The sequence below is a fragment of the Suncus etruscus genome, chromosome 13, assembly GCF_024139225.1.
Source record: "Suncus etruscus isolate mSunEtr1 chromosome 13, mSunEtr1.pri.cur, whole genome shotgun sequence".
Lineage (NCBI taxonomy): Eukaryota > Metazoa > Chordata > Mammalia > Eulipotyphla > Soricidae > Suncus > Suncus etruscus.
In genome coordinates, this window is record NC_064860.1 from 39718089 (window position 1) to 39862267 (window position 144179).

General features: G+C 36.7%; 3 protein-coding genes and 1 non-coding gene across 4 annotated transcripts; 3 read left to right on the plus strand and 1 right to left on the minus strand.

Annotated features, from left to right (window-relative positions):
- The first annotated feature begins 23379 nt into the window (after positions 1-23379).
- CCDC80 (coiled-coil domain containing 80) lies at positions 23380-54320 on the plus strand. The gene is made up of 8 exons (XM_049785847.1): positions 23380-23459; positions 23871-25753; positions 32755-32911; positions 35752-35888; positions 38837-38985; positions 50195-50298; positions 52651-52731; positions 53870-54320. Exons 2-8 carry the CDS (start codon positions 23882-23884, stop codon positions 54214-54216), a joined length of 2847 nt encoding a protein of 948 aa, XP_049641804.1. The 5' UTR covers positions 23380-23459; positions 23871-23881; the 3' UTR covers positions 54217-54320.
- A 5712-nt stretch (positions 54321-60032) lies between these two features.
- Positions 60033-88074, minus strand: SLC35A5 (solute carrier family 35 member A5). The gene is made up of 8 exons (XM_049785783.1): positions 87860-88074; positions 86781-86929; positions 81528-81626; positions 79423-79556; positions 72336-72403; positions 66268-67048; positions 64986-65057; positions 60033-60070 (listed from the first exon to the last, which is right to left on the minus strand). The coding sequence occupies exons 2-7, from the start codon at positions 86908-86910 to the stop codon at positions 64989-64991; spliced, it is 1281 nt and encodes a 426-aa protein (XP_049641740.1). The 5' UTR covers positions 86911-86929; positions 87860-88074; the 3' UTR covers positions 60033-60070; positions 64986-64988.
- Positions 88075-88268: 194 nt separating this feature from the next.
- On the plus strand, positions 88269-117330 carry ATG3 (autophagy related 3). The gene is made up of 12 exons (XM_049785799.1): positions 88269-88647; positions 91168-91209; positions 95931-95980; positions 99109-99179; positions 100536-100643; positions 103873-103922; positions 107973-108048; positions 111031-111065; positions 111567-111722; positions 112600-112727; positions 115851-115919; positions 117065-117330. The coding sequence occupies exons 1-12, from the start codon at positions 88576-88578 to the stop codon at positions 117144-117146; spliced, it is 939 nt and encodes a 312-aa protein (XP_049641756.1). The 5' UTR covers positions 88269-88575; the 3' UTR covers positions 117147-117330.
- A 24373-nt stretch (positions 117331-141703) lies between these two features.
- Positions 141704-141867, plus strand: LOC126026847 (U1 spliceosomal RNA). The gene has a single exon (XR_007502057.1). It is a non-coding gene; the product is annotated as a U1 spliceosomal RNA (small nuclear RNA).
- The last annotated feature ends 2312 nt before the right edge of the window (positions 141868-144179 follow it).

The window sequence follows — 144179 nt, forward strand, 5'->3', positions numbered from 1 at the left end:
ATAACAGATGTTATTTAAAAAAAAAATCCAAAACTTAATTTTACTAGACAAATGCATGCCAGTGCATATTTGGAAAAAAAGAACATTTCTTTTTGCCAGTGTTCATAATGTGTCTGGAAGACAGTCACAGATAAAAACTCTCCCTATTTTCAATCTGTTACAATTCCATGATGAACTCCAGAGAGTATGAGGCACTGTCTTGGTATGTTCCACAGAAAATCTCTCAGGGTTAGTAATAGGTTTAATTAGAGCCAGAGGCAAATATGGGACTGTGGTTCCTATTGCCAAGACAAGGATAAAGAATTAAATAGGCATAGATAGGAGCTGAAAACTTTGTCTTATTACTTCATATAAAGGTATCATGTTAAATACACTCATTTGAAGGTCAGAGTGATAGTACAGTGAGTACATCACTTGATTTGAATGCAGCTGGCTTGTGTTTGATCCGCAACATATGGTTCTCTGAGCCCCACCAGAAGTGATCCATGTGCCAGGCATAAACCCAGGGCACTACTAGATGTAGACCAAAAATCAAAGTAAAAATATTATGATAAAATAAACTCATTTTAATTGATCAAGGAAGCCATCCTGATAAACTTTAAAAGAATTCTAAGTTCAAATTTTAAATTCTCTTGAAGGAAACAAGAAACCAGAAAAGCTAGTGTTAGGTTCTTTGCAATGAAGATGATGCAATAAAGGGATGCAACCAGAGGTTATGTCCTTTCTCACAGTGATAAACAAAGAAATTCCCACAGAGAAGAATGCTACCTCAGGGCCTATTTTAAACCTTCACTTCACTGCCATGGCCCAAAGGCAAAGTATTTATGTCTAAGATGTGAGGTCATAAATTCTTTAAAGGACAAATAAAGGATTTGGAAGGGGATGAAAGACTGGCTTATCTTTGCTCTAGTCTACACCTATAATTTTGTCATATAGCCTCTGGAAATCACTTATGAGTAGATCTTGTAAAATAATCCACCTCAGTGCCAGGATTGCCAAACCTCTCAACTTTCTTTCCTGGTAGAGCCAACAAATGGAGTTCCTTTTCTTTATTTTTTTTAAATCATTATTTAAGCACCATTATTACAAACATGCTGTAGTTGGGTTTCAGTCATAAAAAGAACTGTACTTTAAAAACATTTGGTGAGGGTCTGGATTGATAGTACAAAGGGTAGGGTACCAAGCTGCACACAGCCAGTCACCCCAGGGTTTGATCCCCAGCACCATATTCGGGGTCCCTTCCCCCTACCCAGCCTCACCAGAAATGCCCCAGCAGAAAATAACAGGAGTTGTCCCAAACACTACTGGTGTGTGGCCCAAAAACAACACAAAAGAATATTAGGTGAGCTGTTGGATGACTGCCGATAAAAACTGACTCCAGGAGTCACTTGGACTGATATGCTGTACCCTGAAACAACAGCAGGAGGTCAAAGGTCAAGACAGAATTTACAGAACAGAGAACAGTCAGATATAGTTCATAGTAAAAACCTGAGTCTATGTATGTCAAATCACCTGAAATATGACTCATAGTCACCCATAATTACATTTAATGACTGACATCCTGGGAAATACTTCCCAATTTGCACATACTAACCTAGGTATAATTAATCAATCTTATATTATTTTTTAAAAGCTTCTAATTCCGCATACTATATTTTTCCTTTCTAGATTGACATCCATCTGTATTTCTGCTGTGCTGTGCATTTGTGTGGGATATAAAATAATAGGGATTTCTATTAGAGTTTTGAAACAAGGCATGTCATTTTAGACATTTATTTTTAGATTGTTATAAGGAATTCTCTTTGAAAGTTTCTAGTAGTCTTTTTTTTCTCAGCAAAAATTAATCATGAGGGGCTGGAACAATAGCACAGTGGGTAGCCTTGCACGTGACTGCAGGTTCGATTCTCAGCATCCCTTCTGGTTCCCTGTGCCTGCTAGAAGTGATTTCTGAGCACAAAGCCAAGAGTAGCCTCTGAACACCTCCAAAAAAGTAATCGTGAAAAAAGCTTACCCAAAATTAATGCATCTCAACATGTACTCAGTGTTGAGTTTAAAATTTAAGTACGTTGATCTATAGTGATAGTAGAATTAGTAGAATGGGTAGGGCTTTTGCCTTGCTTGTGGCAGACCCAGGTTCAGTCCCTGGCATCTCATATGGTCCCCCAAGCCTGGCAGGAGCGATTTCTGAGTGCAGAGCCAGAAGTAACGCATGAACATTGCTAGGTGTGGTCCAAACATATAAATAAACAAAATAAAGTTTAAATGAGTTTCAGAAGTTCAAAGAATAAATAGCTTAAGAATTTTTGCAGCTCTGTCCTAACCATCTGAAAGAATGAAGTTTATTTTAGAGTGAACAAAGGGAGTTGTAATTGCAAACCTGCTCTAAATTCTTAGAATGATGAAAGAGTGACTCACCTGTTGATTTGGAGAAGAGTAAAATTCTCCCAGCAGACTTGCATAATGGGCTGAACACATAGCTCAGGAGGAAACATGCTTCACATGTATGAACATTAGAGTTTTTATACCTGCCCAAACTGCTGATATTGGACGAGTACCCCTTACTTCAGAGTTTTTCTATTCTGACTTAGCCCCAGTGAGGATCATAGTTTTAAAAGCTTATTTGATGGCTTTTTAATGGTTTTATTTTCTGAAAGGCATATTTTAACTTGTTGATGCCCAAACAATTTTCATTTGAAGTTCTAATCATTTTCTCATTTTAATTGATAGTCTTTCCTGCCACTCCGTATGTTAATTCCTTTTCATGTGATTTCAGCAGTTCTTCACGGTTTTTAGTTAGATGAAGCAATGAATTAGCAAATTGTCACATGGAAAAGAATGCTTGGTAACTAACTTTACAGTACACCAGCAAATTATTTCTGTATTATCACACTTCTCTTGTACCTATCGATACCAATTCTGATAAGTCTTTGTTGTTGTTGTTGTTTGTTTTGGGGCCACAGCTGGTGATGCTCAGGGGTTACTCCTGGCTATGCTCTCAGAAATCACTCCTGGCTTGGGAGATGATATGGGACACTGGGGGATTGAACCGCGGTCTATCCTTGGCTAGCACTTGTAAGGCAGATGCCTTACCTCTCTCTAGCGCCACTGCTCCAGCCCCTCTGATAAGACTTTTATGTAACTTTCCTCAAAAGAAAACCAAGACAATTATTTTGATTCATATGTTACATTGCATTAAACACAGACATCTTCAATCTTTTGGGGGGGTTGTTTTTTTTTTGTTTTTTTTTTCTTTTTATGGTTTTTGGGCCACACCTGGTTTTGCTTCACGGGTTACTACTGGCTATGCACTCAGAAATGGCTTCTTACTTGGGGGACCATATGGGACGACGGACAAATAGCCTCTTGCAAGGCAAAAGTCTTACCGCTATGCTATTGCTCTGGCCCCAGACATCTTACAATCTTTTATGAGCAAAACATTTTCCCACACTGTCTACTGCCTAAATTCTCTTTTAGGGAGCTTTTATTGCTACACTTTATTGAAAAAAAAAAGAGCTTACTCCCTCTCAGTCAACTTTCTCCATCTTTGAACAGCTCTAATATTAATAATATTTTCCAAGAGAGCTTAAGTATTCTCTATTATTAGAGCATAAGAAAATGCAACTTTCAGGATGCTGGAAAAATAAACACAAGGAAAGAGAAGAAAAATCAATTGAGTTATTCTTTCCGTTGAGATAAAATTGAGTTCAAATATCTGTGTGAACATTAACTAACCTTACTGTAATTAAAAACATATTGAAGAAATTAATTTACCAAATTGGCATGCTCTGAATATGTATGGAACAAATAGTTTCAAATTTGTCTCAAATTACTTGTGTCATTTAAACAGAATGAGTTAATATATTCTTTTACATATAATCACATATTTTAAACCTCTAAGAATAACCTCAGACTTAAGACCTAGTTTTATATTATAATTATGCTTTTATTGAAATGCATAGTAGTAAATTATTACATAGTAACTAATCTTAAATAGGTGAACAGGTGTCACATTATAATGGCCATTCATTTTGAGTAAAATTTCAGCCAAAAATAGGAGTCAAGACTGGCAACTATAATTCTGGCACTCCAGAACTCAATCCCCACTCCAGTTCCATTATATGTGGTCCTCATAGCAACAACACAATTGTAATGAATTAAAAATTTTAAAAGCTGTAGTATAAAAAATTTAAATCACAATCTTCCTATTTTGGGAACATGACACAAACAGCAGTACTCAGAGAATACTCCTAGAACTGTGCTCAGGGATCACTCCTGGTCATGCTCGAGGGGCCATATGAAGTGTTGGGCCTCAAATCAGGATCAATTACATGTAAAACAAAACTAAAAGGCCCATACTATCTCTTTAAACCCTGACTTTTTAAAAGTACTTCCAGGTAAATTTAAGTGCAATATAATAAAATAATTCCTGCCATATTCCAAGTTTACAGTAAAGCAAACTGTCTTCTAACAGAGTTATTAAAGTCTTTACTTAGTGTGCCTTCCTCCTTGTCTGAAAGCTACATTGCTCTATTTTTTTCATGTGGAAGCAAAGGTTCTGGAAGTCCACTTTACCTTCATCATAAAGTTGTCCCCTATTTCATTTACCCTGTGAGATGTGTATATGCGTATTGTGCATTGCTCCAACCCACTTTGAGCAGCTCACCATCATACAATCCATTGCTTTTCCACTGAAGATCTAGATCCTGGATCCATGAATTTTCCTTACTCCTCTAAGACATACTCTATCACATGTCTTTGTAGTTTTAGAGTTCAAAACTTTCTCTGTAGGACAATCTCTCAGGATACCAAGCTCCACTCATATTTTATGTCCAGCTGACAGTTTCTACACATTTCAAGATGGTTTGACTTTACACAATTGTCAGCTTTTCATAGTTACTGCTAGCCTCAGTGTTTATTTCCAGCACTTTCAGAACTGATGAGACTTGAGTTTTCACTGCAAACTTCTCTGTTCCCTCTTGAGATATTTACAAAAATAAAACATTGGTATTTGGAGAAGATTATAATGATGGTCATTTAGAGAATAAGCCAGAAAGGGTGAATGTGTTGGCCTAAAGATCATCTGAGAGAAAATATGGGACATTGAAATGACAGTCAATAGGGAACAGAAAGTATATACACTTGTCCAACATCTGCTTTCATGATAGAGGATTGACACTTCTGTCTCACCCTTTAATTTCTTTGGGTCATTTTGTATAAGAAGGTATTTACTGTTATTTACAAAAGTTGCACATTTTAAATTATTTGAACCATAAAACATCAATGAAATCGTCTTTTAAGAAAAATCAACTTTATTATATATAAATAATCATTCACATTTTTGTAGATGAAGGAAAAGTTCAAGGATTGCTGTGTCCTTCAGCTAGTAATCTGAGGTCTCAAATTCCAATTGAAAGTTTGTTTGGCTGCAAAAGTATAGTCTTGTCCTCTTATAAGCAAAGTAAATATTTTCTGAGTGACTGAATTTCTAAACATGAAAAGTGTTCTTTAACCAGGATTTTTCACTTATGTTGCTTCTCTGATTTTTGATGCTGTTACTTACTAACATTTATTTTTACTCACTTTAAATTTTCTCAGTAGATAATGCCAAAGCTTCTGCCAAAATCCATCATCATAAATTATTTATAAAGGGATAACATGCTTTTATTTTCCACACTTAGTTTTTAAATAAAACACTATTAAAATTTGAAAATTTACCTGTTAACCTATTCAGAATAAATTTTATTTTTTATGTCTGAAATCTCTTTGAAGATCCATTATATTTGATCTTTATTCTAGAATATTTTGCAACAAATTTTGGTTAAAACATTAAAGTAATATTATAACTTTTGGCAGCACTTTTTGAGATGTGATTTAAAAACTATTGCTAATGTTTTTAAACAACAGCAGAGTTCAAATTAATGACACTGACTTCAAAGCAGTCTTCTTGAGGGACTATTAATTACAATGATGTTCTGATTATTAATTTAAATATGTAATGCATACTCTAAGCCATACTCAAACATTTTTTAAATTGTTTCCATGTTTCCTCCAAAGTCAGTTAATGAAACATGCAAGAAACTCATTATTTTGACCCCAGCAGATTATACAATATAATATCTATGTTATTTAATATACTTGACTCCAGAGATTTCAGACAATGACTAAAACACAATTCAAACTTTGAAAGATGAAGAAATTAAAGTTAGCCCAAAAATTACTTTACATACAGCATTTAACTACTTTTATAAGGAAGATAGCCCCTTAGTAACATCTCATTGGTTCATCTTAAATATACTTATTTCTTTATTTGCTACTACTTTTCACTGTGTTATATGAGGAGGCCTCTAAAACAAGGTGCTTAGAAGGCCTGAGATCCTATCAGTGAATCTCTGCCAACTAGGCCATGGTGCAAATCACACACCCATTTATGTGCTAGGGTTTCTTCTTATGGTGTTCAGGGGAGCATACAGGGACCAAATACTGGTCAGCTGTGTGTAAGGCAAGAGCCTTACTCACTGTCCTATTGTACTATCTCTCTGCCCCTTATCTTAGTCTATTTATTTTCATTTTATTGACTATCAATAAAAAATCAATCAAAAAATAAAACAATAAATCAATAAAAAAGTATTAATGATACTTTCATACATATACTTTCTATCATTACACCTGCCCCCAGAATGCCTGTTTTCTTATACTGATGTCTCAAGGGCCCTTCCCAACACCTCTTTTTCCCAGGTAACTTCAATTTTGTAGATCAACTCCCCAGTTCTGTTTACCCCTTACTATGTTTGTTTCTATTTTTCAGTGGTATAATCATATGTTTAACTCAGAAATTCCTTATTTGTTTTTGTTTATTTATTATCTATTGTTTGTTTTATTTCCAAGTGTTCATGTTTGTCCCCCCCATTTCTGTTTGTGATTAATTTCCATTTCAAAATATTATTGTTTGAGAAATAGTTAACGTGATTTTTTAAATTTTATGAAATTAATCAGCATGACTTACAGTTTTTTGTAGTTGAATTTTAGACATAATGTTCCAGCCAATCCCACCACCAATGTCAATTTCCCTCCACTAGGTACTCCTATGTTCCCTCCCCAACCCCCAAGCCAGAATCAATTTTACAACTAGTGTCAAATTTCTTCCACCAATATTCTCAGAGTCCATCTGATAACCCCACACACATCTGCTCCAACTTGCCATCTTAGCAGGTACCTTTTAAGTTTGGTTGTTAAAGTTTGGATCTCATGATTTTAATTTGTTGACACTGTGATATGAATATTTAGTTCTGTCTTTTCTTAACACTACCGATATACCTGAATCCTCTTGACCTCTTTTCCATTATTTCACATCTGTCTTTCTCCTCCTCTACTCTATTTCTTTCCTTTTCCTCACTGTACTCTGGGGCCAAGAGTGTTCTATAAAAGGCCCATTTCTTCATGCAGTTATTCTAAATCCCACATATAGGTGATATCATCTTGTATTTTAATTTTCTTCTGGCTTACCATACTTAGCATGATATCTTCTAGTTCCACTTATGCTGCAGCAAATTTCATGATTGCATCATTCCTTACCAGCTATGTAATATTCCATTGTATATAAGTGCCACATTCTTATGATCCACTAATATGTTGTTGGACACCTAGGATGGTTCCAAATCTTAGCTATTATACTAAATGATGCAATACATAGTGGTCTCCTTTTGAATGAATGTTTATCTGTCCTGGGAATAGATACGAAAAGTGGAATTGCTGGATCATATGGCAGCTCACTTCTGAATACTGAGAACCCTCCAAACTGTTTTCCATAGGAGTTAGACAGACAATACCTGCACCAGAAGTGAATGAGAGGTTTTTTTCTCCACATCCCTGTCAAGATTATTTTCAGCAGATTTGATCTGTATCATTCTCACTGGTGTAAGATAATATATCATTGTAATCTGTAAAATAAAAATATATATAATCCCAGAGCCAGTGAGAGATGCCCCAGGCACCGTGTTTCTAACCCCTTAGACAGACGGGTCTGATGAAGCAGGGTAGCAGTGGAGAAATAATATAAAACCAGTAAGTTAAAGATTCATGGAAGTTAGTCTGATTTTTGCCTCATGCCCTCTTGCTGCCATGTGCTTTTTCTCCCGAGCCCAAACCCAGCACTCCTCTCTGTAGTCCCCAGAACCAAATCTAACAGAATGGGAGAAAGTCCTATAATCCAAGTAGGTTTTTACATCTCAAAGGAAGAGGTTAAGGAAAAAGGAAGTTGGGGGAAGGATTCACATTACAGTCATCTTGATTTGGATTTCCTTAAAGATAAGAGAAGAGGAGCATTTTGTCATATGTCTGTTGGTTATCTGTTGGTCTTCCTCAAGGAGGTATCTATTAATTTCCTTTCCCCGTTTTTGATGGGGTTTTAGATTTGGGGGGCTTAATCTTTCTGAGTACTTTGTATATCCTAGATATAAACCCTTTATCTGATGTGTTCAGCTTCAGTTTTGGCCTGTGTTCCTTTTGCTATACAGAAACTTTTTAGTTTATGTAATTCCACTAGTTCAGATTTAATTCTGTAGCCTTAATCATTAGCATCCTTTGAGGTCTAGTTATTGGAACATTCTGCCTAGGTTTTCCTTAATGTATTTTATAGATTCAGTTATGATCTCAAGGTCTTTTATCTACTTTGAGTTGACTATTGTGTAATGTGTGAGATTAAATCTAACTTTAATTACCTAGACAAGGTAATTGAATTGTACCAACACCATTTGTTGAAACGCTCTCATTATTCTATTTCATGTTCTTAGCTCCTGTGTCAAAAATCAGTTGACCAGAGCTGGTGCAACAACACAGTGGATACGGCATTTGCCTTGCATGAAACAGACCAACGTTAGATACCCAGCATCCCATATTGTCCTCTAGTATCACAAGAGATGACCTCTGAGTACAGAGCCTGGAGTAACTGCCACACTGCCAGGTGTGGCCCAAAACAAAACGAAACACAAAAATTAATTGACTGTATTCTTGAGGGTTTATTGTTGGATATTCTATTCTAAATTACTGATCCTAAAGTCGGTCTTTGTTTTAATACCATGCTGTTTTGATCACTATGGCTTTGTAGTCCAGCTTCAAATTACATAATAAAATGTCTCCTAGGTTTTTGTTTTTCAGTATTGTTCTGGCTATTCAGAATATTTTATGACTCACACAAACTTTATAATTAAGTCCTTGAATAATATTGCTGAATTTGGATAGATATTGTATTAAATCTATACAGTAGTTTAAGTAAAAGACACATTTTGGTAATATTGATACTTCCAATCATAAGCATGAAAAAAATTCCCATTTCCATAGGTCTTCTTCAATATTTTTCTTAAGTGTTTTGAAATGTTCATGATATAGATCTCTCCCCTCTTTTGTTAAATTGATTCCTAGGTACTTGATGGCTTTTTAATACTATTTTAAATGGGATAGACTCTTTTATCTCTTTCACCTCTGAGTCATTATTTGTGTAAAGGAATACAACAGATTTTTATGTATTGACTATGTAGCTAGCCACTCTTCTATATTGGTTTATTGTTTTTGTGCACTCCTTAGAATTTTTAATGTATATCATCGTGTCTCCTGCAAATAGAGACAGTTTGATTTCCTCTTTTCAAATTTGGATCCCTTTTATTTTTTTCTCTGGCCTGATTACTATTGCTAGCACTTCTAATATTGTGTTGAATTAGAGTGCAGACAATGGACATTCTTGTCTTGTGCCTGGCCTCGGTGAGAATGCTTTTAGTTTTTTACCATTAAGAATAATATTGGGAGGTGGAGCAATAACACAGTGGATAGGTTGTTGGCCTTGCATACAGCCTACCTGAATTTGATCCCCAGTGTCCCGTATGGTCCCCTAAGACTACTAGGAATAATTTCTGAGTGTAGAAGCAGGAGTGACTCCTGAGTACCATTGGGTGGAGCCCCAAAACAAACCAAAACAAATTATAAACAAGGGCTAGAGTAATAAAACAGTAGGTAGGGCATTTGTCTTGCACACAGCTGAGGTTCGATTCCCAGTATTTAATATGATCATCTGAGCCTGCCAAGAGTAATTTCTGAACACAGAATTAAGAGTAATCATTGATCACTGTTGGTGTTCTTCCCAAACCAACCAACCAACTAAACAAATACAAACAAACAAAAACACTACTGGCTGTGGGCTTTTTATAGATAACTTACTATCTTGAAGAAGTTACTATCTTCCACCCCTATCTTATTTTAATCAGGAATAGGTGTTGGATCTTGTCAAATGCTTTGTATTGATTCATATGGTCATGTGTACCCTCTCTCCTTAAAAAAACTTTCAAAGCATGTCTAGCATATATAGGCATTTGGTATATATATTTATTTATACTATAGTCTTATTGCCTATTTTCTATCACTGGACTACCCACTCCAAGCAGTTAGAGAATAGTCATTGACATATTCTAGTGACTAAATAATGCCTGACATTCGGTAAATATTTGCCTCAATAAATAAATTGTCCTTTATTCATTTAATTCTCTTTTTATATAATGTGATCAAAACATAAAGTGATAGGTCAATACAGAGAAACAGAAAATTAAATACAAGACATTTTAGTGGGAGATAGAGTCAAGATCAGGACTGAGAAAATGAGGATGCAAGTATTGCCAGACTTATATAGCACATGGTACCAGAAAGAGTTTCTTGGATATTTGTAGTGGACTAATATCTCTAGTGGACTCTACAACATACCAAGCACAGTAGTTGCTATGGACAACCTCTTTCTGAGTCAATCCTGTCTTAAGAACCACAGAGTCTCTGACTTGAACTCCATGCATATTTGCTATAAACACTATCACCAAATTATTCTTGTAATGTAAAATTCAATGTATAATTAAAAATCGTGTGTCTCAGAAGGCAGGGCATTTGCCTTGTACACAGCCAACCCAAGACCGACCCAAGTTTGATCCCCAGAATCCCATATGATCCCCCAAGCTTCCAGGAGTAATTTCTTTTTTTCCCCATTTTTTATTTAAATGATAGATATTTATTAGATTATATAATGGCAAATCTTACACAGTGATATTTAAGGTACACAGTGACAATAAATGAGGGCTTTTCCACCAGCAGAGTTGTCCTCTCTTCATCCCTATTCCCAAGCATATATCCCTTATCTCCCTCCTTTATCCCCCAGAATGCTAGTATAACGAAAAGCATATATGTTAACACTAATGTAAACCTTTTTTTTTTTTTTTTTTTTTTGCAGTTCCAGATATTTTTACTAGTGCTTTCTTAAAGATTTGGAGTCAAAGGAGTGCTGTAAAAACAATGTTAGTGTGGCAATTATAGTTTGCATGGGCCCACCAAAGTATGGGGGTCATGGAAAGAAAAAACTTTGGCCTAAGTACACGGAGACCCTACCCCTAAAGTTTCCTGACATAAGACCATTTCTAGGCTCCAGGCAAACTACTTTGTCGAATCCCGGTCATTGTCTGTTGTGCCCATACAGTTATATTTTTCACAGTCTCTGTTGCTGATTTCATGTTTCTGTATTGAAGGTCCAGGAATCTGTATATCCTACATTGAAGTCAGGATGGTGTGGAGCGGCGTCTAATTTCAACTCGCAATTAACGGGCAATGCAGAAAGCCCTGTCGAGTACGCAGGTCATTGTTGTTGTTGTTTAAGTCTTCTCAGTGTTAAGGGAAGACTATTTTGAGTAAATCGATGTCAGAGCAGCAGTAGGGTCTTCCCTAGTAAAGGATTGCTTCCAGGTGATGTCATAAACAACGTTGGATGTTTCATGGACGGCTTCCCTGGTTCAAGGGTGACTGGAAAATACCCAAACCTCTGAGGCCTGTGCCAGGTCATCATGTCAATGTTCAGGGTTTGTAAGGTTCCATTGCACCACAAGATTTGTGTGTTCCTATCTCTATTAGATAAGAACTTATTTGTATGTATAGCATTTTCCATTTTAATGTGCCTATGCAAACAAGTAATAATGCCACATGGCGTTATCAGTGCATAAGGGGGCCGCAAGAACAAGTCCAACAATCCCTGTGACCTGGTTTAAACATAAGCATTAAACTGAGGGACTCTTTCACCAAAATTCCTTATTCAACAGTTCACAGCGAGATTGGTGCCTATGGGGATGCTAGAACAAGTCTGACAATCCAATTGACTTGATTCTTATATAAACGTTAAATGGAAGAACACTTCTACAAACTTCCTTATTTAACAAATAACAAAAAACAAATAACAAAAGAAAGAGAGGGACTCTTTCACCAAAATACCTTATTGAACAGTTTACAAAGAGGAGAAAAGATAAAAAGTGGGGAAAATAAACAATCTAACTTAAGACAGTAGACTCAATTGTCACCGTTCATGGGAACTAATCAGAAACCTAGTATGGTAGCAACCACAGTTACACAAAGAATGAAGGAAGAGGTCAAGAGACCGCTGAGAGTAAATAAGTAGGAAAAGAGTACTGGCCTCTTCCCAGCCTGTGAGTACATCCTCTCATTTTTATTTTGAAAATATATGGTACCCCCACCCGAACTGGTCTCTTCCCAAACTGAGAATCAATCCTCCCATTTTTATTTTAAATATATATAGTACATGCGGGGGCGCTAGCCCCCATACGTTTTTTAAATGGAGACCAATGAGAAAAAAATATATATATACCAGTGAATGTCACGACATAATGTCCCGACATACACCAGTGCTGCATCGGCCCGCCATCCACCCCATGTGTCCCCCACTTAGTGTGGGGAGAGAAAGGGGGAAAGCCTGAGGACCACGATAGAATCCACCTGGCCGGCAACCTGGGAAGGCCTGGAGTGAGTGGGGGGTTAGGGAAACGGCTGGAGGCCTGCCAAGCCTCCCAGCACTCCCCAAGCTAGGGAGAATGCCATCCGGCATGGGGTGTCCCCTAACCCCATACTTCTCCCAGGAGTAATTTCTAAGCACATTGACAGGAGTAACTCCTGAGCCCCGCCAGTGAGACCCACCCCAACCCCCAAATAATAATGTCTTCCCATGGGCTATAAGCTTCTAAGTGAAAGACAATGCCTAGTTCTCTCCAGCCTAGTACAAAATTCACAATTTTGACAAACATTGAGCAAAGGGTGAAAGGAAAGAAAAGAAATTGTGGGCCACTCCTTTTAGCTATGGGTAAGGGACTATAAAGCAGCATAACTGAATTTTCCCCATAAAACTTGATTGATATAAAACTTTTGTGTATATTTAATTGTCAACAGTTAAGATTTTGTGCTCAAGAAACTACCACCAGCTCTGGGAGGAACTACAGAGCATGAAAACCGGCAAGACTTTGCAAAAGCCGGCTCCCTGTGTGTGACACCAGGCGGGGAAAATCCACGAAAGTACACCGGCCCAGTGGGGCCCAACTGTGAAAAACTGTGAGTGTGACCTGTATATGTCTGTCTACTGTCCTCTTGCGTGAAACTCTTGTGAGTGGGGCAAAAAGAGGCTCCAGCAGAGCACGGCAGCTCCGCTTCGCTATGCGGCTGTGCACTCTTTCTAAGGAAAGAACACCATTGCAACAAGAAGGAAAAATCACGCTAAGAACGGCGCTATATCATAGAAGCAAACATTTCTCTCCGGACTGTCTTCTCTGTTGCATACTCGGGCCTAAGATTTGACCCAGTGTGAGGCTTCATCCACGGAGGACTCCCCTCCCTTAGAGGCAAGTCAGCCCATCCAGAAAGGGAGGAGCCAGAAGAGTGTGCTGCCTGCATCATATAGACAATGAATACCACCACAACACGTAGAAAAACCCACAATACAAGTGTGACAATGGGGAAACAACGCAGGCCAGCATCAGACATAGAGAATGAAGATGACAATTCTGAGGACCAGATAATGACCAAGCAACTAATCAACCTCTCAGATAAGGACTTTAGACTAGCAATATGGAAGATGCTCAAAGAACTCCAAGAAACCATGGATCGAGTTGAACAGAACACTAATAAGAACCAAGAAAATATGAAGACAGAAATCACAAAACTCCAAACTGAAATAACATGTCAACTAACAGGCCTGAAAAAGTCAGTAAACAAAGTGAATGACAAAATGGATACGCTCTGGGACAGGGTATCAGAAGCTGAGAATAGACTTGGTGCTGTGGAAGATGAGATACATAACAATTCCATACAGCAGGAGAGATTGGACAAAAAACTTAAAGCAAATGAGCAGACAATGGAAAACTTAGTCAAAGAATGGGAACAGATGAAAATAGAAGTCTATGATAAGATCAACAGAAACAACTTAAGAATCATTGGAGTCCCAGAGACCCAGGAAGAAAATTTCCAGGAAGAATCAACGGTCAAGAACATCATTAAAGAGAAACTTCCAGAGCTAAAGAATATATGTGATCAAATCCTGCATGCCCGAAGAGTACCAACCAAAAGAGACCCCAGAAAAACCACGCCAAGACACATCCTAGTCACAATGACAAATCCCACAGATAGAGACAGAATTCTGAAAACAGCAAGATCAAAAGGGGAAATCACGTTCAAGCAAGCTTCCCTGAGATTTACAACAAACCTGTCACCAGAAATACTCAATGCCAGAAAGCAGTGGTGGGATATTGTGACAAGACTGAATGAAATGAATGCTTCACCCAGAATACTATACCCAGCAAAACTCACTTTCCGGTTTGACGGAAGAATACATGGTTTCACAGACAAAAAACAGCTCAGAAACTTCACAGACACAAAACCAGTCTTAAGAGAAAAAACTGAAAGACCTAATCTAAGACAAGACTACCCAAAAGACACACCAAATTTTGAAATAAAGATGGCGTTAAATCCCAGGACAATTCTTTCTCTCAACGTCAATGGACTAAATGCACCAGTCAAGAGACACAGAGTGGCTAAATGGATCAAAAAACTCAATCCAACCTTCTGCTGCCTACAAGAAACGCACCTGAATAGTCAGAACAAACATAGACTCAAAATAAAAGGCTGGAGAAAAATTATCCAAGCAAACAACACCCATAAAAAAGCTGGAGTGGCCATACTAATATCAGATAATGCAAACTTTATACTCAGGAAAGTTGTAAGGGACAAAGACGGACATTTTATATTAATCAAGGGGTACGTAGAGCAGGAAGAATTCACTCTCCTAAACATATATGCACCGAATGAGGGGCCAGCAAAATATTTAATACAACTTTGACAAATCTGAAAAATAATATCAACAACAACACAATAATTGTGGGGGACCTTAACACGGCTTTCTCAACACTGGATAGGTTAACCAGACTGAAAGCCAACAAGAATATACTAGACCTGAGGAGAGAAATGGAAGAAAGAGGCCGAGTGTATATATATAGGACACTCCATCCCCAGAAACCTGGATACACATTCTTCTCCAATGTACATGGGACATTCTCCAGGATAGACTACATGCTGGCACATAAAACATACCTCCATAAGATCAAGAGGATAGAAATTTTGCAGACTACCTTCGCTGACCACAAGGCTCTGAAATTATTTATGAACTCCAAAGGGACTCAGAAGAAACACTTTTTTTGTTTTTGTTTTGTTTTTGTTTTTGTTTTGGGGCCACACCCGGCGGTGCTCAGGGGTGACTCCTGGCTGTCTGCTCAGAAATAGCTCCTGGCAGGCAAGGGGGACCATATGGGACACCGGGATTCGAACCAACCATCTTTGGTCCTGGATCGGCTGCTTGCAAGGCAAACACCGCTGTGCTATCTCTCTGGGCCCAGAAGAAACACTTTAACACCTGGAAGTTAAACAGCCTCATGCTCAATAACCAGTGGGTCCGAGATGAAATCAAGGAGGAAATAAAGGGTTCCTGGAAACAAATGACAATAAAGACACAAACTATCAGAACTTATGGGACACAGCAAAAGCAGTACTGAGAGGAAAATTTATAGCTTTGCAAGCACACATCAAGAAGGAAGAAGGAGCTTACCTGAGTAGCTTAATGACACAGCAAATAGAACTAGAAAATGCTCAACAAAAAGACCCAAAAATAGGGAGACAGAAGGAAATAACAAAGCTGAGAGCAGAAATCAACGAAGTGGAAACCCAAAAAACAATCCGAAAGATCAACAAAAGCAGAAGTTGGTTCTTTGAAAAAATAAACAAGATTGATAGACCACTGGCAAACCTAACAAAGAAAGAGAGAGAGAGAGAGAAACTTGATGACTCGTATCAGGAATGAAAAAGGAGAGATCACTACTGATATGACAGAGATTCATAGGGTAATCAGAAACTACTTTGAAAAACTCTACACCACTAAAAATGAGAACCTGGAAGAAATGGATAAATTCTTGGATTCTTATAATCTTCCACGGTTGAAGGAAGAGGATGTAGCATATCTAAACACCCCCATCACCATTGATGAAGTTAAAACAGTAATCAAATGTCTGCCGAAAAACAAAAGCCCAGGTCCAGATGGATTCACTAATGAATTCTATCAAACTTTCCAAGAGGAACTACTGCCAATCTTGGCAAGACTCTTTCATGAAATTGAACAAACAGAAACACTTCCAAATAGCTTTTATGAAGCCAACATCACCTTGATACCTAAACCAGACAGAGATGCTACAAAAAAAGAAAATTACAGACCAATATCGCTGATGAATGCAGATGCAAAGATCCTCAACAAAATCCTGGCAAATAGGATTCAATGCCTTGTTAAGAAGATCATCCACTACGATCAAGTAGGATTCATCCCAGGAATGCAAGGCTGGTTTAACATCCGTAAATCTATCAACATAATACACAACATCAATAACAAGAAAAATAAAAACCACATGATCATATCAATAGATGCAGAGAAAGCATTTGATAAGGTCCAACACCCATTCTTGATCAAAACTCTCAGCAAGATGGGAATGGAGGGAACCTTTCTCAATATAGTGAAGGCCATCTACCACAAGCCAGTGGCAAATATTATTCTCAATGGAGAAAAACTAAAAGCCTTCCCTCTAAATTCTAGCACAAGACAAGGCTGTCCTCTCTCACCACTCCTATTCAACATAGCACTGGAAGTACTTGCTATAGTGATTAGGCAAGAAAAGGATATCAAGGGAATCCAGATAGGAAAGGAAGAAGTCAAGCTCTCACTGTTTGCAGATGACATGATACTCTACTTAGAAAACCCTAAAGACTCTATCAAAAAGCTTCTAGAAACAATAGACTCATATAGTAAGGTGGCAGGCTACAAAATTAACACACAAAAATCAATGGCCTTTCTATACACCAATAGTAATAAGGATGAAATGGACATTAAGAAAATAACTCCATTCACAATAGTGCCACACAAACTCAAATATCTTGGAATCAACTTGACTAAATATGTGAAGGACCTATACAAGGAAAACTATAAAACTCTGCTTCAAGAAATAAAAGAGGACACACGGAAATGGAAACGCATACCCTGCTCATGGATTGGCAGGATTAACATCATCAAAATGGCAATACTCCCCAAGGCATTATACAGATTTAATGCCATCCCTCTAAAGATACCCATGACATTCTTCAAAGAAGTGGATCAGATACTTTTGAAATTCATTTGGAACAATAAACACCCTTGAATAGCTAAAGCAATCATTGGGGAAAAGAATATGGGAGGAATTACTTTCCCCAACTTTAAACTGTACTGCAAAGCAATAGTTATCAAAACAGCATGGTACTGGGATAAGGACAGGTCCTCAGATCAGTGTAATAGGCTTGAATACTCAGAAAATGTTCCCCAGACATACAATCACCTAATTTTTGATAAAGGAGCAGAAAATCCTAAATGGAGCAGGGAAAGCCTCTTCAACAAGTGGTGTTGGCACAATTGGATAGCCACTTGCAAAAAATTGAACTTAGACCCCCAGCTAACATCATGTACGAAGGTAAAATCCAAATGGATTAAAGACCTCGATATCATCCCCCAAACCATAAGATATATAGAACACTACATAGGCAAAACACTCCAGGACATTACAGGCATCTTCAAGGAGGAAACTGCACTCTCCAAGCAAGTGAAAGCAGAGATTAACAGATGGGAATATATTAAGCTGAGAAGCTTCTGCACCTCAAAGGAAATAGTGCCCAGGATACAAGAGCCCCCCACTGAGTGGGAGAAACTATTCACCCAATACCCATCAGATAAGGGGCTAATCTCCAAAATATACAAGGCACTGACAGAACTTTACAAGAAAAAAACATCTAACCCCATCAAAAAAATGGGGAGAAGAAATGAACAGACACTTTGACAAAGAAGAAATACACATGGACAAAAGACACATGAAAAAAATGTTCCACATCACTAATCATCAGGGTGATGCAAATCAAAACAACGATGAGATACCACCTCACACCCCAGAGAATGGCACACATCACAAAGAATGAGAATAAACAGTGTTGGCGGGGATGTGGAGAGAAAGAAACTCTTATCCACTGCTGGTGGGAATGCCGTCTAGTTCAACCTTTATGGAAAGCGATATGGAGATTCCTCCAAAAAATGGAAATCGAGCTCCCATACGATCCAGCTATACCACTCCTAGGAATATACCCTAGGAACACAAAAATACAATACAAAAACCCCTTCCTTACACCTATATTCATTGCAGCACTATTTACCATAGCAAGACTCTGGAAACAACCAAGATGCCCTTCAACAGACGAATGGCTAAAGAAACTGTGGTACATATACACAATGGAATATTATGCAGCTGTCAGGAGAGATGAAGTCATGAAATTTTCCTATACATGGATGTACACGGAATCTATTATGCTGAGTGAAATAAGTCAGAGAGAGAGAGAGAAAAACGCAGAATGGTCTCACTCATCTATGGGTTTTAAGAAAAATGAAAGACACCCTTGTAATAATAATTTTCAAACACAAAAGAGAAAAGAGCTGGAAGTTCCAGCTCACCTCAGGAAGCTCACCACAAATAGTGATGAGTTTAGTTAGGGAAATAACTACATTTTGAACTGTCCTAATAACGAGAATGTATGAGGAAAATGGAGAGCCTGTCTAGAGTACAGGCGGGGGTCGGGTGGGGAGGAGGGAGACTTGGGACATTGGTGATGGGAATGTTGCACTGGTGATGGGTGGTGTTCTTTACATGACTGAAACCCAAACACAATCATGTATGTAATTAAGGTGTTTAAATAAATTAAAAAAAAAAGATTGTGTGCTCAGTATTATCCATTTCTTCCCAACCTAGAACTAACCCTTTAAGTAGCAAGTTGATATGATATTCCTATGCATTTATACCTCCTACAATGAGTGGCAACCAATTAATTGTGAACTTTAAATCATTGAGTGTGATGGCAGAGAAAAAGTGTAATGGATATCTTTCATGAATCTTGCATACAGCTGACCCAGGTGCAATCCCCAGCACCCATATAATCCCCTGAGTCCCACCAGGAGTAAGTCCTAAGCACAAAACCAGGAGTAAACCCTGAGCACCACTGGGTATACCCCCAAAACCAAACAATAGTAAATAACTAATGTTAAATATTTAAAATATATCATTAAGTCATTCATATAGTTAACATCTGCTAATACAAGATCTTTCAAAACAACCAAAACAAATTTCCACCTAGGGGAAAATGTTTTCAAGATTTTCTAAGAAACTTAAGAATAATTTTAAATAAGTAAATAAGGAAGAAGACTGATAAGTCTACTTCTTGAAAGTTTTGAGTACCATCCTATCAGTGAATTTTTATTTTAAAGTATATATGTGTATATATACATATATATTCTTAAACTTTAAATTAAGTATGCAACCTTATAGGAACAATTTTAAGGAAATTCTTTAAAAGGGTTCTCCTTACTTAGAACCAGTTTGTGCTGTGAGGGTATTCTGCAGTATTTACTTACTGACTTTCTTCTTGAACTTGCTATTATTTCTTTAGCTTGTCAAAACACTGAGACAAAATGAAAGTTCTATTTTATTCTGAAGAGCATAAAATATAATCTCTATTCTTGAATGAGGTATCTCTAATGAAATGGAAAAGCTGGAAGTAGAATCTAGGACATTACTACTAAGACACTACTATACATGTCATTAGTCTTTGTTACAAAAGTGTAAAATAAATAAATGTTGCAGAGGTGCAAAATAAATAGTTGTTTCCTCCAATCCTGGGAGAAACTAGTTATCACCCAACAAGAAATGGTTTCCTTCCAAGACTACATATGAAAAACTTGTAATTTTTTCCATCATTTTGCTCCTCTTAACAAATCCCTCTTAAACAAATTATTTTTTCAGACAATAGAACAGTGTTTTTAATCCAGTTTAGTAACATCTATCAAGTGTTACTCTGTGTAAGGAATCAACTACTTAGTTATTGATATTTTTTGTTTAATGTTATTGGTTAACCTTATTGGTTAATGTTTCTAAGGTTAAAGTAGCTAGAAAATAAAAGAAGAATAAAGAGAGGATCTTTCTCAATACAGAGCTCTTTAATCTTGGACTAGAAACTGAGAATCATTACAAACCATAGATTATTATGAGCTTCTCTAAAAAAGAGCAGAAGCTAACTTGCCTACTTACTATATTCTCTCCTGGGGTATGAATTTCCAGGGGTTGGGGTGGGGAAGGGCGGTTTCTGAGCTCCAGAAAAGTCTCTAGACACTGAGGTTAAAAAGCTTGAGTAAGCATGAGAGACCCCACATTGAGATGGTGTCTAGGGTGTTTCCACCCTTAGCAGTTTGAGGCGGAGAGAGAATGGATCCTTTCATGTGTGCGTTTAGCATGCCATCTACTGGCCAAAAGTCATAGGTTAGAAAGTCCCCCAGAAGGACTTTCCAATAAAATTTTCTACCTTTTGGAAAAAAAACAAAAGAGAGAAAGAAAGAGTGGTGGGCTGCTTTTTCCCCTGCATCAACTCCAAGTCCCCAAAGAAGCTGCATTTAAACTTTACTAGTACCACATGGTGGATACATAACTGGGAAGTTGGTAAGATACGCACAAAAAGGAATCTAAGGCTTTTAGGGTCTGTTAAGAAAGGGTAAAAAAAATGCTGCTACATTATTATTCTAGAAAGGTCTCAGGGTTTAGCGAATAAATGAAAGTCTTCCATTAATATGGAAAACAAAATATAAAGAGAAAGAGAAAAAGGTAACAAAGAAAAGTTCTGTGGGAAGAAATGTAAGAGACAGAATCCCATGTTCTACCTTTTTTCTAAACCTATGTTCAAATATCAGAAGACCAATTGCCATTGTGTGAAAATAGGGAATTTATTTAAACTCAGTGTAAATCTCCATTAAAATAGGGATTATCTTCATTATCTTCTAGGGGTGTTGTGAAGGTTCAGACAAAAAAAATACTAAAATGTCTAGCTCAGAAACTCATATAAAATGATCAATAGATGGTAGTTGTTTTTATAGGGGTGAAGACAAATCAAAAGGAAAAGAAAAAACAGATAAAGAATAGTATGAAGTGTGAAAGGACTTCAAATTATTCAGGACTGTCTAATTTAGTACAAAACATTTGATTAACTTAATAGGTGAAGCCCATGAATGAGAAAAAAAACTCTGATTCTGGTGGACAAAGAATCACTATCTGAAGCCCATCTTTATTACATCACTCAAGGTCTAGAGGGCAGGATGGCAAGGTTCTCCTTCTGGGAATCCAAGCCCTACACAGAGAGCCCTACACTCAAACCCCTACAAATCTTCAATTCAGAGTGAGGTGCTTATGTCAAAGAAAAGCAAATGACTAGTCTAAAGATGTGGTTGATCAAGGGGTAGAAACAAGGAACCAGGTTTTATCCGGTGAGGGTAACTATTAGCTCAACCTAGTTTGCAAGGAGCCTTCTGAAAGGCTCACAAGAATCACTCTTATTCTTGACAATTAATACAACTGAATACTTTTGGTAATACTGGAAAAAATATCTGTATAATCTGAGGTATCTTCCCTCCCCCAATGAAAGCTGAATTTCTGTGACATGTCCAAGAGTTAGACCATGCAGCTGTATACTTCTCTCCATTGGAACCTGCTATGGACATTTATTTCTAAGAACTACTAAAAACCCTCTAGCCACCCGAAGCCTCTGAAACACAAAACACACATACACACATGCATGCATGCACATACACACATATGTCCTGTGAGGAAAGTCATGACAACCATCTTTAGTCAGAACTAAGAACTCTAGATCAAAAATGTCATTTCTCTAATATAAAGGCAGACAACCAGACTCACAGGGGAACAGTGGCCATTGCCTGCATTTCTAACCTTTTACCAGCTTCTTTCTATGCCAAGGAGAAACTAAGAACAAGGACATGGTAATTTGATCCCTAATTAGCATAAAATAAAAACAACCCAGTCATGTTTTCCATGGACTTTTCCATCCTCAAACTGAATGCATGAAGCAAGGACAATGAGATAAAATGTATGCACTGCACAATTAAATACGCACTATTAAGAGTTATGCAGACTCAAGCATCCCGACCCCAAAAAGTATCTGTCTCTAGGAAAACAAAGATGCAGAAATCTAAATCTGAGGATTTTTTCTTTCTAAAGTGCCTTTTGGAAAATAAAGTCTCTTCATGTTTTGGTACTGAAGGGGTTAAGTCTGCAGCCATCCTATTCTAAAGTGATTTATGATGATGTGTAATGTTTCAAGACTCTCCCCACCCCAAAGAACAGCCCTCACCCTCTCTACCCTACCAGCTCTCTCCCAAAGTGCTGAAATGAGAAGGAGGCGGTCTTTTGCTGATCTGTTAAATTCTTAGTGAAGTTTCCTTGATTTCCAGTGGCTGCTGTTGTTTGAATTTGGTTTGGATCAAAACTAAAGTTGTCCTGGCATTTCTGGGACTGAATCCAGGCAAGAAGAAAAAGGAGGAAAAAGAAGGGGGAAGCAAAATAAAATAAAATAAATAGGTAGGAAGAAATAAAGGGAGAAGAGAAACCCAGGAAAAGAAAAAAAAAGTCCTTTTCAACATCACATTCCTGTGTTTTCCCTCAGCCTGGAAAACATATTAATCTCAGTGTTTTTACTCCTGAGACAAAGGGACTGAGCCAGACTGTAGGGGAAAGAGAGATAAGAAGGATCTTGGAACTCTCAAAAGAGAAAGAGCGAAATTCTGAAATAACTGGTGTTCCACTTAAGGAACATCTTGAGTTGACACAGGGATTGACACCCACAGACTTAAGAAGACCCAGCAGAGGCTCCGGACAAATGGAGATGCAAAGATTTCAAAAGACAGCTCCTTTCACCTCTTCTTACTTGTCAAGAACGTAAAAAGTCACAGCCGGGAAGAAAAGAAGAAAGCAGCTGAGAGCTAAGGTCAAGACAGGCTGTGGGTCTGGGGTGTTGCTTTGGGAACTGGAGCCGCAGTTTATCCCCCTCCCCCTTTGTATCTCTTAGCCTTAAGCAGAGAAAGAGGAAAGTGTTGAATCTAGGAAACTGTCTTGGGACACACTTCAGATTGCTTTGAAATTCTGCGTTCCATCTCCATGAGCCACCATGTAAGTGTGTAACTTTTTCTATCTTGTGTCTGTATGTGTGGTGTGTCTGTTTCTTTGTTGCTTGCTTGAAGAAATGAAAAGTGAATGCTGTCATAATTTATATGCTCCATGTACATTCTCTCTGAAGTTTCAGGGAGCTCCTTAAAATATGCCTGAAATAGGGTAAGCATATTTAATATAGCTGTCTTGGGAGAGAATTGACAAAATCCTAAACTTGCTTCAAAGCAACAGGATTTCATCCTGTTTTCCATTCAGATTGTCCCCCACCCATTTTAAAAAAAAAACACGCCCCTCCTTGTCCAAGAGAGAGAGAAAAAAAAGCCCAACTCTGTTTGCAATTAAATTATTTTCTTTCTCCCCTCCATCCCTCCCCCATTCCCTTTCTGTCTTTGGACCTGCTGTCTCCCCAAGTGGACTGCACAATGACACCGAGAATGGGACCCAGTTTGACCATGCTGTTGGCAATGTGGCTGGTATGCAGCTCAGAATCCCACTCCCAGACCACAAAGCAGGGGAGACAAGGAAGCCGCAGAGCACCTCTCCTTCCCGCAGTCAACAGTAGGCCAGTTCGGTTTCTGAGGCACACGGGGAGGTCTCGGGGAATGGGCAGAACCACTGTGGAAGAAGCAAATCTGCAACCTCTTCCCAAAAGGAGCCTGCCCGTAATGAGGCTAGGCCAGACAACAGCGATGCCAGCCACACTGGCTATCCAGGGGGCCCTGAAGAGAGCTGGGCAAAGACCCACAGCCGGCAACCCAAGGCGAGAGATGGTCCGAGATGAGGGCTCGTTAGCTAGGACCAGAACTTTGCGCTTCCCCTCGGGCTCCAGCTCGCCCAACATCCTGGCCAGCTTTGCAGGGAAGAATCGCGTATGGGTCATCTCAGCCCCACACGCCTCTGATGGCTACTACCGCCTGATGATGAGCCTCCTGAAGGACGATGTCTATTGTGAACTGGCTGAAAGGCACATCCAGCAGCTGGTGCTGTTCCACCAGGCAGGCGAGGAGGGAGGTAAGGTGCGAAGGATCACCAGCGAAGGCAGCATCCTGGAGCAACCTCTGGACCCCAGCCTTGTCCCCAAGCTCATGAGCTTCCTGAAGCTGGAGAAAGGCAAGTTCGGCATGGTGCTATTGAAGAAGACCTTGCAGGTAGAGGAACGTTACCCATATCCTGTCAGGCTGGAAGCCATATACGAGCTCATCGACCAGGGCCCCATCCGCAAGATAGAGAAGATCCGCCAGAAGGGTTTTGTGCAGAAATGCAAGGCCTCTGGGCTGGAGGGCCAGGTGGTGGCAGAGGAGGACAACAACTACAATGCAGGCGCTGGGAAGCCGGGCCAGAGCGGTGAGAAGAGGAAAGAAGATTCAAGGCGAGTACAAGTCCTCCCAACCCGGGACAATAGTAGGCCCAAGATCTGGAGAAAGCCTGTCACCACCACTGCTGGTTCTCCCCCATCACCCCCTATGCCCAGAGTCACCACGTTGCCACCTGTTCCAGTCACAACAGCCACTCGCACCACTGTAGCTGCAAGACCCACGGCTACCAGCACGGCCATTCCGACCACTCAAAGGCCCTGGACAGCCCGGGTGAACCCTTCCTTAGATAGCCACAGGGCCCCAGCCACCAATGAAGTGACCACTGTTAGAGGGTCCATGGTCTCAGAGAATCTCTACCCTCCCACCAGGAAGGAGCAACACAGGGAGAGGCCACAGACCACCCGGCGGCCAGGCAAGGCCACCAGCTTGGAGAGCTTCACGACCGCCCCTGCCACGACGACTGTCTCAGAGCAAAGCACCCAAGGTGGCACTGGCCGCTTCAAGGACAACCGCACTGACAGGCGTGACCCTACTACTCCAGGGCGTCACAAGCCAGCAAAGACGAAGCCACCCAAAAAGAAGGCCCAAGACAAAATTCTCAGTAATGAGTATGAAGATAAGTATGACCTCAGTCGGCCAACCGCCTCTCAACTGGAAGAGGTGCTGCAGGTGGGGAATGTCCCCCCTCAGAAAGCAAAGGAAACTAAAAAGCATGAAAAGCTTGAGAAACCGGAGAAGGAGAAGAAGAAAAAGGTAAAGAATGAGAAAGCAGACAAGTTGCTCAAGAGTGAGAAGCCAGTGAAGAAGGACAAGACTGAGAAAAAGAACAAGCAGGAGAAAGAAAAGAGCAAGAAGAAAAAGGCAGACAAAACAGAGCAGGATGGCTATTTAAAACCTACCACCAGACACTTCACACAGAGTCCTAGGAAGTCGGTGACTGACCTGCTGGGAGTCTTTGAAGGCAAAAGAAGACTCTTAGTAAGTAAATTTCTAAGTGTTGTTGTGGCTGGGGGCAGGAGGTAGGTAGTCGGAAGGGGTTGTTATTTTTCTATAATAGTATTATTAGCATGGCAAGCTGTACTCTATACTGTATCAAGAGCTTGAGAGAGGGGCCAGAGCGGTGGCGCAAGCAGTAGGGAGTTTGCCTTGCACCCACTAACCTAGAAGGACCCTGGTTCCATCCCCCGGAGTCCCATATAGTCCCCCAAGCCAGGAGTGATTCCTAAGCACATAGCCTGGAGTAATCCCTGAGCGTCACCGGGTGTGGCCCAAAAAGAAAAAAAAAGGAGTTTGAGAGAAAAGGGCAGTTAGACCAGCGGTCCTCTGACTGAGACACTTTATGAACACATTCCACACAAACTCATGACTCGGAGAGTTCGAGATAATAACTAAGGGTCCTTGCCAAGGAGGCACCTCTGATGTCAGAAGTCAGCTTCTTCCAGATCCATTCCTTACTCCTCTTTTCCAGGGTTTTATCTGAATTCTGGCCTTTTTTATAAAATGCAAAGAATGAAAGAGAGGTGCTGGAGAGATAACATGGGAGGTAAGGCGGTTGCCTTGCATGCAGAAGGACGGTTGTTCAAATTCCAGCATTCCTCCCCCAGCCCCCGAGCCTGCCAGAAGCCATTTCTGAGCATAGAGCCAGGAGTAACCCCTGAGCGCTGCCGGGTGTGACCCAAAGACCAATAAAAAAAAAAAATGAATGAAAGAGAATGAAGGAGTTCCTGAAATAGCATGCACCAATTCCATTTACGATTTAGAAAAAGGGTTTGTCTCTGCATGAGTATAGGAACTTGAAGTGTTATGTTTGGGCAAATAGCAAGGTACCTTTTTGCTTCTGAATTCAGTCTGTCTATGTCAATAATTGCAAGGGAGATGACCTGAGTGGTACTGTGCGTGTGTGTGTGTGTGTGTGTGTGTGTGTGTGTGTGTGTGTGAAGTGACTTTTATGTTTTTCACAAATACTTGTAAGTAAGCTGACAGAGTTTTCCCTTAAAGGCTGTCTCCACTGTCACTACCCAAATGCCAATATAAAAGCCAACTGTAGGGAGCTAGGCTAGTTGTTTTCATTTCTAATACCCTAAAGAGATCAATCTGAATTTGGAATTAAGCTGTCAGATTCTCCTGAGCCTCCTTAAAATGAGTTTATATGTGTGTTATATTGATGTATTGATATATGTGGTATTTATATGTGATGTGTATGCTATAGATGTGGTAGATATGTGAAGGTGGTAATGAGTATGAATGTGGGTGGTTGTGGTGTACTGCATGTGTAAAATATGGGTTTTAGTATGGGTGTGTAGTTTATGTGCTCTGTGTGTGGTATGGTGGGAGGTTATGGTCTGAGTTTGTGATTGGTATTTGTGGTTTATATGTAGTATGTTTGGTGTGATGTCTGAAGGATGTTGGGTACATGAACATGAGTGTGAGCATGTGTATGGAAGGAAAACAGTATCCTTACTTCTGTTTTTTGTATATTTTGTTTTTGGAGCTCACCCAGCAGTGCTCAGGGTTTACTCCTGGCTCTTTGCTCAGAAATTGCTCCTGGCAGGCTCTGGGGACCATATTGGATAGCGGGGCTCTAACCCAGGTTCGTTTCAGGTCAGCTGCATGCAAGACAAGCATGCTACTGCTGTGTTATTACTACGGCTCCATTACTTCTGTTTTATTTGTCTTTCTAATGCTATAAATCATAGATCCATAATATAGTTTTACTTTTGGGGGTCATAATTTTCATTACCCTAAGAATAATAACAGAACTATTCAAACCCAAAGAAAGCTTTTGGAAAAGACTCATAATAAATGAAGATATGTCCAACATTTTTTTTGCCTGATGGAAAACAATGGAAGTATGAGTTTGGATCACATGAAACTGCTGATACTCCCAACTCAGTGCTCAGGGGACCATGTGGTGCCAGAGATTGAATTTATATCTTCAGAATGCAAAGCATATGCTCCAGCCTGATGGAACTTTCTGGTTCTTTTTTTTTTCTTTTTTTTTTTTTTTTTTTTTTTGGTTTTTTGTTTTTTTGAGTAACACCCAGCAGCACTCAAGGGTTACTCCTGACTTCATGCTCAGAAATTGCTCCTGGGAGGCTCGGAGGACCATATGGGCTGCCGGGATTCAAACCAATGACCTCCTGCATGAAAGACAAATGCCTTAATGTCATGCTATCTCTCTGGCCCTGAAACTTTCTGGTTCTTAAATGTAGAAATAGCTTTAATTATTCCTTCTCTTCCAGTCTCTTAGCTTTCTCTCAGTGCCTTTCCAAGACTTCTCCTAGCGATTTAATACTTTCTTTTTATTGCATATAGCTAAGTAGGGTATAAAGAAAATAAAAGGGTGTATAATAAAACTTCTTCATAGAAAAAGAGCTGTAAATTAATGTTGGATAGTATGATGTAGGAATAAAACTTTCAGATCTTTTAATGAATGGAAGTGACATGCCATTGAAGATAGATTTTAATCTAGTGAGGGCAAAGAGTGACTCCACATCCTGCATTCCCTTTCCCCCCAAAACCTTTAGGCACTCTGCTCTCAAAGCATTTTTCAGAGGAAATTTTAGTTTCCTTAGATTGCTCTAGTTTTCCATAATTATCCAGGCAAGATAATGTTATGTGCAGTTATTTTTAGAGATATCAAAAAGACTGTATATTTGGGTTTGTTTGTTTGTTTGTTTGGGACTTGACCCAGCAGAGCTCAGGGGCTATTCCTAGTTCTGCAATCTGGAATCATTCCTGGGTGACCCAGGGACCATATGAGATGCTGGATTTGAATCCAGGTCTGACACATGCAAAACAAAGGCCCTGTATGCTATACTATATATCTATGGCCCCAACATTTGGGGTTTATATTTTTTTAGAGCAAAATCCCTTCTGGGGCTTATCACAGGTGGGCAGTCTCAAAATTGTCTTACTAGTTTAACCCAGTATGAATCTATGTATTAGAATAAATTTAAGTATTGTTTGATTTTATAGCTTCATGTATACATGTGTATGTGTATATTTTATGATATAAATATTTTTATGCTTCTACTTGTATTTGGTTATCAGAGAATAGAATGTTTGTTTGACTTAACAGCTGCTTATTATTCCCAAAGTAAATTAATTTAAAGAGGTAATGTCTAGTCTGAACTAAGAGAACCTCTGATTTTAGAATAGAATTCTGACTGGTACTTAATATTGATGAAAGAACATTTGCAAACTGCAAATTGCTGTCTTGGGGTTGTGGGAGGGAATGCATCAGTGGTAGGCTCTGTGACTCTCCTGAGTGCCTGGGATTTTGTCCAGGCTGCTATAACATGCCACCCAACTCTGGCCTTTCAGCCAACAGGGCAGGCAGAATGTTCCTCATAGTCAGGTTTTAGCAGGGATTGGGGGTAGGTGGAAGAGACAATCCTGATTAAAATGTCAGGATTATAATTATATACCCATTTGGCAACTCTTTTCTTGCCCCTAATTTTTGAATCAAAAGAGGTTTTCATCATGTATCAAGCATGTATTAGTCATGCCTTTCATTTTCACTCCCAACTACCTTAGTCAGGGATTTGAGAACCCAGCTGAGTCTTTTCAGCTTTTAAGAGTGTCTCTGATCATAAATTTCAAACAAATGAAACTTCAATGACAGTTTCTGCTGATGTCATGGAGTTTAAACAGAAACCAGCTGGAACTGCTCATGGCAGTGTTGTTCTTTAGCGCCAATGAGAGAAGCAGATTTGTTATTCAAAAGTACCAACAGAAAGTGTTTCAGTCTTGCAATTCTACCTGTCGTGATCATAGGAGAAATAAATGTGTTTTCTGAAGGTCTAATTATGTCTAAAATAAGAATGAAATCAAAAAGACAATGAAACCTAACCTGATACGTTATCAAAAGAAGGCAAGAAAAGAATGCTTCTCTAGTCACAGTGTAGACTAATATTATTGGGTGAAAGAACTTGTTGGTACCATTTATCTTTTTTTCCACTCACTTTTTCCTGTTCACTGTGAACTGATGTTATCCAGGAAGTCCAGTGATTCAATTAGCATTCATTAAAGCTTAGTATGCTCCACGCTGTTCAAGTTTAACTGATAACATATACCTCCAAATGGGCCTCAACCTAACCCACTATGCTCAAACTGGATGAGATTTGTTTGCAAGAATCAATGTAGATCTTTCAGCTCATCTTTCCAGTTTTCCAGTAATTTGATACCCAAGAACAATTTATCTTAAACCTCTAGTAGTTTCCATTTATTTATATTATTCTTGACATAATCACTACTTAGCTAATAACTTAGAGAAACAATGCAACAATGGTATATAACTTGTGATTGAATCAATGACATTGAAAAGACCTTCAGCAGGTCAGTAGCTGGAGATGGAACTAGGTGTTTATTCTTAAGCCAGAAGGAAACTTCCATCTTCTAATTTTCAGGCCTTCAGTGTATCAATAGAAAGGAACTCTTCCTGCAAGATCTACTCTTTTACTGAGGCTTGTATTTTAATTTTCACAGTTCCATGATTTTACAGATGAATAATCAGAAGGTTTAAGGAGCTGAGAAGTGTCTTAAGGAGTTGAGAATTGTCTTAAGATTATAGCTAACATGTAGCAAAACCATAATTATGAAACATACTTGTTTTATTCAAAAACTCATGCTCAAGTTATCCCCTTCCCCTTTCTGCTTTGCTGGGAGCAAATGCTTTCTCATGTCTTATATCAGAAATGAAGGGAAAATTAAAATTATTATAGAAATTATATTGTTACTCAATAAAAATTATTTAAAAATTTTTTAACCAACATTGATTTACCCAGCTAAATAAGTTATACCATTTATTAACATTTTGTACCAAGCACAAAATTTGAGTTTCTATATTTATTATCCAGTTAATTCTCTGCAACTTACTCTGACTTTCCTGGTAGTCAACTGAGAATAATAGATTGATTTACCACCATTAACCTAATTCCCCAGGCTAGTTGGTATTTTGTGTTGATAATGGTGAGTATATAGCTAAGAATTTTATACTGAAACATTGAATTATGTACCAAAAAAGCATACAAACTATCATTTTATGCCATAAAATATACTTACTAAATTAATAAGTGGTCTTACAATGCTAAGCTGCAGTTTAGGTATGTACATTCTCTGCAGACTAAATTGTCAATAAATCAAGTAGGTTAATCCTTTTTACCTTATCCCTGAGAGTTAGAAATAGGAAAATTAATTTCTTTATTCACTTTAATTATAGAAAAAATATAAAAATCTTGCTTTACTAACAGACACTTGCTTTACTACAAACTATAGCTTGGATGTTATTTTTCAAATTGTGCAAAAATCTAGTGTTTAAGCTTATTGAGAATTAATGTGAGACTTAAAATATCTTCTCTTCTAGTATCTTCTTGTTCAAATTTTCTCTCCTTACTAATGCAAATAAATTATTCCTTGTTCCAACAAGTTGGATCAGAAACATGGAAAAGAATCTCAGTACAATTCTAATTCATGATATAGATCTTGATTTATTGTCACCAAGCTGGAAAGAGGCCAAGTACCAAACAATGATGTTGACTGAGAAGTTCTAGAATGCACTTTTTAAATGCTTACCATTTTATACACTATTTGAAATACTGCCAAACTAGAAAACAAATGGGGCAGAGATGACAATACACAGAAAAAGAGTCCCTGAAATGTATTCATCCTCTACCTCTGCTTTGCCTGATGCAAACTCAATTAGTAGATCAAAATGGTTTGGGGCTTCATTCATGGACCACTGTGTTCCTGAATTCTCCTCTGACTGGATCTTTGTTACTTGAGCAATGCAGGCTAGCATTTGTGATCCTAACCTCTGCTTGGTAGTTGTGGAACTGGGACTTCAGTGCATTGAAAAATTACACACAGCTGGAGAGGTATGACATAAATATAAAATACAATAGCAAATCAATTTTAAGTGAATGTTAATGAGAAAAGTAAACAATTAAAACAATTAAATGATCATCATGGATTAGAAAAGACTTAAAGGGTAATATTACATCCACAAAATAACTCATATTCAGATAAGGACAAAGTTGTCTAGGTGAAGTGGTGATGGGGTGATTCTTTGCAGAGGAAGGAAACTATTCTAAGGCAACAGACATGCATGGTGCTTGGTTATACAAAGCATGTGCATACTCTCATTCACATGCATATTCATTCTATTTTTCTCTCATTTTCTTCCCTCAATAATTACTTTATGAAGTGGGCAGGGAAAATTGTTCATGATAAAGATGAAAAACAAAGATTTATGATATTAAGGAATAATAATACCGATGGTATTATTGGGTAATTGGAGTTAAACTAGGACTGAAATGCAGGCCCTCCAAATTTGGGTGCATTTTATACACTCAAAATACAGTGCACAATACAATGTTTAAAGTACTTGTCTTGCATGCAGTGACCCGAGTTCATTCCACAGAATTCCATATGGTCACTGAGCATCACAAGGAGAGATTCCTGTGTGCAGAGCCAGGAGTAACCCCTGAGTATCACTGGCTGTGACCAAAGAGGGGAAAAGTATTCTAAAGAATAGAAACATTCCAAAGTGCCCAAGACCTGGGTGTGAAATTCTTTATACTTTCTGATACATGATGCAGTCACCAAATTCAACCAGATGTCTGAGAAATTAGGCTAATAAAAATAAAATTTAGGGTGGAGGATTTATCAACCAACTAATAAATGCTAAGAAGGCATATAATGTATACAGCAATTTTGTAAATAAGACACATAAAGATAAAAAAATGAACAAACAATAGAAGTGAGTTGAAGACTCTAAGCTTTCTGGATTAATTAAAAAGAAAAATAAACCTTTCCAAATGGTCCTTTTTAATCCTATTTATATTAATTGTTCAAAGGAACAGTTTAATATAACTGGTCATTTACTAACAGACCTCTATTCCAAATGTCTTTAGATTTTGCCAAAGTGTGAAATTACCACTATCAATTAATATGTGATTGCCTTTACCTGCCTTCAGCTGATCACTGCTCCTAAGGCTGAGAACAATATGTATGTACAACAGCGAGATGAGTATCTGGAAAGTTTTTGCAAGATGGCCACGAGGAAAATCTCGGTGATCACCGTCTTTGGCCCAGTCAACAACAGCACCATGAAAATCGACCACTTCCAGCTAGGTTCTCTTTCTTGTTCTTGTTCTCAAAAGGGGAGATAAATTCTATGTGAGAGGTCAGTGTGGAATCAAAAGAAGAATTTTAGATATCCAAAAGTCTGTTTTAGTATTGTACAAAGGCCAATTTATTGAATTATTTTGCAATTTAAAATAAAAATATGCACTGTCCCTGATTTTTAAAAATCAGTGTATATAAAATTTGAATTAAAAAATGTAAAAATCAGTATATAAAAGTGCAGTGTGGAGAGAACTAGGAAGGTATTTGGCCACTTGTTTTGGATGCTGATTCTTCTTGCTGGTGGGAAGCCTTTCTGCTGCTTAGGACTCCCTCACTCATAGGGACCTGACAAACTAAAAAGCACTTGATCATACTGAGATAAGTGGGGAGGGAGTTAATTGTGGCTGAAATAACTGTTCAGCTAAACACTGAAAAGCTGCATCCAAGTTCTTTTGGAGTGCAAAGAATTTGGCTAACTGAAGAGATTTCACAACTATGTTAATGATTCATGAGACTTATAAGGCATACAGTTCAAAATTGGGCAACTGAGATTGAATTCATTATGATCCTCATGGGAACATAGCAAGACTTACTGTGAATAGTTAAGCTACATAGTCAGAAACTTCAAATCTGACCTACCTTGTTTCATTAATATTGTATCTCTGGGAATTCACAAAAAATTTTCTTACTTGCAATTTCTGTTTGTATTGTCCTTTCACAATAATTAAAACCACCCATAGTCTATTATTTATATTATATATATTTTCTATAAAATTTACTTCATCTGAAAACATGTAATATAATACAGATCCTATTTCCTCCATTAGTTAACAGTTGACTTTAGTTTTTATAACACAATATCTCAAAGATTTTTGTTAGGTGATCTTCATAAAGTTAAAATATCAGTCATAACTTTGTCTTGATAATGTGAATTTGATTGAACATGTTTGAAATTCAAAGCCTGTTTATTTCTGTGGTTAAAAACTTAGCATCATATATATATACATAAAATAAGAGAATTTAATAAGATAATATATGTAAACAAAAGCCCAATTATCATTATAGTCTTCATCACAAACAGTTTTTCGTAAAAAGCATTTAAAGAACAATAAATTGTCAAAAGTTACTAGAGTACCTATAATTAGAAAGTACTTATCACTACTTTCTGCTAATTACAGAATGCTAACAGTTGACCTCATAACCGATTCTTGAGGTCAGGTTTCATTCTACCCCAGTAATAAAACCAAAGCCCAAAAGACTAATTCTACAAAGCCACATATTTAGTGGTTAACTGGGATCCAACTATTTGCTTCCTTTATTTTCATATAACACTAGCAAGTTAGTTTAATTATAATTCAGATGTCTAGAGAGGAAGTAAGTATTAATCTAGGACATAACTGGTGCTGGCTAAAGATGAAAGGCCTCTTCCTCCAGGTGTTCTTGGTGTCAAATATGTTAACCACCAACTCTTACACAAAGAATTAGCATTCCTTATTTCAGGGGAATTTGGAAAAATCATCAAATCTTCCACCTCAACCTTTATATGATCCTAACTGCTATAAGCATCTGGTGCTGCCTTGGCTAATTTTTAGCATTAATCCTGCTGTTTTCTCAGACATCTGGATTGAATATAAACTGGAGAGGGACTGAGGTTTCTTTTCCTGCCATATTGGAAACAAGTTGTGTGATTTGGGTGTTTGCCGCTCCCCAAATGGCAGCTTGAATGTAATTTGTGGGCCTTTCATTTTGTTCCTCATCTAATTCCTGGAAGGCCTTTCTGTCCTTGTGTCATGTCCCAGGTTACCCTTATGGGAAAGACTGTAGTATTTTCAGCCAAGAGTGAGAGTCGGCTATGGGAAAATAAGAATTGGCATTCACCATGGTCTCAGTGAACCAAACTCCAGCCTTGACTAATTTTCAGCTGTAAGTCTATTGCATGGCCTTTCCTTAAAAATAAATCAAGCAATTTCTATACTTCACGATGTTTACTGAGCCTTAGAAGTGGAGATCTTATAACATCAACTAGCCTGACTAACTGCTCCACCTTGTTAAATGTATTTGAGCATTCAATGATGAACCTATAAGCACAAGGAAAATGACCTTATGGTTTCAGACATTAACTTAATTAGAAAGATATTTATAGGCTTGAGAAAACTCCCATGCAAAATAAACCATCTGGTTTAGTCAGACTGAAGTATATTTCTGTTAGAATGACTTAACACATGAAGTCATTCTTAATAATTATTAGCTTCAGTTTTGGAGAGGAATATTGTTATATATGTTGAAAGGCTACACAGTATGTCAAATAAAAAACTGTTGACTAAATGCTCTTTAATGCAGAATGAATAAAAAAAATCAAGTGAACACTCAGTAGACATATATCTTTGTTATCAAAACATAAGGAGGATACATGCATATATGTATATGTATGTACACACACATATATAGGGGCAAACACAGATGTTAGACTTCATTAAATATAAAAACAAACACTTTTTAATGAAATAAAACTTAACAAAGTAGCTGAGTCTAGTTCCCTTGTGAGTTGAAGTGATGATTCATTCTGGGGATGAGTTGGCAAGTCTTCTTCCAAAGATGATTCAAGAACCCTCTTTCTTACTGTGTGTCTTTTGATTCATTACAAAAATGGTTGGGCAGAGAGCATTTTAATATGAGTTTACTTGTTTAATAATAGTTTACTTGTTTATGTATTTCTTTATCTTGAAAACTTCTGTTCCAATTGTTAATTGAATATGTACAAATAAGCTCTTGTAAATAACTCATCTAATGTCCATCTAATCTCTGTCTTGCCATACCTAAATTATTCATGTTTCTTTTGCCTTAAGATAATGAGAAACCTATGCGAGTGGTGGATGATGCGGATTTGGTAGATCAGCATCTTATCAGTGAGCTGAGGAAAGAGTATGGAATGACCTACAATGACTTCTTCATGGTGCTCACAGACTTGGACATGAGAGTTAAGGTATGGGCACCTATTTGTGACAATGTTGAGCCATTCCTTCTGATAACAACTCTAAATATTTGTCAGGCGACTATATTACATATATGACAATACAAAGCAGTTCCTAAATAGAAAGGTTTTGAAATTGACCAAATATTCTAACTTATCCTATAAAATTGGTGACCCATAATTCTTTGAAAAAGTCTCTGAAAAAGACTGAGTTGGATGAATTTCCATATTTTAGATGCTAGGAGTAAAGTCCTCTATAATTATGTCATGGAGTAAGTGGATGATTCTTGGATATCTATAATACATTGAGTACTAAGGATAAAAAGTGAAAAACAGGGGCTGGAGCAGTGGCACAAGCAGTAGGGCGTTTCCTTTGCATGCACTAACATAGGACAGACGCTGTTGGATCCCTGGCTTCCCATATGGTCCCCCAAGCCAGGAGCGATTTCTGAGCACATAGCCAGGAGTGACCCTTGAGCGTCACCGGGTGTGGCCCAAAAAGCAAAAAATAAAATAAAAGTGAAGAACATTTATTTTACACTTAAGAAAGCCAAATTTAACATAGGTTGACATTGGAGGAAATTTGAATATTACCTCTTGATTAATCATGAACAAGAGAGCAGGGTTCACACCCATCTTATTCGTATGTTTAGAGATGAGTGTATTGTATCATAAACTGCCATACAATCAGACTCATAAAATAAAATAGCTTAGTTTACTAAGTGCTTTTCTTAGACACTTACCTCAACTCTTATCAAACCTTATTTAAAACCACCAAGACAAAAAGGAAAAGGAGTATTATCTTTGCTTCAAAGATAAAAGATCATAGACATAAGTTGGCTAAAATAACTAGCAAGAAAAGCTGGAGAGATAGTACAGGGGTTAAAATGTTTCCCTTGCATGTGGCTGACACAGATTAGTTTAAAACCATTAAAAATAGCAAGAAGAAGCTGCTTAGAAAAAACTTTGTATAGAGGCCATGTGAGAAAAAGCATATGGCAGACAGGGCCTTAGAATAAAAGCAAACTGACTCCAATGGGGGGGGGGGGGAAAAACATTAAAATCATGATCCACCAAGCACTGGCAAGGGTGATCCTTGAGCTCAGAATCAGGATCTCTGAGTACCACTGAGTGTGGCCCAAAATATAATTAAACTTGCCAGTGAATAACAACAAACTAATAAATGTGTTCACCCAATTAGAGTTGGAATTTATACCTACAAGAAGTTGGCATCAGAGCACACTGCTAGAACTATTCTAATTTATGAGAGTATATCACGTTTACATGACTATCACTACTAAAGAGGCTGCTGATTTAAAAGAACTTGCTCAATGTGTAGTTTGTGTGTGTGTGTGTGTGTGTGTGTGTGTGTGTGTGTGTGTGTGTGTGTGTTTAATTTGGATAGAGGTCCCTTCATCAATTCAATCCGCACTTGTACTTCACCATCCCTAAAGTGGGAGGTTAGACTAGATCACTCTTAAATTCTTTGCCAATTTTCACATTCTGCGATTTATTGAATTCCCATTAAGGGCTGAGCTCCAAGAGCTATCTTCAGGTTTCTCTTATTGATTGTGCTGTTAGTCCCCAAATCTATCTCAAGTTGCTGGGTTTTTTGGGGAGAGGGGGGTTTGGGTTTGTGATTTTGTTTGGGTTTTTTGTTTTGTTTTTGTTTGGGGGTCACACCTGCCAGTGCTCAGGGGATACTCCTGGCTCTATGCTCAGAAATCACTCCTGGCAGTCTTAGGGGACCATATGGGATGCCGAATTTGAACCACCGACCTTCTGCATGCAAGACAAATGCTTTGCCTTCATGCAATCTCTCTGGCTCCTCAAGTTGCTGTTTTAACTACAGATAGTTATGATCCAAAAACTTATTTTAATTATTATTAAATTAGTTCCCAACTTGTTTTTAAAGATGCAAAGCAAACTGAACTAATTTTAAGTGAACTCATTCGGGGCAAAGAGATAGGGTGTTTGCTTTGTGTGCAGACAACCTGGGAGAGACCTGGTTCGATTCCCAGCATCCCATAAGGTCCCCCAGCCTGGCAGGGGTGGTTTCTGAGTGTAAAACCAGAAGTAGCCCCTGAGCACCGCCAGGTGTGGCCCAGAAACGAATCAATAAATCAATCAATAAATAAAGTTTTAAAAAAATAAGTGAACTCACTCAATAAAGAAGTCTCTGGGATTCACAGTTTATATACATTCCTGATGATCATAAAACATCCCTTCTCATGAAAAATTTCTTTTACTGCTCAGTTCAGATATGCTAACATAAACATGTTAGATATAGTGTTTTTCACTTTTAGTGATAAAGAACCAGCTTAATTTTAGGAGTTAGGAAAGTAAACCTAGGGATATATTTTATGAGGAAAATATGGCCATTTCCAAAAACACAAGTGAATATATATATTAAGTGTAAAATAAATCCCACATTGTGAAATAACCCCACACACTATATTTCCAACCCCTGGTGGACAAGTCTGAAGCAGGAAGGGTAGTCATGAAGAATTAATAAACCAAGCCAGTCAGGATAGAGTCATGAAGTCAGCTTGCTTCTTACCTCATGGTCTCTCTGCACTCCAAGCCAAAACTGACCTTTCTTTATTAACCCAGTACAAAATTCACTGAGCTGGGGAAGGTCAAGTGAGAAACAAAATACCTATCCAAGTGGATTTTTACATATCAAAGGGTTATGTTTAAAGGAAAGAGGAAGATGGGTAAATGCCTTTGTTTTGGGTTAATAGGTGGGTGTTATCATACAATTAAAAATATATACTACTTATATACACAAAGATAATTTCAACACATATATTATTTCAGGAGTTTATAAATCAATTTAACCTAAAGTTCCTAATTTCCCTTGAGTTCTAAATTCTTCCAGATACACTGTAATTTTTTTGAATAGAGGAAAGAAATGCACTTATATTATTTCTTATATCTGTTTTATTTTTCTTAACCAGCAATACTATGAGGTGCCTATAACAATGAAGTCTGTATTTGATTTGATTGATACGTTCCAGTCCCGAATCAAAGACATGGAAAAGCAGAAGAAGGAAGGGATTGTTTGTAAAGAAGACAAGAAGCAGTCCTTGGAGAACTTTCTATCTAGGTACACCATCTGAGGAGTGCCCAAGGAGGCAGAAGGGTATATTTTGAGTGAGCTAAGGAATATTCCAAAGAAACATAACAACACCTAGCATATGTAGTGACCATATCCTGTGAATCATGGAGTTCTGTGAGTCACAGCATGCTTCACAGCACTCTCTGGCCATTGGACTTAGTACTATCATATTGGGAATATTTTTGGTTTTAAGACTGGTTTGGTTTCAAAGCTCCAAGATTAATGGTTGATTTGGTGGATTAGGTAGGCCTTTTCTATCCTTCCTACTTTTATTTTATCATTGATTATAGAATTATGACCTGTGAGGGTTAATTTACTCTGTAAGTGAATTTAGAGGTCCTGTAAACAGTATATTTATTCACTTACCTTCTACTAGTTCCAATATATGAAACATATTGTGATTGATTTTTTGCTTCCTTTTAATCTTGTAGAAAACAATAATTTCATCGCACCTCAAAGGGCACAATCCTCTTCCAACACCTTAATTCCCTAAGGAATGTGGTTCATTGAAAACCCTTGATAGAAACTCCAGTTTGCACACAAGAAGGGGCTTAAAAAACGTTCCATGTTTGCCCCTCTCCATGTCTTCTTCATTGACTCAAAATTCTAATGGGCCTTTGGAGGTCATAGGAAGTGTAAAGCTGTAGAAATTCTATCCACAATTAAATTCAGTCCTCAGTATAAAGATCATTCAAACGGTAATATGACTGAGGACATCCAGAAATGAAGCAAACATTTGCTTCGTAGTTCCATGTTAATTGAGTCTCAGTCTAAGTAAAACTTCCTTATTTGTGCTTTAGAAATCCCATTCTCTGTGTATAGAAGTCAGAATCAGAAATTCTGTGGTTAGTGGGAAATTTGAATACCTCCAGATTCAGGTGGGAGGAGTCTCATAGTATCATGAGGTTTAAAAAACACAAGGCTCACCATTTCGGAGGGGTTTTTTTGGTTGGTTGGTTGTTTTTTGTTTGTTTGTTTGTTTGTTTCTGGGTTTTTTTTTTATTTTAGCCACACCCGGTAATGCTTAGGGGTTACTCCTGGCTATGTGCTCAGAAATTGCTCCTGGCTTGGGGAACCATATGGGACGTCGGGGGATCCAACCGAAGCACGGTCTGTCCTAGGTCAGCCATGCGCAAGACAAACACCCTACCACTGTGCTCGGGCCCCTGGCTCACCATTTCTTACCATTGGTAAATTTTGGGTCTGCAAGTCTCTAGATAAATTGTCTGTCTCAATTATTCTGGCTTACTTTATTTTGGTGGGGGCATACCCGGTGACGCTCAGGGGTTTCTCCTGGCTATACGCTCAGAAATCACTCCTGGTTTGGAGACCATATGGGACTTAGGGGATTGAATCATGGTCCATCCTAGGCTAGTGCTGGCATGGCAGACGCCTTACCCCTTGAGCCACCGCTCCGGCCCCTCTGCCTTACTTTTTAAGTTTCATAACTATAAATGAATCAGGAGAACAAATAGCCTTATCTTCAACCCCAGGATTTTTGTGAGGATGTACATGCTCATCGCTGTGTCAAACACAGACTCTTCCTTCTGGTTTGTTCTTCAAAATATTCCATATCAAAATGCCACAACTATTGTTGTGTTATAAATGAGCTGATGCAAAGAGAGATTAAGTTATTTTCTCTCATCACTGAACTAGTGTGATGTAAAGTGTGATGATAAGTGTAGCATCAATAAGATATTCTAGCTTCCAATATCCACGTATTGGGCTGAAGTACAGTGGTTAGGCTATTTGCTTTTGCTCAGTCCCTAACACTCCATATGGTTCTTAGAGCCCTGTCAGGAGTGATTCTTAAGCATAAAGCCAGGAGTAAGCCTTGAGCTAGGAGGTCCAAAATGATCCCCCTCACCACACTATTTGTATATTTAATATTCATCTTGAAAGCACAGTGAGAAGTCCAGAGAGATGGCACGGTGATAAGGCATTTGCCTTGCACGTGGCCAACACAAGATGGACCCTGTTTTGAATCCAGGCATCCCATATGGTCCCTCGAGCCTGCCAGGAGCGACTTTTGAACACAGAGCCAGGAGTAATCCCTGAGTGCTGCTGGGAGTGGACCCTCTCCCTCCCCCCCCAAAAAAAGCACAGTGAGAACATTTTATAGTCCTGGATCCAGAGTTTGAAGCAAAAGATACTTCTAACTACACAGAAATGATATTTGAGGTTCTTCATCCAAAGTTTAATGCAGTAAAAGTATCTGGATTTCACTAGACAGAGCTGACTTATTGTCAGAAACTGGAGACACTGAAACACACTTACTTCTATTTCAAGATTATCTTTATATGACTGACTTAGAAGATTGATAAGAGCTTGCCTTAGCATTTGAGATGTTTTTCTTGACTTGTCTTCTCTTTGACTTTTTTTCTTCCCTACTTTCTTCCTTCTTTCCTTCCATCCTGTCAACAAAAATTCTGTAGAAGCTTACTTTACATTTTGATAATTAGCATTATATGCATTAAAGTTATCAACTCAAGATCTTGTTTTATTCTACCTCTAAAACAATAAATTCATTGCATAAATATATTTATTTACTGAACACCTAAGTATTTGTTACTTACTCTTTTATATCTCTTAAGACCTCTCTGATTCCACATAGCTGTGGCAACTGAGGTTAATTAATGACAGTTATATTTTTTCCATGGCACTGTCTGTGAAAGTTGGAAAGAAGTCAGTATTAAAACCCACAGAATTTGTTTTTGCTTGCTTTTTATAGAGGTAACCTACCTGGAATTCTCAGGTCACTGAGGGCTGCTCCTTATTAGGTTTGAATGAGTATTTTGAGACTTATAATTTGGCACTCAAGGCAAGAAGTGTTTAGGCAGCCATTACTAGGAAGGGAAAAAGAGTGCCCAAGAATGAACTCAGGCCCTTGCACATTGCTAGGCATGTGCTATCTGTTTTCCTGGCGTCTGGGACTGGACTTGCTCGTAATATTCTTTCTTTAAATAATAATACTTTCTTTCTATATTTAAACACTGTGGTTATGAAAATGTTCATAGTTAGGTTTCAGTTCATAGAACATACATTGCCCTTCACCAGTGCAACTTTCCCACCATCAATGTCCTCCATTTCCCTCCCATTCTCTATCCTCTGTCTCTGGAATAGGCATTCTGCTTCTCTCTCTCTCTCTCTTCTCTCTCTCTCTCTCTCTCTCTCTCTCTCTCTCTCTCTCTCTCTCTCTCTCTCTCTCTCCTTTCTTGCACTATTGTCAATAGAGGATGCCATGTGTATCATTTTATCCCCTTTCAACACCCCAGTTCTTGTTTAGAGTGATCAGTTCTAACTGTAGTGCCACGGTAGTTGTCAGTGCACTCACCACTTTTGTAGTAAACGTAATATCATGAATCGATCCTCCTGGTCCTCATCTGTATGGTCTCTGGATATTTTTACCATATGGTCTTTTATTTTTTTAATATCCCACAAATGAGACTATTCTATGTCTATCCCTCTCCCTCTGACTAATTTCACTCTGTATAACAATCTCTATATCCATCCATGTATAGGCAAACTTCATTTTTTTTCTAATGGCTGCATAGTATTTAGTTGTCTAGATGTACCACAATATCTTTATCGTTTATCTGTGTTGGGCACCTGAGTTGTTTTCAGATTGGCTATTACAAATAGTGCTGTGATGAATATAGGAGTGCAGAGAATATTTCTGCATTGCTTTTGTGTTCCTGGGGTATAACCCTAGTAGTGGTATTGCTGGATCATATGGGAGCTCAATTACCAGGGTTTTTTGTTGTTGTTGTTGTTGTTGTTGTTGTTGAGAAATAGCCATATTGCTTTCCAGAAAGGCTGGACTTGATGGCATTCCCACCATCAGTGAATGAGTCCCTTTCTCCCTGTATTGATGAACAGCAGTGGCTGTTCTTATTCTTTGTGATATGTGCCAGTCTCTGTGGTATGAGATGATACCTCATTGTTGTTTTGATTTGCATCTTTCTGATGATTAGTGATATGAAGGACTTTTTTATGTCCTTTCATTTCTTCTTTAAGAAAAATGTCTGTTCAATTCCCCCCCCCATTTTTATGGGGTTAGATATTTCTTTTTTCGTTGAGTTCTGTCAGTATATATATATATATATAACTATATATATATATATATATACAGTATAAATATATATATATATATATATATTTAGTTTTTGGGTCGCACCCGGCAGAGCTCAGGGGTTACTCCTAGCTCTACACTCAGAAATTGCTCCTGGCAGGCTCTGGGGACCAAATAGGATGCTGGGATTTGAACCACCATCCTTCTGCATGCAAGGCAAACACCTACCTCCATGCTATCTCTCTGGCCCCAGTAATTTGTATATCTTAGATATTAACTCCTTATCAGACAGGGGATTGATGAATAGTTTCTTCCATTTCTTGATTAGTTTTTGTATCCTACTCACTGTTTCCTTTGAAAGTCAGAAGCTTCTTGGTTTAATGATGTCCCATCTTTGCTCCCACTCGCTTGACAGTGGTGTTTCCTCCTTGAAGATGCTTTATTTTCAATCTCATGGAGTGTTTTGCCTATGTTTTGTTCTATGTACCTTATAGTTTTAGATCTGATAGTTTCAGGGTCTTTAATTTATTTTTATTTGACCTTTATGCATGGTGTTAGAGGTCTGATTATGTGTTATTGCATGTGGTTCACCAGTTATTCAAATACTTGTTGAAGAGGCTTTCCTTGCCTCACTATGGATTTCTTGCCCCTTTATCAAAGATTAATTTGTTGCATGTCTGGGGTCATTCTCTGAATACTCAAGTCTATTCCACTGATCCGAGGTTCTGTCTTTATTCCAATACCATGCTGTTTTAATGACTATTGCTTTGAAGTACAATTTAAAGTTGGGGAAAGTGATGCCTCCCATCTTCTTTTACCTTAAGGTTGCTTTATGTATTTGTGGGTATTTATTGTTCCAAATGAATTTCAGGAGTATTTGATCCACTTTCTTGAAGAATGTCATGGATATTGCATTTAGAGGGATTGCATAAAGATGTGCAATGCTTTGAGGAGTATTGCTATTTTAATTATATTAATCCTCCCAATCCATGAACAGGTATAGATCTTCATTTCCTTCTGTCCTGTTTTATTTCTTGAAGCAGTGTTTTGTAGTTTTCTTTGTATAGGTACTTGATTTTTCTGTGGCACTATTGTGAATAGGACTTTTAAAATGTCTGTTTCTTCTCTTTCACTATATATAAAAAAGCCATACATTTTTGTTTTAATTTTGTAGACTTGTGGCCCAGAGAGATAGCACAGTGGTAGGGCATTTGCCTTGCATGTGGTAGACCTAAGAGAAACCCGGTTCAATTCCCAGCATCCCATTTGGTCCCCAGAGCCTGCCAGGAATGATTTCTGAGTGCAGAGTCAAGAGTAATCCCTGAGTGCTGCTTAGAATAGCCCAAAAATCAATAAATAAATAAATAAAAATAAATAAATAAAAAATAAAGTTTAAAAAATTTTGGGGCCGGAGAGATAGCATGGAGGTAAGGTATTTGACTCGCATGCAGAAGGTTGGTGGTTCAAATCCCAGCATCCCATATGGTCCCCTGAGCCTGCCAGGAGCGATTTCTGAGCATAGAGCCAGGAGTAATTCCTGAGCACTGCCAAGTGTGACCTAAAAATCAAAAGAAAAAAATTTATAGCCTGTCACTTTACCATGTAAATCTATTCTTTCCAGAAGCTTTCTGTGAAGTTTTAGGATTTTTAAATATAGTATCCTGTCATCTTCAAACAGTGAGAGTTTGATTTCTATCTGGATGCCCTTGATATCTTTTTCTTTTCTGATTGCTATGGCAAGTACTATGTTAAATAGTACTATGTGCTATTAACATACTAGTGCTATGTTAAATAGAAATGAAGTGAAGGGGTCTCCTTGCCTTGTGTCAGATTTTTGAGGAAAAGGTTTCTGTTTCCCCCATTATTTGTCATGGTCTTATTGTAAATGTCCTTGACTATATTGAGAAAAGTTCCTTCCATTTTCATCTTGTTGAGTTTTTGTCATGAACAAGTGTTGGACCTTATCAAATGCTTTTTCTGCATCTATTGATATGATTATATGGTTTTTATTTATTCTTTTGTTGATATTATGCATTATGTTGATTTATTTGCATATGTTAAACCATCCTTGTATCTCTAGAATGAAAATGAAATACACCTTGGTCATACAATACACCTTGCTCAAGGTGTATTGTATAACCTTTTTTTCATTTTTATTTTATTGAAATCATTGTGATGTACAAAGTCCTTCATAGTTGGATTTCAGACATACAATGAATCAAGGTCATTCCCACCACCAGTGTCCAACTCCTTCCATCAATGTTCCAAGGGTGCATCCTATACCACCACCTTTTGCCCTCCTGGCCTGCCAGTATAAAAGGCCCACTTTAAGTTTAGATTGTTACAGTTTTGGTCTCTTGATTCTATTGTTGTTGACTTTGTTTGGATATTTAGTTCTGTCCTTTTTTTTAGTTAGGTCCTTTTTTATCTCCACCAATGCACCTGAGACCACTTGACCCCTGGCCCCCATCCTTTCTTTTTATTTTCCTTCTTAATTTTATAGAAAAATGCAAAAATATGAGGTAAAATAAAGTAATTCATGACCCAAGGATCTATTTATGACCTTCTTGATGAGCCTTTGGATCCTATTTGCTAGAATTTTGGGGAACTTTGCATCATAAAGGATTGGTCTGTAGTTTTTTTGTTTTGTTTTGTTTTGTTTTGTTTTAAGATCTTAGTTCTTAAGTTTTTAAGTTAAGCTTTTAAGTCTATTGTATTCTATTTATAACAAAATTTGCATAATTTCTTTTAAGGAACTTTACATAAGGCTTGGTCTGGCTTGTAAATTCAGCAGTTACACAACATTATTTCAGTCATTTTATATATTTTTCTTTCAGTTGTTAAAAAAATAAGCAAAACTTTTGAATATATATATATATATTCTCCATAAGTTCAATATTTTCTTAAATGAACCTCTAAGTTTCTTAGATTTTTTCCAATAACTGCATAAACCAGAGGTCAACTAAAACCAGGCATCTAAACCAATTACTCAACTATTCATTCTGATTTAGTTTCAAGATTTGCACTAAGCCAAATTCTCTTCTCACAAGAGTGTATTCATAAGAACAAAGAAAACCAGGATTCTTCTTTTAAATTTATCTTATTACTATGATTGTGATTCTTTGAAAAGTTTCTTCTTTTAATTGTAAATCTTCCAGGATTTAAATAGATATATCTCTGGAATTGTCCTTGTAAACTCAGGTTGCCCAGCCTTTAAAGCAGACAATTACCATCCACTTAAATTGCAACTTATGGTCAAAGATTTGACCAGGTTGAGACCTGTAGCTACAGAAAAACACCCTGAGGAAGTTTTCTCACCACACAAGGCAATGTGTATTTTATAATCATGGTCTCAAGGGCTTCAAAACTTAAAAGAAAAAACTGATTTTATTCCAATTTTGTTAACTCACAACACTTGCAATTCCCATTCAAGTCTACTACTGATTTAGATGTGGGATTTCTCAAACTCTAAAGATATGTAGTTTGTATCTAAAATCTTTTGAACTCTGTAGGGTTTATGTTACATTTTGTATTTTCTAACTTAAAAATGCATGGGATTTCGTATTTATAAATTTAGGAGCCTGCATCTCATGAGTATTCAGACTGATGTGAGGCTATAAATTGGATATTCTATAGTATGCATTCCTTTGTCATTGATTAAAAAACTAAAAAGGAATAGTATATAACTTAAAGGCATAAAAGAAACCTGAGTTTGATCTTTGGCTTTCCTACTTAGTTATGTGACTTAAAACTAGTTGACAAATTTGTCTGAACTTAAGTTTTCTCATGGTAAAATTGTGCTAAGTGTATCTAGTCTTAAGATTACTGTAAAAGAGAAATTTCTTTTTTTTTTTTTTTTTTTTTTTTGAGAAATTCCTTTTTTGTTCCTTTTGGTTTCACACCCGGTGACACTCGGGGATTATTCCTGGCTATATGCTCAGAAATCGCTCTTGGCTTGAGGGACCATATGGGACACTGGGGAATCAAACCACAGTCCATCCTAGGTCAGCCACGTGCAAGACCAACACCCTACTGCTTGAGTCACTGCTCTGACCCCAAAAGAGAAATTCTATTATAAAGATAGTGATGACTCAAAACCTAGCGTAAGTAAGTAATCAATAAAAAATGCCAGCTACTAGTAGTTATTCAGCAACTAATTAGAAACCTTTGTCATCTAGAGAAAGACAAGAAGAGACTTAATAAACATCTCAGAATTGAAACTCAGAGAAAACTAAAAACAAATAAAGACCATTAAAAAAAAAAAAACCCTATAAATAAGGCAAAAACAAAATGGAAAATTTCCTTTAAATTCCCTGAGTTGTTGCTTGGTCTGGATAGGCTTGTTTCAGCTGACCAGACTCTAAAGTCTGTCTAGTCCCTTAGTAACATTAATCTGGTTAAGGCTATAATTACCTCTCCCAGAGGCAGAAGTCCCAGAGGGTAGGCAAATGCACACTAATTTGCGAATACCAGCGAGGAGAAGCAAACACATGCATAGCTTGTGGAATTTTTTTATTTACTGTCAAACTAAAGTGACAGAAAAGGACTGTGCAAAATAAGACTTTGGCCACAGCCACATCTCTTGTTACATCCTATGAAAGGTATTTCCTTCTCTGTCTGAGCTGGGGCCTTCCTCTTGATGTCAAGGTCTGTGGGAGAGAGAATCATTAATGAGGAATAAATGACCTTCTCTTGGTTGTGTCTCTGACAGGGAGCCTCAGATCCTACTCCTCTCCTCCCACTAAGACATATTCAGTGGTGAACACAGGTAAACAAGCCAAAATACACCTCTCCCAAAATAGTGCTTGCCAGGACCCCCTACCACTCTGGTTGAGGTTAAGATGGCTGTTTAGCTTAAAACTTAGTTTAGAGAAAGTCTGAAGGGACCAGAGCTGGTTCACTGAGGTAGGCCAGTGTAGGAAACCTTGTTTGTGTTTCAAGAATGGACACCATTTGTTTTCTTTCTCAGGAAACCTCTATAGTCACAGAAGCTTCTCTCCCCAGCTCAGTGCCAAATACATTCAACTCCCTACCCACTGTAGAAATTTTAGTTTTTCTTCCCCTTGAACAAAAATAAGCAAAGGAAACAAATGTAATGTCATAGCAAGCAATTCTTGGCGTGCCTAACCATAGGCATCCATTCAGAGGTAGTATTTCATCAGACTATCACTTTTCTCTCATTCACCCAAACCACTTTGCCTCAAGAGGCCATTTTCTTTCAGGATTGAAAACTCTGATTCACCCTGGAGCTATGAGAGGTGCAGGGAGGGAAGCCAGGAATAAAATCAACTGCTTTCCAGCTCTGTCAGTGCAAGAACACCCCAACCCCACCATTGCCTGCCCTGAAGGCAGAAACCAAATACTTTCTTTCCTGAAGCTAGAATTTGAGATATCTGTGTTTCGCAGCTATTTGGATGCATATTTCCAACTTTTTCAGATTCTGAGAAAAATAGCATCCAAGTAGCTGCAGCTATAGTGGGAGACTTGAGAAACTTCTTGTTTAACAATCTAAGGAATCTGTATTTAGATCTCACCTATTTGATATTGTAGTTAGAAAATATTTAGTTAGAAAATCTCTTCACTTCTGTAAGCTTCATTTTGTTATGTGTAAATGATAAAATTCCACAGCAGAGGGGCAGTCTATGAAGCACATTTGTGTGTGTGTATGTGTGTGTGTCACGCGCGTGTGTGTGCGCATGTGTGTGTGTATGTGTGTGTGTGTGGTTTTTACTTATTTTTCCCTTCATTGTGTTGCTAGAATTATTTATAGCAAGTACACAACATTTCAGATCAGAAATATATGTTTTTTTTAAATCACTGATTTTATTACAAGTGACTAAGTTTATCAATTACAAATCAGGAACATGGTGCATGCTTTTCTTGGTGATACCTGTCATGTACAAGTGAGGCTATGACATACACACATTTTTGTTTTGTTTTGTTTTGTTTTGTTTTTGTTCTTGGGTCACACCTGGCAGCTCTCAGGGGTTACTCCTGGCTCTGCACTCAGAAATTGCTCCTGGCAGGCTCGGAGGACCATATGGGATGCTGGGATTAGAACCATCTTCCATCCTAGATCTGCTCTCTGCTACCTCTCTGGCTCTAACATACACACAATCTTGGAAAGGAAACATGTATTATTTGGGGCCGGAGAGATAGCATGGAGATAGGGCATTTGCCTTGCATGCAGAAGGATGGTGGTTCAAATCCCGGCATCCCATATGGTCCCCAGAGCCTGCCAGGAGCGACTTCTGAGCGCAGAGCCAGGAGTAACCCCTGAGCACTGCCAGGTGTAACCCGAAAACCAAAAATATATTAGGTCTTTGATATAGAGGCCACTTTCCTAACCCCATTTCAGAAGAGAACTACAGTAAAGTACATTTTGAACTTTGACTGGTCTCTAGAAGAACCATGACTTCATTTATTCAGAAAGCCTCTTCCAGAAAATTATTGAGCCTTTAATCTATTTTTCTTCTTCCTATCAGAGTCATCTACCTACAGCTAAAGATCCCATTATCCTTTCCATTTATCTTACATAATATTCATTTCTTACTCCCTCTAGATTCTAGTGTTTGAAGATTGTTCTTTTTCTCTTCTTTTTTGTATTCTTTTGATCTTCCTATTTCTGTCATTATAGTTTGGTCTTTTCATTGTTTCTAGGAGCTTTGTCTCTCTTTGTTTCCTTATGACCTTCTCAGCCAGACTGAAACTCAGATTAACCATTTTACCTCTAAAAGACTAAAGTTAAAATAGTGATAGGGGGCTGGTGCGATAGCAGTGGGTCAGGCATTTGCCTTGCATGTGGCCAACCTGGGTTCCATCCCTAGCATCCCATCTGGTCTTCTGAGGCTATCAGGAATGATTTCTGAACACAGCCAGGAGAAACACCTGAGCACTGCCAGGTATGGCCCAAAATCAAAACAAAAAACAAAAACAAACAGAAAACAGTAATGGGTCAAGCAATATGGTGATGCAGTTTAATGATGTTGAGAGCTGTGATGTATTTTGAAGGTTTAGTTTTTTTAACTTGGCATATAGGAGGATAAAAACAGCAAGTTTCCTCTCAGACACTTGTTAAACACTCTTGATTGAAATAATTAGTGCGGCCATTTGCTTCCTTTCCAGGTTTCGTTGGAGGAGGCGGTTGCTTGTGATCTCTGCTCCTAATGATGAAGACTGGGCCTATTCACAACAGCTCTCTGCCCTCAGTGGTCAGGCATGCAATTTTGGTAAGTGGAAAGCCTAATCCTTACAGTTATACCATTCCACTCTCTCATTCTGGTCAATTCTAAAATTGAACACGGGGGCTTAGATCATCCAAATATTTCCCAGTTCAGTCGACAGCACATTCCCAGACATTTACTCAACTATAAAGTAAGACTGTGATCTTAGATCCTAGCTCCTTAAACTGTGTGTGGGTGCAATGTGGTCACATACTGTTTAAAATTTTGTTTTAAAGTAGATGTTTGATTAATGATTTATACACGAAATTCCTAGGGTTGTATAAAAATTTCTTAGGCAAGGGGTAGAAATGGTGGCGCAGCAGTAGGGCATTTGCCTTGCACGCAGCTGAGCTAGGACCTAGCTAGGACAGACCTTGGTTCAATCCCCTGGTGTCCCATATGGTCCCCCAAGGCAGGAGCAATTTCTGAGCGCATAGCCAGGAGTAGCACGAGCATAACCGGGTATGGCCCAAAACAAAACAAAACAAAACAAAACGAACAAAAACTCTGGCCCAAGATTTATCTACACTTTTTATAGATACTTTTTTTAGAAGATCATTAGGAAACAGGAGTAATGTGGTTCCCCCCCCCAAGCCTGCCAGGAGTAATTTCTGAGCACAGAGCCAGGAGTAACCCCTAAGCATTGCCAGGTGTGACTCAAAAACCAAAAAAAATAAATAAATAAATAAAGTATATTTGCTTTACTATTATTATTAGAGAAGTCTGAAAGGTTTAATATCTTTAAAATAGAAATATAAAAAGGTAAAAGTTTATCACATGTAACAATACGTTCGGTGAGGAGCCAACGAAATAATAGCAGTATCAACAGTGAAAATAACAAAATGCATTTAAGCCCCACTTCAGTCTGGGGTTGTGACTTGTGCAGCACATTCCTGACAACCCTGGGAGCAATATCTGGCATTTGAAAACGGGGAGGGAAGAGATACACCTCTGCTGAAGAATAATTTTGTGAGAAATTGCAGCCAAGGTAGGGGAGCTGATTTTAAATAAGCATAGAATAAGCCTATTTGTAGAATAAGTATTATTTTATCGTTAGAATCACTTTTTAGTTATTAAACCATGCTTGAATTATTGGTGTGGCAAAGGTGGAGTTCAAATTTTATAAAGCATTAATAGGGTCTTGATCCTTACTTTGACTTAGAATCTGTATATTATAAAAGTGCAGAAGGACAGTGGTTCGAAAATTGGAATCCTATATGGTCCCGAGCCCGCCAGGATTGATTTCTGAGTGTGGAGCCAGGAGTAACCCCTGAGCGCTGCCAGGTGTGACTCAAAAACAAAAACAAACAAAAGTGTTTTAAGATGTGAAACAGTATCTAAAAAGGCTCTAAAAGTAAAAACAATTAGAAAATATGTGAATTTATGTTTTCTCTTCAAATTAATCTAAGATACTATATCATTATATACAATCTGATTGTAATAGTATTTTAAAACACCCTTTTAAGTATTTAAATCCATTAACGTTACTAATAGTTCTTGGGATAATGTTGCTTCACAAGAAGTTATGCTCTGTAAATATACTAGTCTTATCTGTATTTGCAGCTGCTTTTAGCATCTATTTCATTTTTAATCTCTTAGGAATACAAAATCTAAGTTGCTCAAGTGTGTACAAATCCTTTTGCAAATATAGAGAATGTGGACAAGCTATATTTCTTGGAAATTATTAAATGCAGGTCTCCCCTTTTGAAATATGACTCAACAACTGTTTTTTTGGGGGGAGAAGAGTAAAGTAAAGGCAAAAAAATAATGTTGGGAGTAGGTGAGGTTTTAGGAACAGAGCATCATTTCTGGAATTTTAATTCCTCTCTCAAAAAAAAAAAAAAAAAAGCCTGTTTTCTTCCCAGAAAATAAAAGCTATGCAGTCATTAATTTCCTGCTTAGGCTGGCATTTTGTCTTAAACATGAAATGATGGTATGATAAACTGACAGCCCTCAGGTCTTTTAGTGTTCTTTCTTCTGATTCATTTAATGTGTACTTCATCTTCAAAAGAATTCCAGCAAACTACCACGGCATGACCTTCTCCCCTTGTAGGAAACTTTAGCTGAGGGTGGGAAACAAACTGTGCTTAAGTGCTAACTCTTTGAATCTTCTAAAGAAATTGATAATAAGCAGTCTTTAAGTAATAAACTCTTGTGCAATGAAGCCAGAACCAATGCAATGAAGCCAGATACACAAATTGTCACAATATATGTTTTGAAGTCTTCTCTAAAATAGTTGTTATATAAGAATATAGTCCCTTCTATATTCTTTTAAACTTAAGACATTTTCATTATCATCCACCTACTTTTTATAACTGCAAAATAATGCTAATTCTGTGATTTCTTTTTTTCACTCAGGTCTGCGCCATATTACCATTTTGAAGCTTTTAGGTGTAGGAGAAGACGTTGGAGGAGTTTTAGAACTGTTTCCAATTAATGGTAAAGTTGTTATTTTAAGGAAGCACACTCTGTAGTGCTGGGGTGAGGAAGTTGATAATTGGGAGGGGGCATTCACAGCTGCTCAGCTGAGCAGGGAAGGACTAACTGGTTTGGTACTTGAGACCCAAGGTGAAATGCTGGGCTAGTGTGGGAGATAGGGCCTGGAAGGCTCTATTCAGCAGCACTGGGGTTAGAGGTTGTTATTGTTGGTGGTGGTGGGGTGTTGCAGTTCCAGGGATAAAACTCAGGACCTTGTACAAGCTCTTCAGATACTTTGCCACTTGAGCTATTTTCCTGATATTTAAAATGTGTTTTTTAGATATTTCTTAAATAAGGTAAATAGAGATTTATGGTCTACAAAATATTTTCATTTATGTTCCTTTTTTAATCTAATTCCCACAATAGTTTTAAGGCATGTATACCACATCTCACTGATTCCCTTTTAACAGGAGAACATATGCTAAATGGCTCGGAAAAGCTGAAAGGCCATAGTGGCTGAAAGTTTCAGAAAGTAAATCATTCCAATACCGACCTTGAGATATTTATATGTGTTCATGAGACAATGTTTATAAAATTCCTGACACTAAGCCTCGAGAAATAAAACAAAATTTAAGGCCTTTTAAGAAAGCAACCAACCCTGTTTTGACTCTCAGCCCACATTATTCCCCAAAACACTGCCAGGAGTAGCTCCCAAACTATACTCCACCATTTTTTCAGAAGACACCCAAAACATGCCAGTACTCTTTTATTTTTTTTTTCATTTATTTTAAGAGTTTTCATTTACTTATTCAGATCTTTTATTTGACATTTTTTATTTTCATAAGTTTTTTGATAGAAAGAAACAAATCAAAAGTAAAATTATTTCAAGGAAGCAACTAATTGGAAAGAAACTCAGAAATATATTTTATCAACAATCCATCAAGTGCTCCAACATTTGACACTAATAATGTTGCAGAATAGCAGATATTGAATTTTTAGTAGGGGAAAAAAGTACAGACTCTAACTGCAGGTTGAACTAGAGAGATTTCCTGGTCCTCTTTTTTTTTTTTTTTTTTTTTTTTTATGGTTGGTGTCTCCTCACTTTGATATTTGCCTGAACTCTGATGACTTTAACTCAGTATTTCCGCATCTATTTTAGGGAGCTCTGTTGTTGAACGAGAAGACATACCAGCTCATTTGGTGAAAGACATACGCAACTATTTTCAAGTGAGCCCAGAGTATTTCTCCATGCTTCTAGTTGGAAAAGACGGAAATGTAAAATCCTGGTATCCTTCGCCAATGTGGTCCATGGTGATTGTGTACGATTTAATTGATTCCATGCAACTCCGCAGACAAGAAATGGCCATTCAGCAGTCACTGGGGATGCGGTGTCCGGATGATGAGTATGCAGGATATGGTTACCATAGTTATCACCAAGGCTATCAGGATGGATATCAGGATGACTACCGTCATCATGAGAGCTATCATCATGGATACCCTTACTGAACAGAAATATGTGACCTTTCTCCTAGCCCATTTCCTCTGCTGCTGTTAAACCCACATGTGGCCAGCCATGTAAAGAAATTCTTCCACAATGCCTAGTCTCCTGCCTTTTTCTTTCATTGTTCTTCAAGATTAAATAAACAGTAACATTTTGCCTACTTGTGAGCTATTGAAGTCTTCAATCATGAAAACATTGAAAGGAATGGTTGTTTCTCTAACTGGAAGGCATCTAATATCAAATAAAAGCACTGACATGGTAATTTTCTTGAACATAATTTGAACATTAACATTCTACAGACTACTACTTCTGATCCAATTTCTTCCCTTCCCTCTTTTTGTTGTTGAGATTATGATAGTTGCAAGGAGTGGAGGCATCTCACCTGCCATACTCTCATACTTCACTGTGGTGTTCAATAAAAGTTACACACTTAGCTGTGGTACACACATGCAAGCTAGGGCCCCATACTTTACTGCCATGCTCACAGTGTTGCTCCAGAGATCTTTGGTACAGCACCTGAGAATCTAAATGCAATGCTTTGGTCATTGTTTGGTATGTGGGATCTTGTGATTACAAGGCACTCACGGCACTGTGCCCTGAGCTGTACAGACTCCTTTTATTTTTTAAAAAATATTAAGTCGTAAATAAAAAAATTAAGGAAAATAAAAAACAACACAGATACTTTAGGGCACATTCCAATAAACTGAATAGAAAGCTGCTTAGTCCAGACTAAAAGTTATTGTGGCTGTCCTTTATACTGCAAAATTCTTTCTTAAAGCTCAAAACACAGGTCAGTGATGTTGGCTACCACATCAAATTCAGCTATATAATCAATCACTTCCTGCTTTTTTCTAATATCTATGGACACTTTTCAGAGATAAGTCAGCATAAAAAAATTCTTAACTAATTACTAGAAACTGACATTCTAGTCAGTTAGAACCCTTCCAGGGTTTTAGGATTTGCCTAGCATTGGAAAAATATTCTGGGCATTGAAAATCTTAACTCTTCACATTTACTTTCAGATCTTACTGTGAATGGGTCTGTTATGACATCTTGTAAAAGAAAATTACAAGGAAATAGGTTATAGGCAGAGGTACTTTTTGTTTTTAAAGGGAAATGCTAACTTACAGAGTATTTCAGTGTAGCTGGAGTAAAAAACAATTCTTACAAATGAAAATGAACATTTAATTTCAGATATTGCATACCATACAGTACTCTTATCTTTCTTTATCCCTGCCTTTCTTTTCCCAAGTAGTATTACGAACATCCATGAGTATGTGCATAAAGACTGTCTAATAGAGCCACCAGGTATTTGTTATCCCATATATAGTTAGATTTTGTCAATATGGAAAAGCTCACGTTTTGCCACTCTTAATAATTTTCCATATTATCAGTAATACTGACAGGATATAAATAACACTTACATAAATTATACAGAATACTTTTATAAGTAATTGGGGTAAAATAAAATAATAGAAAAGTAAAAGTAAAAAAATCTACTCAATTAAAAAACATTTTTTAACCTACAGCTACAACAACAACAACAAAGAAAGTATGATTTTTGAGAAAGATTGTGTGGAATTTTAATATTTAGAAAAAAAGACTCCCAATAGTTTGTGATGAATCTGTGAGACAGTGACAACTCTGCAGCCTTGGCTAAGTTATTGGTTGTCACAATTATCTTCTGTAGGTTTCCAAGGATTGCTTTTCACCAATAATTCCCAAGACTCAGAGTTGACTATATATTCAGCAAAGACATAATTTTCCTGTGGAAGCAGCAGCTGGTCTGATATGAAATCAGAACTAGAAAATAGCATTGTCTGGAGTATAGTTAACAAACTCATAAATCTCTCAACTTCTATAGTTTTGAGGAGAAAAGCAATTTAAGAGCAGGGGTAACGATACTCCATAGCAGGCCATAATGAATGATTTCAGTTTTGTGTGAAGATTCCAGAGAGAATCCTCTTGGAAGAAAATAGCCATTTCACAGGTATCACTAATTTCTTTCTTCCTTCCAAATGTGTTCCTTTCCTTCTTTCTCCTTAATGGCTCTGTAATTAATAATTTGGGGTATGGTTGGCAGTCTTCTTAGTTTCAAGATGTCTTGAAGGATGGTAAAGATGCTAACTACTTTTACTGAGTTTTAACTGAGTCAAGTTCCCTTTTTCTTAGCTTCATATTAAGAACTCAAAAGTCTAGGTTAGGTGGTTCTAAGGTCTGTCTCAGTCTATCCACACTGATGCTATCAGTTAGGAATGCCTAAGGACACTCTTCTGGCTTCATACATATCCTCTGAACATTCATACTTATCCTACAGACATTTCCTCAATGACTGACTGGGTCATAGAGCCAATGACTGGACCAATCCTGTGGTTATTATCTTATACTAACCTAGATAATATGATTAATTTTACTTTTGAAACTTAGTTTCTGATCTCTAAGAGCAGGATTAGTGTTCTAAGTTTCTAAGTCTGTGACATTTATGGATATTTATTGGTCTCTAGAAAGCACTGAGTTCAAAAAATATACTTTTTCTGTTGTGGTGGAGTCACACCTTGCTGTCCTTTGGGTTTAATCCTGCCTGGCTCTACACTCAAGGATCTACACTCCTAGAAGGTTTGTGGGACCATAGAGATTAAACCTAGGCTGGTGGCATGCAAGGCAAGCATCTTACCAATTGTATTCACTCTGACTCCAACTTCAGAGATTTCTTATGATTGAATTTATGTTAAACATAAATTCATAAAACACCAAAAATTTAGGTGTTCATTATTAATTTAGTTAATTTAGTTAATTTCAGTTCTTTTGTTTGAGAGAAAGAAAAGATATAAAATAATTTTATTGTAATCTCATAGCGCACTACTGCTGCTAATGAATGATGGGAGTATCACTCCATAACACAGAGAAACCCTCTATGTCCCAGTGGTCCTCAAACTTTTTAAACAGGGGCCAGTTTACTGTCCCTCAGATCGTTGGCAGGCCAGACTATAGTAAAAACAAAAACTATGAACAAATTCCTCTGCACACTTCATCTATCTTATTTTGAAGTGAAGAAACAAAACAGGAACAGGGCCATAGTTTGAAGACCCCTGTGACAAAGACTGTAGAGTCCAAAGGCATTAAGGCCCTACCTCTATTCCTCAATAAGGTAAATGCTTATTTTAAGGCCCTACCTCTATTCCTCAATAAGGTAAATGCTTATTTTTCAACATAGTTTCCACACTAGGTAAGCACATGTATCATCTCATGGATACCTGAAGGAGATCCCAGAGATCTTAAAAGTACTTCTTCCTCTACAGGAAGCAAAACAATGGTTCTTCAACCTCCAATATATGGGTTCTTAACACAAGGACCAAGAAAACATGGGAAATTTTTTCTTTTGATATTATCCTATATTGTAAATATGTTTTTCCTTTCTCTGGATCCCTTCTTGCTTATCTCTCATGATCCATTTTGATTCACAAATGACTATGACTATAAATGTTAGTCTAAGGGGCCATTTTATACTACATTTATACCATTTATACTACAAAAGGAAATCCTTAAAAGTTGAGAGACAAAGAATAGCTTAAGAAAACATTTTTGAAAGTGGAATCAATTCAGTGTCCTAGAATAAAAGGTCATCATAATGGCAGCTGTTAAGATAAATTGTTATGAAATTTGCTTATACACAGATGGATATGGAGAGTATTGTGTTGAGCAAAATGAATCAGAGGGATAGGGACAAATTGAAGTATCAAACTCATTTGTGGGTGTTGAATTAAATAAATAAGGCCCTTTGGATGGAGCTGGATGGAGGGGGGTGGCCTTTCTCCTCCATCCCAGAACCACATGTAAGCACCTCCTGTTCAGCCGGCAGTTATGAGGTGATCTCTGCAGATAAACAACTCACTCACAGGCAGGTTCCAAGAAATATCAGCTTTATTTGCCCTGGCCAACATGTGTGGCCTATAATCTTAAACCTATTTAAGCACATGCCATCCTTAGCTTGCCCTGCGTCTTAACTTCCTTCAGCCATCAGGTCCCTGTTCGGGCACCATTTGTTGGGTCCTGTTTACTCCTTTATGGGATGTTTGTGAACCCAAAAAGAGCTCCCAGAATGAAAAATTGATTCCCATCCCCTTCCCCTTTCTTGGTAGTATTTATCCGCAGTAAATAATCCACACAGACAGGAGAGTTAAGGGGTAAAATGTTGGTCGAAGAGAGTCCTTTATCAGCCTGCTGCTAGCTCCAAAATACCTTGAGCCAGCCAGTCTGCTCTGCCAAAAGACCCTAAACGCCTGGCACCCAAGCTATTTATTCAGCTCTCAACAGCACCCCCACCTGGAAGGTCAAGGTGGGACAACAAGCAAAGGATAATCTTATGGAAATATTTTCATATACAACAGTGGGATATATTAAAAATAAAAATGTAGTATGATAATAATATATCCAAAGGCAACAGAGATGAGGGCAAGAACAGGTCCATAGTAGAAACTTTCTTCAAAGAGTGAGGAAGTGCAATTAGGGCAGATAAGAGACCACTACGACAAGGAGACTTAGAAATGATCACTCTGGATAAGAACTGGGTGCTGAAAGGAGGTAAAGTGATACACATGATATCTCTTCAGTAACAATATTGCAAATTACAATGTCTAAAAGAAAAAAAGAAAGAAAGACTAAAAGAGGTGGGCGGAATGTCTGCCAAAGAGGTAGGCAGTGGGGAGGGAGGGAAATAGAGAACATTGGTGGTGGGAAATAAGCACTTGTGTCAGACATTGTATGACTGAAACAAAAACATTACCAACTTTGTAACTATCTCACAGTGATTCAATAAAAATTTATTAAAAAAAGAAAATACAAATCAAACTATAATAAATACCACTTTATACCCACTGGATCTTATGGAAAATAATAGTCAATTACATTCATATAAATTTGCTCCCAAAATGTTAAAGAGTAAATTTTTCCCACAGACTTTACCACTATCCTGCTTCTCTGCTCTACATGTCTTTCCTTTCCTATCTCTGACTTGCATACTCTTGTTTTGTGTATTCTTAACAGAGTTAAACTAGAACAGAGTAGACCAAAGTCAGAATATGCATAAATCTGGCAGGAGTACATAAGGATTAGCTTAAAGCCTTGCTGAATGCAAGGAACCTTTTGATCATTTCAGTTCAGAATGCATGATATTAATTTAAAAAACAGACTCAAGTAATATGCCTATTAATGTATTTGTATTATTTTCCTTTGTAATCTCCTAAAGACTAGAAAGACAAAACTAAAGACTAAACAAAACAAAAAGCATCTCTTTCCTGTACAAAGGATAGGAAAGACTTTGGAAAGATATGATGGCTCACCACTTTTCCACCAACAAGGAAGGAAAGACTTGGTAAAAACAGTCATACTCAATAAATTATAAAACTGTGGGGCCGGCGAGGTGGCGCTAGAGGTAAGGTAAGGCTTGCCTTGCAAGTGCTGGCCAAGGAAGGACTGCAGTTCGATCCCCCGGCATCCCATATGGTCCCCCCAAGCCAAAGGCAATTTCTGAGTGCTTAGCCATGAATAACCTCTGAGCATCAAACAAGTGTGGCCCGAAAAAACAAACAAAAAAAAAAATTGTGTCATCAATGTGCCATATAAGGAGATGAGAAAAGAATCAGTGATAATTATTTAATTTCTTGGAGGTTAGAGTTATATTGTTTTGTTAACTTCCACCATATTTGAGCAAATATAGGAATTTCACTATACCTAGGATCATTGGCTCTTGGATACTTACATTAAAGGCATTGCTGTGCCAGGAAACTTACCTCCCCAGATTTGTTTGGACACACGTAAAGTTGATGAACTGGCTTAATTTATCCATAATCACCAGTTTCCCTGAAATAAATGAACAAAATGTAGTGAATTTACATAAGAAAATTATTAAGATTGAAACTCGGAGACAGCCTTAATTGTATAGCATGAGCTTTGGGATATGCTGTACAGATTCAAGGCTCTAATTTGCACAAACCACATAAGAAAGATAAGCAATACACTTTAAGTCTACTGTCAATCAAAGAACAGTTAAGGTGAGAAGCCAAAGAAAAGTTCTCTGTGACTTGCCTACACACCCTTGCTTCTGACCCACCTACTCTGCTAATTGGAAGGTGAAAGTTTGAAGGCCAGAATATATGGAGGACAGAGTTGATTTACACAGATAAGATTGGAAAAGCTGTATCACTGGGACATGAGAAAATGTTTTTTGTGGTTTTATTTTTTTTCACTTTTGGGCAAAATAAGGACAGTATTTGATATGTTGTTTCAAGCCTGAAGTTATCCAGGTTATTATCCAGGTTATTATGCTCAGGGTGAGTTTCTCAACTAGTCTAGTAGACTAAAAAAATCTGATGGATTACTTGTCTAGAGAGGGATCCAGTCCTGAGAAATCCTACTTTGAGTTGTCCCAAAATCAAGTTCATCACAGAGTTCTTGGTAGTTTAAGATGGAGACAATAGAAACATCATGATCTATGTGTTCAAATAAGGACACTTAATATAAAACTTGGGATGTCTCTTGGATCCCAATGTCCACACCCATATTTTCTTGCTATTCTCTGTCCTTTGCCTTTAATTAAAAATCATATGTACAGGCGGGGGTCGGGTGGGGAGGAGGGAGACTTGGGACATTCATTGATGATGGGAATGTTGCACTGGTGATGGGTGGTGTTCTTTACATGACTGAAACCCAAACACAATCATGTATGTAATCAAGGTGTTTAAATAAAATTTAAAAAAATGTATAAAAAATCATATGTGGGTATGTTCTAGGGTATAATGAGATCTTTTAAATATATGAATTCGGAGAAGCTTTGAAGTTTGAATGTGGGTTTTTTTTGTGTGTATATATATAATACTTATTATAGACATGCTCATAAACAAGGATAAAAACAAATGTATCTTAAGTAGATAAGAAAATCTAAAAAAGTAGATAAGAAACTTAGAGGTACATTTTAAATAAATTAGAAATTATAATTCGTTGGAAGTCAACAAACCATTCTGCAAAAATTAAGAATGGGAAATAAAAAAACATAGGAAATTAAAATTGAGAATTAATAATTAATATCCATGCAAATAAACTAGAACATCTGAATGAATACTTTTCAAATTAAATAAAAACATCAAGATGACCAAGAAGAGGATATGAAGAGGAAGAGAAATGTGAGGGGAATACTATGAGAGAACGTTGTGAAAGGAACAAAGTACTACTCAAAAAATGTGACAAGTTTCACTTTTTTGGTGAGTTCTTTTCAAACACCAGAAGGTACTTATAGTTTATATTTCAAAAATTTTTCCAGGCTCCCAGGCGAGTAGGAGTTGGCAGTTAGAGCCATACCACATCCGTATGAGATTACTAGGGACAAGGGTTAATAAACTGCAGCAGAGCATTACTGGTAATGTCAGCAGATTTCCTTTATCTTGGCAGAGACAGATGGTGCATAAAAAAATAGAAGTGAAAGCAGAAACTTTGCAGGCTTGTTAGAGTATTTATTGTGATACTGTTGTACAAAACACGATCTGAATTAGTATTTGAAAATGTATCGGTTGTAGTTTTATACTTTAATTTATAAACTGTTTTGTTTCTCGTATTTAAATTTAGGATAAAAGTTTTTGTTCTAGAGTATGTAGGCATTTAATTAAAAGGAAAGCAGAAAAAAAGGTCAAAACAAATTTGTGACAATATTTTTCCTTTAAAGGACTACTCTTTACTCAACTTCAACAAAATCAGAAAAACCACTTTTGCCTTTGAGTTTGACTTTCTCTGCCTTTTCTCCACATTTAAAGAGTTAACCAGAGAATTCAGGACATAAAATTTAAGAACAAATGCCAAGAAGAATCTGAGCTGTGTTTGGCCAATCCTGTTGGGTTTGTACAGAAATCTGAAAGGACTCCCTGTCAGTCCTCACGGTTAGTCTCACTCACAAACAGGGATTCCACAGGGGATACCAGAGGCAAAAAGCTTTAGTTATAAACAGTTATCTGCATTTAGGTCTTGGAAACCCATGGTAGCAGGATGCAGCTGGCCAACACTTGGGATTTTAGGCCTAAGTGATCTTTCTATAGCTAACAACCACATCCTGCTTCATCTCAGGATTAGGCACACTGTTGGGCAGAAGAGAGGTTTGGTTCTAGTACAAATAACAGAGCTGAAACCAGGTCACTTTAGGTTCTACTTGTGGTCCAACCAAAAGGCTATTCAGAAACTTTGGAAGGAACAGTGTCTGTGCATTAGTTGTGGGTTGTATCTGCTAGAAGAGAACTTTAAAATAGAAAGGGACTTAATAAATTACTTCAACTTCTACAAAACAATGATGTTCACAATATAGTTCGGTTAGTCCACATCTGAATTTCACATTCACAGCTCTCCATCTGTAACTGTTAGCATAAATAAATCTATATTGAGCAACAAATACTTTAGGAAAAGGTGAGTTAAAAAATATGTAGTAATAAGAAAAAAAGTTAGTGAAAGTTGCTATTATTTAATAAATTCTGTATGCTTAATATACTTTGCAAATAGCATTGCTATGTAATTGTATCTATTGTAAGATGTTTTGTACATTGTAATTTCTAAAAAAGAGGTCTTCCTATAATTGATTTTGCCTTACTGTTAAAATGAATTGCCATAATGATTTGATACCTTCCTGTTTCACAAAACACTGATGAAAATGACTATAAGTGTAAGAGTTTTGCTATTTTGAGAATTTAGGATCACTAAAAGAGAAAGTTTAAAAAGGTTATATTTCTGCTTCCTTTAGCGTATTTTCAAATTAAAAGTATTTGTATACCATCTCACAGGAGTGATATAGACACAAGATAAAGGTTTAATCATTACTTTATTTATAAATTTTTACCAACTCTTGCCAGTATTATTATTCCGGATATCAGAAGAGATTACATAATACTATCATTTATGTAGAAATGATGAAAAATTAAAGAAAAATGTACAGGTTGTATGAGAATGACACTGTAGAGCTCACATGTACTACCCTGTAAACACACAGGCTAAAGCCAGCTCTTTCTTTCCCTATCACCATCTAGTAACATGACTTCTAGTAAGTCATTTATTATTTTCTCATTTTTTAAAATGATCTATCATCTACTTCACTATATCATAGTCAAGTGGCTGGCTACTAGAAAAATCAGCCTAAAAAGTAAAAAGCTAAAAAGCTCTTGATATGTGATATATTACTCTAAAGTAAAGTGCTTTATCTATTACTGGCCTTTGTGTTTAGAATACTACTCATCTTTTAAAGAAAGTCATTTGTCTGCAAGGAGATCCTTTAGAAGAAATCGAGGCATTTTTCTTTTTTTTTTTTTTGGTTTTTCAGGCCACACCCGTTTGATGCTCAGGGGTTACTCCTGGCTAAGCGCTCAGAAATTGCCTCTGGCTTGGTCCTTCCTTGGCTAGCGCTTGCAAGGCAGACACCTTACCTCTAGCCCCACCTCGCTGGCCCTGAGGCATTTTTCTTGTTCAACAGTTTGATAGTCTTGAAGCCAGTTTCAGGAAAGGACAAACATATAGTAATAAAATAAAAAGGCTCATTAATTGTTCAAACATAATAATCCAAGACTAATAAGATCAAGTAGAGAAAAAAAAATCCACTATGGCTTGAGATATTTGAAAATTTAAGTGACAACCAGATAATACAGGGCAAGGCACAAGCTTTGCATGTAGCTGACCCCAGTTCAATACCTAGCACCACATATGGATCCCCAAGCACTTCAAGGAATAAGCCCTGAATATTTCTGGTTGTGGTTTAATGTACCCAAAATAAAAATAAATAAGAACTAAAACAATGTGTTAACTGGGGTGATTCCGAACCAATTTTTTACCAATAACTAAACTTTTACCAATTAACAAAAAAATAATCAAAAAGTAATTCTAAAAATCAAGTGGGGCCGGGCGGTAGCGCTAAAGGTAAGGTGCCTGCCTTGCCTGCGCTAGCCTTGGACGGACCGCAGTTCGATCCCCCGGTGTCCCATATGGTCCCCCGAGCCAGGAGCAACTTCTGAGCACATAGCCAGGAGTAACCCCTGAGTGTTACTGGGTGTGGCCCAAAAACCAAAAAAAAAAAAAAAAAGTAATTCTAAAAATCAAGTTCCCTATGAATTCCTAAATATTTTGCTTATGAAATACTACTTTTTTTGAACAAAACATTTAGCACAGACTATTTTACCCTCAAAACAATGTTGTTGTAGGAAAATTATTAATGTCTATCAACCAAATATTTGGCTTTTTTTATGTCTGAATTACACACTGAGTAATTCTAGGAGGCATCAAAATTCAAGGAGACCTCAAAATTCAAGAGGCAACCTATGTTGACATTTATAAAGATTAAAAAAAAAAAAAAAAGAACACAGCATGCAGAGCAATTATGAACAGAAAGTATAACAGTTATGAACATCTGACAAATTATTCTCTATTTACCTGTCTGTAGGACACATGACTATTTAAATTTTATGGTATTTACAAAACAAAGAAATATACAAATATATCTTACAAATATATCTTTTTCATGCATCAATTAACAATCCATTGAAGCAATCTCTATACTATCACTCCTACTGTCAGAGCCTTAAGAACTAAATAGTCTTTAGGTACTTTAAGTCATGGATGAAGCATTACGAAGTAGTTAGATATAAACAAATAATATTAGGCTTTAAAATGTTCTTGATTTATCAGAATGAAAAGTTAAACATTATACATGCTGAAAATATGAAGATAAGGTTTGTGAGAACTGCGAACTATTTGATACCAATTAGAAAGCATCTTCATCTGATTCAATATCACTCTTGGCTTTGTTAAGTCTTTCCAGTTCTTCTCCATCCTAAAAGGAAAGATTAAATGGTTAATGAAGTAAAGCAAAGCTAAATGTAATGTTTTAAATACCTAAGAAGAAACTTTAAAAATCTCAAGTTTTACCTATTAAGCTAGATTTAATCTGGTTATCTGATATTAAATACACATTTTCTTTGAGAGTTAATCTTTGACACGAGATAGTGAAAAACTGAAACCCCTCCACAATGGAAAGTCACAACGACATGAGCAAAGTAAGGAGCACCCCCTGCTGGTGATTAGGTGTAAACTAGGACTCAATATAAAAAGATTTTTTTTAAACCTACAAAGTAGGACAAGTGTTAGAAAACAACTGAAAACGAACGCATTATTACTGAATCTATACCTTAAAGTCAGGATACCTTGGACCTAAGTTTCTATTTTTTTTCTTCATAATCTGTGTTACTACCTCAGGGGCATAATACTGAAGGAATTTCTGCGAAGAAACCACCACTATGAAACCGACTAAGTAAGCAATACATTAATTGCAATAAGCAATAGGCTAATTTTCTCAGAAAAATATTCATTGATTAAAATTTGGTGTGATCAAAAAAGTGTAAATTTAAAGCTACATATGAATATTTCATCTTTTATTTAAATATATAGTTATCCTCTATTCCAAAGGATCTCTTAAAGATTTGGTCATTTGGTAATGAATAGAAGCCCTCCTAAAATGATTAGAAGAAATCACCAAAATTAACTGTGTAAGTGCTTTTCTAGAATTTTTTTTACTTGTAAAATCATTTTAGAAAATAATTTTAAACAAGGACTTCTGATTTACTGGTTTTGGACTGTCATTCTTATGTTTAACATGACATACTCATGTAGCACTGATTTTCTTATGAATATGAAGCATATTTTCCCAACTATGGTGGAACTGAAAAGATAACAGATGACAAGCCAGACCTCAAGAATTCAGAGAATGAATTTGAGCCTCTCTGAGTCTAGCTTCTGCGTATGTTTAATTCGAAAATTAAGGAGACTGGAAAGGTAAATGGGGACATCTTATAACTGATTCTGCAATATTCTCTGATAAAACACACAAAATCCTTGAGACTGCTTTTCATACAATGTCTATCCCTTTCATACACATGGACTATCTGTTGATTTTTCAAGTCACTCAAATGTCTTTTATAAATCCAGATTTATTTTTCCTTGATTTAAGAGAAAAATAGGCAAAAGTAGTGTCCTCATAAACTTACCCCACTGGAGCGTTCCCAAAGACGGCCACTTAAATCTCGGATCCTTTCTTGCCTAGGTGCATATTCCAGATCTTGAATCTTGCTGGCATTATAAATAAATATGGAGAGAAGAACTGATGGGGCTTCTAAGAAAAATTCCAGGGAGGGCCTAAAGTCAAAGACTAGGACAGACACTGTTGTGATGATGACAGTAGTAATCTGGGCCATCAAGACATGGAACATATTATCTAGAAACTTTAGAATGAAAGCCACCGAGAGGCCCTGGGATGCAGTTACAAATATAAGGGCTACAGAAAATGCATTGTGTCCATAAAAGAACCCACAGTTCTTAATTTGATCACGGTTACTGCTCTGAAGACCAAGTGTCAGTCCATTAAAAAGAACACCAAAGAAGTAAAGTTTGCTGTTCTGTATGAAGATGCTTTCAGTGAGTTGGTTCCCTTCCTTCAGTATCTTCTCACTATAGATATTGGCCATTGAAGAAATAAAACACTGAACAATTATAAGAACATGGCCCAAACCAAGACGGATGTGACTGAAAACCCTGGCTGTAGAGTTCCACTTAGCTTCAGAAAAAGTCCACTCCTTTGCTGTGCAATTGTCTTTGCTGGGACACTCACTTTGAAAAATAAGGCAGGAATTGGATGGGCTGAATAAGGCATCATGATGAAATCCATGTCCTGCCAGGTTATGCTGTGAAGTTTTAGTCCCAGTAGTGAGGGCCACAATAGATAAAAATAGGATCAGGAGGGAAGCCCACTGTATCCAGGTTAGATGCCTCCTGTTCAAGATGAAAGACAAAATTTCACTGTTGTTTCCCTCCAACCCCACCACTGCTTTATTGTTTCTACTGCTAAAGGTTCAGTTGAATATTTGTTGAATAAACTATTATATTTGCAAGCATTCAATAGTTCAAAGGCACCTGTGGTCTCTGCTTCTCAAACCTGACACTTACACTCAACTGTCCTTAAGGCCATTCACTTTTCTTCATTGTAAATTAACTTTTTAATTTTAGGTAGTGTGATTAACAATAGTGTTAATGGTAGGCCTTCATACTTAAAAAGCTCCAGCAAATATACCCTCCACCAGTGCCTGTGCTTCCCTCCATTGTCATCCCACTTCCAGCGTCTTGCCCCTTGGCCACATCTGATCCCCTCTCCCAGGTAAGCTTTGTACTAAATACAAGTTATTAGTTTCTGTTGTCATGGGACTTTATTTTTTAGCCAACAGGTTTAACTAAGGCTTCTTCCTACTACCAGAGTTGAACCTCTTTCATGAGAGCTGTTATTTTGCTCCAAAGTGAGTTAAAGCTGGGATTCTCAACCTGGTTTACAAAAACGAGAAATAATGTGGTGAGCTTCAGAAATGTATGCAGAGATACATACTTGTAGTATTCAACAACTCTTCTATATAGGTGAATTCCTGGCTTTATTCACATGCCTCTAAAACCTTAAAGTGTCCTCAAGTTTGCAAAAGTATATACAATACAAAAAAAAAAAAATTGGAGGAAGGTAACTCCAACTTCAGAGGCCTTATTACCACAAAGTGTAATACAACTAATAGTTATAAAACAAGGCAAAAATACATTGAGAGTTTCTGCTAACAAAGTTCCCCAAAAGATTTATTTAGGTACTTAATTTTAAAGAATGTGAGATATAGAGATTATGCATAATTTAATTTTTCAGATTCATTTAGTTTTACAGGCACTATTAAGTATAAAGCAACATGTGAAACACTGTGGGGAGTTAAAGTGACTAGATAGCCCTCAATGCATGTATACTTGAACAAGGAAAGAGTCATAAAACTAAAAGATAAATTGAATGACGAATGACACGAGTTTGGGTTCAATAAAAAAAAAAATCTCTAAAAAGAATCAGTATTGTTTTACTGAAGAAATTATATCTGAGCTGAAAGATGAAAACAAAACAAAACCCATGACATGAAAAAGATGATGATATATTCAGGCAATAAAAATGTAGTATGGAATGAATGAGGGAAGTAAAAAGCCAGTCTGGAGTACAGGTGGGGGTGGAGTGAGGAGGAGATAGATTTGGGACAATGATGGGGGGAATGTTGCACCAGTAAAGGGGGGTGTTCTTTATATGACTAAAACCCAACTACAATCATATTTGTAATCAAGGTGTTTAAATAAAGATAAAAAAAATGTAGCATGATGACTTTTAAGAAAAGAAAGTGGAGATCACTGGAAGAAACAAAACCTTTAAGTTCTGTCAGGTGAAGAGGGATATCAAAAAGACTAACAAACACAGGCAGTGTGTAAAGCAACAGATGAAAACTACGAATTTTAAGTTTGTTTTTTTTTTTTTTTTTTTTTTTTTTGGTTTTTGGGCCACACCTGGTGATGCTTAGGGGTTACTCCTGGCTATGCGCTCAGAAATCACTCCTGGTTTGGAAGACCATCTGGGATACCAGGGGATCGAACTCAGTCTGTCCTAGGCTAGTGTGGGCAAAGCAGACACCTTACCCTTTGTGCCACCACTCTGGCCCCAAGATTTTTTTTATATCATTATATTTATTGAGCACATAGGATGTTCAAGGCAATTCTTGTTCTAAATGACAAAATGCTTAGAACTTTGACTTTTTAGGTTCAGTGGCTTCCCTAAGACCAGGTATTTCAAAGGAGAGAATAAATTCTTTCTATGGTTTTGTTTTGGGGCCACATTCCTCTCTGTTCAGGGCTTAATCCTAGTTCTGTGCTAAGGGGTCACATTTCTGAGTGGGATACAGGACTGAAAGTGGATTGGTCACATGCACAACCAAGTATCCCATATGCTGTACTACCTATCTGACGTTTTATTTATCTTCCTTTAGACCTACACCTCTGAGATAATTCAGAGTTCTCAGGATGTGGATATGTATGCATGCATGTATGTATGTATGTATGTATGTCTATATGTGTATGACTGTGAATCTGATCTCACCAATACAATGCTTTATAGGACTTCATGCTTTGAAACTGTTACAATGCACAAATGATACTAGACTGCATGTCTTGCTGAGTTTGTGCTTTCAAATAACAAATTTAGTACTAGCCTATAGTAGGCTAGTATTTTCCTATGCCATGATATGAATCATATAAAATTCTAAAGGTACAGAAGGTACATATTATGTGATAGAAAGCAAATAAAATAAAAATGAAAGGGATGGAAAAAGGGGCATCCAATCTTATTCAGGATTAGGCTGAAATGGCAGATATGCAGCAAAGAAAATGATACTTTCAGCAAAGAAAGTCTTTGTCTTATAGAATCCAGGAAATAGTAAAGGAGTTAAGGTGCTTGCCTTGCATACTGCCCATATTGTTTGGATCCCCAGCACTGTAAATGGTTTCCCAAGCACTCTAGGAAATGGCCCGAGTAGAGTCAAGAGTAAATTTTGAGTACTGCTGGCTATGACCACTCTTCCCAAAACTAAAAATGATTTATAGAACAAGGAAACTTTGTTCCTCAGTTTATTCAATACAAAAGCATCTTACGGGGGCCAGCGAGGTGGCGCTAGAGGTAAGTTGTCTACCTTGCAAGCGCTAGTCAAGGAAGGATCGCGACCGCAGTTCGATTCCCCGGTGTCCCGTATGGTCCCCCCAAGCCAGGGGCAAGTCCTGAGCGCTTAGCCAGGAGTAACTCCTGAGCATCAAACGGGTGTGGCCCGAAAAACCAAAAAAAAAAAAAAATAGTATCTTACTTAACTTCTATTATCCCAATAAAAACTGATGTCCTTAGATGAATGCTAAGATCTCTTCTTTAAGGGATCTTTAAGGGAACTACTTAGTCTTTGCTGTTCAATATGTCCATGCCAGGTGACCTCATTATGTGATGATATATTTTAATGATTACATAAAATGATAAGTTATGAGTAAAAGAAAAGTATTTCCATCTTTATGAAAACATAGATAAATGCTTGGAAACTTAAAAGACAAATCACTTGCATGATAAAACTTGGGGCCAGAGAGATAGTACAATAAATATAGAACTTGCCTTGCATGTGGTTGGCCAAGGTTTAATATGATCTCGGGGACCCCAGATGGTCCCTAAGCCCACCAGGAGCAATCCATGAACTTCTGAGTTCATGAGCACTTCTCGATCTGAGCACTTCTAGGTATGACACCCTCCCCACAACCTCCTCTTCCCACACACATACCAGCATCAAGGCAAAAATGATAAAAATTGCCTTTAAATTGGGTACAGGTGAGTGAATTTCATAGTTAGGGAATAACATATGAATCTACTTTACATTTATTTTTATGCCCTTATTAAATCCAGAAAACAAGAATGATGTACTGCAAACTTTTATCTAGATTAAATGTTTATGTACATGTATATGTACCTATGAAGTAACATCTGTTTGCAAGGACATAAATAATCTTTGCTTTTATAAATACTATCAGAGCCATTTTTTTCTCCTTCACAGAAAACACTTTCTCACAACAATTGAAATTATTATTATTACTTTGGGTTTTTTGGGGGGAGCCACACCTGGTGATGCTCAGGGGGTTACTCCTGGCTATGTGCTCAGATATCGCCCCTGCTTGGGGAACCATATGAGACGCCGGGGGATTGAACTGTGGTCTTTCTTAGGCTAGCACCGGCAAGGCAGAGTCTTACTGCTCTGTGCCAGCATTCCGGCCCCTGAAATTATTATTAATATTTTCTTAGAAATAAACTTTTCATTCTACAAAGTGACTTCCTTATTGATTTTAAAACTTAAATGGTTTTGGAATAACAATCTTGCTAGCTGCAATTCCTAGATAAAGAACATGTTGCAAAGAAATTTCAGTATATTCCAACATTTAAGCTGGAAAAAATATGAAATTCATTATTAACTTACATAGATCATTAAATTAACATTTCCCAAGAAAATCAGGAATTTCATGTAATTATGTATAGGATTTCTGTATATTTATAATTATGTTCATGAATTCAACAAGTATCTAATGAGTGCCTATGTGCTAAGCCATTCTTTCTGTCTACATAAATTATGAAAGAGTAGATAATGCCATAACACACCAAGAAGAACTTAAAGAGAAAATGAATGTTAAAAAAAATCCAACCACAACAAATGTGAGAATTATATTTTTATTATCACTATCACTACTAGATAATAAACGAGTAAAGTACCTCTGATTCCATGATATCCTCTTGATTTAAGACACTCAGCCTTTGCTTTGTAGCAGTGCCTACTAAAAATATTTTCTATATAAAGTAGCAACCATAAAATTTTAAAATACTCTAAATAGCTAAATATAAATCTGGTATAAATATTTAAAATTGTTATACAAACCACAAAGTATTAATATGAGAAAATTTAGGACATAGAAAATGTAGTAAGACGAATAATAAAGTTTATTTTATTCAAAAGTTTCCTGAAGACAGAAAGACTGGTGATAGTAATTTAAAAAGCTATCATTCTTATTAATTATAATGTTGATTAGAGTCTAATCATTCTCAACCAGTCAAAGATTAGATAATGTAACAATCTGAAGTAGTTTAATAATTTGCCATTTCAAATTCAAGTAACAAATAATTAAATGTTATAAACTTACTTGTTCCTTTAATGTATGTAGTAATTATGTAAAAATAATCAAAATGGGGCTGGACAGATAATATAATTGGTAGGATAATTGTCTTGTATGCAGCTTCCCTGGGTTTGAACCTTGGCACTACATAAGGTCCTCCAAACCCCACCATAAATGATTACTAAGTGCAGAGCCAGAAATAAGCCCTGAGCACTGCAAAGTGTGGCCCCCAAATAATAAACAGAATGGATCACAGAATTTTTGTTGAAAATATGGTACTAAAAATTAAAATAGTAATTTGTAACTTAATATGTTTTTGTTTTAAGATGCTAAGAAAACATTCATGTATCAAATCACTAAGGATAAAATAGGCCAGCACTAGCGCTGCTATAGAGATAGGTTAAACAACTGTCTAAAACACAAGCCCAATAAGTAACAAAATCCTGGTCTTGGGATTCAAAGGGTTCAGTGCTCTGGGTATATCATCCAATATACGGCTGTAGTTACTTTGATAATTCTTTCACAGCAAGTTACTTACTTCAGCACTATCCTGAATAGAAGAGCTGTTGTTATAATGCTAAAATTTGAGAAGATAACAGCCATGGCCTAGAAAGAAAGAGAACAGTTATCATCAAAGAAAGAACTGACCTCAGAAAATTCCCACCATAGAGGTTTACCTGATTAAAAAAAGCTCTTTTGACTCAGAATTGAACTGCCATTTGACCCAGCAATTGCTCTCCTAGGCATATATCCCCAAGATGGAAGGACATTCATTCCAAAATACGTATGCACCCCACTATTTATCGCAGCACTCAGTATAATAGCCAAATCTTGGAACCAACCTAGGTGTCCAACAACAGATGAATGGATCATTAAGATGTGGTACATATACACAATGGAATATTACATGGCAGTTAGAAATGATACAATCACAGACTTTGCAGCAACGTGGATGGACCTAGATCATGTTATGTTAAACGAAGTAAGCCAGAAGACAAAAGATAAACACAGAATGGTAGCACTATTCTGAAACACCTAAAACATATATTTTATACACAACTAATACCTAACAATCATATAACAGGGTTTAACAGGGTAGAAACTCCGAACACTGTAATAGTCAACATATACGTGGGAGCAGTGCCCAAAATACATGAAAAAGGAACAATGCAAACTCTTGACTGCACAAGAGAGTTACAGGTATGTAACCAGACTCCTACAACAAAGGCCCACAATAATCCCTTAGAGATCGTAAACAGGAACACAAGTATAGAACACCGCGGGAAATCACGTAATGCAATGGCAACATACCATAACACTACGTTTTAATCCCTTTACCTTACTATATTTTAAAAATAACCTCTCAGCTTTTCTGTCCACAGGCGCCCTTAGATACAAAGGGCGGACAAACTAAGATGGCAACTCGGGATACCACACGAGATACCATACCTTGCTTGCACTATGAGATGGCCACGAGAAAACTCTTTAACATACACTTTATCTCTAGGTTAAACCTTCTTTTAGGAATCGAAGCACGTGACCAGTCAGACCACCAAAGCAGTACCTGCGATGTACAGACCTAAACTACAGGCTCTAGTCATCGAACACATTCAACCAAACCAGCATTCCCTTGCTATTCTCTCCTTTCTTCTCTCTACTTTTTTTTTTCTCTTCTATTCTTCTCTTTACTTTTTTCCCTTTCTCTTCTCCCTTTCTTTCTACGGTATTTTCTCTTTTCTCTGCCTTCATACCCCTCCCATATACCTTCCCCTTTCTCCCCCCCAGAAATCCAACTATCCCTTCACCCCTCAATCCCATCCAGATCTCCCACCATATTATAACTCTCCACCCTCAGTCCTTAATCTTTTAGGCATCAAGATCGACCTCCTACCCAATGAACCAGTACCCAGCACCCAGGCGAGGGGACACCCAGCCGAACCCACACCTCGTCTCCTGCAAGAAAAGACAGCCAACTCCCCTGTGGACTCATGCTGCGAGACCCTCCCTACCAACTCCCCCTAACGTGGACTGTTTCTTGAAACCGGACTTAGGTCCAATAGTATCCCCAATGCAAGAACTCTTCCAAGACCTCCCTGCTGCAAATTTCTACCAATCTGAAGAGGGTCAGGGGGTATGATTGGAAGATGCCTGGGAGCCCACACACCACAAGTAAAATCCAAAAGACAATGGGAACACTGTACTTCCAACATAGGCATAAGACCTGTAATACACCACCTCTTTACCTGTTCTCCCCCAAATGCAAAGTAGTCTTTTGCACCACTTTGGTCCTTTAAAAACTTCGCTAACTCATTTTATTTCTTTTTTCTTTTTTTTTTTTATTTATTTATTTAAATGTTTGCCCTACATATACATTTGTGGGCACATACACTTTTATTTCCTTTTTTTTTTTTAATCGTTTTTGGGTATGTGACCTATTTCTGTTATCCATTTTGTCCACCCCAAATACTCCGACATATAATGGAGCACCACTTCCCCCTGCAAAGGCACACTAAATAAAGGGGAAATCTTACATATTTAAAAAAAAAAAAAAAAGAGCTCTTATCTACTAGAGATAGGAACTCATAGTTGTTTACAATACAGGGATATCTCCAACCTTGAAAATATGTCATGTGGAATCAACTTAGACCTCAGGTGATTAGATATCATCCATCCAGCCTTGAACCCTGGATCCCAGACATAGAAATGGCACAGCTCTTCACAACAGCTGCAAAAAACAAACTCCATCTGGGACAGCCTTAATACTGCAGGGTCAACAACAAGGGCCAGCTCTAACATGATATCCCGACAATGAGGAAAATGTGAACAACTTGACCTTAGAACAGTTTAGCCTACCTTACCAGCTAACGACAAGACAAAACCAGAAGACGTGGCACCCTTTGGTAGATACAAAAGCCAAGATCGTGATTTACAGATGACTGGCTGCTAGAACCACGACCAGACCGTATACATCTTGGGACCAACATAAAAGCCCTAGTCTAGGGTTTGAACTAAGACCTGCACAATAAACATGATCCCCAGTTCCAAAGGTCCGGCAGAGACAATTGTAACGGAAAGGGGCTTCTGGAAGAACAAAGAAAGATGCTATCCTAGATGCCTTCCTAGGTTTAGCGCAAAGACCAAGATCACCAACCACAGAAGATGGATTAAAATGGCACTGAGGCAACAGAACCTCTAGATTCACAAAGACTGACTTCACCATAAGTCCCACCTCAGGATATGTACAGATACTGAGACCTCTAAACACAGAGCTCTGACTGTATCACACTGGACAGAGCAGAAGCCTTCCACACACCAAAAAAAAAAAAAAAAAACACAACCGGGAGAGTAATGATCCTGAGCAAAGACTAGAGCTGATCCCATGACAGTATACTCCAAGGACGGAGAAACCCCATATCTCATAGGGCAAGTGAATTCCTTTTCGAATGACCCCAATATTTACTGTGCCAGGGCAGGAGGGAAAAAAAAATACAAAAAACACAAAACCTTTGTTATTTATATATATCTTACCTTCATCTATTATTGTTATTATTATTTTTATTTACCTAGCTATTTTGGTCGATTTCTCAGTTTGGATGTGATTATTGAAATTGTTGTCCCCAATTATTCTTATTTTTTTTTCTCTTCCTTTCTTTTCTTTCGTTATGTGCTACGCCATGTTTCTTATTTCAAGACCACGGCGTGTTTTTTGTTTGTTTGTGTTTGTTTTTTGTTTGTTTTGTTTTGTTTTGTTTTTTATCTGTTTTTTTTTGTGGTGCTTATCGTTATAGCTGGAGTCCTCACTGGATATTTGACACTTCTTTTGGTACTGGTGAAGTGTTTCAACTTCTTTTTCTCCTTCATTTCCCAAATCGATGATGAGAACCTCTAGAAGGATTCTGCCCATTTTTGGGGTATTAAACTCTTACCCCAGTTTATTTATTTTCTCTTTTTCAGGCAAAACCACGCAACTTGAACTAGCTACCCCTGCCCCTACTTAGAGGGGGAAATAAGGGAGGCATCAAGACCAAACTGATGCAAGACTACTAAGTAGTTGGTTAGAGACAGAGGGGACCACATATTCTAGCCGCCCTGGGGGTGAGGGAAGAGGAAAAGGGAGGTAAGACAAAAACGGAGGTGTAGGGAGGGCAATTTGGGGATGGGAATCCCCCCTGATTTTATGTAAATATGTACCTAAAATATTATTGTCAACAATATGTAAGCCACTATGATCAAAATAAAAATTATATTAAAAAAATGTATGTGAAACTATAGAGAATTAATGGCCTCTTCAATTGTACTCAATATAACAACTGTGGGGTTGACAGAATGTCTTAGTGAAATCATACAAAAACTCCAATATTTTTCTCATTATGTGTTCATATTTGTTGATAAATCTGTATAGTGAACTGTCAAATTTAGGTTGGTTTATAAACAAATGATTGGTTCGTAAAAAAAAAAAAAAAAAAAAAAAAAAAAAGCTCTTTTGGTCAAAAATGTGATGGATTTTAGGCAGCAATTTTACTAAAATAGGAAATTCCTTTTTAATTGTTAAATTTATAAAGATGTGATCAGATTATTTAACAGGCTTTGAAAATAGACTGAACTACAGCAAACACCCATTTAAGTCAGGTGCAGAGTTAAGATACTTACGAACTCTAAGAAAAGCAAGATACAGGTTCTTCTGTATATTTCAACTGAGTAACAATGCCAAACTGAAATTTGAGGACAAATCCTTTGACTGAATTACTAAATGTTTAGATATGCATCAACTTCTATGAAAGTAACTTTTTGTGAATTCAGTCATATTCCACATACCAGAAAATTAATTTGAATGTGTACATTTTGTATCACAGTTCCTCATAATAGGATCAAGATCAGCATTAATATTCTTATTAGAGGGGCAGATTATAGTGGGCAATACTCAAGAGATACTCCCAGCTCTGTGCTCAGGGAGTGTGTGGTACTGGGAATGGAACTAGGTTCTGCTATATGCAAAGCAAGTGCCTTAATCCCTGTATTATCTCTCTGTCCCAATATTAATAAATTTTTGTATTGGGAGGGATACATCCTGCGACAGTCAAGGGTTACTCTTGGCTCTGAACTCAGGAAATACTTCTGGCAGTGTTTGGGAACCCTATGGAATGCTGGTGATTGAACCCACATTGGTCTCATGTAAGGCAAATGCCTACTAGCTATACTATTGCTCCAACTTTCAATATTAATCATTTTAAAAACACAAATTATATTTGAAAAATACAAAATCTATTAATATTCAGCATATTTAAGAGTACAGAACAAGGGAAACAGTTCAGAGGGCCAGTTCACATGCTAAACAGGAAGGATGGGTTCAATCAATCCCCAGTAGCACATAATCTCCCAAGCACTGTACTAGAAGTAGTCAGAGTACCCCAAGATGTGTTCCCAAAGCAAAACATAACAAAAACAAAAGAGAAAAAAATTGTGAAGAAGTCCAAGAATACAACACCCAGTCTTTTCACTTTTGTTTTTATGAGGACAACAATTTTAAAAGTTTTCTCTGTAGACAATGTTTGTCAACTCCTAGTCAGGAGAAGAGTGATGAAGATAGCAAATGTGTCTGTATAAGTGAGAAAGTGTCAGAACTGATCAAAAATAACAAACGCTGGGCTGGAGTGATAACACAGAGGTAAGGCGTTTGTTTGCCTTGCATGCAGCCAACCCAGGACCTATGGTGGTTCGAATCCCTGCATCCCATATGGTCCCCAAGAGTGAAAACGCCAGCAGCAATTTCTGTGCACAGAGCCAAGGGTAACCCCTGAGCACCACCGGGTGTGACCCAAAAAACAAACAAACAAAGCAACAACAAAGGCTATGCTACAAGTGTTAAGTGTCCCTCACTCACCAACATAGTCAGTCTGATGAGCTTTGATGAAAAAAAAAAAGAAAATATTTAAGTTCTTCATGTCCAAACTGTCAATTTATCTCTATTAGATTCTTTCCAATTAGACTTAGACACAGCAAATATTGAATATGCCATGTGACTTATTTTGTAATATCCATGATTGTATATAATTGGGAAGCATGTACAAGTCAAAGATGGACAAAGAATGAAAAAGTTGCATTATCATATTTTAAAGAAAAAACTAAAATTTAAAGCAGTTGGGGCTCACTTAGTTACTTAATTTCTAAGCTAGAAAAGAATCAAACTCCTTTCCTATTGCATAGTTCTATTCACTTCTCCTTTCACCTACTCTAAATTAGACAATATTTAAGAGGCTCCACACAAAAAGAACTAGTACTGATAAAGAAAACCTACTAATAACCAAAATGTCCAAATTTATTATCTAAACACATGACAATAACAGCAAATAAATCATTTACAAAAAAATGAGAAAATGTACATGACACAAATGGAATATTATAAAAAAAAAAGCAAAGAGCAAAATTTAATTGTTAATTAATGGCTCTAAATTGACGGAGAGGATACTAAGAAAGATGAAAAATCATGCTAATATTACCAGTTACAATTAACTGAGTTGAGAGTGGAGAGTTTACAATCTCTCTCTATCCATATATGATCTGTGGACTAAATGCTAGGACTAACAGAAAAATTAAATATAAATTACAGTAAACCATGTTGAAAAAAAAAAGGTATACAGGAGCTGGAGAGATAGCACAGCAGTAGGGTATTTTTTTCTTGCATGCAGCTGACCTGGGAGGGACCTGGTTTGAGTCCCGGCATCCCATATGATCCCCTAGCCTACCAGGGGTGATTTCTAAGTGCAGAGCCAGGGATAAACCCTGAGTGCTGCTGGGAGTGGTACAGAAACCAATTGAAACAATAAATAAATAAAGTTTTAAAAAAATTAAAGAAGAAAAGGTATATAGGATACACAATTTTCTCCGTTAATCACAGAAGTCTGCTGGAAGATATTGGATGCTGATGCTATCATCAGAAGTTGGTGACCAAAGGATGGCTCATGAAAAGCATAGGTAGACATTAAGTTTCCACAAAGAGATATGCTCTAGAATAATTTTCCAATGAGATGAACCCATCTTAACCTGTCTTTGGTATAATCAACACAGTGAGTACAGTGACCTTGAACAGTGGAAATGAGAACTCTGTCAACAGACTAATAATTCAGTATACAGTTGATCCTGGACAAACTTTTCAGGGAGGACAGCTGAGGGCAATGAAAAAATAATGCTAAGTAAAAGAATTTTATTAGTTTTTTTGATGTGTTTCTTTGTAATTCTGAAATCTGACTTTTAAGAACATTTATGTTCAATTTCATTCAATTTCTTTTTTTTTTTTTTTTTTTTTTTTTGGTTTTTTCAGTCACACCCAGTGACACTCAGGGGTTACTCCTAGCTATGCACTCAGAAGTCATTCCTGGCTTGTTGATCAAACCTCGGTCCATCCTAAGCTATCACGCTAAGGCAGGTGCCTTACTGCTTGTGCCACCACTCCAGCCTCATTAAATTCTGATAGGTCTACCAAGAAATACCAAGGAGATTTGGAACCACTCCAAATGATACTTGGTAAACTAAGGCCCAAAACAATAATGCTGCAGGTATTTCTGACCCCTTGACTATACCCCCAAGCCCTCTAATTGTCTTTTTTACTCTTTGTCATTTTTACTTACAGGCTGAAGATAGGAAAGGACATAAAAGACAATCAAATTATCCAGGAAATAAAGAAAGGCAGGAATGGACCACTTCATGAAATTAGAGAATTCTTTCCTTGAAGTCCATTTCACCCTTCTGCTTTGATGATCTCCTAAAGACAGAAATCCAGTAATAAAATACCCACACTTTTAGAGAAGGTAAATTATATTTGATTGCTGAATCTTTAAAAGGCTTTATAAATGTGTTTCTATAAGTGCCTCTTAGCTTCTAGCAATCAAAGAACATAGAATTTCAATACTATCTTTCTTTATTCCACCACCATAACCTATCACTGACAATACTCTTAGGAAAATTAATCTAATAATTTCTGCTAAGAAAAATGAGAAGTGTCACTTAAGGATACTCAGGATTCACAATGTGTTCTGTTAATATTTTGAGATCTGAAAGCAAAGAGAAAAATATACAAGTGAAAATAAATTTAGCATTTATGTTTTGACTTTTCCCCTGCCTGGGAATAAAGAGATACTAGGTAAAAACTTATACCTATAGGAGTAGAGAAATAAACAATTACAGGTGCGTTTTTATACTCATTATGAGTTAGTATCACAGCTTCTGGTTTCAAAAAACAGGAAACACAACAAATACAAAGTATATACTAAAATGATTAGATTAAGAAACATATTCCTTGTTGTCTTGTGCAGCTTTTGGAGAAAATGTTATGTGCAATTCTCAAAATATTAATTTAGAACTCCCTCATGAAACAGTGATTCCATTCTTTAACATCTATTGTCAAAATGTTCATCTGAAAAGGATGTTCAACCTATGTTCACTACAGCACTATTTACAATAGCCAAGATATAGAAACAATCCACCTTTATCTAGTGATAAAGAAGTGTGGCATAAATACACAATTAGTACTATTCCAACTACAAGAAATGCATTCTTGTTTATTGCTAAAACTTGGATGAAATTATATGAGGCTATGCCAAGAAAAATTAGAAGGAAAAATACTAGATTATCTTATTTATCCATATGTGATGAAACTAAAAAATGGGCAGTATCTAGTTACAAAACCCTGAACCTGAATATAGAACTGAAGTTACCATGGAAGGTGAAGAAGGGGAGACAGAATTGAACGAGAAAGTGGCAACAGTACAATGGTGAAGGGGCAGTCACCTTCTATTTTCACAAGTATAAATATAAATATAAATATTACTTAACCCAGTTAGTTCAACTACAATAAAATACAAAAATAAAAATATATGTATTCTACTAACTTGAATCTTTGTACAAAAGAATCCTTTACCTATGAAAAGCAACTTCCTGGGCAAGTGCTTACTCTGTGCTTACCTCATGAAGCAAATCAAAGTAACAGAGAATAGAGATTCTACAAATGAAGACTGACATGGAGAATTATAAATCACAACAGCTATGTATTTTAGATCAGAGGATTAGTATCCATATTTGACAGCTAATCAAACTGGAATTCAGTTAAAATATTCTGACCCAGAACAGAGTGACTCCAAATGCACTATGCTGATTCAACTATAAGAAATGGGGACTGTTTATGCAATATGCTATGTAACAAGTGATTCTGAATAAAAATTAACTGGCTGTGCCACCCATCATAGGAGGTAGAGTAATAAGTATAGAACAACAGTAAGTGTGAATTAAGAGTCCAGGCTCTAACTTTCTTGCTAACATTGGGTAATAGCTTCTCTTGCTCTTTTTGTTTGTTTAATTTTGGCCACACTTGGCAGTGCTCAGCTTGGCTATGTTCAGGGATCATTACTGACGAATACCTTCTCTTTGAGTCTTTCTCCACCAGCAAGCCATGATAGTCATTCTAATATCATAGTGTTTTCACTAAATGATATAAAATCACCATTCCACCTTTAGATGTTTGGCTCCATGACTTTATTTTTTAATTTTTTTATTTTATTTTATGAAGACAAAGATGCAAAGAAAGAGGACAACGTGAAGTTACAGTGGGAAGACAAAAGTTCAAAATTAAGGTGTCAGCAAGGGGATTTCTTTTGAGAATTCGTTTATGGGTGATTGTCTTCCCACTGTAACTACACTTTGGCTCCATGACTTTTTAACAAGTACTATTTCAACTCACCTTTCTTTATAACCAAGAATGACACAAGCACACAGAAAACTAGCTTCACAAGCTCTGAGCACACATTGACAGTAGTTGGAAGATAATCATATTTGTTATCTGAAACATAATACAAATGGTTTTAATGATTAATTTTGCTCTACATAATATCAACAGTTAATAATTTAGAATTATTTTAAATTAAAAAGCTATATTTAATACACATTATGTTACATTTCATCCACTAGGCTTTGCAAATCTTTAGGGTTTTTAAATCAATTTACCTGGTATTACAATAGTGCTTAATCCTTCCAACATTTTATTATCCTTGATTTTGATAACATGCCTCTCAAGATTTTATTCAAGTTGCTTATACAATTAGGATGTTAGGGCTATAGACAAGGAATGCTCTGTAGTCTGGCATGAATCTGCCTCTGAAATTGATCATTAACAATATAGAACTTGATTCAACAAGTAACTATATATTTACACTAGATATATTAATATATAGCTCATAGCTATCTGTGCTAAAATCAAAGTGTGTGTGAGTGTGTGTGTGTGTGTGTGTGTGTGTGTGTGTGTGTGTGTGTTTTGGGGGGAAGGCCAGACCCAGCGGTGCTCACAGGTTGCAGGTTAATTCTAGCTCTGCACTGCTCAGAAATCACTCCTGATGCACTTAGTAGACCATATGGAATTGAACTCAGGTCAGCCGCATGCAAAGTAAACATTCTAGCTGTAGTATTATCGCTCTAGCCCCTAAAAACGTATTTTTGTCTGGAACATTTTCTTTTTCTTTCCTTTTCTTTTTTTTGGGGGGGGGGGGGTCACACCCAGCGGCGCTCAGGGGTTACTCCTGGCTCTTTACTCAGAAATTGCTCTTGGCAGGCTCAGGAGACCATATGGGATGCTGGACAAACACCCCACCACAGTGCTATTTCTCCTGCATTGGAACTTTTTCTTAAAGGAGTACTCCGAGCTGTTTCACTCATGATACATGGCATGCACATATACATAAAATAGTATATCGTTGGCATTCCATTAAACATCATGTACTGGTCTAAAAGAAGTTATATGAGGCAGCAGGCAACTAATTCAGGACTCCAACTATGTCTGAGGACATCCAACCCACTGACAAGTTAGAGGCTATGTCCCAATTATATTAAGAAATGAGGTATGGTTAGCATGCCTTGATCTAAGTTGCAACCTATCTTTTTTTTTTTTTTTTGGACAAACAACCAACTCTATAATTTGGCAAAAACAAACCAACTTGAAGTCTTGTTTTCAGGCATTCATTTACCTCCTATTTGACATTAACTTGTTTCCCTTGATCATTAGATTTTATACAAAAACTGACCAATCACAAAGAAAAATGTCAAACAGTCATCCTTTCTACCCAGAATACCCATTTCACTTTTTCTTTTGATTTCCTAACCTTTCCATTTAAGTAGAATCAAATCTTTATTAATCTCTGATAAGTGCGGTATTATATCTATACACCTAACAAATTTTATAATAAAGCTATTTCAAATGTGTATGTTTTAACCTTAGAATGTGAATGCTAGTTAAAAAAAATAGAATGTAAATGCTTTACAATGAACCATAATAATAGACTTCACGTATCTGGCAAAATAAGAGTGTTCCGCACTAAGCAGGCACTCAATAAGTGTTCAACTGAATTTAAATATTTGCCTGTTAAACTTGCTTCATCTATGGCTGTGAGACAATATAGCAGTTAGCATGCATGCTTAGTGTTGGATTACATGTCCTACACTAACCAATATTCAGATTCCACCCTAGGGTGTAATCTGTTGATGAGATTATTGGATTATTCCCTACTTAGTATTCCTCTCCCACTCTAGGGTGTGGACTGGTTCTTGTCAATAAAAGTAGGGTTATGAGAAAGGCAGGCTCTCATTCTTGGGTCTTCCTCCACTAAGCTGCATTCCTTCTAAGGAACAGAAAATTGGTGTGTTGGATTCCTTGCTTGAGTGCTGGATCTTCTGAACCCGTACTTGTAACTCTTCACTGTGTGAATTATTTCCTGCATCAACATTTGTTTCCAGATCCTTTGTCTCACCAGATCCTCGTCTTGGAGCCTTGAGCTCCACTATCACTTAATATGCATCAGGGTTCAAGTCCTGGCACCACATGTCCCTGGAACATTTCTGGGTATATACCTGGGGGCTCCCAAGCATTGCTGGGTATGGCACTGAAGGCTCCCAGCATTGTTTGGGTAGCCTTGGTATGTAGGGCTTGAACAGTATCCTATCATCAGGCCCTTCTACTGCCTGAAAGGTGGTTGATCTAGACTTGCTGAATCAGGGATTTCCTGTGCACCGTTAAGAAGACTCCCCTCGCACCTACAAAAGCACCCAAACTTTCTTCAGACTTAAAAACATACTTCAATATCTTCTCCATAGTCTAAAATCAAAGTTAGACTAATTTCACACTATTATCCTCCAATACCACTTTGTATTACCCTTATACATATTAGAAAAATACACATGGGGCCGGAGAGATAGCATGGAGGTAAGGCATTTGCCTTTCATGCAGGAGGTCATCGGTTCGAATCCCGGCGCCCCATATGGTCCCCCGTGCCTGCCAGGAGCAATTTCTGAGCCTGGAGCCAGGAATAACCCCTGAGCACTGCCGGGTGTGACCCAAAAACCACAAAAAAAAAAAAAAAAAAAAAAAAAGAAAAATACACATATAGTACCAGTATATTGCTCTCAATTTCTTGTCATTGTTCTTTAATTCAATTTTGTTTCCCAATAATTTTTCCTTGCATTTCTCTCATGAATAACTCAACACCATATCACAGCATCATGTGTGACCTCCTTCTATTCACTTTCTATCACTCACAAATCTTATCAACATTGCTTCTATTGTGACTAGTTTCTCTTCAGTTCCAGAGATAGGGCCATAAGGGTTACACTTATGTTTTAAGTGTAAATTTTAAAACTTCTTTTCTTCAAGAACTTTACTCTGCTATGTATTTTCATCTAGCTTCAGTGCATCATCTTTGTCTTTTTCTTTTCTGTTTGGCATCCTTACCTTCGCATACAAATATGCTAAAAACTCAACATCTGAAAACAAAGTATAAGATTCTACCCTCATCTGTCACACTTTCTCCTCTTCTTGATAAGAGTGTCAATATTCATAATCTCCATTTTACCTACTTTTCATTCAGGTCTTGTCTCCAAGCAACTGATTTTGATTCCAATTATGTTCAAATTACATCTCTGAGATCCTCAAATATCTTCTAATTACTGATTCAAGGGGCATATTTTAATCATTATTATGATGTTCAAACTCTCAGTTTTCAAACAAGCTCCTACCTATGAGTCATGTAATTTAGTTCTCTTATCTGTATAATGTCCTTTTGAGTGACAACATGAATGCTGAGTGCTGGCATTCCTTTAAATTCTGTGCTTGGCTCTGATTTTCTCATTCTGCACGTTTTTCTCATGTTCTTAGGATTTACAGTTTCAAATGAATATTAGTCTCCAAATCTATATTCACAACAACAAACAGTTAACTGCCATTTCTACCAAGTTTGATGAGCTGAATAGTTAGTTCAATAAGCAAAATCAATTCCTGGCTGCAGCTAAAACAATGTAAACTCTAAACTCTCTCCCTTCAACATGCTCCTACCTTCTAACATTGCCACTTTAAGTAAACACAACATAAGCCAACTCAATTCTTGAAATCATAAACTTTGAACTGTTCAATACTTTATCTCCACTCCATTATTACAATAGTCTTCTCACTTTGCCCTATGATTCCTAAACCTTAAGTATTCCTTATCTCCCGGAGCCTAGGACCTAGGCCAGTGGTCGGTAACCTTTTTTTTCAACTGAGCCAAATCTCGCCAAAACGACGATTGAAATTTATTTTGAGAGCCACACAGGGCACACACTGACAGAGGCTAGGAGCAGAGTCCTGACTCCTGGAGCGGCCGCCCGGCACACAAAAGAGCCAAATTAAAAGTGTAAAGAGCCACATGTGGCTCACGAGCCACAGATTGCCGACCACTGATAGGCTATTAAAGTCCCAGCTCCATAGCATAACATGAAAACATGATAGCTTTATAATAACATAAAGTTCTTAATAATTATTACTTCCCTCTTTTGCAAAGTATCCTTCTCCCGCTAACACCTTAAATTGCTATTCAATAATTCTAAATATGTTCTCATAAAACATCTAAGTTTTTGCATTTTGATTTTGGGCCATATCCTGTGGTGCTCGGGGCTTACTCCTGGCAGTTTACTTAACAATTAATCCTGGAAGATGCTGGGGATCTGATCTAACCCAGTTTGGTCACATGCCAGTCAGGCACCATACCAGCTGCAGTCCCACATCCAGGTATTTTATTATCAATACTTGTTTAATAAAAATGATTCCTCAGTTTTAATATTCTTACCTATTATGTCTTCTTATAAATATATCATCACGTTAACAGAGAAATGTCCCTTAATCTCTTTTCACTTCACATTATCCTCTCCTAAACAGAATATAATCATTTTTTTAAATCTTTATTTAAACACTGTGATTACAAACATGACTGTAGTTGAGTTTTGGTCACAAAACTACTCTGGTACTATATTGTATTTTCATGATATAAGTATATATCTTGAAATGTGATAAATGTATATATCTCCTTATAAACTATGAGTTCTTAAGAACAAACTTAATGTATGAAGGCCTTTAAACTCTGCTAACAACCTACTGTATGGCAGATACTTAACTGACATAGAGAACTGTAAAACCTGTCACTTATCAATCAAATATTAAGGGTCAGAGTATATCTTCAATAATAAGTGCAAGGTTCATATAAAGCTAATAGAATAAAACTGAGCATGGATGTCTGTTTAAAACACAAAGATACCATAAGCATGTATTTATCAAAACTGGTAATCTTACCATGCAAATAGCATATCACAATTACTAACCAACCAAATTTCTTCCCATTTTAAAATAATTTATAATTATAGATTCTACTGGTAATGCCAGACAATATTGCTGAATTAAACAATAGTCAAGGTTGTAATCTGGCAAAGGGTTGGCTCAAACCCTTGATGGATTCGAATTTCAGAGCATCCAAATTTTACTAAGGAATGACTTTTAAAGCATGGAATTCAAACAGGCTACATCTATCACATGAAGCAGGGAATTTCAAAGAACACTGTCCTCATTTTGTATTTAATGAGGCCAAAGTCAAGAGATAATGTATGAACAGATGAAAGAGTTTATGTATTTCAAGTCTTGACTTACCTTCGTTGGCTGAGTATTTTACCAGAAGAATGCGACTCGAGCTTAAAGCTATAAATAGTATACCTAATAGGAATGTATAGATAGTTGAAAAGGAACATAAAAGAGGATGACCACAGAACTTGGTTTCCATTGCGCTGTTTTTCAATTGCCTTAAAAAGAAGAACAGTTTCATGAGTAAAATGCTGGCATATTAAGTATAGTCCAAAGCACCATTGATTTGAGAAGAGAAAATTATTTTTGTAATATCTGATAGTATATGTGTATACAGAGCAATACACATAGCAGTAGTTTTGTTCTAGCCTGTTAGGTTATGTCTAGAACAAAACTACAGCTATTGGGGAATACAAATCAATCTATGGGCAAATGGAATGTAAATCAAAATTTGATGAGATGAAATTCTAAGAGGTATTTTAAAAAAAAGCCAGAGCCAGTAGATGTTCTGCAAAAGGAACAAGTGAACTGATATTTTGGCATTGCAGAATTTTGCACAAAACTCTAGCTTTCATTCTTAGAATCAACTTTAATGCATTAGATAATTTGTGGTTTGTATTTTCCTCCTTAGTAGCAGTTTCCCCCTTTAGGAAGAAGAGTTTTTTGAGAAATATTACAAGAATGATCAAAAATGGAACTATCTGAAACACCGCCATTTATTTTGAATGAAATGTGAGAAAAAAATTTATATATGTAAAATATAAAAATATTTAATTTTTTCTAATATAGCTCAATAATTCTAGTAGACCAAATAATAATAATAATTTAGTAGACCAAGAACACTAAATTCTAGCTGGCTGATTAACTTGCCTGAAACCCCATCATCCCAGTATTGGGAAGATGAACAGGGCTTGGAAGAGAGATGAAAGACACAAAGCCAACACAAACAATACATCTGGGCGGAATCACACACATAGGCCAACAAAACACCTGCCCGGTAGGTTTCCCTTCACCAGCTGGGATTTAAAAAAAAAGGGGGTGGGGGGGGGGAGAGGCCTTCTTGTTGCACATGCGCAATACGGATCACAGCCAGCGCGCCCACCCTCCCGTGCGCACGCGCAGACGCCTTGCCTTAGGGGTGCAGTTACCTCGGTCCCTGAGAAGAGCAGCTTGTATCAAAGCGTACATATTAAAGATGAGATAGCCACCGTTTAGCTCCGCGGAAGTATCCAAATTCGTTAAGCGCCATAAGAAGGGGGGACGGCTATGGGCAGGGAAGAAAAGCAGAAGAAGCCTTGAATGTCGCGCCTCCCAAAAAAAAAAAAACACCCAAACGTCAAAAAAGATCGGCGCTAGGGCTTATAGCGCAGGCGCGATTCTACTTCCGCTACCGGGAGGCGGAACGAAGCTGCCCAGTTCTTCTTCTGATTGGTCTTTCTCGCGTCACGTGTCGGAAGAGGGTTTCCCCGCCCACCTTGCTATCACGTGACACCCAGGTGGTCGCTGAGTGACGGGAGTAGGGGAAGCCGGAAGGGGAGGGCTCGTTCAGCCGAGTGTGGAGCAGGCTGCCGCTCCCGAGAGGGCGAGGCGCGGTGCGCGTGCGCGTGCGCCCGCGGCTTCACTTCTTCACCCGCCTCGCTTTCGATTCCCTTCGCTGCTGGAGGGGGCGGGGGGGTTGCCCTCCTTCGCGGCCAGGTGACTGACAGCTGGGCCGGTGGCGTCGCGTGTCGCCGCGTCGCGCCGCGTCTCCCCAGGTGGAGCTGGCCGGGTGCGAAACGGAAGTGAGCGGCTGCTGCCGGGGACTCCCTCTGACTTTTCAGCCCTTTCACCCCGCGGCGGGGCCGGCCCCGGCTCCGGCCCCAAGATGCAGAACGTGATTAACACGGTGAAGGGAAAGGCGCTGGAAGTGGCCGAGTACCTGACGCCGGTCCTCAAGGTAGGTGAGCGGCCCGCACTTGCTCAGTTCAGCCAAGTTCAATCCGGCGGCGCTGCGCTGCTGGACACCCGGGAGCCCCCGGGCTCTTGGCGAGGCGGGAGCGTGCAGGTGAGTGGCGCGGGCTTGCTCGCTTGCTGCCTTCCTTGGAAGGTAAGTTACCTACCTGGTCCGGGCCTCGACGGATTTCTGCACCCGAAATCCGAGCACAGCCTTTCTCGGAAACTGGGGGCTGTCTTCGAAAAGAAAAGAAGTAGGTTGGCACAGTGTGTGTGGTTCTTGTCACATGCATGCCACTTCCACATTTTTTTTTCCTACAGAGTCCCTTCATAATCATTGCAAAGTTTGTGACCCAGGAGAGACTTGGATGATTTCAGAGGAATAAGGAAGGGGAAGGGGGATTTATGATGTCCCAAGTCAGAATTTTTGATGCTGCCTAATGGGCAAAAATAAAACTACTTTTCTTATTGTTTTTAAAACAGGCCAACTAGTTGTGCAACTTAGAGATGGAGAATTTGGTCCTTCTGTCTCCCCCATTTGTGTGTGTGTGTATATATAGATATAGATATATGTATATATATACATATATAGATATAGATATATATACATATATCTATGTACACATACACCCCACACACACACAGGTATCTTAGAAGTTACATATGGGACATTTTACAATAAAAATCAAAAACATTTGCAAGTAAAAACAAATGTGACTGCTTTGATGTACTGAGATACATTTCTCAAATGCAATTTTTGTTTTATAACTAAGGGAGAGTGGGTTTTATTTTTGTTATTTTTACTTTATTTTTCCTTTGTGAAAAGCAAGCATTCATAGTAAATTGAATTCCAAGTTATTAGTATTCCCTGCCACCCTCAAACTTAATTAAATTTAAAAGTTTTAACTAAGTCTTAGTATGGGCATACAATTCTCTTGGAAGTGGTTCTTCAGTAAGTTTTCCGGCATACTAAGAATATTAGACCTTTATCGGCTTTTTAAAATACTTGTTTCCAAAATGATATTTAAAAAAACATGTTAAATTTAGCCTAACAAAACCCAGATGTGTATATATGAGACAACTTCATTCTGACTATTCTTGTATGTATTTAATGTTAATGAAATTGAAAATAAATTTGACACTTGACTCAATGGTGATAAGTATTTTTTAGTAATAAGAAATACAGAATTAATGGCCCCTCTTTGTCTCTTTTCCAAGAGAATTTAGTTTGCCAAGAATTTCTTTCTTATAAAAGAATCCTTAAGTTTACTACTTGACATCAAAAGACAAAAAAGAAAAAAAAAACCTAAATTCCAGTATAAAAATAATTTCTTCTCCTAGCAATAATGAAGGAAAATCATGGTTTAGAAGACTTAAATGCTGTGAAAGGTAAAAATCCATAGAATGAACTTCAAATCTCTATAGGTGGTTGTAGACACTCCTGCTTTCTTTTAGGATTATTCTTTTTCTCTTTTTCACTTTTCCTGAAGCCATCCCGAACTCCACTTTGTACACTTTTGCCTGTGATTTTTTTTCTCTCATTTATTTACCTAGTTTAAATTTATTTTGATGAAAGTACTATGATTTACAAAGTTTTTCATAATAGAATATTTTCACACACACAATGTTTCAACACCAATCCCCCTTCCAGTGTCTAAAATTTCAAGTGACAAAAATTTCACTTTTATCTCTGTTTTCAACTTCTGTGTCTGAAATGGTTTCCTCCCAGTCTTTTCTCAATCATCTATTGTTGAATTTGCTTTCTCTTTCCAGCCTTTCTTTAATAAGTAACCATCCTACCCATCCTTCCTTCCATGTGCATCGATGTTTTTCTTCTCTGCTTCATTTTTTTTTTTCATTTTTCTTCAAGGTATTCATTACTGTTTGACTTTTCTCTTTTCCCTAGGATTTAAATTTCTTATAACAGGAGTTGAGTTTATTTTATTTATGTCTATATTTCTATTACTTCAACTAACAAGTGGTAGTTTTGGGTAATTTTTGATAGTAAGTGATAATTGATGAATAGTTAATCGTTCATTTCTGTAGACTGCTACAAAATCTTACATATAATCTAAAATACAGAAAAAAATTAGTAAATTGCACCCTTTAGAGAAAGGAATGTAATCATAGTAAGAGTAGAATAATTGAAAAGTACTAGATAATTCATGCCTTCTAGATCTCATCTTTAATCTTACTTTAAGTGAAATGCTGGTTAAATTTTAAAGTATACGAACATTTTTACTGTTAGGCAAAGTAAAGATATTTTATTTCATACATTATTTGTAAGAATTTATGTTTGTATGAAATTTAACAATTTTTTTCAAAAAGTTTTACTTACTCAAATTGTACTATAATATTATTTGTGTCAGTTTACTCCTTTAGATTTCTGTATGACTTGAGGACAGCTATCAGTGTTGCATACTTTTTTTGTCTTTTAGCATGATGCCAAGCAAGTCATTGCATCACAAAACATTTTAAGTTTGAAAGTGGAAGTATAATGTTAGTATTCTTTCTGTTTTTATAGGAATCAAAGTTTAAAGAAACTGGTGTTATTACCCCAGAAGAGGTGAGTATTAAAGATATTCTTAAAAAACGTCTTGAATTTTGATCATTATTTGGGTAAAAACAGTTATCAACTACAAGTTACTTTATAGAAATTTCTACTTCTCACAGAAGAAATGTAACTTCCCTCTAAATTTTCCACTTCTCACATTTTCAGTAGTTCCTCTTAATTTAGAAATGAGGGTTAGATTTAGCGTAGAAAAAATTCCTATGGCTATGTATTTTACTTATATTTGTATCATATTAAATTGCAGTGCACTCTGGTGTTATATGACTTACGTTATATCAAATGTGAGAATATGACCTTCTACAATGGAAACATATTCACCGTTTGAATATTAAGTTTGCTTATTATTCCACTTAATTTTTGTGAGGGTTTTTTGAAGACAGCAATTGAACCAAGGATCTCTTACATGTATTCTACTGCTGAATTGTACCCCTTGTACTCCCTGAAACCATATGTAGTGCTAGGGATTGAATTCATGTTGTCTGCATACAATGCCAGTTCCCTACCCACTGCACCACTACTCTAGCCCCTCTAATTGAATTTTTTCATGTGAAATTATGTTTTGAAGATTTACTTTTGTTTTCCACTAAGTCTTTAATAAAATGACCTCTTTCTCTAATTGATTTTTGTTTTGTTAAATAATTCTGATCAAAAAGCCCTATTTTCTGGATTTACAGGTAGTTTTCATTGTATCCTACTTGTTTTTAGTATTAATAATTAGCAACATAAATTAAACTTGACCTTTGACTCATCAGAATTTCTCCTGTTTGGCATTTGAACTTTACTGATTATTTTGAAAGAAACATTTTAGAACAAATCATATTATATAATTGATTTTTTTTAAATGAGCTATGTTTTATGATCTGACTACTGCTATAAATTCCAAGACTGCAAGCCAGGGAGTTAACTGAGTTCTTTAGTTTTTAACTGTGATTGAATTTCACTAGAGGAGCCAGAGATAATAGGGAGGTAAGGTACTTTGCTTCACATGTAGCTGTATTGGCTGTGACCCAGTTTAGAATCCTAGGATCCACAAATGATCCCCTGACCACCTCCAAGCATCACTCCTGAGCATAGAGCCAAAAATAGTTCCCAGAGTACCTCTGGGTGTGGCACAAAAACCCCAACATAAAACAATAAAATGAAAATTTTTCTGGAGTTCCCAGTTCTATAATGGAATAGCTCTTAACTCGCAAATCCTGTGAATTCTAAGAATGATGTGTTAAACTAATCTTTTAACTAAAATTGCTATTTGAAAATGTCTCATAAAAAAGAACCCAAGACTTGCCCATTAATCAGACAAGCCAGTTAAGCAGGAGGCACAGGTCATAAAATCAGGGAGTTTAAATAGACATTCCCTAATGCAGTGCTTTTTGATCTTTTTCTCACTGTACTTTTCTCCCCATTCTGACTTTGCTTTCTTCTTGTTATCCCATTTCTGCCCATTGGTCCCTATGCCATGGCAGTCTATTTTCAGGATATTTTATTAAATTTATAGTGCCTTTGAGATATTCTGTGGATCTTCAAGGGTTCATTTGGGCCCCCAATTGAGAAACTGCTCTAAAGGATACCCTTTTTCCTCAGTATTACTGCTTTGAATTCCAAATCAAATTAAGTTTTGATATTAAAGATATGGTTCATTGTCTTACCAGACAAAGCTATAACTTAAACTCTTGAACTGAAGTATCTAACATGAAGGGCAGAGATGAAAATAGGCAGTTCTTGCACTCTGGCTTTATATGTATGTAGATGACTAATTGGTAAATAGATAGTTGGGAGACATGAATCTGGTCATTGAATAAAACTAAGTTAATTTTCAAAGTACTTACAAATTCTAGAATGTGTAACCATTACTTGCACTTGATTATATCATTAAGTGGTTTATGACTTTCCTTTTAAAAACTGTAAGGCAAAATTAGTTCAGTTGCATACCAACCACATAATGCTGGATTGGGATAGAGACAATTATAGGATTGAATTAGAGTAGAATGAATTTTGAGGAGGAAAACAAGATACCATTTGCTTTGGATAGATACTAAGTTGAATTGTTCATTTTTCTCGCTGTTTCTGGGCTTTGGCTGCCAGCCGTCAGCTATCTTTCTGCTTTCATTGAGAGGTGTGTGTTGAAGTATTGTGTTTATGAAAGGGGGACAATAATTATCTAACACAATATTGACTTACTACAAATAATTTTAACAAACAATATGTATGCCCCTACTGATACTGGTAACAGTGGGTAGTTCATCAAAGTGTTTTAGTTATTAATCACCAAGATAAAGAGAATGCTACTACAAGCAACAGTGCAAAACAAAAACAATGCAAATATAGAAATTTGCCCTTTATTTTTATTAGTTGGATATATATGAAGCATGTAATAATGACTATTGCCAACGAGCAAATGTGCATATGTACTAACTCCCCATGCAAATGTTAGCTTATCTTCAGTTTTTAAAATTTTTAATATTATTACCAGAGGATCTATGCAATAAAATTATTAGTTTTATAACTAATTTTCTTTTCTCCTACCCTCATTTGGGCCACACTCCCCAGCTATGCTGAGGGTTTACTTCTGGCTCTCTCTGCTCAGGGCTCACTCCTACAAGGTTCGGGGGGGATCTGGTTTGATGCTAGAAATTGAACCTGGTCTGCTTTCTACAAGACAAGCACCTTATTATCCTTCCAGTTTTGTTTTCTTTTTTGTTTTTGCTTGCTTTTTGCTAAATTAGCACTCCTTTGTTGATGATGAGTTATGTTTCTGATAAAACTGCAGGTTTAAACATAGTTTTTAATTGATGTAATTAATTCAGAATATTTAAAACTTGGAGGGTATGAGTATCATTTTCATTTGAGTTTTTTCTTTACCTATCCAGTATAAAAGTAAAAAATATTCTTGTTTTTTGTTTGTTTTGTTTTTATTTTGGGCCACACCTGGTGGTGCGTAGTGGTTACTCCTGGCAGGCTTGGGAAACCATATAGGATGCCTGAAATTGAAACTGGGTCAGCTGTGTACAAGGGAAATGCCCTGCTTGCTATATACCACTCCTACCCCAAGCTTCTTTGAAATGAAGCAATAGATTCATGTAAAGGTATTGATAAGAATATACTGATAAGTTTATTTGGTTTGGTTTGGTTTTGGTTTTTGAGTCACAACCAGCAGTGCTCAGGGCTTACTCCTGGCTCTGCGCTCAGAAGTTGCTCCTGGCAGGCCTGGGGGACCATATGGGATGCTGGGATTCAAACCACCATCTGTTCGAATCAGCTGCGTGCAAGGCAAATGCCCTACCACTGTGCTATCTCTCCAGCTCCCTATACTGATAAGTTTTAATACATCTCCTTAAAAGAAAAGGAACTCAGAATTCATATTTTAGAGAATTTTTCTCAAAATAGAGTATTATATATAAAACATTTTTATCAGAAAGACATTAGAAGATGATGAATACTGATTTGAGAATCCCATGAATAATACAGTATTTTAAATTAGAATTGTGAAATGGGGGCTGGAGAAATAATAGAGGCCATTTGTCTTGCATGTGGCCAAACCACATTTGATGCTAGGGCTCAAGTCTTGCCAAGAGTGATCCCTGAACATAGAGCCAGGAGTAAGCCCCCTGATTACTCCTGGGTGTGTTTCCAAAACAAAACAAATGTTTAAAAAAAACCTGTTGTAAAATAGAATTTATATAATAGCACATATGCTGCTTGATTTAGGACACTGTAGGATTTAATACTTTAATTTGTACTCTCTAGGATAAGCAAAGTTTGTATCAATAGTAAAAATCAGTTTATATTTATTTGTCATGGAAATTACCAAAAGGTTAAACATGTTTCTGAGTATTTCATTTATAATAACAAAGACATGTACAATATTCATCCTGTCCAGATAGTCAGCTATCTTAGAGAATTTATTAAATAATTGTCTTGGTTTCTGAGTCTATTAAAATGTTTTCTGAGTCTGTTCCCATATTGTCCTAAATTTCATTCATAAATCTTATTTCTGATTTTCTGTAATATGTATGTGAGATTATTTCAAAATTGGCTCTTACCTAAGTTTTAAAAATAAGGAAGAACTAATCTGTGATGTAATGAGCTATTCTTACATCATAGACCTGCATCTATATAGTAACTCTACTAGTAAAGTATTTTTTAAAGATTGTCATCTAGGGGCCGGAGCGGTGCACAGGGCATAAGACATCTATCTGTCTTGCGTGCGAACCTAGGACCAACCTTGGTTTAATCCCCTGGCATCCCATCTGGTCCCCCAAGCCAGGAGCAATTTCTGAGCGCATAGCCAGGAGTAACCCCTGAACATCACTGGGTGTGGCCAAAAAACAAAACAACAAATCCCAAAAACCAAAAGATTGTCATCAAATAATCTGCCATTATCAGGAATCTTTATATTTCATATATGAAATACATTATATCATGTTAAATTCTGTAGCATTATATTTGCTTATATTTTATTCTATATATGTTTGGTTTTTATTCCAGTGCTTGAAAATTAAAGTAGAAAATAAATATCTGTTATTTTTGTCTTCCAAAATTATAGTTTTGTGTAAATGAAAAATTGTGCAGTGTAATTATGATTAAAACTAAATCTCCAGATTGGTGGAGCAGTTAGTATTTTATGCCTTTTAATTCATTATTGGTTATACAGGTTACATAATATGATCTCATTCATTTATTTTTATTTTTCCACATCCCTTCTAAATCCTAAATAGTTTGTGGCTGCTGGAGATCATTTAGTCCATCACTGTCCTACATGGCAATGGTGAGTAATTTTGTTTGAGGAATAAAAGAATTAGTAAAAGATAATGGCTCCATAATTTTAATAATTTTGAAATTAAATTAATACATTAAGGGGCTGGTGAGGTGGCGCTAGAAGTAAGGTGTCTGCCTTGCAAGCCAAGGAAGGACCGCGGTTCGATCCCCAGGTGTCCCATATGGTACCCCCAAGCCAGGGGCAATTTCTGAGCACTTAGCCAGGAGTAACCCCTGAGCATCAAACGGGTGTGGCCCAAAAAAACAAACAAAAAAAATTAATACATTAAGATCAGAATTATCAGTTTAGCCCTCTTCTAGCATACTTTTCTCTTAAGGTCAAACTAAAGGAAGAAAAATATGGGCAAAGGTGGACATTTTTAGATAAATATTACTTTATTATAATTTTTCATTTATTGATAAGATCTAGGTTTGATCTTGTAGATGTTGAAATAATTTTTTACGAGTTCAATACATTTGATTAATCTATTTTTCAAATTAAAATATATTGATTGTTGGGGCCTGAGCACAGCGGGTAGGGCATTTGTCTTGCACACTGCCAACCCATTCTATTTTCGGAATCTCACTTAGTCCCCTGAGCCTGCCAGGAATGATTTTTGCATGTAGAGCCAGGAGTAACCCCCTGAGCACGACTGGGTGTGACCCAAAAACAAACAAACATTGAGGCCGGGCGGTGGCGCTGGAGGTAAGGTGCCTGCCTTACCTGCGCTAGCCTAGGAGACGGACTGCGGTTCGATCCCCCGGCGTCCCATATGGTCCCCCAAGCCAGGAGCGACTTCTGAGCGCATAGCCAGGAGTAACCCCTGAGCGTTACCGGGTGTGGCCCAAAAACCAAAAAAAAAAAAAAAAAAAAAAAAAAACAAACAAACAAAAATTTTGATTGTTTTAATGGGAAATTTAATTAATGTCAAGTACTTAATTAAAACTATCTTCCAATAGTTGAAAAAGTGAATTCAGTACTTGTACACTCTTCATCAAGCTTGAATTGTTTGTAATCATCATCTTATTTAGATATAAATGGCTCAGCTTTTTTTATTCTTTACTCCCATTTAATGACTTTTTTTTTTGCAGTTGGAAGGCATGTTTTTGAATGGGAGTATTATAAATTCTACAATCAACAAGATTCTAACTGATAATTTCTTTTAGAATTAAGGGAACTATTTTAAACCAAAGATGGACCTTTCTTTGACATTTAATCTCCTTAATTTTTTATTTAGCACATATCCAAAATAATTGTTACTGATTTTTTTTTTTTTGGGCCACACCCGTTTGATGCTCAGGGGTTACTCCTGGCTATGTGCTCAGAAATCGCCCCTGGCTTGGGGGGACCATATGGGACGCCGGGGGATCGAACCGCGGTCCGTTCCTTGGCTAGCGCTTGTAAGGCAGACACCTTACCTCTAGCGCCACCTTCCCGGCCCCAGTTACTGATTTTTATCTGCATCTTAGAGAACTGGTTTTTATGTAGGTCAGAATATCAGGTTCTTTATATCCTGTCTTTTCTACATGTGTTTTGTGCTGTATTTAAAATTAACTTATTAGTATAAGAATCTGATCTGTTAAGGGTGATTAATATGTCTCTCTTCCTTGAATTGTTGAAACTATATATCTAGCTTCTAACTGATATATAATTTATTTTGTAAAACATAAGATATTGGGTTTTTTGAGTGTAACAGTTTATACCCATATGCTTGTGACAGACTCACGTATCAAAGTCCTAGGAAAATCTAATAGGCCAGTCATGCAAGAACCTTTGAACAAATTTTTAATGATACTCTGATTCTGAAAAATGAGTGATATTGTAGCTGGTTCTCTGAGTAATATTAAAGAATAGATAGACTGAACTTTATAAGGTGTGGTTTTTGGCTTTTTGCCATCTGATTTTATGACAGCGTTTTCTACTATCTATAAAATGATGGTATTTCAATTTCTTAAGATCTCAGAATCAAATGAAGATAGTGCTTGTTAGTGTTCTAAGTCCTGAGATAAAAACTCAAAGTTTTTCTTAAGGCAGGGGTCTCAAATTCAATTTACCTGGGGGCCGCAGGAGGCAAAGTCGGGGTGATCCTTGAGTACAAAGTCAGTAGTAAGCCTTGAACATTGGGGGCTGTGATACAAACAACTAAAACAAAACAAAACAAAAAAAAAAAAAGATTCCTCTAGGGCAGGGCCACAAAATGTTGTACAGGGGGCCACAAATGGGCTTTGGGCTGCGAGTTTGAGACCCCTGGGATTTCCATTATTGTCAACATAATCATGTGACTAAGAGTACCTTTTACTTCTTAATTTCTGTTTTAATAGAGTGGTAGAAATAGAGATCTTGCCGACCTACTTTATTATGTAATGATGTACTACTATTTTTCTGCCTGTGTTTAGATGAGCTGTATTTTAGGATTGAAATTTGATTAAGATTATTTACATTTTAAAAAAGAGATGATTTATATTCATCAAGGAACTTCAATTTTTATTCAGATAATTATAATTAATAGTTGCTAAGTTTTCCTTTTGTCTAATATTTAACCAGCCTTTTCCTCAGATCTGCCTCCTTTTAAAAAAATATTTTTAGTGATCTATTGTGTGGTTTACAATACTATTAATGGGTTTTCATGCACATAATTCCAACATTATACCCATCAATAGAGTACCCCTCCTTTTCCCAAGAACCCAAGAAGCCTCCTTCCCCCAAGGAACCCAAGACCCCCCCTTCTTAACGTTCCCTTTCCAGTTGTATGGAACAGTTTTACCATTGTTTTGTTTTTTGCTTTTATTTATATATCTTAACCACTGTAATTTTTTTAGACAATAATGTTAATAGACTGTACTGCTTGTTTTCCTCTACCCTGTCTGTTTCCCCTTCCATTTCACACTCTACCGTCTTATAGGGATATCTCTGTTTAGTATAGAAAGGATGTAGTGAAATTTTAGTAAAGATAGTATATTTTATCTACATTTAATGTATATTCTTTCATGCCTTACAAATATCACTTAATAGCATTCTTTTCAAATGAATCCTAAAACAAGGTCTGTAGATTATGTAGTTTTGGAATTTATACATGATATTGTTTATTTTTACCTTTTAATGTGTGTGTGTTTTGGTGCCTTTCACTCATTTTAAAGGGCTACAGGGGAAGAACCAAAAGTGAAGGCTTACCTACCAACAGGCAAACAATTTTTGGTCACCAAAAATGGTAAGAATAATATATAAGAACATATTCGTAAATTTTGCACTGCATCTACCTCCATGCTATCTCTCTGGCCCTGCATTACATATTTTTTGTTTTGGTTTGGTTTTTGGTTTTTGGACCACACCTGGTGGCGCTCTAGGGTTACTCCTGGCTATCTGCTCAGAAATCGCTCCTGGCAGGCACGGGGACCATATGGGACGCCGGGACTCGAACCAACCACCTTAGGTCCTGGGTCGGCTGCTTGCAAGGCAAACGCCGCTGTGCTATCTCTTCGGCCCCTGCATTATATATTTTTGAAAATAACTTTAGCCCCCCAAAAATACCTTAGCCCTTACTCATCTTAATTTAATCGTTTTTGGTTTGGGGGCCACATGTTTTCACATTCATTGTTTTAAGTTGGCTTTATAGTCATAATCCTTTTAGATGCTTTGTTTAATATTCTTTAAACTTAAATTTTTATAACAGGTAAGGTAATACTTCTAATGACAAATTTTGTTATTAAAGAATTGTGAATGGGCACAAAATAATTTTTGAAGCATGTGGTGTCTTATTTATTAAATTAATTTGAAAACAAACTCAGTTTGTTCTATTTTGCCACATAAAAATACCTTGATTTATGTTCTTGTTTGCTCATTATAACAAAGTGAAGGTTTCTGTAAAACATTAGTTTATTCTTTCAGGTAACATATTTTATAAGTTATAGTTTGTTTTAAAAATCTGAAGATTAATAATAGTTTGTTTACCCTAAAACATAATTCTTTAATGTTAATTTGAGTTTTAGAATAATATAAATGATGCCTGTAATTGAAATATTTGCTATATGAAAAAAATGGTGATATGTTGTACAGGAGAGTAAAATTTAGAAATTTAGTGAATTTGGTTCTTTAACTCCTATGAATAGTTTAGACAAATATGAATTCATGTCATTTTTATCATTGCAAATCAGACGTTGCCTCTTCCATCTCTGAAAAAAGACGTGACACCTCAGTGATTTGAAAGTCTAATCATTAAAATGAGATTTTACTTATTAATCAGAAATTTAAAAAGTCCTCTGCATTTTAACCTATTTTGTTTCACAGATCATCAAAATAAAACATACAAAAAAAAAAACATTTGTTTTCCACTAGTAAAAGAAAATAATAAGGAAATCCTATCCTAATAAGAAAAAAAAATTGTAGTCAAGTAATATTTTAGTTATAGAAATAGAAACCCTGTTTTCTAGTAATAGAAATTTTCTAGAAATATTTAAAAAAAATTTAAAACTTCTAACAATAGATACCCTATTTTATGGAATGAATAATCTTTTTTATTTCTAATAAGAAAAGAACCTGCCATTAACTGTATTTGTATTTTTAATAGTGCCATGCTATAAACGGTGCAAACAGATGGAATATTCTGATGAATTGGAAGCAATCATCGAAGAGGATGATGGTGATGGGGGATGGGTAGATACTTACCATAACACAGGTATGAGACTAGATTGGTATAAAGGTAACAATAGAAGATATGTACATAGGGCGGTTCTATTCTAGTAGGCTTTAGAAAAGAAAGATAAATGAGGTAAAAAGAAAAGCTGTTCTTGGAATATGCTAAATTTTTATGTTACTGTTATTTCAGGACATAATTGAAAGTATCCATATTTTCTTTATTTCTTAAAAATGGAAAGCAAGGGCCCAGAGTATAGATAGCACAACGGTGTTTGCCTTGCAAGCAGCCGATCCAGGACCTAAGGTGGTTGGTTCGAATCCCGGTGTCCCATATGGTCCCCCATGCATGCCAGGAGCTATTTCTGAGCAAACAGCCAGAAGTAACCCCTGAGCACCACCGGGTGTGGCCCAAAAACCAAAAAAAAAAAAAAAAATGGAAAGCAAATAAAAATACTGAATATGCAGTATTCTAATACTTTTCTTTAAAAATTTCATACTTGTATTTTATTCCATTTCAGAATAAGAAAGTTTAGGAAAGAATCTATGGCATCCTCATTTCTTTTACTGAGACCTGACATTTGTAAGTCAGGTTAAGAATTGTTGAGAGATGGGGCCGGAGCAGTGGCACAGCAGTAGAGTATTTGTCTTGCATGCTGCTGACCTAGGACGGACCGTGGTTTGATCTCCAGCAGCCCATATGGTCCCCCAAGCAGGGATCGATTTCTCAGCACATAGCTAGGAGTAACCCCTGAGTGTCATCGGTTGTGGCCCGAAAACCAAAAAAAAGGAATTGTTGAAAGACTTCTAAACAGATTGTAAGAACTCAAGGGATCTATGAAAAGATTTGTTGAGGGGCCAGAGCAATAGCACAGCGGTAGGGCGTTTGCCTTGTACGTGGCTGACACCGGACAGATCTGGGTTTGACCCCTGGTGTCCCAGATGGTCCTCCATGCCTACCAGGAGCGACTTCTGAGCATAGAGCCAAGAGTAATACCTGAGTGCTGCCAGGTATGACCCAAAAAAACCAAAAATATTTGTTGATAAATCTTTATTATCATAGTATCTGATTTAGAAATTGTTCAAAACATTTTTATTTAAAGTATTGACTCAAGGGCTGAAGAGATAGCACAGCAATAGGGTGTTTGCCTGGCACACGGCCAATCGAGGATTGATGGTGGTTCAAATACCGGCATCCCATAAACATTCTCTCATGCTTGCCAGGAGCAATTTCTGAGCACAGAGTTAGGAGTACCCCTGAGTGCTGCTGAGTGCAACCCAAAAAACAAAAATAACAAAAAATGTTAAAGTATTGACTCAAGCTTTTTATAACTATATAAATTATTTAGATTTCTCTTAAGTCTTGAAAACCTATTTTTGCAGTTGTATTTGCTTAGTTTTGGAAATGCATATTTTTTTTAATGCTTCTCTAACCAATTACTAATTTTGGGGGGGGGGGTCTTCCCTGTGGACAGTATTTGGCCAATCAGATTGACTGGTTCAGTGCTAAAAACTATGGCATTACTGCATTTCTTGGCCCCTATGGTAATGTGGGCCATTATGGTCATCTCAATAAAATTATCTGGGGTTCCATGCATTACTTGGTACCTAACTGGGGTTAGCTGTGTGGTAGGGCAATTGCCTTAAACCTTGTACTATCGCTCTTACCCTCAATTTGGTTTTGATGAATAAAATATATTTTAATTTATATGTGCATATATTATATAGATATGTAGATATTTAGTCTCCTGTAATTGTTGAAATATATATATGCTTCCCAAGCAGTGCTCACTAGGTTGAGAGGCCCCTCTTAATTAGTTGACTGGTAGTCAGTGTAGGACTGAACAATCTAGGTCTAGGAATTGAACCCATGTTGGCTAATTCAAGGCATGCAACCTCTTCTAAGGTGATATAACATCTTCTAACTTCAAATTTAGAATACTAAAACGAGATATTTTGTCTTATATTTTTGGTCATACCTGGTAGCTCTCTGCACTCAGAAATCACTCCTAGCAGGTTCCAGGGACCATATGGAATGCCAGGAATTAGACGGGATTCTGTCTGGGGTTGGATTCATGCAAAGCAAACACCCTACCACTGTGCTATTGCTCCAGCCCCAGGTTTTTGTCTCGTAAGTTCAGGAGACTGGTAGTAGAGTAAGATTTTTGAAAGCACATTAACATTTTGTGCTGGTTAATTCTAGCATTTTTATCATTGCAGATTGATTAGCAGTTTTATCTGGACAATGCCAATAAAAACTGATTACCAAAGAGTAGATACTTTGCACCATATTTTACATTTAGGGATTATTTTCTTTAATATTTTCTGTAATTATTGAACTATCTCATTGATAACACAATTATTAGGCATATTTATCTTTATTTATCTGACCAGTGCTGCAATCTTCTAATGCTGCCTTCATTAAGCAAAATAGGTGGGGTATTTTTTGTTATTGTTTTCTTTTTCTGGTGTTTGGGCCACACCCAAAAAGAGGTTATTCCTGGCTCTGTGCTCAAAAATTGCTCCTGCCAGGCTCGGGGACCACATGGGATGCAGGGAATTGAAACCGGGTCTCTCCCAGGTCAGCCACGTGCTAGGCAAATGCCCTGCCACTGTGCTATCACTCTGGCCCCTAAGCAAAATGGTTTTGAGGCAATTACTTAAGGAGATATTGTGGACAACGTATTGAGCTACAAGTCTGCATATATGCATGTAAATCCCAGTTCCCTCCCTTTGAGACTGATACACTTTATATTTCTTCAGTGTCTTTACTTAGATGAATTCATATGGAAAAATCATCTCATGGTATAAATTTGTAGATTAAAATAGTAAAATTAGTTCATTCAAGTAAAGGTATTACTACCTTTGAATGACATAAACTTCTGAAGGTAAATAGCTTGTGAATATAACCAATAATTGTTGAGAAAATGTCAGTGCAGGCTTAAATAAATTGAGTCTCATAAGTTTAATATATCCACTTTTTAGGAATATAATTAGCTATTTATACATGAAATAAATAAGGTAAATAAGGACTAATAGAGAGTAGAATAATTTATGGTGAAATATTTAATTGAAATGTTTCTTGACTTCAATTTTTTGTTTTGAGGTACTTTTTATATTATTTTTAATTATTAATTAGAAAAAAACTCACTAAAATGTCTCCTCATTTCAGCGATATTGTGGTAATTTAGAAAAATGTATTATATATTGCTTGAATCAATAAGTGGGGCTGTTTATAATTTAATTTTAGTTATCTGTTGAATTTTATTCAGGTGTTACAGGAATCACTGAGACTGTTAAAGAGATTACATTGGAAAGCAAGGTACTAGTTGATTAGTAATATTTCTAATGATTTATTTGCCTATATGAATATTACTCATCTTTTTGTATTCTACCCATTATTTTCAAGCTCAATGACTCTACCTACCTGTTATTTCTTATCATTTCTCTTTATAAGTTTACCTAACTCTTCTCTTTCTTAATCTGTTATGTATTAAAAATATCTCAAGGCCCGGAGAGATAGCACAGCGGCGTTTGCCTTGCAAGCAGCCGATACAGGACCAAAGGTGATTGGTTCAAATCCCGGTGTCCCATATGGTCCCCCGTGCCTGCCAGGAGCTATTTCTGAGCAGACAGCCAGGAGTAACCCCTGAGCATCGCCAGGTGTGGCCCAAAAACAAAAAAAAAAAAATCTCAAAGTTGTACCTAATAGAAACACTTTTTCCTAAGGGAGAAAATTTCTTAGCCAGTTTAATTAAATGACTTTGTTATTGTTAGTATAAATTACAGATAAGCAGGATGTGTGATAAACCATGATACCCTCATGATGGCATAGTTACTTGGGTTCTTGCTTTGAAGGACTCAAAATGACAGATATTCAGAACATCAGCAACCACATGCACTGGTCTTATTGAGGTAGTGGAATGGATAGTTAAAATATTAAAGAGCGGGGGGGCCGGGCGGTGGCGCTGGAAGTAAGGTGCCTGCCTTGCCTGCGCTAGCCTAGGACGGACCGCGGTTCGATCCCCCGGTGTCCCATATGGTCCCCCAAGAAGCCAGGAGCAACTTCTGAGGGCATAGCCAGGAGTAACCCCTGAGCGTCACAGGGTGTGGCCCAAAAACCAAAAAAAAAAAAAAATATTAAAGAGCAAAACAATAAATTCAGTCACTTCTATGAAACAAAGACACCGGCAAATTATCCCTTTGGAAACAGTCAGGTGTGCCTTATACAACATGTTAAAGCTGATGGCATGTAATAAACTGCAACAATTTCAATACATTTAAAAAACTGGCATTTGGTTGAGGTTTTACTAATTTTTATTTTGGGGCCATACCCTGTGGTGCTCAGGGCTTACTTCTGGCTCTGTGTTCAGAAATCACTCCTGGCAGGGCTGGGAACCATATGGTATGTCAATGCCAGGAATTGAAATATAGTCAGCACTGTCCAAGTGGAATGCTTTTCATGTTGTATTATTGCTCTGGTTCTGAGGGATAACTACTCTTGATTGAGCCAGATAGATGTCTTAATTTGTTTTAAATAAAATTCTTTAATTTCTCATTATATATATCTTACACACATAGGATATTTGTGTGCATACATAGAAAATCTGTACTTAGAAAATACTGTACTTATTCAAATATTGTACTATTAAAGAATGTATTTTGACTTAGTTATTTTAGCTTGTTTAAATAGATGCAAATAAATAACCTAAACTTACCCCCTAAAAATGTATGTCACCTAAGATTAGACTCAGTAAGTTATGGTTTCACTTGTTTAATTGCTCTTTTGTTTTGTTTGAGTCACACCTTCCATTATTCAGGGCTTGCTTCTGATTCTGTGCTCAGGGATCACTCCTGGTGTGGCTCCAGGAACAATAAATGCTATTGGGAATTGAATCTGAGCCTGCCATATGCAAGGCAAACAAACAAACACACTACCACTATATCTTTCCAGCCTTTTGGACATTAGGTCGTTTCATTTAAAAACTGCTACACACCACTTCAAAACCCATCCCACTTGAGACTCTGTGCATCTTGGATAGAGGCTTTTGTGACCTAGTAAGCAGCAGAAATGAAAAAAAAAAAAAAACCTGCATCTATGTTTCAGGTACTCCTAGCATCTGCATATGCTACCTCCAAGCTTCTCCCTGGTTCATTCTGCCTTGCCCAGTCTGAAAGAGGTTTTGTGGCCCTAATGGAGGCAGGACAGAGAAAACATCTGAACACTTTTCCGCATAGCTGCATGATCACTACACTGCAACAATACTATTTAACAAAATATCTAAGCATACCTTCTGTGGTAATGAAGTTACCAGGTTCTTCTAGACATCTGCACACTCAGCTATAAAGAAGGAACACTCTAGACATAAGCAGCAGCATTAAACAACACATCTAATCTAACCCTTTGTCAAGCTTACATGTCATGTCTAAGACATTGGGAATACTTAAGAATCTTGTTGGGGCCGGCAAGGTGGCGCTAGAGGTAAGGTGTCTGCCTTGCAAGCGCTAGCCAAGGAAGGACCGCGGTTCGATCCCCAGGGCATCCCATATGGTCCCCCCCAAGCCAGGGGCAATTTCTGAGCGTTTAGCCAGGAGTAACCCCTGAGCATCAAACGGGTGTGGCCGAAAAACCAAAAAAAAAAAATTTTTTTTTAATACCAACAGAAGACAACAAAACCCCAAATGAGTCTTTTTCTCTTTTTTCTTTTCTTTTTTTTTTTTTTTTGGATTTGGTTTTGGTTTTGGTTTTGGGATGATGGGAATTAAATTACTATCAGTCCTAGGTCAGCCACAAGTAAGGCAAATGCTGTGCCCTACCACTGCTATCTCTCTGTGCCCCCCTTCCCAGGTGAATCTTTAATGCTACTAAACCTCTACAATTTGCTGAAGAAGCCTAAGGAGAACAATCATAATGATACTTAAGAACAAATGAAAGATACAGTCTGAATTGAAGTATTGATCTATAAATGTAGTAGGAAGCCTTAAAAACTATGGATGAAGCCAAAAAGCAAATAAGTATGTGTAGATAATATATTTGTATATACATATATATATTTGTATATACATATATATGTATACATACATATATATGTATATAACGAATATACTAAAGAAGATGAAATAGAAGAGTTTTAAAAAAATAAGTACATAAGGGCCAAGAAAAATAATTTCAGAGCCATAGGAATCAAGGAGAAGAAAGGAAAACATAAAAGAAAGACTAGTATGGGCCCGGAGAGATAGCACAGCGGTGTTTGCCTTGCAAGCAGCCGATCCAGGACCAGAGGTGGTTGGTTCGAATCCCGGTGTCCCATATGGTCCCCCGTGCCTGCCAGGAGCTATTTCTGAGCAGACAGCCAGGAGTAACCCCTGAGCACCCCCGGGTGTGGCCCAAAAACAAACAAAAAAAAAGAATAGTAGAATCAATAATTGGAAGAATTTTCCTAATCTGAAAAGGGAAATGGGATCACAGATAAAGGAGGCTCAAAGAATACCAACCAGCACAAAACAAAACTATGCTAAGTGGGGCCAGAGAGATAGCACAGCTGTACAGCATTTACTTTGCATGCAGCCGATCCAGGACAGATGGTTCAAATTCTGGCATCCCATGTGGTACCCTGTGCCTACCAGGAGTGATTTCTGAGTGCAGAATCATATGGATCATATGGAATGCCAAGAATTGAACCCTTGGTCAGTCTGGTGCAAGACAAGCACACTACCTGACCCTAATGTTTGTTTTTAGAGCCATAACCTTTTGGAACTTGGAGCCTTGTGGTGCAAGGAATCAAACTAGGCCTTTCACATTCAAAATATGAGCTAAGCCCTTTTGAGATGCCCCCCCCATTCCCAGCAATTAAAAACTACTTTGTTGGCAAAGCTACTTTTCTGTTTCTTTGATAACATATTTAAATATATTTATAAATTTATAGTAATGTTAATGTTTATGCTGAATTTTAGGGTTTTTATTACAGTAATTAACACATTTGAAATTGTTTTTTAAATGGGGTTTATATATCTGCTGGAATAAGAGTTTCATTAAGAATAAGAATTATGGGGCCGGGAAGGTGGCGCTAGAGGTAAGGTGTCTGCCTTGCAAGCGCTAGCCAAGGATCAAGACCGCGGTTCGATCCCCTGGCGTCCCATATGGTCCCCCAAGCCAGGGGCGATTTCTGAGCGCATGGCCAGGAGTAACCCCTGAGCGTCAAATGGGTGTGGCCCAAAAAACAAAAAACAAAAAACAACAAAAAAAAAACAAAAAACAAAAAAAACAACAAGAATAAGAATTATTTATTTTCACAATTTTTAATATATTGCTGGCACATGAATTCTTAGAAATGGAACTATTGAGTAATTTATAATGTAATTAATTTCAAAGGATAGTATGCAACACCAAGATTGCTCAGCATTATCAGAAGAAGAGGAAGAGGAAGGAGAAGCTGCAGATATGGAAGGTATTTGTGTTTTGGATTTTCTTTAATTAAAATACAATTACTGACTTTGGGAAACTTATGATTCATGTGGATTCAGAATTTTACTCCATGGAGTTAAATTAAAATTTAGAAATTTTAGTAGCCAGGGGAGATTTTTTGTGTGTGTTTAAATTTAAATGTAATTTATGGATAGCTTTTCTACAGTTGGGTACTACTACTTCTTTGCTGAGAATACAGACTTTTCAGCAGTTTTTCTATTTATAAATATCAGCCATAACTTTGAATACTAAGTGTAGTTTTAATATAAATTCTTGGGTTGGGACTAGAGCTCTGTAGTAGGTCAGTTACCTTGCATGTGTTAGCACTGGGTTTAGTTCTCTCTCTCCCTCCCTCCCTCCCTCCTTCCCTCCCTCTCTCTCTCTCTCTTTCTCTCTCTCTCTCTCTCTCTCACACACACACACACACACACATATTCTTTGGTTTGTTTTTTTGGGGGGGGGCACACTCAGCAGTGTTCAATGGTTACTCGTGGCTGTTCACTGAGGAATCACTCCTGACAGCGCGAGGAAGACCATATAGGGTGTTGGGGATCAAACATAGGTTGGACACGTGCAAGCCAAATACCTATCTCTATACAACTCCACATACATCCTTTTTTTGTTTTGTTTTATTTTTTGGCCACACCCAGTGACACTCAGGGTTTAATCCTGGCTACGCGCTCAGAAATCACTCCTGGCTTGGGGACCATACGGGACACCAGGGATCCATCCAGGTCTGTCCTGGTTTTAATTTTATTTTTTTCTATTCATTATTTGATTTTTAGGCCACACCCAGCAGCACTCAGGGGCTACTCTTGGCTCTGCATTCAGAAATTGCCCCTGGCAGGCTGGAGGCCCATATAGGATGCTGGAAATAGAACCAGGTCCCACCCGGGTTGGCTGCATGCAAGGCAAACACTCTACCACTGTGCTATCTCTCTGGCTCCAATCTAACAATTCTTAATAAGACCTCTTTGTATTATGTAGCACTTTTTCACTATTCCTTGAGATTCTTGAAAAGCCCTGTTAAACCCTTTATTATGTTCACTATTAAGGGAAGTTGAAACCCACTAAAGCTTTAAAACAAAATAACACAAGTCTTTTAAGTGTATGATGATTCAAAGCTTTATATTCTATCAGCATAGTAAAAACACACAAAACATAGTTGACAGCCTATATGTTACTTTCCCTTGGATAGTTAAAGAATTGATCTATATGGAATTTTGATGAATTTGTTAGTTGTTTTAATGTAAGAGGTTATTTCTATTCTTTATTTGATAAATATTGAACAAAATGGCATCTATATACTAGATACTGTTCTTGATGCTAGAAATAGTATTAGATATGATCTCATGGAACTGGTAATATAATTTGGGGAGATAATAAAAGGAAAAAAGGCATCAAAGGGGGGCCAGTGAGGTGGCACTAGAGGTAAGGTGTCTGCTTTGCAAGCACTAGCCAAGGAAGGACCACGGTTTTATCCCCCGGTGTCCCATATGGTCCCCCCAAGCCAGGGGCGATTTCTGAGTGCTTAGCCAGGAGTAACCCCTGAGCATCAAACGGTTGTGCCCCCCCCCCAAAAAAAAAGGCATCAAAGGTTGTTAGGTGGCATGAATAGTGTCATAATTTTATTTTTATGGTATAATTTTATTATTATTTTATGAAAAAAAATTATTGAAACTTAATTAGATCTGGGGAGAGAAAAAGGAGAAGTACATGTAGAGAGCATAGGCTCCTCAGAGTGGAAATAAGCAAACAAAAACATCCAGACAAACAAAAAACAAATAAGCAAAGAGCAGGTTTGAGGAATAACATAGGATTGAAGAGCAAGCCAATGATGTCACAATTTTAAGTAGGTTAGCTAAGAAAAAGCTCAAGTTAATCTCTATTTTCAATAAAGCCTGGCACAAAGTGAGCAAACAAGCCATTCAGATATCTGAGGAAAGATAAAAGAGTTGGGTGGAAGCAATGTGGGTACAGTGACTGAAGTCAGAGTCTGAAAGATAAATCATGAGGCTTCTGGTTCAGAATGAAAGAAGCTCACCAGTGAAAGCTAAGTAGAGAAGCAAATTGGAATGAAATTTAGCATTTTAGCATTAGCACTATAACTGCATTGTTCGGAGTACACTGATGATGGGAATGGAGGTCAAGGAAGTAAGTGGATAGCTACAGAAGAGAAGGTCCAAAAGCAGCCTATGGTTGCTGCAAAGTTTAAAATGAACAAAAAGTTTGAAATGACAAGAAAAACCAGCGTAGATCAGATTGTGGGGAAACCCAGAGGGCAGATTCCTTAAAAAGTTGTTGCAAAGATGAAGGAAAAGGAACCACTGAATACTTTATTTTTCTTTTTAAATTCAAAAAACTCCAACAACCTGATTAAAAAAATTCTTAACTTTTTTACTTTACCAAGTTATATAAATTTTGGAAGAACACACCTTTAAATGTATATAAGCCTCAGTATACCCAATGAAAGTTTTTAATGCTGTTCCCATTCTCAGGTTGATTTTTTCTAATTTTCTCCCACATCTCCTCCATCCCAAAGTCTAAAAGTTTTTGTTTCAATTTATTGATTTGCTTTCATTAGTTATATTTTATATATAAGAAAAACTACCTAGTAATTTTCTTTCTGATTTATTTTATTTAGCAAATGAGTTAATGAATATGTTTTATCATTTATCTAAATAACCTATAAAGTCTCTCTGAACTCTACAATAATTTATGTCAGTTACTATATATAAATATATATATAAATGCTATCATAAATGTAGCACAGATTGAGTTATAGGCATACTAGCTGTCAGGTAAATTGCTGCTTTGGAAGTACAGAATTTGTTCACTTATATCTGTTCAAATAGATTCAGTCATAAAACAAAAGTAAAAGGTAGTTTTTGAATACTTTAAGTATTCCCACAATTTGGTTTCAGAAATCACCTTGCATTTAATATCTTTTTACTTTTTATAACAGAATATGAAGAGAGTGGACTTTTGGAAACAGATGAGGTTTGTAATTAATATTTTAAACATTTAATACATAAATTTGGATTCACATGAATACCTTGGACTTTCAAATAAGTGTTTTTGGTTTATATATTACATTCTTGTTTTGAGTTTAAAGTTTTATCTCTTTTGGAAAAAAGACAGGATGGAAAAGCAATAGATTTTCTAAATCTGTATATGTGGGGTTTTTGGGGTTTTTTTTTTCGTTGTTGTTGTTGTTGTTGTTGTTGGTTTCGGGCCACATCAGGCTACAGTATTCAGGGGTTACTCCTGGCTCTGCTCAGAAATCACTCTCGGCAAGCTTGGAAATTGGAAGATCATATAGGATGCTGGGGATTGAATCCTTGTTGGCCACATACAAGACAAATGCCCTGTCCACTATGTTATCGCTCCAGCTCCTATAATTATTTCATATTTATATTTTATGTAATACAAATATTTATATTTATATAAATATGTATTGCTTATTTTAATGATATTAAACCTTTTCTCTATTATTACCAGGCTACTCTTGACACAAGGAAAATAGTAGAGTCTTGTAAAACCAAAACTGAGACTGGAGGTGAAGATGCTATTTTGCAAACCAGAACTTATGACCTTTACATCACTTATGATAAATATTACCAGACACCCCGACTATGGTTGTTTGGCTATGATGAGGTAAAAGCAGAAACATCTTTAATGGAGTCGTTGAAATTTTTTCTTCATTAGCTCTGTGGGTGTATGTTGTTTTGTAAGTTTTAGAGATCGTTTGTTTTACTACTTTATGAATAACACTGATTTTTATGTGAAACTAAGAATTCTCATGACAGCAACTAATAAGAATTAGCAGAAACCATAGAAAATTCTTTATCTTTAAATCTCTTTAAGTTTATTGCTACCAAGTGCCAGGGAAATGAAAACTTGATTTGTTGTATTTTCTTTGGGATTACATTTATTAGCTATATATGAACTTGTGCATTTGTGGAATGATTGTGCCACATGAATTTGCTTTCTTGGTTTTTCACTTAATTGAATATTAAAGGTTACTAAAATCATTCATTTAATTTGTTATTCTGGTAACTAAATAGCGACCAAAAATAAACTCATAAAATGAAAATTATAAATTGTTTAAATAGCCATGGAAAAATGTTTAAGAATCTCTAGTGCTTTAAGTGGTTGCTAATGCACAACTTTATACACATTTTTTTCTCTCCCCTTTTTGCTATAAATGAAATAATTCTCCAAACTAACCTGGTCGCTTTAGATAGTCTAATTTTTAATGGTAAAGTTTTTAATTTTAGGGGCCGGGCGGTGGCGCTAAAGGTAAGGTGCCTGCCTTGCCTGCGCTAGCCTTGGACGGACCGCGGTTCGATCCCCCGGTGTCCCATATGGTCCCCCAAGCCAGGAGCAACTTCTGAGCACATAGCCAGGAGTAACCCCTGAGCATTACCGGGTGTGGCCCAAAAATCAAAAAAAAAAAAAAAAGTTTTTAATTTTAAATTGAGGCCTAAGAAGTTCTTAAGCAATAATTTAAAAGCATTTTTTCTGGTTTCAGCAACGACAGCCTTTAACAGTTGAGCACATGTATGAAGATATTAGTCAAGATCATGTGAAGAAAACAGTGACTATTGAAAATCACCCTCATCTACCACCACCTCCTATGTGTTCAGTTCACCCATGCAGGTTTGTGAAAGGGGAGGAGAAAAAGAAGCGGGGAGAGAGAGAAAATGAGAATGAAAATGTGTGTGTGCCCATGCGTTTATTGTTTGGGATTTTTTAAGCAGTTTTCTCAAAAAATAATTTCCTTATAAACAGGTAAAATTCTTTATTTCTGAAAATGTCTGTATGCTTAAAAGGAAAAAACAATTTTTTGTATTTAGTTCAAGATCTTTCTGATGTTAAGCTTCTGAGAATAGTTTGGAAGAATCTTTTTAGGATTGAAAAATATTCTTCATTAAGACGTTTTACTCTGTTGACTTTATCACTATATGAATGTGGAATTTGAAGTTAGCATTGTCCTTTTTTTAAATGACCTATTTTTTTCTCTTTTTGGTTAGTGAAGGAGCAATATGTGCTGTATTTCTGAGCTCCTTTATTAGTCAGAGGTTTTCAGTCCTATCCAATCAATTATATTTTATTTGAATTTTCTATGTATCATTTTCATTTCAGATGTTAAATATAATTTCTTTATATATTTATTGCTAATAGTAAATTTTCACAAATCACTGGGGCATTCCGGTATTTCATTGACTAGATGTAGCATCCCAATTTTTGTTTGTTTGTTTGTATTTTTATATATATATATTTTATTTAAACACCTTGATTACATACATGATTGTGTTTGGGTTTCAGTCATGTAAAGAACACCACCCATCACCAGTGCAACATTCCCATCACCAATGTTGCATCCCAATTTTTTAAAAATGTTTTAACATTTTCTTTTAATTGTGCAATTTCTTTTTGCCCAACATCTGTCACATAGGATGTCTACTTCATTTTTAAGCCTATTAACATTAAAAATTTTAATATCATGTTTCATCCCAAGCATCTCATGGTACCCAAGATCTGGGAAAACAGCCCAAATAGAGCTGTAAATGACCCCTCGTCCCCATCATTGCCAAACCAGATATAAATTTAAAAACGTTAGTACTGTTAACTGCAAAAGGTGATTCAGTATTATTGGTATCAAATTATCTGACTTTTAAGCTTTATTTCTGGATTTTGTTTTTTTTTGAACTTTGAGAATGATTCTGTTACTTTAGATTTAGAATGATAGTATTTACCAAACCAAAGCATGTATCTTTCTTCATCATGCTTAAATTTTACTCAGTTGGGAAAAGGAGATTAACTAGTACATAATGTTAAACATCTTAATGATTATATTATGGAATGAGATGTAAATAAGTACATAAAACAAAAACAAGCTGTTCTATTAAATGAGACTGCAAGGACATTTTAGTTCTTGCATGGTACCTCACCTTAAATTGTACTTTTAGAAATTAGGGATCTGGTTCAATAATAGATAATATGCTGAATATGTATGTGAAGTCCTAGCTCAGTTCTCAGAAACCCATCCCAATAGGATTTCAGATAGTTGGTGCTAATATATGTACTTTCATCTTCTAACTTGGCTACCTCTGTCATAAAGGTTATATTCGGTACTTAAATAAAGATATGTATATGTATACCCTCATACAAATAAGGGTGTCATTTTTTTACATTGTGCTTTTCTCAATATATATGCAGGCAATTGCTTTGATAATCATTCTTTTATATAACACAGGAACTATCTAATTTGGCCATGAAAAAATTATTTATAGGATAAAAATGTCAAATAGGTATCTTCTTTACATTAGGACAAAAAAGAATTAGCTGACTTTATTATAATTCGGGTTTCTTTTTGGGGGAGGGGTGAGCCACACCCAGTGGCACTCAGCAGTTACTCCTGGCTGTGCACTCAAAAATTACTCCTGGCAGGCTCTGGAGACCATATGGGATCCTGGGGATCAAACCCGGATCCATCCCCGGTCAGCTGCGTGCAAAGCAAATGCCCTACTACTGTGCTGTCACTCCAGCCCCATAATTTAGTTTTATTTTTTGTTTTGTTTTGTTTTTAAATTTGATTGATTGATTGATTGATTTTTTTGGCCACACCCAGCAGCACCTTAGGGTCACTCCTGGCTCTACACTCAGAAATCGCCCCTGGCAGGCAGAGGGACCATATGGGATGCCTGGAGTCAAACTGGTCAGCTGCATGCAAGGCAAACGCCCCACCTCTGTGCTATCTCTCTGTCTCCCCCCCCCCCAAATTCAGTTTTAACCTGTTCTCAGCCCAGTGTACTTTGTTCACTATTAACTATGGCTGAGTTTTTTGTTGTTTATGCTCACACCCAGAAGTACTCAATGCTTACTCCTGACTGCTCAAGGATTACTCTTGGTGTACTCACGTATTTGGTGCTAGGGAGTGAAATGATTTATGTGTATGCAAGGAAAGTATCTTACCCCTATAGTATCTCAGTTCCTGGCTTTTTTTTGTTTGGTTTTGGTTTTTGGGTCACACCTGGCAGTGCTCAGGGCTTACTCCTGGCTCTCTGCTCAGAATTCAAACCACCGACCTGCTTGCAAAGCAAACACCTTACTTCTGTGCTACATCTCCGACCCACTGGCTTTTTTTTTTTTTTAATAAAATCATAACTCATGGTGCTCAGAAGCCATAATGGTACAGAGGATCAATCTCAGAGTCTTACATGCTAATAAATATGTGTTCTAAAACATGACCTATTTTTGTGATCCCATGAAATTCTATTTTTTGTTTTTTGTTGTTTTGGGGGGTCACACTCTGCAATGCTTAGGACTTACTCCTGCCTCTGTGTTCAGGTGTGTCCTGAACACCAGGTGTCCTGGTGTGGCTCAGGAAACTATAATGGGGGTGCCATTATTGAACTTGAACTTGGATCTGCCACATGCAAGGTCTCTCCACTGCTTCATGAAATTTGAAATTTTTACATAATCTGATGATTTCTCAGAGCAGAAGCTCTGCAGTTTCCTCTAACATACTGTTTCTTTTCAGTGTCTTTCCTTCATAGTTTCACCCTCATAGAATCATTAATCAGTAGTATCCTGATCCTTTGTGACTATTGTAACTTTTAAAAATTAACATATACACCCTGCCTTCTCAACAGGATTTTACAATATAGCTCTTTAAGTTACATATTTAACATGTGGTATATTTTGACTTTACAAACAAGCATTGCTTTTCCTTTTCCGTAATAGATCTGTGCTAATATAACTAATTTTTGCTTTCAGGCATGCTGAGGTGATGAAGAAAATCATTGAGACTGTTGCAGAAGGAGGTGGAGAACTTGGCGTCCATATGTATCCTTACTTTTGCTTATTATTCCTGGCAAATTGGCTCCTAAGGATGTTTTACCTTTAACTTGATGCCTTAGTACTACAGTATAACTTATTAGCTATAGTATTCATGTAGCTGAAAATTATGTCAGTATAATAATAGCTTGATTTATTTTAGCCCCTGATAATCTAAAAATCTTAACAAAAGACTTCAATGCATTAAAAACTGTTACATTGTGATATCTGTGCTTTGTTCACTTAGCACACCAGTCAGGCCTTTTTACAAAGCCCCAAGATCAATATGTAATTAAGGTTGCAGTTTACCAGATGCTTTTGTTTGTCACAGTTGCCAGGGCTAAGATTTGTGAATACTAAACTTGTTTTTGATGAAAAAGAAGCTCAGTGGACAAGGAACTATTCATCTTGATGATATAATGTGAATATCTTTCCACTAAGTATATTCCCAACTTAAGTTATTTAAATAAGCTTTCTTTTACTTGATGAGAATGCACATTTTTAGTAACATGTTAAATTTCAGAATTTTATTAAAACCGCCAATATAGCAGCCGATCAATGCAAATAAATATACTGCTCATCAGTATCAGTCCTTTGTTGTGGACTCCCATTTTTTTCTAATTTCAATATTTTTGTTTTCTTTATTCTGCCTCATTTTTAAAACAATTTTCATTTAAATTAAAGCTGATGATATGGGGCTGGAGCAATAGCACAGTGGTAGGGCATTTGCCTTGCACGTGGGCTGACCCAGAACAGACCTGTGTTCAATCTTTGGCGTCCCATATGGTCCCCCAAACCAGGAGCAATTTTTGAGCACATAGCCAGGAGGAATCCCTGTTTGCTGCCAGGTGTGACTAAAACAAACAAAAAAATTAAAGCTGATGTGACCATTTTAAACTTGTTTAAACATGACTAGTTTTTTTATTATGTAAATATAATTGCGTTTATTTGAACCTATACTCAAGGGTTTTTTCCAAAGATGATGTATGTTAGTGAGTGATAGATACAGAATGTCTAACGTTTAGATAGATTATGAATTTATTTAAATACTTAAGATTTATTATATATTTTTAAGAAATTATTGCATGATAAAATGGGTAATAGTTAAATCTTAAAACTGTACCAATGAATTTTCCTTAACTAAAGATTTTTAGGTATCTTTTAATTTTTTTGAAATTTGTACAAGCTGTCATTCCAACGATAGAATATGACTACACAAGACACTTCACAATGTAACAAAGAGCATAGAACTCTTCTTAATGATTAGATCTGATTTTTAAAGAATTAACTCATAGATGTTACTATTGACCATATTCACCGATATGTAAAATTTCTCTTATAAAGGATCTTGCAAGTTATGCATTAAATAAAAATTCCACTACCAGCCTTATTTGTTTAATAAAAAATGAGTGTAAAGAGACTGTTTTTCTCTCTTTTGTCAAAAGTTTATATTGTATTTTCCCTGAATAACCCTTTTAGAGAAGTTTCCATGTTAAATGAGTAGTTTAGTTCATGTTTACAGAGAAGGAAGGAAGTAGAACAGAGTGAGAATACTGTATATTTGACTTAACTTCCCTATTTTTCCTCTTTGTTTCTCTTGTTTTCCCTGCATACCCTCTCAAGTCTCCTCTCCAATATGTGAACTATGGGTACACATTGACTTTTTTATGCATATGTGTAATCAGTTTTCACTACTCCATTTGTTGAAGTAGTCTTTCCTTACTATACTTCATGCCCCTATCAGTTTTATTTAGGATTGTTTCCATATAATCAAGGGTTTATCTTTAGATTCAGAATTTCATTTTATTGATCTCAGTGAGAGTCTGCCATTATTTCTTTTTTTTAATATTAATATCTTTACTTAAACACCTTGATTACAAATGATTGTAGTGGTCTTTTTGGCCCCAGGAAAAGCTCTACTCAGTCACAGTTGTCAAAATTATTCTTTTGTAATTAGAGATCCTGGCTTTTGCATAGATCCTAGGACAGAGCGTCTTCTGATTTCATCTCACCAGTTAGGTGGTGAGATAGGGCAGCCTGCTCTTAGATCCCATTGTTGCTCTTTCCTCATTGTTAGGGTGTCATACAAACCTACCCTGGAGCAATTTTGGCCCAGAGTGGTATTAGGGCCTCTCCTGAGAGGAGCTTGTTTCCAGGTGCTGGTGCAGGGAACTGCCAGTTATAAGGTTGGGATTTGGGGATCGGGGTTGGACAGTTGATGTACGATCAATTTAGGTATAAGTCCCGATGACAGACGTTCAGGGTGGAAGGCACCCCTGCATTATAAACGTATGGGTTCTTATCCCTAGTAGATAAGAACTTGTTTGTATAAATAAGATTTCCTCATTTTAGTGTGCCTATGTAAAAAAGAACTGTGCCATATTATTTGGTGTATTTGTGGGTAAAAATAACATGATCTTCAGTTTGCTGTACAGACTTGGTAACAGCAACAACTTGCTTTCAGGGCAGGGTTCCCTGCATTGCCACCTAATGGTGAAATGAAACCAGAAGATTTCCACATAGGATCTGTACAAGAATTAGGATCTCTAACTACAGAAACCTGACAGCAACAATCATGACTGAACTTTTACTGGGACCACAAAAAAAGACTGAGGTTAGATAACTTAGTATGCCTGGAGCCTGTAAATGGTCTTATGGCAGAATGCTTCATGTGGTGGGTCTCCCTGTTTTCAAGCCAAAGGTTTTTCCTTTGTATTTTCCCCATCTTTTGCTGTGTCTATGGGGGAGGTGGGGTGGAGAGAACCAGCCACACATATGCCTTTATTTCTTTTATTCTTTTTTTTTTAAATAGGGACTCCCACTTTTTTTTTTTTTTTTTAGTTTTTGGGTCACACCCAGCAGTGCTCAGGGGTTACTCCTGGCTCTATGATCAGAAATCGCCCCCAGCAGTCTCGGGGGACCATATGGGATGCCGGGATTTTAACCACCGATCTTCTGCATGCAAGGCAAACACCTTACCTCCATGCTTCTCTCCAGCCCCAGCTTCCACCTTTTTTAATAGAACCTTTGGACATGGATTACTTGGTTCTACCACATATTTATGCATTTTTTTATAAAACTAAAAAGAAAGGAAAAAAAAAGTCTGGAGGCCAGTTGCCAAATAGTCTCAGATGCATTGGTGGGGGAAAAAAATAAGGACAGAACTAAATATCCAAGCCAAAGTCAACAGCAGTAGAATCAATAGACCTAAACTTTAATGATCTAAACTTTTTTTGGGGGGGAGGGGGGAGCACACCCGTTAAAGCTCAGGGGTTAATCCTGGCTATGTGCTCAGAAATCGCTCCTGGCTCAGGGGATCAAATCTAGGTCCATTCTAGGAGTTTCAGGTGCTTGAAAGGTAAATGCCCTACCGCTGTGCTATAACTCTGGCCCAATGATCTAAACTTAAATGGGCCTGTTATACTGGCAGGCAGGGGACAAAGGGTGATAGTATAGGATGTGCTCTGGGTCCATTGGTGGTGGGAGATTGACAATGATAGTAAGAATGGCCCTGACGGGGCCGGAGAGATATCATGGAGGTAAGGTGTTTGCCCTTCATGCAGGAGGTCATCGGTTCGAATCCCGGCGCCCCATATGGTCCCCCGTGCCTGCCAGGAGCAATTTCTGAGCATGGAGCCAGGAGTAACCCCTGAGCACTGCCGCATGTGACCCAAAAACCACAAAAAAAAAGAATGGCCCTGATTAACTGTATATCTGAAATTTAATTATAATAATAATATATATAATAAATATAATAATATATAATAAATAATATAATTAATAACTATATCACAATGGTTTCAATAAAATAAAATTTACAAAATAAAGAAAAAACATTGTTATTATTTTATGTAGAGTCTAGATATTTGTAAATTTTGTCTTTGTTTCTTTGTCATCTTTTTATTTTGCTAATACAAGTAGTGTTTTGTATTGTTAATTCACGTAGTTTCCTTACCTTTTTTAAGTTTGCCACTTAATACTTCTTGCAAAGCTGATTTAATGGCCAACAGTAAACTTCTTTAGTTGTTTTTTGTCCATACATTTTGTAACATTTGAATTTGAATGACTTTTACATGCAAACTTCTTGGTCTGTAGAGTTTCTTTTTATCTGTTTTGAGTTTTATGGGTACTCCTGTGTGCTAAATTATTTCTTATCTTGCTGTTCTCAGCATCCTGTTTCTGTCCTTAGTCATTTTAATTACATTTTGTTCTATTTTGGACTTATTTGTAAAAAGAGTATCTTGGATCTGGGTATTTGACTGGGAAAGATCTCTGCTATAATTTTTCTTTTATTTTTTCCTTTTATTTTTTTATAAAATCATTATTTAAGCACCATGATTACAAGCAGGATTGTAGTTGGGTTTTAGTCATAAACAGAACACCCCCTCTTCACCAGTTAACATTCGCACCAACAATGCCTCCCCTCCCTCCTTCCCACCCCTTGCCTGTATTTGAGACAGGCATTCTACTTCTCTCATTAAAATTACCATGATAGTTTTTAGTGTAGTTATTTCCCTAACTGCACCACTACTCTTTGTGGTGAGCTTCATATTGTGAGCTGGTCCTTCTGGCTCTCATCTCTATTATCTCTGGGCATTATTACAATAATGCCTTTGATTTTTCTTAAAACCCATAGATGAGTGAGACTATTCTGTGTCTATCTCTCTCCCTCTGACTTATTTCACTCAATGTAATAGTTTCTATGTACATCCACATATAGGAAATTTTTATAATTTAATTTCTCCTATGGGTGCAAATATTTAACTGTATATGTACCACAGTTTCTTTAGCCATTCATCTGTTAAAGGGCATCTTGTTTATTTCCAGAGTCTGTCTATTGTAATAGCTCTGCAACAAATATAGGTGTAAGGAAGCTATTTTTGGATTGTATTTTTGTGTTCCTTTTGTATTCCTAGGGTATATCCCTAGGAGTGGTATAGCTGGATCATATGGGAATTCAATTTCTAGTTTTTTGAGGAATCTCCATATTGTTTTCCATAAAGCTGGACTAGATGGCATTCCCACCAGCAGGGAATGAGAGTTTCTTTCTCTCCACATCTCGGCCAGCACTGATTGTTCTTGGTCTTTGTGATGTATGCCAGTCTCTGTGGTGTGAGATGGTACCTCATTGTTGTTTTGATTTACATCTCCCTGATTAGTGATGGGGAGCATTTTTTATGTGTCTTTTGGCCATTTGTATTTCTCCTTTAAGGAAGCACCTGTTCATTTATTTCCTCATTTTTTGATGGGATTATATTTTTTTTCTTGTTAAGTTCTGTCAGTACCTTGTATATTTTGGATATTAGCCCCTTATCTGATGGGTATTGGATGAATAGTTCCTCTTATTCTGTGGGTGGCTTTTGTATAATAAGTATATCCTTTGAGGTGCAGAAGCTTCTCAGCTTAATATAGTCTTGTGTTTATTTCTGTTTTGTGTGGCTTGGTTAGCACTCTTAATATTCATATTTGCCAATTCCACGCATAAACTGTTGGACTGAGTTTTTTTCCCCATTACAAACCAGCACTACATTTCTACTTTCACACTTCCTGGTGCTTCGTCCTTATTGAGTTAGTAGCCCATTCTATAAATTTGGACAAACACACACCAAAATCATTATTTTTCAAATTAAGTCTGTAAGTGATGAATGTGCTCACTTAGATAGTCTTTGTTATCATCTCCTCAGGCATCTGTTTGCTACCACCTCTTCCTGATTGCTGACAGGTTGTCCCTCTCTCTAGTGTTACAGAATGTGTCGATGTGTAAATGAAAGCCTGGGACCCTCCCAGACCCTAGTTTAACCTCCATTTTAGGCCTTGTACAAGTGGAGACTTTCAAGTTGGGGAATTTTCAATCCATGATTCTCCTTGGCTGTGCCATGTCCACTATGCCTTCTATAGACTTGAGACCATGCTGCTGGATCTTTTTTATCTATTATGTCCCTCACTCAAACACATTTAGAACTATTTGCCAGTTACTTCTTCCCCACTTCAGTAATACTGCTAACTGAATCTTTTGCTCACTTTTTGTTCTGTGTTTTGGGTCCACAATGAATCACAGGATACCCTTCTCTACCATATTAGACCTGCCTCTGAAAATCCAGAATTACTTTTCTTATAGTTCAGAAATATTTTTCCTGTCATTATCTTGTAGAATACTAGAATTTTAGGTTATGTGTTGTATGAATACGGCTTATAGATATGGGATGTATGAATATACCTTATAGTATGTTTTCTTGTTCCTTCCATGCTGTACACAGTGGAATGACCATTAAGAGATTTACATTTTTTGTTTTATATACATTGACCAAGAATATTTTTCTTTATTGTTCTGTATTTTATGCCTTTTGTTTTTGTTTTTTTTTGTTTGTTTGTTTGTTTTTGGGCCACACCTAGTGACGTTCAGGGGTTACTCCTGGCTATGCACCCAGAATCGCTCCTGGCTTGGGGGACCATATGGGACGTCGGGGGATCGAACCACAGTCCATCCTAAGCTAGCATGGGCAAGGCAGACACCCTACCTATTTTCTTCCTTTATTTTCTTTATGTGCTCTGCCATGCTTTTATTTCAAGATCATGGCTTTTATGTGGTGCTTACCTTTATTGTTGGAGTGCTCACTGGATATTTCATTTGACACTTCTTTTTGTGTTGTTGGGGTGATTCACCTTTCTCCCCTTCATCTCTCAAACCGATGAAGAGAGCCTCTAGAAGGACTCCGCCCATTTCTGGCGTAACCCCAGTTTATTACTTCTCTTCTTCAAACAAAACCATGTAACTTTATCTAGTCCCGCCTCCCAGTTACAGGAGGAAATAAGAGAGCTTCCAAGACCAAACAGGTGTAAGACAACTAAGTAGCAAGTTATGCACAGAGGAGACCACGTATTCTTGCAGCCCCGAGGGTGAGGGAGGAAGATATGGGAGGTAGGATAGGAACGGATGTGTAGGGAGAACAATTCGGTGATGGGAATCCCCCTGATATTAAGTTAACATGTACCTAAAATATTATTATCAACAATATGTAAGCCACTATGATCAAAATAAAAATTATATTAAATAAAAAAGATAACTGTGTTAAAGTGGCACAAATATAATAGGAAAATATAAGCATTGACACCTAAATATACTTTAGAAGTCCTGTTTGCTTATAAAGCCCATAAGATACTCTATTACTAAGGTACTCTATTTTGGGGTGACTTTAATTCAAATTATAACCAATGTGAGATATTACTATGCATTGTCAACATTTTTCTCTCATTACCCAGAAATATTTTAGTTTTCCTACCGTCATAACTCACCACTAGATGGCATAATTTAGTCAAACTTTTGTAGTTGCAGTGTACAATTTTTTTAATTGAAATTTTAATATGAACCTTTAATATAAAACAAAAGTGGATATGTGAATATTGTTTAAGTGCTTGTTGTTGTTGTTGTTGTTGTTGTTGGATCAGTGCTCCAGTATCTCCATCATACTTGGCGAATTGGGCCATAAGGTTTAATGTGAGAGCCTGAGAACAAAGAGTTGTTTGGGAAATCTGGTTTGATACCCTTCAGGTCATGGTCCACTCAGGGAGTGTTATGACCCCAAGAGTGGGCCATTAAGTAGTCCCTGAAAACTTTTCTTCTTTTAACGGGGGGAGGAACCAGAGTGGGTAGAGACTTTACCTTGCACGAGTGGAACAGGAACGTGCCAGTAGTAATTTCTGAGCTAGAAGTATCTCCTGAACACTGCTGGATGTGGTCCAAAAACCACAAAGAAGAAAAAAACCACCAAAAGAGGGGTGATAATAATGTTATTTTGATGAAAATAAAATTCATATGAACTTGAAATGTATGTAAGTTAGAGCAAATGTCTTTATGATAAATTTACTTTGAAAGTTTAGATTTGTGAAATTGCAAGTCCTGTATAACCTTCTTTTAGATTCTTCTCATGTTAATAACTTAAATAACCATCAACCAGTTAGCAAAGTGAAGAAATTAATATTGATTCAATACTACGGTCTATTCACAGTTCCTCCTTTTTTCCATGTTAGCAATTCCTGTTCAGAAACCAATCCAGGATACTACATTGCATTTTGTTTTTCTGTTGTTGTCTATTCCTTACTGCAGGGGTCTCAAACTTGAGGCCCACGGGCCGTTTGTGGCCCTCTGTACAACATTTTGTGGCCCGCAGCCGGCCTTCAAATATCGCAGTATTCGCGATTATTCGCTTACCGATTGATCGCACTGTATTGAATAGAAGTGGTTAGAGTAGGCAACCTTATCTTGTGCCTGATCTTAGAGAGAAGGCTTTGATTTTTTTTTCTCCATTGAGTATAATGCTTGTGGTAATAATAATACTGTGGACTGATGGTAACTAACTATAATCATGCTGAGAAAAGTTCCTTCAATTCCCATTTTGTTGATTTTTTTTTTTTTTTATCACTGATGGGTGCTAAATCTTGTTGAGATAAACAGTGTTGGCAGGGATGTGGAGAGAAAGGAACTCTTATCCACTGCTGGTGGGAATGCCGTCTAGTTCAACCTTTATGGAAAGCAATATGGAGATACCTCCAAAAACTGGAAATCGAGCTCCCATACGATCCAGCTATACCACTCCTAGGAATATACCCTAGGAACATAAAAATACAATACAAAAACCCCTTCATTACACCTATATTCATTGCAGCACTATTTACCATAGCAAGACTATGGAAACAACCCAGATGCCCTTCAACAGATGAATGGCTAAAGAAACTGTGGTACATATACACAATGGAATATTATGCAGCTGTCAGGAGAGATGAAGTCATGAAATTTTCCTATACATGGATGTACACGGAATCTATTATGCTGAGTGAAATAAGTCAGAGAGAGAGAGAGAAACGCAGAATGGTCTCACTCATCTATGGGTTTTAAGAAAAATGAAAGACATTCTTGCAATAATAATTTTCAGACACAAAAGAGAAAAGAGCTGGAAGTTCCAGCTCACCTCAGGAAGCTCACCACACATAGTGATGAGTTTAGTTAGAGAAATAACTACATTTTGAACTGTCCTAATAATGAGAATGTATGAGGGAAATGGAGAGCCTGTTTAGAGTACAGGCGGGGGTCGGGTGGGGAGGAGGGAGACTTGGGACATTGGTGATGGGAATGTTGCACTGGTGATGGGGGTGTTCTTTACATGACTGAAACCCAAACACAATCATGTATGTAATCAAGGTGTTTAAATAAAAAAAATAAATCTTGTTGATATGATCACATTATTTTATATTTTTCTTTTATTAACATCTGTATTGTTTTTATTGACTTACATATGTTAAACCATTCTTATATCCCTGGGATGAATCCCACTTGTTCATGGTGCATGATGTTTTTGATGAGTTGTTGATTCCTATTTGCTAGTATTTTGTTGAAAATTTTTGCAACTGTGTTTATCAAGTTTATTTTTCTTTAATTCTCCTCTCTCTCACTCTCTCATTCTCTCTCTCTCTCTCTCTCTCTCTCTCTCTCTCTCTCTCTCTCTCTCTCTCTCTCATCTCTCATCTCTCCCTCCTACACAGGGTGATCCTGTTTCATGGCCAAAAGTTTCTCAAAATAATTTCTAATGATCCTTTGAATTTTTGTAGTATCTATTGTGATGTCTCCCCTTTTGTTTCTGTTTTGGTTCTGATTAGAGTTTTCTCTTTCTTTGTAAGTCTTGCGAGTGATTTAGCAACTTGCTTTTTTTTAAGAACTAGCTCTTGGTTTTACCTATCTTTTAGAATGTTTTTGTTTGTTTGTTTGTTTATTCCAGTTCATTAACTTCAGTTCTATGTTGTTTTTTATTAATATTCCTTCTGCCTGCTTTGTGCTCTGTCGTTTTCCAGGTTCTTCTGTTGTGCCATGCTCAGAAATCACTCCTGGCAGGTTCAGGGGACCATATAGAATACTGGGGATCAAACATAGGTAGACCACATGAAAGACAAAAGCCCTATCTGATGTGCTATTGCTCCAGCCCTTATTTATGTGTATTCTTTCTACCTTCCTGATGAAGGCTTTCATAGCTGTGAATTTTCTCCTCAACACTCCTTTTACTGTTCCTTCCCAATTCTGATAGGTTGTGTTTTCATTCTTGTTTGTTTCTAGAATATCTATTAATTTCTTTTGTGATTTCTTATCTGACTCACTGGTTGTTTAGTAATAAATTATTTAATTTCTAGGTGTTTGATTTGTATCTTAATTTCTGTTTGTGATTAACTTTTGTTTTCAGTGCATCATGATCTGAGAAGATAGTTGGTATTATTTATTGACTTTTTTGTGAGATGTCTTGTGACCCAACATGTTTGTCATGTTTATCTTGGATAATGTCCCATGTGTATTGAAGAAAATGTATATTTGGTCTTTTGAGGATGAAAAGCCCTTTATACATCTACAAAATTCCCTTCTTTCATTTCTTTCTTTAAAGAAAGTATCCTTACTAAACTTTAGTCTAGTTGATCTATGAAAGATGGCAGCACAGTATTAAGTATCCAACTACTAGTGTATTGCTATCAATATCTAACCCAAGTATAATAGCTTTCTGGTCCCTCATTAGATGAATGTATTTTTAGGCGTGTGAGTTCTTCCTGGTGAACATATGTCTTGATCATTGTGAAATTGCCTGCATTGTCTCATAACATTTTTCAGACTGAAGGCTATGTTATCTTTAGTTACATTGACTTCCAGGTATTTGAATTTGTGTAACTAAAGACCATTGATTTTTTTTTGCATGTAAATTTTGTAGCTTGCCACTTTGCTATATGAATTTATTGTTTCTAGAAGCTTTTTGGGAGAGTCTTTAGAGTTTTCTAAATATAGTATTCTGTCATCTGCAAACAATGAGAGCTTAACTTCTTCCTTTCCTATCTGGATGCCCTTTATATATTTTTCTTGTCTAATTGCTGTGGCAAGAACTTCCAGCACTATGTTGAATAGGAGTGGTAAGAGAGAGCAGCCTTGTCTTGTGCCAGATTTTAGAGGAAAGGCTTTTAGTTTAACTCCATTGAAGATAAAATTTGCCATTGGCTTGTGGTCTTGACTATATTGAGAAAAGTTCCTTCCATTCCCATCTTGATGAAAGGTTGTTTCGTTTTGTTTTGTTTTTCACAAGAATGGGTATTGGACCTTATCAAATGCTTTTTCTTCATCAATCATCTAGTGATATGATCATATGATTTTATTTTTTCTTTTTGTTGATATGATGTATTATGTCGTTTGATTTACATATGTTAAACCATCCTTGCTTTCCTGAAATGAATCCTACTTGGTCGTGGTGTATGACCTTCTTTTTTAGTTTGTTTGTTTGTTTGTTTTTGGGCCACACACAGTGACCCTCAGGGGTTACTCCTGGCTATGTGCTCAGAAATTGCTCCTGGTTTGGAAGACCATATGGGACGCCGGATTCAAACCCGTGTTCCATCCTAGGCTAGCATGTTCAAGGCAGATGCCTTACTGATTGTGCCACTGCTCCGGCCCCTGTGTATGACCTTCTTGATGAGGCGTTGGATTCTATTTGCTATGACTTTGTTGAGGATCTTTGCATCTGTGTTCATCAGGGATATTGATCTTTAGTGTTCTATTTTTATTATGTCTGTCTGGTTTTGGTATTAGGGTCCTTTTAACTTCATAAAAACTATTTGAGACTATTTATGACTCTTCAATTTCATGAAAGAGCCTGAAAGAATTGGTAGTATTTCCTCTAGAAAGGTTTGAAAGAATTTGTTAGTGAATCCATCTAGTCCTGGGCTTTTGTTTTTGGGAAGAATTTTGATGACCATTTTAATTTCCTCAGTAGTGCTGGGTGTGTTTAGATATGCTAGATCCTCCTGGTTTAACCATGGAAGATTACAAGAGTCCAAGAATTTATCCAAGAACTTATGTCTTCCAGGTTCTCGTGTTTCATGGTATAGAGTTTCTCAAGTAGTCTCTGATTACCTTTTGAATCTCTGCAGCATCTGTAGTGATCTCCCTCTTTTCATTTCTAATCAGTTTATTAAGTTTTTCTTAAGTTTTTCTCCTGTTCTTTGTGAGTTTTGCTAGTGGTTTATCAATCTGTTTACTTTTTCAAAGAACTAATTTTTGCTTTCATTGATGTTTTGGATTGTTTTGTGGGTTTCCACTTCATTGATTTTTGTTCTAAGCTTTGTTATTTCCTTCTGTCTACCTATTTTGGTTCCTTTTGTTGATAATTTTCTAATGTTATAAGCTGTGTCATTAAACTTTTTATATAGGCCCCCCCTTCTTACATTCTGATGTGTGCTTGCAGAACTATAAATTTTCCTCTTAGTACTGCTTTTCTGTGTCCCATAAATTGTGATAATTTGTATCTTCACTGTCATTTGTTTCCAGTAATGTTTCGATTTCCTCTTTGATTTCATCTTATACCCACTGGTTGTTCAGTAGTAACCTGTTTCATTTTCAGGTGTTAAAGTTTTTCTTCTGTGTCCCTTTGTAGCTCACATCTAATTTCAGTGCCTTGTGATCAGCGGAGGTAGTCTATACAATTTCTATCCTCTTGACTTTATGGAGATATGTTTTATGGACCAGCATGTGGTCTATCCTGAAAAATAACTCATGTACATTGGAGAAAAATGTGTATACAGGTTTCTGGGGATGGAGTGCCATATACATATACATCATATACATCATATACATATACATCATATATATACATATATATATATATTCTAGTCCACTTTTTTCCATTTCTCTTTTCAGGGCTAGTTATTTTTGTTGGGTTTCAGCCTGGTTGACTTATTGAGGTGTGACAGGGCAGTGTTGAGGTCCCCCACTATTATTGTGTTGCTATTGATATCTTCTTTCAGATTTGTCAACAATTGTATTAAATATTTTTCTGGTTCCTCATTGGGTTTAAATATATTTAAGAGTGTGATTTCTTCTATTTGTACATATCTCATGATTAGTACAAAATATCCATCTTAGTCTCATAACTTTTCTGAGTCTAAAGTTTGTATCATCTGATATTAATTTGGCCACTCCAGCTTTTTTAAGGTAATTGTTTGCTTGGATGGTTTTCCTCAGCCTTTGATTTTAAATCTATGTGAAAGTGAGCCTGACTGGTGCAGTATTATAGGTGAAGCATTCATTTCATTGAGTTTTGTTACTATATCCCACCACTGCCTTCTGGCCTTGAGGGTTTCTTGTGATAGCTAGATGTAAATCTTAAGAATGCTCCTTAGAATGTAATTTACCTTTTTGACCTTGCTGCTGTCAGTATTCTATCCTATCTGTGGGGTTTATGATTGTGACTAGGATGTGTCTTGGGGTGCTTTTCTTCAGGTCTCTTTTAGCTGATACTCTTCGGCCATATAGGATTTGGTTGCATGCAGTCTTTAGCTCTGGGAGTTTCTCTGTGATGATGTCTTTGACTGTTGATTCTTCCTGAGGATTTTTTCCCTGGGTCTCTAGAACTCCAATGATTCTTACATTGTTTCTATTGAGTTTATCGAAGACTTCTATTTTTATCTGTTCACATTTTTTAGTAATTTTTCTATTGTCTGATTGTTTGCATTAAGACTCTTTTCCAATCTCTTCTGCTGTATGGAGTTATTATGTGTCTCATCTCCCAGCTCACTGATTCTATCCTCAGCTCTGTTGGAGAGCTTTCCATTCAGGTTTTCTTTTTGTCTACTGAACTTTTCAGACCTATTATTTAAGTTTGGAGTTTTCTTATATTTATCTTCATATCTCCCTGTTGGAGACCGTTTGGCATAACTAAAAGCCCTTTATACTAAAATCAAAATGGAGTCTCTGAAAGTCTGAGCAAAAGTGCCTACGTGACAATTAGCAGGAGCTGCCAGCCTGAGCAGCTAGCAAATGTGGCCTTTGCCCTTGGACCTAAAGAAAAGGGGAGTTACTGCATACCTCAGAACTAGGGGAGTGGACCACAGGCACCAAGATGTTCCCATAAAGATAGAGGTTGGTGGGCCTAGGCAGAGATTAGATCTTATACTTTGTTGCTCTAACAACTTGGGCCTCATGATTGATGAATGCCAGCTTCATGATGTACAACCTTGTTAATTTTGAAAAAACAAGATGTGCCTGTGGAAAGTTACAATTATTCCAAGAATGCCTTGCCCCTTTCTCTTTGTTTGGCCTGACTATAAAAAGCTTGCCCCCTCTTGATCGGAGTTTTTCACCTTGAGTCTCTTTATTTCCCAACCCCTCTTTTCTTTCAGGCCGGAATCCTCTTCGTGACTCGTGAATAACTGTTGTGGTCTCCAGCCTCTCCCGCGGGTTGGGAGCGGGGTTCCTGGGGGCCGCATCTCCCTGATACTTGTTTGTGTTCAAATCGATCTATGCTTTCTTTGAGTTCTCTGAACATCTGCATACTTTTTTCTCTAAAATTTTTATCTGAGAGTCTAGATGGTTGGCACTTCATTCCCTGCCATCTCATTCCCTATGCATGATGTTGGCCTGTATTATCATGCTTGTAGTGTGGTGTTTTTTTTTCTGTTATGGTGGGGTTCATTGGCTAGAAAAAGTGCATGGCCATGAAACAAAGTGGAGAGGCTCTGTGCCTCTGACTCCACTTTTTGTGGGCAGGACAGCTCACCTTTGAAGAAGAGCCTTCAGGGAATGATGGGCAGAGAGGATCAAAGTCCAGGCCACAGGAGAGAAGCAAAATCCATATTGAGATTTTTTTCAATATATCTCTCTTATCCCACATTATCTTTGGCCCGGTAAATCTACTATATATATATGTTTTTGGACCACAACTGGCAATGTTCAGAGGTGACTCCTGGATGTGCACTCAGAAATGTGTGCTATCACTCTGACCCTACTATAATTCTTAACGATGTTCTTTTATATATTACTCCATTCTTTGATCTTGCCACTTTCAGTATTTTATCTCTATGATTTTTACCATTCTGATTAAGATATACATTTGGGGGTGTTTTTATTTGGGCATCTTCTAGCTGGAACCCTTCAGGCCTCCTGGATGTGGGTGAATGCACTCTCCAGCTCTGGGAATCTCTCAGCAATGATATCTTTGACTGTCACTTCTTCATCAGGTTGCCTTCCAGAAATTACTATCAAAGCATTCCCTGAAATAAGACACAAGGCAAAGATGTCCACTGTTTCCACTTTTATTCAGTATAGTATTAGAAATCCTGGATCTGACAATAAGGCAAAGAAAAAAAATCAGGGACAGAGCTATAGCGCAGTGGTAGGGCATTTGCCTTGCACATGGCTGACCTGGGACAGATCCAGGTTCGATTCCCAGTATCCCATATGGTCCCCTGAGCCTGACAGGAGCGATTTCTGAGTGCAGAGCCGGGAGCAAACCTTGACACCGCCGTATGGAACCAAGAAAAACAAACAAAAAATATCAAACGAATTTAAATTGGAAAAGAAGCCAAATTATCATTATTTGCATATGAAAGGTAATATACATAAAAAATTTAAAGAGATCACAAACAACTATAAACAATATGTATAAAGTATGTTGTATAAGAAGTATATATAATGTATATTAAAATAATGTATAAAGTAGCCACAAAGTCAATACACAAAAATTTGTTGTATTTACTAACTGAATTCTTAAAAGCCTAAAACTAGAGATATGGGATACTATATGATACAGTGTGTCACACATGACTATTTAAATGTAAATACATTGTAGTTCAAGAAATTTAAAATTCAATGTTTCAGTTGTACAAGTCACATATAAAGAGTTATTATGTCTTTCTTCTGACTAGTATGTACCTTAGTGAATGATGGGGTATTTTTAGCAGCTCATAAAGAGTACAGTTATGGTTGGGGCAAGAGAGATAGCACAGCGGGAAGGCATTTGCCTTAGACGCAGAAGGACAATGGTTTGAATCCCGCCATCCCATATGGTCCTCCGAGCCTGCCAGGAGCGATTTCTGAGCATGGAGCCAGGAGTAACCCTAGAGCTGCCGGGTGTGACCCAAAAACCATTAAAAAAAAGAAGTACTGTTATGGAGCTTTCACCAATTTTAAGTGAAATATGTGTCAACAAAAAAAAGAAAGAAATATGTGTCAACAAAGAATAAGTTACAATTGAATTGGTTGAGAGGTTAACTCATTATATATAAAAATAACTTTCTCTTTTAGATATGACTTATGCTTATGTTATTGATGATTTAATGGGTCTGGAAAATATAAAAACTCCAGAGAGTACCCTCTATTCTTCAGGTTTTTATAAATAGAAGTCTATGTACTTGGAAATCTCAGACAGTTTTTTTCTGATGTGTAAATTTTATTAGTCTGTTTGTATTGCCAAAACAAAGCAAAGACTTAAATCACAAAAGTTCAGTTTATGATCCAGTTTCTAATAAGGGCTTTCTTGGCTTGTGAAGAGCCTCCCATGTTAAGAGGACTGAGAAGATAAGATTAAAGACACAGGAAAAGAGGAGGGGAAAAGTATAAGAGAGATTTTATAGCCATACTAGTTCTGCCAGATTGAGAATATTCTTAAATTTTCAGTTTTTTATTCTTTCCTTGATCATTTCAGGAAAAGGATATGGAAATCTGTACATAGATATATCCATACAAGTTTCTGGGAGCCTGAAATTCAAGTGAGAGAGTCACAGACCCTCTTACAGGGGAGGAAATTGGTGGCTAAAGCTAATCCTTTTTGGTTTGCATTTTCTGGAGTTTTACCTTTAATTTTAGAAATAATTACTTTAGTACTGAACACTTTGCAGAAAATATGAACCTCTGAGGATCTATTTCCCTTGGCTTTCCATTCTCAATACATAACAACACATCCAAAATATTACAAAGAAAGGTGTGGAAAATTCCAGAGAGGATTACAATTCTCACTTGAAAAGGAATTGAGATAGAGAAACCCTTAATAGATTAGCTGGTTATTTTCAACTGCCAAATAATGTTTAAGAATCAAACAAGAGGACTTTTTTTTGCTTGTTTATGTTTAGTTTAACTGTAGTACTTAGGACTTACTCATGGCACTTACTTGTGATTACAATCACTACAATCAGTAGTGGTTACTACTAGCTAGCTCAGGGAGTCATTTTGGATGCCAGCAATTGAACTTCGACTGGCCATGAGCAAGGCCCACTTTGTGGGCTCTTTTCTTCTTTTTCTTTTTCTTTTTTCTTTTTAGTCACTGTAAATTGCTTTCTCAAAGAAGAAATACAAATGGCCAAAAGGCACATGAGAAAACTTGTCTACATTATTCATGATCAGGAGATGTAAGTCAAAATAAGAATGAGATATTATCTCACATCATTGAGACTGGAAAAAAGATTAAAAGCAATTAGTTCTGATATGAATGTGAAGAGAAAGAAACTCTCATTCACTGCTGTTGGGAGTATTGACTGTTCAGCCTTTATGGAAAACGATATGGTCACTCTAAAAACAATCTAAGCATTGAATTTCCATTTGATCTAATAACTCCACTTCTTTGAATATACTCCTAAGGGCGCCCAAACAAAATGAAGAATAGACCTTTGCATCCCTATGTTCCTTGCAGCACAATAGTCAAAATCTGGAAATAACACAATGTGGACTTTTAAGACAAATTCCTTTACAAACAAGGGATGTAAGATCAGAAAAGTCAAAACTCATAGCCCGCAGTTATTTAGGGCATTAACCCTGGAACACTTTTCTGTTTTAGTGTCAACTCCTTTAGTGCTCCTTAGCACATTGGTTTTTTATTTACTGTTGTTTCCACATTTAACACAATATGATTACAAAATTGAAGTTTAAGCTTTTTGGACAGTTACTCTAGTGAATTCCCCCGGCAGTTCTTGAGTTCTATTGTTTAGTCTCCAGAGTTTCTTTTGTATTCTGCTACCTTCTCCGCAGACAATGCTCTGTACATTTATCCTTTATAGTTTCCCCCATCTTTCAACATTTTGTGATTGGAGGGGCAGTTTTTTACCAATGCTTTTGAAAATGTTTTCTATTTTTCTGACTGCTCAGTTTTGTTTAATGTTGGCTCTGTTTTTTGTTTTGATATGCATAGTTAGAGATTCAAAACCAAGCTGTTGCCACTCCCATATTTCCACAATGAACAATGAAGTAAATTCATGTTAGGAACATAGCATTCTCTAAAAAGTATTGTTTCTTTTAATAAGGAAATGTCTTTTGTTTCTTCAGAGTTCTTGCCATAATTTTTAATAGTACTCCAAAATGCAACAGCAAAATTTTTATAGTATTTCAAAATGCAAAGTCAAAATTTTTGTCTCTCATCTACCTTTATCTGAAACTTAATAAGAACTCTCTTCTCGTTGAACTTATAACTTTATTCATTCTGCTCCCCTTCCTATCTCATTTAAAACAAAACAAAAACAATAAAAGAATTGTCTTTGCTTCCAATGATTGACATAACCAAAAGGAACTGCAATAGATGGTGTCCAAGGTGCACCTATTCCCTATCCCTTTAGTGCACACTGCTTTATTGCCAAGTTTGAGGAAGGCATTTCTTTGGACTTTCCATAATGCTAAGTGGACACTGATATATGTACCTATCATGAGACTATAAATGCAAGTTGCCTCCTGGAGACACAACATTCAATACTCATATCTAATTCTCCAAATCTATAAATATGTGACCTTAGATAGCATACTCTGCAATATTACCAACTTAATGATATCAAGATAGAGCTTCTCTTGGGATATCCAGGTGTATTCATTGTCATTTCAGGATTCATTTTGAGTGGGCACAGTAGGTCACTAAAGATAACTGAAAATGTAATATTGCTGGTCTTGAAGATGGAGGAAAAAATACCAGTTGTAGTTGTACATTGTCTGATGACTGTATGATTAATTAATCATGAAGAACATTATCTGTGGGGAAAAACCTATATTATTAACAATATTGTAACCCTGGTATTTAAGTAAAACATTAAAATATATAATGTAAAGTACTTTAAAAAATGCACATTGTTCCTACCTAGAATCTACAAAGGCAAGGAAATATTCCCCAAAGAAATTCTAGTGATAACCTAGCTGTCAACTTGATATGTATATATTTTTTAATTTTAATCACTATGGTTTATGATACCTTTAATGTGAGGATGGCAGGGTTTTGTGCATAGAGCAGTCCAGTATCTCATCTTCTGCCAGACAAGTTATCAGAGGGCTCCAGAATGGGCTCCAGAAGACTGAGAAGTCCTCACCATTGCCATCACCTTTCAGATAAGGACAAGATATACCATGCTGAAAATGTTTAAATTCAACTTGATTATTACTCAGTGCAGCTCATGAACTTCTGACCTCCAGAAATTTCAGATTAAAGCTTGGTTCTATTTTAGGCCACCATATTTTTGGCCTTTTGTTATAGGAACAATAATATACAAAAATAAGAAGCCAGAATGGACAAGCTTCCTCAGTCTTGGATCATTTACTTCATGCTGGCTCTAAAAGTTCCTCAGGGGTAGAAATTCTGAGTGGCAATAGAAAATTACCCACTCAGTTTCCTTCCTTTTTATATCTAGCCTTTTTACTCTTATACTATTTTTGAGAACAATTTCAAATGAACTGCTTGCACTCCAGTCCTTGAATTGGGTTTTTCTTTAGGGGGACTTAGTCTACAGCAGAACTTGAAATGGCTTTGGTAAGAGACAGATATAGCCACTAATTCAAATTCTTCAGATTTGGTAGAAAGAAAAAGTATGCTTATATGTATTGCAAATGTTTATCAGTTAAAAGTTACAGATAGAGGAGCATTGAAAAGTGGGATGAAAGTCTTAAAATCAGGGAGTTATAAAACAGCTTCTACTTTTGATTTGGAGTCTTGAATTTTTTTTCTAATGTATGGTTTTTCAGTAGTAAAACATACCAAATTCCTGGTATTGTTCTTCATTACTTAGAATAAGAGTGCATTGTGACAGTCTGAAGAGATAACATAAATGTTAAGGTACTTGCTTTGCACTCAGCTAATCTAAGTTCTGTCCTTAGTACTATGGTTCCCCCTAGAGTAATGCTTAAGTGTAAAGCCAGGAGCATGCCTTGAGTACAGCTATATGAGGTCTAAAACAAAAACAATAATCCATTGTAAGTATCCAATAGTGATTCCTAGAGCCTCCACTGTAACCAAGAACCAACAATCTGTGGAGAAATGGTGAAGAAGAGGTTGGTTCACTCTGACCTGAGGTTCTAAAACTAGTGCCTTAGATATTGTGCACTGGGTTTCTGAAATCTGTCCTGTGCATTGGAGATTGTTCAGCTACATTTTAGCCTTTACCCACTAACTAGATGCCAGTATTATTAACACTTCAGTTATGAAACCCAAACATGTCCTGTCATCTTACTGGAAGATTAAGTTAAGATTGAGACTCTTATTTATATCAAACAATTCTGTTAACTTCTAGTATTGGGGTGGTGGTCATGCTGAAGACATACTCCCAAGCTCCCTTGTAATGAGGATTTTACATGGGAGACTAGCAACATGAAAGTGGACATCATGAGACAGTGGGCATTTAATATTTTGAGGAGTGCCATTCTTGAAAGTATTTTTATTTTTTCTGGAAATGTAGTATAAAGGTCTAGTCACTGGCTTCACAGGTGTATAATGAAGGGATAACAATGTGATGTTGTTGAGCAACTGATCTATTGAATATTTTTTAGTGTTATATTTCATCTCACTGTGTAGCTTCTACGTTTGTTTTTAGTATTCTAGAAAATTAAACTGAATTCTTTTCTGAGTAAACCAAAAAATTATATTTACTGAAATAGAGTCAGTAGCACTGGGACTGTAAAGAGAGAGCCTCATTATCAAAATTTTGGTATTAGTGACATAAAGGTACTAGAGACAAAGATATGAAGGATTTAGATTTTGTAGCTGAAAAATTGTGTCAATCTACATAACTAACGTATAGTAATCGTTAGTTGACAGACTCCCTTCTGAGTATGTCTATAACAATGACCAAAATGTTAGGAAAACATCGAATTGCTGGATTACATATACTGGTCTTGCTTTATTTTAACAAAGTCTTGCATAATAAAGTTTCTTAAACTAGATTCAGAAAAAAATTTTTTTTTCTTAATAAGAAAAAAATTATGGGCTGTAGCCTAAAATGTCAGCTAATTTAGCCTTCAATTATTTGGAAATTTGCAAATTTAAAAGCATGTTGAATGGGGAAAAGCAGTTCATCTGGGACAAAGGTAGAAGTTAAATGGAAACCCTGGTCTTTTTCTAAATGTTCCTATGAACCTAAAAATGAATTCTGAAATTGTAGCTAAGTAGTCTAGTGAATGTTTTGCATGTATAAGTTATTGGACTCCATCCCTAGCACCAAAAATGGAAACAAAACAAAAACCAAATTTTAGATCTATTTTTAAAAATTAAGAGGGCCTATGCAATAGTACAGCTTTGCACATGGCAAACCCAGGTTCCATTGCTAGCATCCATATGGTTTCTTGAGCACTGTCAGGAGTAATTTTTGAACATAGAACCAAGAGTAACCCCTAAGCAGTGCTGGATATTCCCCCCAAACAAAACAAAAATAATTGAATGTGGTATTTAATTCCAATGAAAACTCATAGCCTCAAAAATATTTTGTACTTAGAAAGTTAACTCTATTCATAGTTGCCACAATAGGAAACAGCCAAGATGCTCTCAAAGTAAGAAAATAGGTAAACTTTAATACATTCAAGTAAAGGAATTTACTCAGTACAATAAGAAATGAGCTATCAAACTATGGGAAAACACAGAAGTATCTAAAATACATATTTCACATAAGTAAAAGAAGCCAATCTGAGATTTCCTTTTTATGATATTCTGGGGAAAAAATGAAGCCACAGAGTATGAGAGCTATGAGAAGGGAGATAGGGAAGGCTGAATAAGATACTGAATTTAAGGCAAAAAAAAAAAAAGCACCCTTTAAGATATTATAATAAAAGATAAAAACATTATACATTTTTTAAAACCTGGCAGAATTTATACCAAGAGTGAATCTTGATGTAAACTGTGGAATTTGTATGATAATTAAACTCAGGGCATTGATTACTCTATTGAAATAAATTCACTACTCTGTTGCAAGTGGTAGGTACATGTGTTGGTAGAGTGAGTATAGAAGAATTCTATTTTTTTGTTTGTTTTTTGGGGTAACACCCAGTGATGCTCAGGGGTTACTCCTGGCTATGCATTCAGAAATCGCTCCTACTTGGGGTACCATATGGGATGCTGGGGATTGACCCAGGATCGTCCTGGGTTAGCCATATGCAAGGCACATGGCTATTGCTCCAGTTCCAGAAGAATTTTATTTTTATAGCACTCAAATTTTCTGTGAACTCTAAAATTTCTGACAGTCTGTCTGAGCATTTGTTAAAGAGAGTACTTCACTAAGTGACAAGCAGTTATTCTATTTGTACTACTGCTTTTTGGATAGAATTGTGTGCATACTCTTTTCCCCTACAAATTATAAATTATATTGACATGTTTAGCTTAAGATAGTTTTAATTATAATATGGAGTATTTATTTATCATAGGAGACGAACAATATGTAGAAATCTATTTTGTTTCTGTATTTTGTATCTTTTAGAAAGTTTACAGCAACTTCGAAATAAAGTTTATTACTGTTAAGTAAGAGTTTGAAATACAAACACTATATTTCTTTATTTTTCTCTCTCAAATAATCTTTCTTCCTTTTCACAAATTTTTATGAAAGTACCCTCGTTTTATTACTCAACAACCAAACATTGCTAATAAATTTTTAAATGACATGAAAATCTTGGGAGCATATAACTTGTGTTTTATTTTGTAGTCATGGAACCATTGGAATCTATGTGGAAATAAGTTGGAAGATTGTGTTCCTTGAAGGACAAATGTTGACTTTTTAGTTTTTCTTGGAAATTTTGTAGGATTAAGTTTTAAGAAAGATAAAAATGCTTATAAAAGTAAGTCGTTAATTCTACTTTTGGGAGATCATACAAATGCAGAAGAACAAAAATGCTTGTGTTTATGTGAGGTTGTGGAAAAGTAAAGACATAAATGTCTAAAAATAAAAAATAAAAATTAAAAATAAAATAAAATAAATAATAAAAATAAATAAAATAAAATATCAGGATTGGAGTGTTAGTGCAGTGAATAGGGCACTTGCCTACTGGCTTAGATTCCCAATTCCCCATATGATTCTATCCTAAACACAGAGGCTGGTGTTTCAAAATCTAAACAGAAAAATGGTTTAATATAGGATTCTGTGGGGTCAGAAAGAAATTACAGGAGTAAGACTCACCTTGCACAAAGCAGATGCTGGTTCCATCCCTGGAACTCCATATAATTCCCCTGAGTTCTGATAGGGTCATTCATGAGCACAAAGCTAAGCACTGAAGGGTGTAAATTAAACTCACAAAACTGAAGAAAAAGAATTCTGTAATTGTAATATGAGGTATTTATCAATTTAAATATGTGTTATTATTTTTTTCTGAATTACTAGGAAAATGCTTTGATAGGGGCAAGGGAAAGCTAGTCTATAAGGCAGCTACTCAGACAACAGAAAATCTGCTATCGGACCAGAATATCCTTGGTCCTATAAAGTGTCAATCCTAGCTTGCTCTCCAGATCTCAAGTTGAAAAATTAAATCACTCTTAAGTTGCACACATGAAAACAGGATAAGATTGTTATGTATTGATCTATAAATATTTCCCAGGACGTTTACTTGGTAAGTAATGGAAGTTTTTTAAGGCTATATATATAGTTGCTCTATGTTACACTGTAGTGATTGAGTTGAACATATATTTAAGTTCCAACTCTAAAGGTTGATACAGACAGTTATGGACTGAGTTCAAAAACATAAGTTACAATGAGTAACATAAGTTACTCATCTTTGTGGGTTCAATACTCAATCAAGTCTTTATGAATGAATGAAATAAATGATAATTTTTTTTGGTTTTGGGGTCACACACAGTGTTCAGGATTTACTCCTGGTTCTGCACTCAGAAATCACTCCCAGCAGGCTTGGGAGAACATATGGGATGCCAGGAATCAAACTGGGCTCTAGCTGGTGTGGACTATATGCAAGGCAAATGCCCTACTGCTGGCTATCCTTTGGTCCCAATGATAATAGTTCTGCCGGTTTTTTAAATTGTAGTTACTTAAAACCCAGAAGTCAGGCGTTGAAAGAAAATAACCAGTTTTGGGGACAAAGCTGAAAAAAATAAATCAACATCTAACAATATTCACAGAAGTCACATACATTATGTTCTTTCTTGGAATTTTATTTGGGGAAATTTAGTTTCTTTTATTAGAAACTAAGCTATCTAGCAGAAATGATCTAGAAGGAAAATAATTCCCACTAACCCTGAACAATATGACCTTGAACTTTTCTGTTTTATTCCTTGTTTCTTACATATGTATATATAATTCAGAAGGAATAAAAAAATTGAAAGTGAAAATTTTCTTAATTAATATTTAAAGTACTTTTAGTCCAATTCTTTATAACATTTAGAGAGAACATTTAGTCATGTAGCCAAAACTCAGATTACTTTCATCCCTTTTGATATTTATCTACAGGATAAAGACAGCGGGTCTTTCATTCGTTGAGTAAATGTTTCCTATTATTCATTTTCTCCATAACATCAGATAAACCTCATTAGTTTAATGATAAAAATATTTTCCTTTTAATGTGGCTTGATGTGTAGGAAGGAAATTTTAAATGTTTTACATAAGACATAATCATAGGAAATGGGAGATATTTATATATTCAGTTTCATAATTCATTCCACTTACCTTGAATGACAAAAATCTCAAAATGAGACAAAAGGGGTGGTAGGCAGAATTTAAAGTTTCCTTTGCAGACCAGAGTTATTTGTAAAGTGAACAGCTGAATTGAAAGGCAGCAAAACTCACACCACAGTTTATTCTCTAGCAGTCTTTCAATTCACTTTGCTTCATATTCAGATTCTTTCGCTATCCTCTCCCTCCTTGCTCTCCTTTATTTTGCATTTGTTGTTGGAGTAGGTAACCTGATTAAACTCCGAAGAATTCAGAGAGGGTAGAAAAGTTTTTCACTGGAGAATTTTTCCATCCCTGATATGTATAGGAAACAAGGACATCAATCTACTGTACTTAATTAGAAAATTGGTTCCACTTCCTACACCCACATCTGTATTGACAGTAAAGTAGCTAATTATATTAGTTCTTGCTTTGTTATCAGAAAATATCATGGACAATATTTTTTCTTGCTGATTAGTATTTACATCAAGTCAATAATAGAGGATGTGATCAAATAATTAAGTTTACTCAGAGAAGACATTATAGGTTATAAAACAAATTAAGAACATAATATTAAGTCACAGTATGGTTGGTTAAGAAAAAGTTCTAATGCTAAGAAATGAAAATGGAGCAAACATTTTAGTTAAGTACAAATTGATAATAAGTGCTAGTAAAAGCACTTTCTCTGGATGACATACTAATGGTGAAAACATAGCTTGTTGTTTGTTTTTTTTTTTTTCCAAAGTAAGGCTGTTAGAAGAAGGGCTCAGGAAGGTAGGATAGATGTTGGATTACTATGGTTATAACTAGCTTGATGGTCAACTCTTGATAATGTTTGACTGAGGATGGGGTTTAGTGGGAGAGTGCCTGCTTTTCAAGTATAGGTTCAGCCCTAGCAACAAACACATACAGACAAATTTAAGAAACAAAACAATAGGGGCCGGAGAGATAGCATGGAGGTAAGGCGTTTGCCTTTCATGCAGGAGGTCATCGGTTCGAATCCCGGCATCCCATATGGTCCCCCGTGCCTGCCAGGAGCAATTTCTGAGCCTGGAGCCAGGAATAACCCCTGAGCACTGTCGGGTGTGACCCAAAACAAAAAAAAAAAAAAAAAAAAAAAAAAAACAATAGTTACCTGGCAAGGGAGATACCATGATCACGAAGGTGGTTTTCCCAGAGGGAGGCTTATCCACTGCACTCCTGATGTGCTGACCCCTGCAATTTCCCCAAATGTGGGAAACTCGACTGCATAATTTATGGTAGAGGGGGACTGCGTTCGGGCTCTCCCCTGAAAAAGAGAAGAAAAAAAAGAAAGAAAACAAAACAGAGAAGTTTGAGCAAATTATGAATATTTACTCTCTGAGTATATTAAAGTGATACCTTTGTATGTGCAAAGTTTAGTTTCATTGACATTAGATTGGAAATAAGTTTATGATCATGGCCGATTTTAATTTTTAACTATGCAATTAGAAGAAATTTTACACTGGGAGATAATTGATAGTTTCTACCTTCATACATACTGTTCAAGTATCTTCTAGGACTTTGAAAGTGCCTATAAATCTTGATGTGATCACTGTAACTAAACATATAGGAAAGTGAAAAAATATCTGGGAGAAAAATGGCAAAGTATTATTTTTGGTCTTTTGTATAATGTACACTTCACTTTGAGCATCATGACCACTCTATAACTGGTGTCCAATTTTATACTTTTATAATAAAATATTCAATATACTCTTATTTGTTTATTTTTATTAAGGCAACATTAATTTACACAATTGTGTGTGTTTTGGGGTACAATTTCATATTTTTTCAAAATATAATACCCACTACACATAACATCAAAGTATCAACATTGCTGCAACATAATCTAATGAATATTGATTATTTTTATTTCAATTCTCCTTTTCTTTTTGGTAATGTTGGTTCAATTGTCTGTGTATATGGATTTGTTTTTGCTTGATTTGTCTATTCCTTTTCTTTGCTTCATTATATCTCGCATGTGAATGACATCACATCATATAGTATTTACTTTTCTTCTTCTGATTTTTCACTTATCAAAGATTTCTTTGGATCTAGTTTCTTCCTCTAACTTCGAAGTACCCTCACAGTCATTGTTTCCCAAAGTGGATACTACTTTCCTCCATCCAAGAGGTACTTATAGCCTTGAGTGCAACTGGGGTGGTTGGGGAGGGGGGGATGTTAAATTAAACAAGGAGATTTTCAGGTGGTGTTTTGCTATTTTATTCTTAAACCACCATTAGATATAGAGTTAAAAAGTTGTGGATAGTTGTACTTTAATCATAAAATGTTTCAACACATTCACCAGTGTTCATTTCACACATACACACACCCTTCTCTCTCTTATATTGTTTTAGGCACCATGATTTGCAATACTGATAGAGTATCATGCATATCACTTGTACTTCCTTTCTATTTTCAATTCTTGTCCAGAGGCATCATTTTCAACTATTATTGTCATAGTAGTCCTTTTTCTGTGTTCCCACTTTCTCTGCACTTCCCACCCAACATTTCTAATGTCTTTGGGTCTTATTCTCATACAATGGATTTTTTTAATATCCCACAGATGACTGTGATCATTCTATGTCTATGTCTCCCTTGACTCATTTCACTCAGCATGGTACTCTCCATATCTATCTATGAATACATAAATTTCATGACTTCAATTTTCTAACAATTGTGTAGTATTTCATAATGTAGATATATCGAATTTTTTATCCATTCATTTATTCTTTGGTACTTGAGTTGTTTCCAGATTCTGGCTATTGTGAATAGTGCTACAATGAACATAGGAGTGCAGATACATTTTCTTCATTGTGCTTTTGGGATACTAAGGTATATTCCTAGGTATCATGTAATCTCAATTTCTATATTTTTTAAAGGAATTTCCATATTGTTTTTGGAAAAGCTGACTCATTCAACATTTGCACCAGCAGTGAAATAGAGTACCTTTGTCCCTGCATCTACACTAGCACTGATCGTTCTTGTTCTTCTTGATATGTGCCAATTTCTGTGGTGTAAGTTAATATCACTGCTGTTATGATTTGCATATCCTTGATAATTAATGATGCTGAACACTTTTTCATGTGCTTTTTAGCTATCTGTATTCTTTAAAGAAATTTCTGCTCACCTCTTCTCCCATTTTTTAATGGGGCTGTATGTTTCTTCCTGAATATTTCCTCTTTATCTCATCACTATTTTTGGTCCTAGATGATTTTCTTTGGTAAATATGATATAAATATTTATGATGTTCCTTTGTATATAATTTCCTTTTTTGATTCTGCTTCTTTCAGTAGTCTATATCTATGGCTTTCATCATTGCGATTAGTTTGTAACTTGGGGTTTTTGAGTCTTTATATATGGTATACTCTTCAGGCATCCAGGAGGTAGATGTATGCATTCTCAGATATGGAAACTTTTTAGAAACCATGTTTTTTACTCTTGCTTCTTCATAGGAATTTTCTTCCAGTCTCTCTGGGACCCCAGTGATTCTTAAGTTGTTTCTCTTGAATTGATTTTAAAGTTCTCTTGAACATCCTAAGCCTTTCCACTCTGAACTTCATTTCAAAGAAGTTATATAGTGGA

Excerpts from the sequence above, each read along its gene's own strand:
- CCDC80 (XM_049785847.1), top strand. The coding sequence starts at position 23,882 with ATGACACCGAGAATGGGACCCAGTTTGACCATGCTGTTGGCAATGTGG. Across the intron at positions 35,889-38,836 it reads ACTTGGACATGAGAGTTAAG|CAATACTATGAGGTGCCTAT; the intron begins GTATGGGCACCT and ends TTTCTTAACCAG. Across the intron at positions 38,986-50,194 it reads TTGGAGAACTTTCTATCTAG|GTTTCGTTGGAGGAGGCGGT; the intron begins GTACACCATCTG and ends CTTCCTTTCCAG.
- SLC35A5 (XM_049785783.1), bottom strand. The coding sequence starts at position 86,910 with ATGGAAACCAAGTTCTGTGGTCATCCTCTTTTATGTTCCTTTTCAACT. Across the intron at positions 81,627-86,780 it reads AAAATACTCAGCCAACGAAG|ATAACAAATATGATTATCTT; the intron begins GTAAGTCAAGAC and ends ATTATGTTTCAG. Across the intron at positions 65,058-66,267 it reads TTTGGGAACGCTCCAGTGGG|GATGGAGAAGAACTGGAAAG; the intron begins GTAAGTTTATGA and ends CTTTCCTTTTAG.
- ATG3 (XM_049785799.1), top strand. The coding sequence starts at position 88,576 with ATGCAGAACGTGATTAACACGGTGAAGGGAAAGGCGCTGGAAGTGGCC. Across the intron at positions 88,648-91,167 it reads ACCTGACGCCGGTCCTCAAG|GAATCAAAGTTTAAAGAAAC; the intron begins GTAGGTGAGCGG and ends CTGTTTTTATAG. Across the intron at positions 103,923-107,972 it reads AGATTACATTGGAAAGCAAG|GATAGTATGCAACACCAAGA; the intron begins GTACTAGTTGAT and ends TTAATTTCAAAG.